The sequence below is a fragment of the Periplaneta americana genome, chromosome 13 (genome assembly GCF_040183065.1).
Source record: "Periplaneta americana isolate PAMFEO1 chromosome 13, P.americana_PAMFEO1_priV1, whole genome shotgun sequence".
Lineage (NCBI taxonomy): Eukaryota > Metazoa > Arthropoda > Insecta > Blattodea > Blattidae > Periplaneta > Periplaneta americana.
Window position 1 is genome coordinate 53735647 of NC_091129.1, and position 144179 is coordinate 53879825.

The 144179-nt window shown below is 35.5% G+C and overlaps 1 protein-coding gene across 2 annotated transcripts; it reads left to right on the forward strand.

Moving 5' to 3' along the window:
* Positions 1 to 25389: 25389 nt before the first annotated feature.
* Positions 25390 to 116170, forward strand: LOC138711914 (cytochrome P450 6j1-like). 2 transcript variants are annotated; one of them, XM_069843217.1, is made up of 8 exons: positions 25390 to 25612; positions 43648 to 43862; positions 57682 to 58338; positions 74195 to 74468; positions 93348 to 93451; positions 99097 to 99318; positions 102961 to 103224; positions 112663 to 116170. In XM_069843217.1, exons 3-8 carry the CDS (start codon positions 57825 to 57827, stop codon positions 112830 to 112832), a joined length of 1548 nt encoding a protein of 515 aa, XP_069699318.1. In that variant the 5' UTR covers positions 25390 to 25612; positions 43648 to 43862; positions 57682 to 57824; the 3' UTR covers positions 112833 to 116170. The 2 variants fall into 2 exon arrangements, with proteins under 2 accessions (XP_069699318.1, XP_069699319.1); XM_069843218.1 differs by lacking the exon at positions 43648 to 43862.
* Positions 116171 to 144179: the final 28009 nt, after the last annotated feature.

The following is a 144179-nucleotide window of genomic DNA, read 5'->3' on the forward strand; positions in this document are numbered from 1 at the left end:
AGTATTGATATTAAACTTGGCTAACACAATATTCCATCTACAACTTCAGAGGGGCGGCAAGAACTAGCGCTGAGGAAGTTATGGATATTTCAACTGTAAACCAACTTACGAATCTCGTGATATGCAAATAAATATCACCAAACATAGGTGCCAACTTCAGAGGGGCTGCAAGACACTTTGTGTCCAAATTTATAAAACCAGCGGCATCACATCCAGTAAAATTAAGAGTGATCTCAACCTTGTTAACAATTCGAAGAGATATTCCTATGTAAATAAAGCGGCGAAACTAGCGCTGAAGTAGTTCTGGTGATTTCGGAAGTGAAAATTGTTGAATTTATAAGGGTTTCTTTTTATGTAGATACAGTTGATCGTATATGCATCATAGACAAATATATGCATGGCGTAACAAAACCTTAAACTAACCAAATCTAACCTGTCACAGATTCGTATATGCAACATGTATATAAGCGGGGAACTACTTCTGCACTAGTTTAGCCAAAAATTGAATTAATTTGTTTGAAAGATGAAATAGGTTATAGGCCAAAGATTATTATTTGGACTCTATAGAGAGTAGTGGTTTGGTTCGACTGGAACATCTCGGAAAAAAGAAGATATATATATTTTTTTATTATTACCGGTATAGACCTATATTCATTATTATTTATTATTCCACAGTTGAGTAACAAAATGGACAAGGAACCATCCAAAAGAACAAATCGGGACACCCTTAGAACAATAGCATTTTAAATATCATGGTAAATTAGGAAACATACCACTAACTTTATGAGTTCCTGTAGGCCCTAAATGTTTTTATCCATCTAAATCACTGATAGAGGAGGTCAGCTGTCGAACATGTTAGTAAAGCAATTCACAATGCCGCTATCTTTCCTGAATTTGAGATCGGTGAATCTTCACACATGCAACAGAGTGACTCCACTTCTCTATCCATGATCCACATTTTTGTAGTTCAGTTCAAATCTATGAACTATTGGGATCGAACAGTAATGGTCCTAAGTCTTACCAAGCGGAAATAACACAGAGCTAACAGTTAATTAACAGTGTATGGTAATTATGTAGTAATAATCGGCCAGGCCTCCATATTCTCGCAATAGAGGTCCAGGGCACCTTCGTTATCATATGTATTTTCTTTTATTAAATTTCGTTTGTATATGATTAACTTGTCATCCAGTATCCACTTTACACCCTGGATCTCTGTTGTAGTAAGATGATGGCCTGGCCGATATGACCTGTCGATGGTTTGTTTCTACACAATTATTAAAATATATGTATATACTTGGTAATGTATCTATCCTGGATCTCTATTACGGGAAGATGGCCTGGCTGATGATTACTACTTAATTACCCAAAATTTAAAACTAACCATTATCAACACTCGTTTTTAGGTTGATTTTTTTTTGTTATGATCGTCGTCATAGGTGTGTGCTCGTTATTTGATTAGCAACGGCTATATAACTACTGATAAAGAAAATTGTCCCCACTGAAAGTGCAGTGGACGGGAATACAATGATAAATTGGGTTATATTAATGACAGTGAAACTAATGGCTCATCGTCGGGTGGCGATCAAAACCTTGTAATTCCAAAACTGGAAATTTTACAAGAGAAAGATATAATATTACTGATACGATATCATGTTCACGTGCTCTATTTTATGTACATGTCTTAAATGTCTGTTTAAATTCGACTGTTTACTAAATATGGTACTGCAATGTTTGCATACCACAGGCATTATTACAGAAGTTTGAAAACTAATCCATCAATCTCGAATGAAAGTAAAAGAAATCCAGTTCACAATTATTGCCGTAAATAAAACATTTTTATGCTTACAACGGGGCTCAGCGTCACACCGGAAGCGGAATTTCTTCACCGATAGCGCATGCGCAATAAAGGGAGCCGAGGGTGACTTTTATCGTCTCGTCACTGACAGGTATACTGCTAGAGAGAAAGAACATGATGAACCCTAGCTCGCTCTTTGTCTTCTTCCCTTCACTCGGTAAGTCGAGTCTCGCTAACAGGTGTCACAAAATATAGTACATTGCAACAGTATTATATGCAAGGAGACTGAGAATTAGGAATGAGATATTAAATACGCGATTCGATAATGTATCTTATAGCATTTAATTTTAAAATTTAGTTGAAGGGCCTCTTCACACCCTTCACTCGGCGAGCCGCGCCAGGAACAATGTTGTACTAGTCAGTCACTTGGTACAGATGCCACTTAATATGTGACATGTAACAATGAACAATGTTGTACTAGTGTGACGTCATATAGTATCTATAACGTCATATAGCCTCTGAGTCTTAACTTTCGTTGCATCACACCCCATCCGTGGATCGTGCTTCTACCGAAGCACCTCCGAGTTGTCTCGTTGTTACATGGGAACGAATAAATAACAAATAATAAACCATCAATAACTAAATTATGATTTATTATACTAAACGAAAAACTAAAAATAACAATGATAAAACTATGATACATATTACTATACTAAAATGAGTGAGGAGATGACTAATGAGTCTTGACAAAAATCTAGCGAACACTACAACTAGGGAAGACGTCCATTCTTCTTCTACATAACTCCACCATGAGAGTCCAACACGTACTTCCGGTAAACGCGTACTTATCATCCAAGCACACATGTCTTTCCGCACCGACGGGAGTAATCGTACTTTCACCTCCGCCATAAAACTGAGTACATATCATTAGCACCGTAACAAAACCTGAGATATACCACTCCAGCCTGAGTAGCAGTTCATAACTTGGTAGCATGATTCCAACATGCTCGGCGTCTTATAGCCAGCACATACCGCGACGCCGCACAGTGGTTGCAAATACAAATCTAGCAGGACAAAATTAATAACTCTCCTCGTTTCTAACAGATTTTCATAAAATTTTGTATACAGGTTACAAATGGCATTTTGCATTTGCGTGTAAACTCTGATTACGATTGGATAAAATAAACCATCCTTTTGTAGGATTGAATTTTAAAGAATTATAATAATTTTACAAAACTGATTTTCGCAGGGATTGGAACGAAATGACAAATGCATTATATATTTTCTATTTGATTTTAATGTGTGAAAGATGTTAAAAATATACAACAGTCGTACATATTGAGTCAAATATCATTTAATTTTTTTAATAAAATAGCCTACATATTAATACAATTTTAACAAAACTCTGGTTAAATAAACCTACATTTGAAATATTTGCAGTTATTTGAGAGTTGTAACTCTCTTAATTTTCAAACATCATCATCATCATCATTATCATCATCATCATCATCATCATTATCATTGTGATCCTGGAGCAGTCTCAGTAGGTCTACATCAGAAGATACATTTTTCTACTCTTTTGGCGTTAGATACGAAGAATACTTACCATCGGGCCAGAGGAAATTGCATCAAATCGATCGTCGTATCAGCTCTACAAAATTTGCGCGCGTGATAAGCTTATTCCCTCAAATTCTTGTAATCTTTATTTCGGACTTCTTGGGGTTCCTCGGACAACATCCCAACAGAAGTACGGCTTCCTTTATCAACTGCGCACCATGGGTAAGTATTTTATACACACTTTGCGGTATATAATACCACTTATATTTCTGGATGTATAATTCTACAGTGCCCAAACAGTATTTTTTCAAACTCTCCAATATTAATACTGTACCCACTGGCGATTGTTTTAAGCAATGGTCGGCAAAGATTATGTCATATAAAATGCAGCCCGCAATACACAGCGAAGGGGAATGTTTTTTATTTTATTAGGTTATTTTACGACGCTTTATCAACATCTCAGGTTATTTAGCGTCTGAATGAGATGAAGGTGATAATGCCGGTGAAATGAATCCGGAGGCCAACACCGAAAGTTACCCAGCATTTGCCCATATTGGGTTGAGGGAAAACCCCGGAGAAAACCTCAACCAGGTAACTTGCCCCAACCGGGAATCGAACCCGGGCCACCTGGTTTCCCGGCTAGACGCTCTAACCGTTACTCCACAGGTGTGGACGCGAAGGGGAATGTAGGAGAGAAGGATATCCAGATTTCTTAACGTTGAATGAACAAGTGTTGGCTAAGGGGATGGAAATCATGCCTTACCCCTCCGCCCTGCTTGTATATTAAGGGATTAATTCGCGAGTTACGAAATGACGACCACTGGTTATAAAGATGGTTCCAAACCACCGAATCAAGCCTTCATCTACGCCAGTGGTTTCTGATGCCAAACCTGGATCTTCAAAGAACCTCCGCGCGCTAATACCGTCATTAGTCGTACCAAATTCTGGTTTGGGAATGTCGACAAGAAGTCCCATTTCTTTACGTAAGCGATCTTGTTTTCATTTCTTTCATTCATTTTCGTGACCCTTTCTGAGCAAAAACTTACACTTGCTTTATCATTTCTGCTGCATCAGGCCTGTATGTTGATCTCAAATCCATTTCTGCGACAAGAGCAATCTCATCAACCAAGTGTGTTTCCACCAAAGGCTTCAGCTTCCTCTTCTGACTTTTCTCAGCACATTCATGAAACGGCTTTTGTGGACGATTTTTGTTTTTTCGTTGCTAGACACAGTCTATTTTAGAAAAAGTCATTCTAACACTTAACCAATCCTTGTATTTCCTTAAGAAATTTTTTTAATACGTAGAGGCAAATTAGTCCATTGCTCTTTAAGTTTCATTCAGAATTCAGCACTTTTTTCTGCACCAATTTACGACCATGTCCCTCAGAATCTCCTGAACCATTTTAATTAATACATACTCAAACACACAGGCTAATCTTCTTAAAATATGATTTTCTTTTCACGAAATGTCAACTAGTTCTCTTCTTGGAATTCCGTCCACCATCACTAAAATATAAATAAAATGAGAAGGTGGTTGAAGTTGGTTATAAACCTTTATAATTACATACGTAAATGACTAAAGTAAATGCTGAACCTGCTCTGACAATGGCCTTTTGTGGCCTTTGCTTTTGCGGGCCTGCTACAGCAAATATAATTTTAAAAATTTTCATGGAACACTTCTCTGTGTATTAATGAATATTATAACTAAATAACACAGTGTTAAAGTTCGAAAATGCACTAAAAATGTAGGGAAATACCTGTAGTTTTATTCATCGAAACTCGAAGAGGATTGACAATATATTATATCTTCACACATCGATGTTCCGACGATAACTTGCCGGGCGATGCTAACGAGAATAGAATATCTGTGCTGAACACTTGACTTCTACCTGCTCCTGCGCAGACCACAATATTTTTATGGAAAACTAAATACGAATCGTAGATACACGACTATTTAGGATTATAGAACTGCAGTATTTATATTGTTTTGAAGCTCAAACTTTTATACCAGATACACTTACGTAAGTAAATCGTTACACGTAGGTATGTTTAGAATCAATTACCGCTGAATTTACATCACATTAAAGTACGTTATTTTATGAGCACTCTAAACATTGAAATTCTTTACGAGTAGGCCCTCAAGATTTATTGTTAGCAGAGTGCTGACTCTTTTTAATGAAAGGCGGTTTCTAATTCCAGTTTTCACAAGATTCATGCAACTAAATTCTCGCTCAATTAGAAGAAATTGTTCACTTAACTTACATGAATTGCACCAAATCTTTGAAATCAATTCCTAAACATCTATTCCCTAATACCTTTTTGAACATTGTCCAAGTCATTAACATTTGATTTAAATTCAGATTAGTTCATACACATCTCAGATTTCATTTTCTACATTACCATCTTCGTTTCTGAAATCCAATGTGGTTGTCGCATTTTTGCATATTTACATTGAAGTCGAGTAGCAAAATGCGACAAACGCGACTATGGCTTAAACCCTACAGTGAATGCCTAGTAATGGTTCATAATCCTCATAACAGAGAATAACGGGCTAATGATTGTACTCAAGAAATTAAAATAATGTGAAATTTAATTTTCAGTTTTCTCCATTTGAAGTAGTGCAATTCTTCCTCTGTCAGAATAAGGACCAGACTGTGAACAACAGATATTCTCTCTCATATCGTTTTCTAGATTTCTCAGGAAGCAACTGGTTTCTCATACTCTCTCTCCGCTGCTTCAGCGACATCGGGTGAAATTCCCATCAATTAATTCGTTCTTCTTCACTTTAGAAATAATAATTTGCGATATTTATTTTTTTGAAATCTTCTACATCATTTCGTCCATTTCGCCATCATTCCATAGTATTCCCCGAACACCAACTGGCGACGCAAGGAGAGGGCTAGCCAAGGGTCCAATGGGGTGGCTTGCTCGACTCCTTGCCTGGGTATGCAATGTACCTTAGTGCAGTCAGCCCGTGTGGATTTGTGAATGCGCCTAGCTTGAGGGTTAGCGCAATAGATCGCAGAAGACTGCAGTGCTGGGTTCTAATGCCCTCCTTTCGAAAATCCCATTCCATTCCATATCTCCACGCAACAGAAGATACTGTATTTACAGAACGCATTGGGATTTGTATTGAACAGGCTATTTTTGCAACCTCCATTTTATTTTCAGATATTTAAGAAAGGTACGAAGTTGAAGTTAATGGAGTGGAATCCCGGTTGTATAGAAGAAACGCGTCTCACATTCACCTCTGTCCTGTACTCAACACTCTTATTATGTAATATTACAGTATGTGTTCCTAGAAGTTGTAGTCGCATTCCTGAACAGCTACCAAAATTTACATGTGCAGTGCAGAATTTCCTTAGGAATTCATTCGTAGTTACAACATATATACCGTGTGCACGAAATTGTTTAAGAAATTAGAAGAAATTGTTATACATAACCCTCCAATGCCTGACCCAAGCCAGGTTCAAAAAGGGGTGAAAACCTGTAAGTTAAACTACGAGGCGCGTCCATAGAGTAACTTTCCCACTCGTCCCACAGCTAGCAAACCATATGTTGCGCGAAGCGACTGCGTGTACGTGATAGAGTAATGTCCCGGCATGGCGCATACGCTAGCGGAACTTTCCGAGTTCTTTCAGTAGCTTCGTTGCATTGGTTGAAGATGGACGTTCCTATTCCAGCTCCCACCGCGTGTGAAGTGCGGTAAGTGATAAAGTTTTTGAATGGACAGGGCATAGCGCCGAGTGAAATTGATCGTCAGCTATGCCAGGTCTATGGGCCTAACGTCATGAGCAAGCAGATGCTGCGTTGCTCCACAAGGTCGTCTGTGATGGTGGTTGGCCTCTCACTGCGCTCCTCGTCATGCACATTTTGGCGTCCTGCTGAAAATTGTCTACTGCAGCAACGCACTATCTGCTTGCCCATAGACCTGGCACAGCTGACGATCAATTTCAATCGGCGCTATGCCCTATGCATTCAAAAAGTTTATCACTGACCGCACTTCATACTTGGCGGGAGCTAGAATAGGAATGTCCATCTTCAACCAATGCAACGAAGCTACTGAGAGCACTCGGGAAGTCCGTTAGCGCATGCGCCATGCCAGGACATTACTCTATCACTTACACGCAGTCGCTTCGCGCAACATATGGTTCGCTAGCTGTGGGACGAGAGGAAAGTTATTTTATGGACGTGCCTCGTATACTATTACAGATAGGCTATACAGGATGAGCCGTGAGTAAAGTCATTAATTTCAAGGTGTTTTTCTTTGAGATATTTCAAACAAAAAAGTTTAATGCGATTTTGCTCGTTTTTTTCTTTTTTTCGAGAAAAAATTGTTTTGTATGAAATATTTAATTGCGTCTTTTGGGAAAGCCATTGATTTAATTCCCAATATGCTCAGTGACTTTAAGACAACATTGTATTATGATAATAATTAAATGGAAGAATTTCAGTTTTATCCTGCAAGTGTGCATAAATTTGATCTGAACAAATGTAACTTTTCGTTCTGCAAAGGAATTTTAAAATGTAACATTTGTTCGGATCAAATTTCTGCACATTTAAAGGACAAAACTAAGATTCGTTTACTAACTTATTATCATGATAAACTGCTCTCGTAAATTGACTGAGCATATTGAGAATTAACTCAATGACTTTCCCAAGACACTATATGAAATGTTTCATATAAAACAATTATTCTCTCGAAAAGAAAGCAAAAACGAGCAAAATTGTATTAATATTGTTTGTTTGAAATATCTCAAAGAATAATCCCTTGAAATTAATGACATTACTTACGGTTAACTATGTATATTTTCATGAAAATTTAGAATTGGTCTGTTGCAATACCACTAATTTATTCTTTGTATACCATTTACAATAGTCCAATTATGATCATGAGCAATTTTATTAAAAAAATACGACTTTTTATAAAACATAGAACAGTTTCGGCGCGACACTTGGATGAGCGAGCATACATCATTAGACCTCACTAACAGGTCAGCAATCAACAACATGCGAATGTAAATTATAGGTATGCACGAAATAAACTACCTTGCACAATTTCACCGATTTCATTTCGTTCTTATTATTTTTTGTGAAAATGGAGTTCAAACCTATCGGGGCTTCATACCATACTTAACATACTCTTTAATTTGACCATCCTCATTTCAAGTACTAAAGATTTAGAGTCAGTGAGTTGAAGATTCTGCCCTTTATTTTCCAATTTTACTAGCATGATGACAAAGTACCTGCGTTTCGATATTATGATCTTCTAAAGATCTATTCCGAAATGTCCACTGAAATAGCTTACATAATTCATCATGTCTACACTGAAAAATTATTTCCGGCATACAGTCTATGTAGAGCGATTCGCCACTAGATTGTTCACAGTTTAGAAAATGCCATTGGAAATATAAGCATCTTCTTTTCAGACATTCCCCTCCTTTGTAATGTAACTGATATAAATTATTTACATATTTTCTCACGCATATAAAATAAATAATAGAAGTAAAATAATATAAATAAATCATTGATTAAATGGCGATCTTACTCGTGTTAATTATGTAGGCCGCACATTCTTACATAATTAACACGAGGAAGATCGCCATTTAATCAATTATTTATATTCAAGTGTTAAAAGTAGTGTACGAAAGATTCAACATGGATAAATAAATCTATTCAATTTACTAAGTTATTAGAGATACAAAAAAGCTTATATTGTATAAATGCAATATAAAGCTTCACATCTGAAGCAATGCTAGCATTAGTTATAGGTTATAACTAATGATGAAACCTATCCTTCCATGAACGAGGTTGCCTACGCTTCATCCCTACAATGTGGGTGTGTATAAACTCTGCACAGCGGTCAGATGTAAACAAGAGCAGGTTTCAGACATACAGCTACAGTATACTTCGGTGGAACATAAACGTTGCGCACTACATGTTCGAAACATTGGAGTGAAATATAACCAATGTAAAGTGGAGTGTACAATTCAACTAAACCCTACATATATTAGAAAGACAGTAATATAAAGTAATGACAATAATACTGCACTACAGGTTAGAAATCGACTCGCTCACTTACTACAGCACTGGACAGTTCAACACTGTTGCTGTAACCAATATACAGAAAACAATTCTACCCCCTTCCCTCTGATGTCATGTACAATATTGGATCAAATATACGCTGGTATCGTGTTTACGAAGGAATTGTTTCATGTCTAGTTATAGCACAATGTAAATAGCTTATTTCACTTATATTACAATGAGAGGGGATGACCGGTAAGAAGATGCCTATATATATCTTATGGTATTTTCCAAACACCGAATGCACTTTAACATTAGATACTATTCAGTATTTAAGAGTCAATTTATATGTTAATTATAAACTCAGATACATTAATGTCAGTAAAAAAATAATAATAAAAATCAAAGAAATTTTGGAGGCAGTTGCATAGATAAATAATCTGAGATCAAAAAATGAAATTAACCTTCTTTAAAGCCCCTTTTTTGTTCTACACACACTAATTGAAAATAATTAGTTTAAACATAATATTAAACCTAACTGGTGATTTTTTTCACTTTAAGGTGGTTGAACTTACAAGCAAACATTCTCACGTGGGCACATAAAAAAGGTATTTTTTTTCTTCCACCATGTTAACAATGTCAAAACAAGTGCTTGTACAAATTTTGGCCACTCGAACACAATTGCGAGGACTGTAAAAGAATAAGTTTTCCTTGAGCCGTTAACAGAAATAAAAGAACATTTCATGGAAAGATTTATTGGAATAGATACATACAACAATTGTTGAGATATTTTTCAACAAATTCCCCACCGGAATTAAGAAATTTGTCATACCGTGAGATCATCTTTCGTATCCCTATGTCGTAGAAGTCTGCAGCCTGGCATCGAAACCAGTGTGTGACAGCCGTCTGCACCTCTGTGTTGATCCCATGGTATGACAAATGTCTCAATTCCATTGAGGAATATGTTGCAAATAGCTTAACAGCTGTTGTATCTGTTTCAATAATTCGTTTTCAATGAAATTATGTTTTCTTTCTTTCGGGAAACTTATTTTTACGGCCCTCGTAATTGCGTTCGAGTGGCCAAAATTTGTTCAAGCACTTGTTTTGACATTATTAACATCGTGGAAAAAAAAAATTTGTCTGTCCCCATCAGAACGTTTGCTTGTTAGCTTAGCATAAGTTAAACAATTCTTTATCAAAATAAAGGGAACTAAATACTGTTACTGCAAAAAAAAAAATGAGTGGAATTTACTTTAATTGTATTTATAGAAAGATGTGTCAATACTTTACGTATACTTAATATTCGAATGCATTGTGGAGTAATGTTGGGTTGTGGATTCGTTTTATTTCTAGACTTTACGTTTCGCACCCCCACTAGAAGAGTGTTACATCTATAAAATTGCCGATTTTGAGATAACACCATTTTAGTATGCAGAAAAACGTATTCTACCACCTTAATTAACGTTGTAACTCTAGTTCGTCAAATAGGTGCTAGAATGCGCATGTAACGCTCTTCGGTTTTGTATTGGGGCATTGACGGAAGAGCGATTAGTGTTACATATCGGAATAACTCAGTGCTTTGCTAGTTTTCATGGTTGTGAGGTGGTTAATAGCGTTACATCTAGAGTTACAACGGTCTTTCGTTTTGGATAAGTTGTTTTTTTTTTTTTTTTGTATTCCTTATCCCAGATGACTGTTACATGAAGAGATACAACTGTCTTCCGCTGTAAAAGTCTATTCATCTCGCATTGATTGTTTAAAAGCAATGTTACATGTTGAGATATAACAGTCTTCGAGTAATTAAATCTCACTTTGCCTTCATTGTAGTCTTCTTAAATTTGGTTATTAAGAAACATATAACTGTCATCACTTATATAGTATGTATATTTTTTTAGTTGTAACAGCTTATGATGTAACATATTTAATTACACATAAACAATATTATAACCGTTTGCCTATTCTTTTTACTTTCTAAAGATAAATATTTTTTAGGCTTAATCCCATATACGATACTGGTGATAGAAAGCTCCCATATTCTGAAAGACATATTGAATAATTTTTCCTCTAAAGAAGAGTTCCTAGATAAAAAGAGCTATTCAGAGTCGCTTTCCAGCAAGGAAAATCACCTCTGTAGAATTTTTCCAAAAGCTACTCAAAATCAATGGTTCCATTTCGATTCTGTTGGAAAAAAGCAAGATTTAAGTCTCTTTTGACTTGTGAAAGCATTCCACAGGTTTATTACAGTTCTTACGCCTCTTTGTAATGCAGTATCACTTAGACTGAAATAATATTTGTTTCAATGTTTGTTTTACTTTCTTAATTTATGTTAGTATAGTCAATTGCTCATAGATAAACATCAGTATTTATATAATTTGTACCGAACTGTATAAAAAAGAGAAAATAATAAATTTACCATGGTATCTCAGGGACTTTGAACATGAAGAATGGCATTAAGTTGATGATAAATAATCTAATGTAATAATTATTGTAATGAATGACTTTTATTATAAATAATTGTAATGAATAAATGTGATAAATACCATTTCGGATATTAGATAATTATAATAGGTCTACCTATATAACCACACACACTTCAGTGCTTCCTTTTTCTGAGAAAATAACTCAAAGTTCATAGAAGAAGTCTTGTTTTCCATTATTATTTCCTTCAGTAACTCCTTAAATCATTATAAACAAATAAATATTTTCAATAACATAAATTTAAAATAATTATTTTAAAATACCATTAATGGTATTAACGTTACATCTCACTGAAATGCGAAGAAAGCTTTTCTCGCATATGGTTACATCGTGTGAAATTATATTTAAAAACATGTTTAAAATCACAATTCCTTCAAAAAAGTCAATTACTGTTATGATTGAACTCCCATGTTGTGAGAAAGTTACAAATCATTGTCCACAGCAGTTGCCGGCACAATTCTAAATCTGACTAAATTTCAAACTCCATTTCCCGAAAGTAAGATATTTTGAGATGTAACACTCTTCTAGTGGGGGTGCGGTTTCTTTGCGTCTTCATAATACAACATCAGACTTATTTATGTTTGAAAACAATAATGGCTGACTCATAAGCAAGAATTGTTTAATACTCTATCACACTTTCCCCGCTTCCTCTACCTCTTCCTCTGTCTCTTTCTCTCACTCTCTGTCCTATTTTATCCCTCTCGCCCCTCTTTTTTATATATTTTTTTTAATTTGCCGCACGTATTCTCTTCTCATATTGCTTCATGATAATCTTTTTGGTATCGAAAATACAAATGACTATCGAACAATCTGTCTTATTGTAAACCAATTCGCTATTCATATGATTATGTTCTGACATGTATTTTTGTGATCTTAGGTAACAACAACAACAATAATAATAATAATAATAATAATAATAATAATAATAATAATAATAATAATAATAATATCTATTTATTTATTCTGGCGAAGTTAAGGCCATCAGGCCTTCTCTTCCACTTAGCCCAGAAACAAAAGAAGCTGATACAATTTTACAGATTGATATTTAAAGAACAGTAATAAAAATTTATATAGTTATACAAGCAAAAGTCGAGTAAAATAATGCGAACATACTAAATAATAATTACAAAATAATATAAGGCTAGAAGTTACACTCAATGAATATGCAAGCGGTAAGTGAACCAATATTACAAATTACAAGAATAACAAAGTCAAATGAAATTATAAGTATACAACACTGAGGAAAATCACACACACACGCACGCACGCACACAGATATATATATATATAGGTCGGTACTACAAGTTCATATTATCTAAGGTCAATGTTATGCAACATAGGGTAAAGTTTGGTAATATTGTGATACAAATAATATTGTGATAGCGTGTCAGTGCTGGAAGAAATGAAGGCAATAGCACTAGCCACGATAAATGAAAGGTACCCACATACAGAATGGTTACAAATATACACGGATGGGTCCTTCATCAACAAAGAAGATGCAGGAGCAGGCATAGTTTGCAAGTATTTCTCACAATATACAGTTTTAGGCAGAAACTCCAATAATTACGATGGAGAAATAGTAGCAGGGGTGTATTTTGCGGACTACCGGGGCTACCGGCGGTAGCCCAAGGAAATTACAAAAGAAAAAGTTTATAATATAACATAATGTAATAATTTTGTATTACCGTATTAGTTTTACTACAGTAATTAAAATTAAAGTAATTGTTAGATTTATATGCACTCTCTGCTCTCGAAAAGAAACAAGTTGTCAAGGCGGCATCACTGGAGAAACCGCTGCTGCCGGAAGGGTAGCCTGTGACCGTTCCCCTCACGTCGCACAACTGCCCGTCCCCCGCTCCCTCCTGTTTCCATCGTGCACTGTAGGTGGGTGAGTTGCCGCTCTCGTAATCGGTTTCTTGGAAGGCGCGAAGCAACAATATGCTTAGTACGCTAGCTCATTAATGGGATTGTGTTCTTGCAGTGCAGTATTTTAAATTTGTGATTTGTTCGAGTGTCTAAGAGTTATATTAATTGTGAATTATTAAGTTTTTAATTTCCCAATTAAGTGATATTGTGAAAAATATGGCAGAACAAGTTTCTGGAGAGGTTTGTGTTGAAAATGACTATGTAATAGAAGGTTTATTAAAAGTGCCTTTTAACCGTCGTACATACAACGAGAAAGTTGAAATTGTGAAAATGGAAAGACCAACTCCTGAGTTAAATTTGTCCATGGACGTAAAAGAAAAACAGCGTGAGTACACACGCCATTTCACTTCAACATCATATGGTAAGTGGAATTGGTTGTGTGGTAGTTCTAAACTGTCTAAACTATTTTGCTGGCCATGTTTGTTATTTAGCCGCGAAACTAATGTGTGGTCAAAAGAGGGGTTTTCTAATATGAACTCCCTTCGAATGGCAGTCCTAAAACACGACAAATCAAAAGCTCATATTTATAGTAGCATGAACTTTGCAAACTTTGGGAAGACATGAATTGATTTACAGCTAGATAAGCAAAAAGTTCTACACATCAACCAACACAATGCTCTTGTGAAAAAAAATCGGGAGATTTTACTGCGTCTTATTAACGCAGTCTGCTTTCTAGGAAAACAAGAATTGGCTTTTCGGGGTCATAATGAGAGTGTGGAATCAGACAATAGAGGAAATTATATTGAATATTTAAGTTCCTTAAGTGAATCTGACCATTTACTGGCCAATCATCTTGAGAGTTCAACAGTATTCCGTGGTACTTCTCCCGCAATTCAGAATGACTTAATATTTGCTATAAGTGGGGTTATGATAAAGAACATAAAATCTGAAATAGAAGAAGCACCTTTGTGGCCATTGTGGCCATTGTTGTTGATGAAACAAGTTACTGCTCTAATCAGAGTCAATTGTCCACAGTTTTAAGATACGTCGACAGTACTGCCAATGTTCAAGAACGGTTTATAGCATTCACAAATGTCAGTTCGGGCAAAACTGCTGCTGCTTTGTTTCAGCATGTGGAAGGTGTTATAGCAGAATACAATGTCGGCAATAAGTTAATTGCACAGACATACGATGGTGCTTCAGTTATGGCGGGAAATATTAATGGCTTAAAAACAAAAGTTCAAGAAAAGTATCCTCAAGCACTATTTGTCCATTGTTACAGCCATGTTCTCAATTTAGTTTTGCAACAAACTACTTTATCCATTCCAGAATGCCGCATTTTTTTTCAAAACACTGTCGGGTTTAGCTGCATTTTTCTCATCATCTCCTAAAAGATCAGAAAAACTCAAGGAATTTATGAAAAAGAAACTCCCAAAAGTAGCACCAACTAGATTGAATTTTACATCTCGGCTTGTAAATACAGTAAAGGAATAAAGAGAACAACTGACTGCTTTCTTTGAAAATATCATTTGTAATGACTCTGAAGAAAACTGGGATGATGATGTAATTGTGCAGGCTCAAGGATATTTGTATTTTTTCACACAGTTTCAGAATATATTTCTTCTTGAAGTCTATGCTAGAGTGTTCGCACATACAGATGTGCTCTACAATATTCTTCAGACAAAAAGTCTAGACATAGCATACTGCTTGCAAGAGGTATCAAAGATAAAACATACTATATCCGAGTTCAGACGTAGTGGGTTTCCGTCCATATGGAGTAATATGGAAAATGAAAATTCTTCAGACAATACAATGGAACCACCATTAAAGCGAAGAAAAGGAGATGATGAATTGAAATACAGGCAGCTGTACTACAGCATACTAGATCGTATGCACATGGAAATTACTGACAGATTTTCTGATTATGGAAAGCTTCAGTTCACATATCTTCTAGATTCTCAAAAATTTTCTGCTTATAGAGAAAACTTCCCGAATGAGGCACTAAACAAATTATTTCAGTCCTATAACAGTCACTTTGATCAAGTACGTTTGAAAAATGAATTAAGTGTAATATATTCAGCAGAAGTCTTTGATTTTTCGAACAAACATATCCATGAAATATTATCTGTCATATCGTCGTTAAGATAGCAAAACCTCGTATCTCAGAAACCTACAATTTTCAGGAAACTGAAAAAACTGTCTCATATCCACAATTTTGATTCAATCTGTGTGACACCAATATTGTTTAATATCTACTATTAAACCAAATGTTGAATGTGTATAATTCATATTAACTACGCATTATAAATAAATTATGGGGCCTTTTTGTGAGATACGAGGTTTTAACACAAACAACTTTGAAAAAAAGATAAAGTTACGAGTTTTTGCATTTTACTGAAAATCGATCTCATAGGGAAAGGAAGGAAATAAACAATTTAACATATCTTAATTTAACCCAAGTTTAATTGGAGGAACTTAATATAATTCAAATACAGTAATGCAGTATACCTACAATAACACAATGGTATTACACATTTTATGTCCTTTATCTACTGAATTATTTATGAAGAAGACCCTCGTAAAATGGATGATAGTCTCTTGGAACAACCGGCTTTAAAGACATCAGATCGACGTATTTTTGTGTAGAAATAGGAATAGGTCCAGCATAAAGTTGTTTCTCACTTCCGATGATTGTATTTGGGTGTCTAGGAATTAATTTCCAATCGTTGTCAAAATTCAACTTGTATAAAATACCAACCTTTGGAGTATACTTCAGTGCAGAAATGTTAGTAACACACAGCTCACCAACTTTATTTCCTGGACGTATTGACTTGTAATACTGAATTTCAGAGTAATCCTTGAAAAACTCATGACATAAATATTTCACTTTGTACTGCCCTTGTTTACTACATCGTACTTCTTTTATCATTTGAACGTAACTGGCTTGGGAGTACAGATCCCTGTTTTTCTATCTTCTCTCAATTGTAGAATCGACGCTGTCGCATTCAATTTGGGTATGCCCTCTCACCAGGTATTTCTGCATAATCGTTGTTCCACTATAATGCTGCAATACATTAGAGACGACTGCATTTCTATTTTGGGCACAGCAGCCATCACTGTAAAATATTTTGTTTTTATTTTTATCGCAGTCTTTTATTTCTGTGTCCAAGAAATTTGCAATGCATGTTGCAAACACGTTGGCGTCCAGTCCCCCTTCCCCTTCATGCCAAACATAACATACTACAGATCCATCTCCTAAATTGTAAATTGTGAAATTATGACATGCTAATTTCTGTTTAAAATACATAGAAGTGGCTTGAGTAGCAGGAACTAGCTGCACCGCTTGAACATCCATGGTAAACACACAGCATTTACCTTCTTCCGCTTCCTTTTTGTCTACAGATTTTTCCTGTCTTGCTCTCTTTCTTCAACTGATGTGCATTATAATCATCATCTGAAATATTGTGTAGTTTATAAGAAAGGCACAGATCACACTCATCTTTCTTTGGTTTGAAAAGGGCAATGTTATGTTCCTTAATGAGTCTCTACCAGCGACAGGTTGAATATTATTGCAGCTGTTGCACTCTTCTTTAAATACTCTATAAAGTTCACTGAATGATGAGAAATGTGGCTCCAAATAAAGCTTGGAAGTAGATGATCTGCAATAATGGGATGGCAATTTCGGAATTTTATCAAGAAATTTAGAAACATTATCTTTCATTACCCTATTTCCATCTTTACGAACTTCCTTTGATTTTGAATCTCCCTCTGCTGTGTCTTTGACCCAACTGCTGACCGATCATTCACCAATCCCTAACGTTGAAAGGAACATTTCCTTGCACACAGGTATTACATTATCCTTTATTTTTTAATTGTACTGGAAACTGCATTTTCTTCTTGATTCTCCTATTGTTGATTTTTGTTTAACATCTTTCCTGTTTACCAGAGTAGCAACATAAATTTTTCTTTGATCCCAGAGACCAGAAAAATTTAAATATTTCAGTTCGGTTCTCTTCAGTTATGGAAGAGCACTTTCTTTTGTTTTTTGATCTTAAACACAATTAGGATGAGCACCGCGGTACAATTTGACGAGGCTCTCTTGTTATTTCTATTTTGCCTTCCTTTCTTTTTTTACTAAGGCTCTTATATTCTTCACCTTTCATTCTAAAATTTTTTGTTTTAGGCCTATTTCTTTTCCACAGTGTGGGGTCTGCTTTTCCTTTTTGAGCACGTTTTTTAATTTTCACAACTCCTTCTGTAACATTTACAAGTTCCTGTTCTTTAAGACTGTCAATATGCATTGGTGAGTGATCTCTTATGCCTACATCAAAGCTCTCATTTTCTAACAGAATAAATTCATCTGTTATACCCTCATTTTCATTTTCTCCTAGATTATGGTCTCTTTTGTGATCAGTTCCCTTACTTGTGGTATTCTTCGATCTTGTATAACTAATTTTCTTCCTCCTTTTTCTTCTGGGCGCTGGATCATCAACATCTGATTCTTCAGACATAGTGTCACTGCTAGGCTCAAAACCTGAGCTCTTGTCTTCAAAATCGCTACCTTCTATCTGGCTCATAACTGAAGTATTATAATCCTTTGTACCTGTTTTTGTTGTCGGTGGTGGTGGTGGTAGTGGTGGTGGTGGTGGTGGTGGTGGTGTTGGTTCTGCTACTGCTGGTGCTGGTGGTGGTGGTGGTCCTGGTGATAGTATCGGCAGCATTGGCAACAGAGGCGACAATACTGGAGATTTCACTGATGTGGATAATTCTTCAGTTAATTGCAGTGTCATTTCAAGAATCTTTCTCCCTCTTGATTGATAACGTGTGTTTGGTTGTAATTCCTTATCCTGAAATAAGTAGAATCCTTGATATCCAGATATACAACTTTCCATTTTGAAAGTACAATACTTTGGGTTTTATTTGTAATTCAGACACTTTAGTCTTACTTTAGAAATAATTTACCTACAAACTGTAATGTGCCGATTATATAGTTAATGAGTGTAAATAATAACGTGGATAGTGTTTCGTAGGATAACTAACCTTACTTTGCTAACAGATTCTGAATTAGTATTTCAAGTGATTTATTTACTTACCATCTCTAATGTGTAACCAGCTGCTGTTGTTCACTTCAGAGATTAATTCGCTTTCGCATAATATATATGATGGACACAAAATTAATAGTTTTAATAGATTTTCGATTACTAAACAGTTCTATCAACTTCCATGAATAAATTCAATAATGTAATAACTAGACATCGGATTTTTAGGCACTAAAAATTGCAGTTTTAGGCGCCTAAAATAAGCTCAAAATTGGTAAAATTAGGCTCTATTTTAATGAAAATAGGCATTTTAGGCACATCAAGGTATCATACTTATTTCTTTCACTGAAATTTTTAGTTATACACTAAAATACGCACAAAAAAATTTGTTTAAACATTAAAAAAGAATACTATATTATATTTATAAACAGAGCTGCACAAATTTAATATATTGAAACTAATGAAATAATGATTATTGATATCAAGATTATTCATTTTAAGTTATTGAAATTCAGTTCCATGCTCAGACTTTATTATAATTATCTGCACAGTACACCACCAGAATTTTTTTCTAAATTCTCCACAGTTAACCTTTGCCTTTTGTCACTGAGAATCATTTTGAAAGCAGAAAAACTTCTTTCAACCGAAACTGATGTGAGAGGCGCAAATTTTTAATTAGGTACAATAGAAACATCAATACTTACTGCAACATTTACACTTTCCCCCGATATCACTCTTGATACGTTTTCCAACAATGAAAATCCTACATTCTTATTTAATACGTTGTCCCACTTATTTTTAACTTTTTTCCCAGTTTCGCCCAAAGCAGAATGTATGTTCACTTGAGCTTCCTTTACTATTGCTATTTGGCTACAAAGATATTGTTTTTCATGTTCTAATTGTTCAATGCTTGCAGGTATGAAAGAAAAGTTTGATGTTATGTAGGCAATATCGTTTTTCACTCGTGAGTCATTCAGACAATCTTTCACTGCTTTCACACACGCTGCACTATCAGTTTCAGGTAATTTATCAATAACTGTGACCACTCTTTAAAATACTTAGAATAATACACCACTGACTGAATCCAGGTTCCCCATCGTGTAACAACCGGCTGAGGTGGGAGTGGGATATCTGGAAAGTTCTCTCTGAATATTGAAATCCTGGATGGGGCTTTACAAAAACATTTTTTTTTTTTGTGTGTTAGAAATAAACGAATTGACAAGAGGAAATTTATTCCGGATTGTTTCAGAAACCCTGTGAAGGCCATGTGCTAGACAGGTTACATGCTTGAGGTTAGGATAAAATGTTTTAAGAAGTGGAGCTGCAGCAACCATGTATGAGGCAGCATCAGTACAAAACAACAGAACTTTAGAATCGTCTATATTACCTGAGTATAAAGACTGTAGGCCTTTATTTACAAAATAACCAATGGCTTGGCTATTCACTTTCGAAAGTTCCTTAACACATACGAGGTGTGGAATCGAAGGTCCATCAGGACTAAGTTTTCCTACTACCATATTTGCTATATACCTATTCATAGGATCTGAGGTTTCATCCACAGAGACCCATATGTAAGAATCACCTATATCCTCCCGAATGGAAGCTAAAGTTTCATTGTATATTCTGCCTAAGTAATTTTTTCTTAGGGTCGACTCAGATGGGATATTTTGTTTGCAGTATTTTTGTAAAAAGTGTCTTAAAACCGGATTTTCAATTGCATTCCAGGGAATGTTAGCAGCAACAAACGCTCTGGTTAAATCAGCATAGAAATTGCTGCTGAGATTGGATGAAGTAGGCTGTGTTAGTAAAGTTTGTTGCAGTTGATTTTTCTGCTGAGCTTTAGCCTTATGAGCCGCTCCTTGCACATGCTGCTTTAGGTGGCACTTCTTTTCTTGCGAAATCTAAAAATGTAAAGTAAACTGAATTAAAGTAAAATCCTAATTGTTGTATTGCCGTTTTTCTATCACAAAGTTAATGGGTTCGAACAATCAAAATTTTAATGACCTGCAAATACTTTAACTATCGGAATTTAAAAGGTTAAAGTGTAGTGGTCTTAAAAAGAATTATACCTCAGGATAGCTGAGTCAATGTATAAATATTATAGGCCTACTCATTAAAATTAATAGAATTTGTATATTTCAACTATTGTTACATACCTGTTTGCTACAAATCTTGCAGAATATTATTTTTCCATCATAAGTGAATTCTGAATATTCTGTTAGCCATTACCGGATCAATGTAGATTTTGCACTTATATTTTTCGGCATTATCGCGTTAAACTTCACAGGAAAACGTCCTACCGCTCAAAACTTCTCAACACAAATAAGGTGAGGGAAAGAGCAACTGTTAACGAGCATTCAAATGAACCGTTGTTATTGAGATTCAAGTGGACAAAGATACAAAGTTCCACTTATTGTTGCATTTCCTGGTAGTGTTAACACTAAAAGGGCCATTCTTTTAAATATTTTGTAACGGTTTACCCTACTAATTCGCAGTTTTATGACTTTTCATAAATATTTCAAAAACACTCTTTCTCCAAAAATTGTGATTTTATGACACTCTGAAGGGCAGTACAGCTAATCGGTTTCAGACCGAAAACAGTCATTTTTATAGTATAGTATATCTCTAAATCGGTAGCAGCACATGTTGTGATTGTTGCCTGCTTCAAAACTAAGGTTGGTTCTTTGTCGGCATCTATGCCTCCAAACATGTTAAATTCGGTGAAATCTATTGCGAGTGTCGTGAGATTCAAAACATTTTGTTTCCTTTATCAATGGTTTCATGGCCGGTGTGAAGCAAACTTTCCACTTTTTAAATGCCTTAAATTTCGCAGTGAATGCATGCATAAATTATAAAAAGTAAGAGTAAAATGCGAAACTTTACAGTGAGTTAGGCATTTTTAGGCGAATATTAACAAATTAGGCTCTAATAACCGTTTTAGGGCATTTTAGGGCACTATAAAACTCTTTGAATACCTTTCAATTTCCATGAAACACAAATATTAATAATTATTTTTACTTTTCTCCTAAAGAAACAAAATAGGCATTTGCCCTAGGGTCCGATGTCTGGTAATAACAGAAAAGGGCGGCAAATCATAACGCGGTAAATTGGAATGATGAGATACAAGTTATGGAATCTTAAAACTGGAGCACAGAATGGCCAATTGTTGTGCGATAAACATGTATGTTGAGATACGAGTTTTAACACCTTAAAGTATAAACATCGCGAGATACAAGGTTTTGATACGTCTACATTGTGCTGCTATTATTCAACATATTGAGATGCGGGTTCTTGCATCTTGTGCGGCACGTGTTGTTTAACATCATGAAACTCAGAGCTCGAAATCGTCAATTTTTTAGATACGAGGTTTTGCTATCTTAACGACGATATATGAAAACCAGCTGAACCAAGTTATTCCTGAAGTCCTTAAATTGGCAACATTAATTGTGACAATACCAACTACGTCAGCATCGGTAGAAAGAACATTTTCTGCGTTGAAGAGAATAAAATCCTACAGTAGATCAACTCATACACAAGAACGTTTATCCGGCTTGGCACTTATGTCAATTGAAAAGTCATTTCTACAGAAACTTCGCAAGCGGCCCAACTGTAATTTGAATGACGAAGTCATCAAAGTATTTTCGTCCCAATCAAGACGTCTGGAATTCACATATAAATAGGTAACGAATTTTATTATTGGGTTTTAAAAATATATTTTGTGTAATAATAGGGTCAGTGGTAGCCCAGACCCTTAAACCAGTATACGCCACTGAATAGTGGCAATAAAAGCAGCACTCCAAAACATCCTATACAGACCACACATAAACAAAAAAACTAACAGACTCCAAACCAGCAATAGAAGGCATAGTTAACTACAGCAACAGAACAACAAATAACATCCAGGAAATAAGAAAACTAATGAAAACAATAGAAATAAATAAACAAATCATTCTCCAATGGATCCCAGCACACGTTGGCATGTTGGGAAACGAGAATACTGTCCAACTAGCTAAGAAGGGAGCAACAGAAAAATTTAAACCATCAGGGCAAATCGAAATACTCAAGCAACTCGGGAATATTAAGACCAATTTCCAAATGCAGCAAAGACAATGGAAGAGGATTTACTAAAAGACAAGGAGTATAAAACCATCAAGGACAGGAAAGACATCAGTGAGTCTACTAGATAATTAAATTTTATTTTCTATTTAATACTGTTCAATATCATTACTAATCAGTAATTCTGCAAGTGATTGTGCTAAGCAAAAGAAGGCTAAAGAATGAAAATAAAGTATTAAGAAACTTTCGGAACTCCCATGTAAAACATATGTGGACAATTTTCAGAAATTTGGTATTTGACAGTTCAGAAATATTGAAGCAAGTATTTTGAAAATCTCGCAACTTTTTGTATTAGAGATCTTATTTCTGCAGAGCTGATATCTGAATGTCGTCACTTTGCTCTATCCCTGAAAGTGAATACGGCATCTTTGCAAGAATATGCTGGACATGATTAGGATTACAAAGATATTATTCATAACCTACAAAGTTATGTGAAAAATGATACTATTTTGTCACCATTCTCCAATATGGACACTGCTATGAGAATTTATCTGACATTTTTGTAACCAATTTATCTGGTGAACGTCTCTCTAAACTGAAATTAATAAAACATGAATTAAGAAATCGCATGACACAATCAGGCTAAAAAATTATTTAAGTTTTACGAGTACTGAACATGAAATTTGGCTGAGATTGATTTTGAAAAGACAGCTCATTATTTTGCCTCCTTAAATTGCAGAAAAGTTCCTTTGTAGACACTTATATTTAAGGGAAGAAAATTATTAATAAATAAGTTTGGCTCTCCAGCAAAAGGTGAGTTATTATTATTATTATTATCACTATTATTATTACTATTACTATTATTATTATTATTATTATTTATTATTATTATTATTATTATTATTATTATTATTATTATTACTACTGTTGTCAATGCTGTTAACCTTTTTTACTCACGGGGCCCAATTATATCTGTCGCCGGGGAGTCTATACCAGTCTTCATTCGTCTCCGCCCAGCATTAATAAATCGAAATAAAATTCTTTTGCAACAGGAGAATCCGAGACCCCATGTCGCTCGAAATGCCATGGAAAAAATCCAGGAATTGGGAGTAATCGAATTGCTACCACACTTGACATAATACAAAGCCCTGATCTTTCAGATTACTATCCATGGCTTATTTCCCACGAGGAAAAATTTCCAAAACTTGAACGGGCCACCATGACTGCGCCACTTGTAATTGCGCCAAATGAGTTGCTGTATATCCGTATTGCATTTGTGCCAGTAACTAAAACGCAATATGCAACTTTTTTTTCATAGGTTGGTACAAAAAATATTTAAGATGTTAGATACGATACAAAATCTTCGTTAGTGGAGGACATTGGTTGCAATTCAGTTACAGCTTCGTGAACTTCAAGTAAGGTTGTTGGTAGTTTCGATATGGTGACGTGGTTCTCTGTAGATTGCTTCTCGTAATAGTTTAACGTCAGTGAAATACAGTACACTAGCACAAGGCTCTGGATTCTCATTGAATGTCGTATATTATTATGATGCCTGGTTGTTCACTTAAATCACTAGTCGCTTTCCTTTTACACGACGCACGTATTTTTAGCCTACGAGATCTCTTTCATTACCTTGGTGATTATGGCCGCCTAAAATTTTCGTTTCACTGTTTAAGACTGTTATTTTGGCAGGGCAATTCTTCACTGTACAACGCCAACGGATACGTCCATCTACTGTACATATGTGTACGCCTTGCGAAACTTAAAAACATCTCTTACAAGTAAGGCCTGTCCTCTATTGCTGCACCTTTGGATTACCTCCGTGACAACCTTCACTAGCCACTAGTCTCCCTCCCAATGTTTATATCCTCCCACTCAATGTGCCTACTAGAACAAAACACGCCACCTGGGTATCGTGCACTAGCAGATTTCGTGCTCTACCAACTTAAGAAAAATGAAAATTCTTACCCAAAACTGTCGTTGGCGCAAACTCATTACCCTTAAATATGACCGTACTTTTCAATTGCAAATAAACAATAAATCTGGCGCAAACGCTTTGCACCCAACTTGAAAGCCGTTGAAATGGATATCACCGAATTCTTTGCATAAAAACTAGCATCATCGTGAGATAACAAAATTTGGCGCAAGACCATTGAATCTAATGGCCTTCTTAAAGATTAATTTCTTGTCGCTTCACATTCCAATTAAATTCCTGTTTCACAACAGACATTAATTATAAGACAGCATCTGTATTGTATATAAGTTTCGCTTTGTAACTAATTTGGAATAATGACACAGAAAATTTGGTCTAATCTGCCTCCACTATAATCTGAGTTTCTTTGCCTTCTTTCCTCTGACCCAGACCTATTCTAACCCCTAATCTCGTTACGACTGTCTTCTCCATCAACAACTGAACCGCACTCAAATAGGTCATGCGTAAGAAAAATACGAGTACCTCATGCGCACATGAAGAATATGCAATGCAAGACCGATGATGACTTGTGTATTATATCTAATCACTTTTTTTCAACAATCGATTACAGACTCCAAAGTCATTCCTTGCTACAAAATATGGCAGTACTATTTCTGCAGCAGCACTATGTGAGAGTGTGAACTTGGAGTGCTTGAATCTTAGTTGATCTGAACTCAAACTGGTGTAATTATTTTTATACAACAGAAAAGGAGTAGACCTACCTATAAAGAAAAATAGCTTGTGTTAGGTGAACTGTTGATTTACTTCAGAGAGATAAATATTCCTAACGTGAATTAACTTGCAACACGAATTCAGAAAGAACACGTAAGTATTAATATCGCATTATTAATACAATCCAGCGAAAATTAGTTCGATTCGCGAAAGGGAAGCATACTTTTATGTACAGTCTTAGAAAAAAGTTTTGTCGCACAGATATTTTATAGCCCTAAATCACACAAACAAGGCAGTGCGCATGATCAGACATATAATGAAACAAAACTTATTTTATTACTTCAAATAGTCGTTCTCTAGTGAACCAGGTCGCTTGTCTTCTGTTCATGCGCACTGCGGCCTTTCTGGACTTGTAAAGTATATGTGCGGCAAAACTCTTTTCTAAGACTGTGCAGGTAAAGGTAATGTATATTTTTATCATTGCGAATGCTTTGCCATTATTTTTAGACCTAGGTAGAGGCTGACTCTTCAAGAAAGTCACGACGCCATTTCTGCCTGCGACTTCGACTGACATGGCTCCACAAAGAGGTGCAGGAACGAAAGAAAGTGTAATACGAACTATGATTCACCTTGGTTTTTCGGCATCCGAGGCAGGTAGGCGTTTCCACGTTTCAGGAAGGATAGCTCGGAGATGGGTGCAAAATTATAAGCGTTCGGCAATTTTTGGCCGGAAAGCTGGGAGTGGTAGAAGGAAAATTTCAATACCACATCAGGACGTCAGATTAGCGGCAGAGGTTGAAAGGAATCCCTTTCATACCGCTGCTATTTTGAAAGGAGTTCTTAATTTCCATGGCCACGACCAGACCGTGAGAAATCGTTTAAAGGCCGCCAATTTGAGATCTCGACGTGTCATTTCTAGGGAGGTTCATGAGAAGGAATATAGAAGAGGGCTTAGTCTTTGCAGTGGGAAATGGTAGGCCTAATCGGGATTGGAAAAGGGTAATCTTTCCTGCTGAAGTCACCTTTTCTACTACAAAGGAAGGACCTACTCCTGTATATTGTCCTCCTGGCACCCGATACGACCACTAAATATACGCTCCCATTCGTGCCCGCAATGGTAGATTGTTTGTGACGTGTTGGGGGTGGATTTCTCGTCGTGGAGTGGGATTCACGTGAAGTTGAACCAGCAGAAATATCAACGGTTGCTGGAACGCTATATGGTTCTTCATCCTAGGTTGTTATATCATGCTGAAATTCTTCAATTTCAGCAGAATAATCATCCAGGCCACACAACTCAAACGATTCGAGACTGGTTTGCGAGGAGACAGGACATCGAACATAGACTGGCCTCTTCGCTCTCGGGACTTGAATACTTTGGAGGATATGTGGGAACAATTAAAGAAGCATATTCAGAAATATTAGCCCAATCCCCCCTCCCAAGACGTCCTGATGATTTGTGGAAGCTAGTCCAGGATGCCTGGGATGCCGTAGCTGAGAACATTCGCTATTTGAAAAGACTAGTCGATTCCATGCCCACTTGACTGCAAGATGTGATCGAAATGGGAGGAAGATGGACTAAATATTGAATCGGGGCTTTATGTCTTGTTTATTGAACTTTTAATTATTTGATTTTTTTTTTCGTCCTTCAAAGAAATTTGACAATTTTACATTTGTTCGGATCAAATATATATATATATATATATATATATATATATATATATATATATAATGATAATAAATGATTGAAAGAATATAGTAGTTTTGTTCTTTAAATGTGCAGAAATTAGATTCGGAAAAATATTCGTTTGTTTAATGCCTTTGTTGAACGAAAGGTTCCATTCGTTCAGATCAAATTTCTGCACATTTAAAGGACAAAACTACAATTCTTTCAATCATTTATTATCATAACACACTGCTCTCTTAAATTAACTAAGCATAAGCCATTGAGAACATTGAGAATTAAATCAATGGCTTCCCCAAAACACGTTATGAAATGTTTAATATGAAACAAATTTATCTCGAAAAGGAAGAAAAAACGAGCAAAATTGCGTTAAACTTTGTTGTTTGAAATATCTGAGAGAAAAATTTCCTGAAATTATTGACATTACTTATGATTCACCCTATATATATACACACGCAGAGTCGACCCTAAATATTGTCATTAATTTCAGGAAGTTACTCTTTGAAATATTTCAACAAAATAATTTAGCATAATTTGGTCGATTTTGCTTTCTTTTCGAGATAAAAATTGTTTTAGTATAGGCATACTAAAATATTTCATAGCGTGTTTTTGTAAAGCCACTGATTTAATTTCCAATATCCTCAGTCAGCAGTGTATAATAATAATAATAATAATAATAATAATAATAATAATAATAATAATAATAATTGATTGAAATAATTTTAGTTTTGTCCTTTAAATTTGCAGAAATTTTTCATTTGAACGAATGGAACCTTTCATTAAACAAAGATATTAAAAAGAGGAATATTTTTTCGAATCTAATTTCTGCACATTTAAAGAACAAAACTACAATATTCTTTCAATTATTTATTATCATAATATACTCCACTCTTCAACTGGTTCAGCATATTGAGAATTAACTCATTACGCTATAAAATACGCTATAAAATGTATCTCGAAAAGGGAGCAAAATGAATCAAAATTATATTAAATATTTTCGTTTGAAATATCGAAAAAAATAACTACCTGCAAATTAATGACATTACGGTTCATGTACATACATATATATATATATATATATATATATATATATATATATATATATATATATATATTTATTTATTTATTTATTAGGAAAATTAAATTTCTGGGTTATATTGTAGAGAAAGAAGAAAACGATATCTTGAAAAGATGTTCAAGATTCATACAAAGGGAGAAAAGTAAGTCTAACGTGAATTAGAAAACAATGTTAACAGTTCAAGACTAAATTGGTAATGCAATAAATTAGTGAAATGAATATAAATTTGATGGGATATCAAGACACCTGACAATGTACAGTAATGGCAAAAAAAAAAAACCGGACCGACCCTTGTAGGTCGCGCCAGGGATTTTGGCAGATCGATTTTCTTGATGTGAACTGGAGAGCGACTTCTCACCGCTGCAAGATCGGCTGTTATCTCTGTCGCAGTGGAATGGGTAGGACATAAGAGTAAACATGCACGCCCGAGTATTTGTGCACTCTGGACAGACACCTCCAAAATCTAAACAAATATTACAGTAGTCTATACGTGTCTTTGGTATTCCCAAGAAACTTGTTCGATTAATTAAAATGTGTCTCAATGAAACTTACAGCAGAGTCCGTATAGGCCAGTTTCAATCTGATGCTTTTCCAATTCACTGCGGGCTAAAGCAAGGAGATGCACTATCACCTTTACTTTTTAACTTCGCTCTAGAATATGCCATGAGGAAAGTTCAGGATAACAGAATTGAACGGGTTACATCAGCTTTTTGTCTATGCGGATGACGTGAATATGTTAGGAAAAAAAATTCCACAAACGATTAGGGAAAACACGGAAATTTTACTTGAAGCAAATAAAGCGATAGGTTTGGTAGTAAATCCCGAAAAGACAAAGTATATGATTATGTCTCGTGACCAGAATATTGTACGAAATGGAAATATAATCTGTTATATATATGGAAATATATATGTATATGGAAATGTGTTAATCCTTAGTCAATAGATAAGACTGAGTTTTACGAAATACGAACATTAAGGGATGGAAAATGGGAGGTAGTAATGATCAAAATAATTATACCGATTTATTTTGTTTAACCAGCAGACGTGCAGCCTTTAAATTTAAAACAAAGATTCACTCATAAAATTGCGTTAGACTATTCCTCTCATCTCTCAGAATTGTTTCTAAAATGTATAAGGAAAGTAAAAAAATTCAATTTCATGTAGGCTACTCCCTTGAAATAACTTCATTTTTTTTTTAACTTCCGAGCAGAGAGGAGAGAGAAAGAAGTCTACGATTTTAAAAATTCACTAAACTATATTTAACTAGAGACGTAAAATTTAAAATGAAGGTTACTCTCTACATTATTGGTTAAACATTCTTAGATTTTTTAAATACCATATCCTAAGGTACTGATGAAAAGGCAGAAGGGAGTGAGAAATCTCATGTTATCCGATCTCGATGAAAGTCGATATCTGGGGACCTTTGTGATCACAGAATACGAATAAGGTATTATTTAGTCCGACTTTGTCCCTAAAGTGGTGGAGTGGGACAAAAATGGGTGAAAAATTAAATTAGATATCTTAGGGGTTTTCGAGACGAAAATTACGAATAATACAATTTGTGCGAATTCAATACGGCAGTTTCAGTACTAAGAATTATATTTTTAAAAATTAAACATCGGATATCGCACAGGTAACACATGTACAGTATTTAAGGGGGTAGTAGGCCTATACATTTAGTAAAATCCAAAGTGTAATTTCTACATATTCTGAATGAATGTTGTGCTGGAATTTAATATAGTCATCAGCCAATAACTCTAGATTAATAAACAACTTTTTAGAATCCATTAAATACAGTATTTATTGTGAATGGTAATTATATTTTTCAATTGGTGGAATTTGTGCAGGGAAAATTGGTTTCTCCGATATTTTGTACGATTTCGAATATTTTAAAATGCTTTCTTCTCTGTTCTATTCACAATGTGCGTGTGAAGAAATTATTGCCCTTGTAATATCCATTACAATCCTATTTATTATACTCTTATATAAATCTAACTTCCGCAGCATGCAATTTTACCCAATTAACCAAATTATATTTTGATTATTAAGAAGAATCGTAATTTTATTAACTTGAATTGTCGCACCACCAGTAGACGATCCCTAGATTATTACTGGACAAATCTTGTATATTGATCTGGTAAGGGTAGGATTTTCCTTTCAATTAAGAATTAATTTAATTTAGAAAATGTAGGAGACGTAATGTAAAATTATTGCGAACGGAAGTCATTTACATTTATTAAATGTATTCTTTGAGTAGGACTGTACCGTGGTGTGTTTCATAATAAGGATAATTGATATGAGCTGCTGTTATGACAATATGAACGACTCAGAATGTTATCGCATCTCATTCTCGCAGCTTATACAAACAATATTGGCTCGCCTACTGGAAATGTCATTGAGGTCATCTGCCAAAATCAGTGCCTCCGACTATACCAGTCTATCGTGCTGTCACTGTGAACAAGGCTCTGAAACCAGCTTTACTCGGAGGGACCGATTTTGGCAGATGACCTCGATGACATTTCCAGTAGGCGAGCCAATTGTTTGTATAAGCTGCGAGAATGAGATGCGATAACATTCTGAGTCGTTCATATTTTCATAACAGCAGCTCATATCAATTATCCTTATTATGAAACACACCACGGTACAGTCCTACTCAAAGAATACCTTTAATAAATGTAAATGACTTCCGTTCGCAATAATTTTACATTACGTCTCCTACATTTTCTAAATTAAATTAATTCTTAATTAAAAGGAAAATCCTACCCTTACCAGATCAATATACAAGATTTGTCCAGTAATAATCTAGGAATCGTCTACTGGTGGTGCGACAATTCAAGTTAATAAAATCACGATTCTTCTTAATAATCAAAATATAATTTGGTTAATTGGGTAAAATTGCATGCTGCGGAAGTTAGATTTATATAAGAGTATAATAAATAGGATTGTAATGGATATTACAAGGGCAATAATTTCTTCACACGCACATTGTGAATAGAACAGAGAAGAAAGCATTTTAAAATATTCGAAATCGTACAAAATATCGGAGAAACCAATTTTCCCTGCACAAATTCCACCAATTGAAAAATGTAATTACCATTCACAATAAATACTGTATTTAATGGATTATAAAAAGTTGTTTATTAATCTAGAGTTATTGGCTGATGACTATATTAAATTCCAGCACAACATTCATTCAGAATATGTAGAAATTACACTTTGGATTTTACTAAATGTATAGGCCTACTATCAAAAGGTGTTACATACCCCCTTAAATACTGTACATGTGTTACCTGTGCGATATCCGATGTTCAATTTTTAAAAATATAATTCAAAGTACTGAAACTGCCATATTGAATTCGCACAAATTGTATTATTCGTAATTTTCGTCTCGAAAACCCCTAAGATATCTAATTTAATTTTTCACCCATTTTTGTCCCACTCCACCACTTTAGGGACAAAGTCGGACTAAATAATACCTTATTCGTATTCTGTGATCACAAAGGTCCCCAGATATCGACTTTCATCGAGATCGGATAACATGAGATTTCTCACTCCCTTCTGCCTTTTCATCAGTACCTTAGGATATGGTATTTAAAAAATCTAAGAATGTTTAACCAATAATGTAGAGAGTAACCTTCATTTTAAATTTTACGTCTCTAGTTAAATATAGTTTAGTGAATTTTTAAAATCGTAGACTTCTTTCTCTCTCCTCTCTGCTCGGAAGTTAAAAAAAAAAATGAAGTTATTTCAAGGGAGTAGCCTACATGAAATTGAATTTTTTTACTTTCCTTATACATTTTAGAAACAATTCTGAGAGATGAGAGGAATAGTCTAACCCAATTTTATAAGTGAATCTTTGTTTTAAATTTAAAGGCTGCACGTCTGCTGGCTAAACAAAATAAATCGGTATAATTATTTTGATCATTACTATCTCCCATTTTCCATCCCTTAATGTTCGTATTTCGTAAAACTCAGTCTTATCTATTGACTAAGGATTAACACATTTCCATATACATATATATTTCCATATATATAACAGATTATATTTCCATTTCGTACAATATTCTGGTCACGAGACATAATCATATACTTTGTCTTTTCGGGATTTACTACCAAACCTATCGCTTTATTTGCTTCAAGTAAAATTTCCGTGTTTTCCCTAATCGTTTGTGGAGTTTTTTTTCCTAACATATTCACGTCATCCGCATAGACAAAAAGCTGATGTAACCCGTTCAATTCTGTTATCCTGAACTTTCCTCATGGCATATTCTAGAGCGAAGTTAAAAAGTAAAGGTGATAGTGCATCTCCTTGCTTTAGCCCGCAGTGAATTGGAAAGCATCAGATAGAAACTGGCCTATACGGACTCTGCTGTAAGTTTCATTGAGACACATTTTAATTAATCAAACAAGTTTCTTGGGAATACCAAAGACACGTATAGACTACTGTAATATTTGTTTAGTTTTTGGAGGTGTCTGTCCAGAGTGCACAAATACTCGGGCGTGCATGTTTACTCTTATGTCCTACCCATTCCACTGCGACAGAGATAACAGCCGATCTTGCAGCGGTGAGAAGTCGCTCTCCAGTTCACATCAAGAAAATCGATCTGCCAAAATCCCTGGCGCGACCTATAACTAAGACTTTCGTGGTTCGAATCCTGCCTGGAAAGGAAACTTTTTTTTTTTTTTGTTCCTTATTCAAATTTATTCCCAATACTTTTCGACTGCAGCGATATTTTACTACTTAATTAACTTATTATTCCCAGAACACGAATTTTACCAGCTTATTTTCTAATGAGCTCCGCCAATGCCGGTCCCAAGCCCGGATGAAAAAGGAGGAGGGGAAGGAGTAATACCTTGTAAAAAAAAACTTGGTTCAGCTGGCTCCGGCTGATAGTACCTTGTGAGGGCTCCTTGCCAGGGTTACGGCGAAGACCTCAACGGCAGAATCGGCAGAGAAGTAGACCTTCAGCATGGCGAAACTGGCGGAAGAGGCAACCCTCCTGATGGGGCTAGTACACAGGGAGTAATGATCAAGTACTCTGAGATGGCAACCCCATCATGATCTTACCCTACAAGGGGTTGGTAACCTCTTTAGGGGACATTATCTTACTCAAAGTCTCCAATCAAATATTAGCCGGACTGATTTACCTGTAACGACTAAGGCAAGGAACAGGAATCGAAAACTTGGAATTGATAGATTTTTTAAACTGGCAACTTGGAATGTACGCGGTCTGACAAATAAAGAGATTGAATTAGAACATGAATTATACAACATGAATATTGATTTGGCCATTATTACAGAAACTAAGAAGAAATTCAAAGGCTCTAAAGAATTAAACAAATATGACATGATTTATAGTGGAATTCCCCAAGGAAAGAGAGCGTCTGCTGGAGTCGCCATTCTAATAAATAAATTTTGGAAAAACAAAATCCATTCATATACATTTATAAACGAGAGAATTCTCACTATTAGAATAAAGATAAAAAGGGGATATCTAACGGTAATAGGTGTATATGCCCCAGAAGAAGGTAGACATGAAGATTCTGAAGAATTTTACGAAGAGTTGCAAAAAATACTTGACAAAATTAATAAAAATGATTATTATATTATAGCTGGGGATCTAAATGCAAGAATTGGCAAAATCCCAATAACAAATATAGGTGGTACAGAAGGAGAAGAAGTCATAAATAATAACGGTTATAAACTAAGAGAGTTTGCATCACATAATGAACTCCGAGTAACAAACTCTTTCTTTAGACATAAAAAAATTCACAAATACACATGGTCAGCAAGAGGTTACTCAACAATAATAGACTACGTTATAGTAAATAAGAAAATGTGGCCCACGATACAAGATGTGAGAGTATTTAGAGGCCCAGACATATCATCTGACCATTTCATGGTCGTTGCCAAAATTGCAATATATGAGAAATGGAAGAAAATGTCCTCCAGAAAAGAAAACCAAACTGAATCGACATTATTTAAGGTAAACCTTCTCAAAGATCATAGTATTCGCAAACTTTATGAAACGCGACTTGAAAATTACATAAATATAACCCCGAAAAGTAAGAATATAAATCTTGAATGGAACAATATCAAAGAAATAATAACAAAAGCAGCAGGAGAGGCTCTCGGAAGAAGGAAGAAAAGAAATAACAACAGAGGATTAAAATTTTGGAATGAAGAATTAAAAGAAATAATCGAAAATAAAAAGCAAGCCTACTTAAAAATGATAAGTTCAGCAAATGAAGTAGAATTGAAAATTGACTATAAAAGAAAATCAGCTATAGCGAAAAGAAAAGTAAGACAAATTAAAAGAAACAGTTGGGATAGATATATAAGTGAAATTGAACATGATGCCCATGGAAGACAAGATAAGGCATATAAGATTATGAAACACCTTAATAAAATAGATAAAGATACGTTAAAACTGAACTCAATAACTGAAGACGAATGGCTACAATACTACACACATCTCTGGACTAGTGTAGATGATAGATGCATAATAGTACAAGAAACGGACGATAATGTAGATCCTATCACTTTAGAAGAACTACAAGAAGCAATCGCTTCAAGCAAAAATAAGAAATCTCCAGGAAGCGACGGAATTAATATAGAATTAATTAAGTATGCACCTGATACAATGAAAAGAAGAATTTTGGATTTCATTAATGTATGCTGGCAGAGTTATTATATACCAGATGAATGGCACGTAGGCCAAATATGTCCTTTGTATAAAAAAGGAGATAGAAATAAATGCGAAAACTATCGTGGCATCAGTCTTTTAAATACTTGTTACAAATTATATGCACGAATAATAGAAAAACGACTCTATCCAATAACTGATAGCATGATACTGGATGTACAACATGGTTTTAGAAAAGGCAAGTCATGTGTAGACTGTTTATTTATTATCACCCAACTCATAGAAAAACGTCGCGAATTTAATTTGCCAACATATTTCGCTTTTATAGACTACGAGAAGGCTTTCGACAGAGTAGACCGAGAATTATTATGGGACATACTATTTAATAGAGGAGTACCTCCACACCTTATCAAAACGATACAAAGTTTATACAGAAATAATGTCATACAGATTAAAATACAAGATAGCACAAAAAAAATGGCCGAAATAAACCAAGGAGTTCGACAAGGGTGCCCTTTCTCACCCACTCTTTTTAATATATATATATAGATGAAATAACAAGACTTTGGTTTGAGAAGATTAAACATTTTAATATTGACAATGTAAATTTTACAGCACTTTTATTTGCAGACGATCAAGTAATTGTCAGCCGTAACGAAAATGATCTGCAAATAGCAATTATTAAATTGAATGAAGTTGCCAGTAAATATAATATGATTATCTCCACAGATAAAACAAAATTAATGGCATTCTTAGGATCTTATCCAATCAGAACAAAAATTGTACTAAACAATAAAACCATAGAACAAGTGAACACGTTCAAATATCTAGGCTGCAACGTCACTTATAACAAGATCCGAGAAATAGATGATAAGCTAAATGCTTTTAATTATTTTTGTGGAACAATACGTCGAACTTTAGGTAGGAAAGTTCGGAAAGAAACATTACTAAAGTTTTACAAAGTGATGGCTTTACCAGCTTTACTGTATGGATGTGAGAACTGGGTTTTAAGGAAGAAAGACGAGAGAAGAATTGAGGCTGTTGAAATGAAATTTTTGAGGTTTGTGGCTGGCTATACACTATTTGATAAAAAGAGAAGTGAAGACATTAGATCCGAATTAAAAATGCACAATATTATAGATATAATAAGAAGACATCAAAACAATTGGAGGGAGCATATACAGCGCATGCCAGAAACGTCAATTACCAGAACAATATACAGTCTCGACCCCCGTGGGAGAAGAAACCCAGGAAGACCCACAAAAAGATGGCGGGACCAGTTTTGATTTGATTGGAGTGGAACGGATCTTATGGTCCATACCGTAATGCAGATGATGATGATATTTTCTAATGACTTTCGAAATGGGCTACGTCAGCAGTCGAAACTACAACAATTTCAATGGATTATTCGCTATCTTGTGAATGCGGGCGTGGCATGCGCAGTGGCTCATTTCGGGGACTTTGATTATTCCGTCGGTCCGATTTTTTTGCCATTACTGTACAGCCGGAGGCAGCGATTTTGGTGACCTCGATGACATTTCCAGTAGGCGACTCAATATTGTTTATGTGAGCTGCATGAATGACTGGCGATAACGTTCTGAGTCGTTGTTTATATTTTCATACACGCAGCTTATATCATTATTATGAAACACACCACTGTACAGTCCGATTCAAAGAATACCTTAAATACATGTAAATTACTTTCGTTCGCAATAATTTTACAATACGCCTTCTACATTTTCTAAATGAAAAGGAAAAAAGCATTGCATATAGGCCTATATATAATGCTACCCTTACCAGATCAATATACATGATTTGTCCAGTAATAATGTAAGGATCTTCTGCTAGTTGTGCGACAATTCATGTTAGTAAAATTATGATTCTTCTTATTGATCAAAATATTAATTTGATTAATTGGGTAAAATTGCATGCCGCGGAAGTTATATTTATATAAAGGTATAGTAAATAGGACTGCAATGGATATTGCAAGGGAAATAATTTCTTAACACACACATTGTGAATAAAACAGAGAAGAAAGCATTTTAAAATATTCAAAATCGTACAAAATATTGGAGAAACCAATTTTACCTGCACAAATTGCACCAATTGAAAAATATAATTACCATTCACAATAAATACTGTATTTTATGGACTCTAAAAAGTTCTTTGTTAATCTAGAGGTATTGGCTGATGACTATACTAAATTCAAACATAAAATTCATTCAGAATATATAAAAATTACACTTTTGGAGTTTTACTAAATGTATACTATCGAAATGTGTTATATTACCCAGTTAAATACTGTACATGTGTTAACTGTGTTTATGTTGATCTGAGTTATCCGATGTCTTATTTTTTAAAAATATAATTCATAGTACTGAAACTGCCATATTGAATTCGCACCAATTGTATTATTCGTAATTTTCGTCTCAAAAACCATTAAGATATCTAATTTAATTTTTCACCCATTTTTTTCCCACTCTACAACTTCAGGGACAAAGTAGGACAAAATAATACCTTATTCGTATTCTGTGATCGCAAATGCCCAGATACCGATTTTCGTCGAGATCGGATGACATGAGATTTCTCACACCCTTCTGCCTTTTCACCAGTACTTTAGATGGTATTTTAAGAATCTAAGAATGTTTAACCAAAATTGTAAAGAGTATTAAATTTTACGCCTCTAGTTAAATATACTTTAGTGAATTTTTAAAACCGTCAACTCCTTTCTCTCTCCTCTATGCTCCGTTAGGAAGTGAAAAAAAAAAAGCTATTTGAAGGGAGTACATGAAACTGAATTTTTTTTTTACATTCCTTATACATTTTAGAAACAATTCTGAGAGATGAGATGAATAGTCTAACCCAATTTTATGAGTGAGTCCTAGTTTTAAATTTAAAGGCTGGTTAAAAAATTAATCGGTATAATTATTTTGATCATTACTGCCTCCTATTTTCCAACTCTTAATGTTCGTATTTCGTAAAACTCAGTCTTATCTATTAACTAAGGATTAACAGAAATCTACGTATAGAGTTTAAGGATATTTAAGTTGACGAATCAGTCAGTCTGTTGATTATAGAATAGCCTTTTTTATTATATAGATTGGTATTTATACTTTATAGTATCGAGGAAAAGACTATGCAGCGGCAACTGGAATTATCTCGAAAAATGTGTGCCGGAAACTGGTCCCTTTTCATATACGTACATGTACACATTATAGACTACTGCAGTTCTATAGTTCAGCTGAATGTGCATATATTTTAGAAGTGACTGTCCATCTAAATCCACTCAGATCTCGAGCCTGTATGTTTACTCTTATGTCCTACACATTCCAGCTTCAGTTTGCTTGCTGCAGAGACATCAGCCGACCTTGCATCGGTGAGTAACTCGCTCTGGAGTTCAGATTAAAAAAATCCGTCTGCCAAAATCGCTGGCTCCTACTATAACATGATTAAAGTATGTAGTGCTATTTGAAAAATTGATGACGTCACGTGTATCTTGTACCATAATGTAGTTACATGCACCAAATCTCCACACTCATGTTAGCCCCTCGTTCTGCACAAGATAAATGGGACACCCTGTATATTTATATCAATTAAAGCGAAAGGGTTGTTGTTAAGAAATAACTAGAATAATTGAGCTATCCAGGAACTCCACCCGACACCGTCTCAACTTTTCCCTTTATATCCACACAACTCGCGTGGGCTGACGAAACGCCAGAGACCCACATCGAGTGCACACAATCTCTGTGTGGCTTGGAATTGTGGTTTTCTGTTAACGTACACAGTGACGTATATATTATGCAAATCTAGTCTTTCAAGTAGAGCTCCCTGTAAAGCAGATTTGAATAATTTCAAGGGAAAAATTGTTCCGGGGCCGGGTATCGAACCCGGGACCTCTGGTTGAACGTACCAGCGCTCTTACCAACTGAGCTACCCGGGAACTCCACCCGACACCGTCTCAAGTTTTCCCTTTATATCCACACAACTCGCGTGGGCTGGCGTTTGGTAAGAGCGCTGGTACGTTCAACCAGAGGTCCCGGGATCGATACCCGGCCCCGGAACAATTTTTCCCTTGAAATTATTCAACTCTGCTTTACAGGGAGCTCTACCTAAAAGACTAGATTTGCAAAACTAGAATAATTGTACGTAGTATGGAATATTAAATATAGCAATAGTTATTAATAGTAAAATGTAGTTAAGGGTGGTTTCCTGGAAAACAGAAATGCAACAGGACCACCATTAACAAATGATATATAAATTGTACATAATTTTGATGACAATAAACACACTCACGCACGAACGCACACACACAACTCTGGAAAATCCGGCTTCGGAATCTAACTTTTAACAGTGTGCACGTATAAGACTCGGATTCGGATAGTAGGCAAGATTTGTAAACCAAGAAAGTTCCGTTAGACAATCTTATTCAGTGACTCCGAAATCTGAGATAGGATCTAAACAAAAAATATTCCAACAAACTAAGAAAAATTAGACAAAATGACAAAGTTAAGTTTAATTAAAATATCGCTTCAAAACACACTTCGATTCCGCAAACTCCTTTCAAATCATTCGCGGACCCGGGTGCGCGGTCCGCAGGTTGGAAACCGCTGATCTATGAGACCCAAAAGGAAACAGAAAATACAGAATATTTACGAATTTCAGTATCACAGAAGCACAATTTTAAGCGTAATGACATCAGTTGACGTTAAATTATTCTTACGTGCATTTTGCAAATCTTATTATACTGTACCTTCTTAAACGGTAATTCATGCACGTAATTAAAATTTTAATCAAGGATACAATAAGGTACACGCATTTTTTTAAATAGTATTACTTATTGTTTTTATTCACAAACATAATAACTTTCAACAACATTCTGAGAAACACTATCTGACCTATTATAGAAAATTCGAAGTCATTTTTGGAGTTCGCGCAAAATTAGCTTCTAGGACATCTTTTAATTGTCTAATACAGAAAAAGTAAAAATAAAACTTCAATGTGGTAAAATTATTTATCCACTTTCTTTATGTAATGTGGACTTAACATAACTAATAAAAATATTGTAAACACATTCATTACGCAATTAGTTAAGTAATGATACTGCTATTACCAAACAGGTTGCGTAATGTCACATATAAAATAAAATAAAATGGAATTGATTTGATTTATTATAAACATTAACAACAATATGTTCAACACACTTCCTACATTTTTCTTGGAATACTAATATTCAATATATATATATATATATATATATATATATATATATATATATATATATATATATATATATATATATCACTTTATATCTTACACGGGATTTCGATGGTACTAAACATTAAATTGCAGAATTTGCAGCATTTTCAATATCTGAATCATTGTTTAAAATCATTTTAACAACTTTTTTTTCGAAATATGTAGTTTATCGCTTTCGCGTGTTAAATATTAGGTACGGTACCTTGTTGACTAGTTTCAGCCTGTCGTGGTCTTACTTCAGAATAGATTGGTCCTGGTCTTCGCGCTTTCTGTTTGCGTTTCCTGTGGGGGGTGTATTTGTGTAGTGTAATGTGGACTCAAAAAGTGTATGTGTTCTGAAATTGAGTTGTGTGTTGAGAATTTCATGTGGGTGTGCTTTTGCGTGCCTGTATATTTCGTATTGTTCTAGTGTGTTTAGTTTCTGGTTTTTCGGTTAGATGTGTAGAATTTCTATGTCTATGTTTATGTTGCCGTAAGTGTGGTTGGTATTTGTGATGTTTTCTGTGTATGTGGAAGTGTTTTGTAATTTTGTTCTAGCTGTGATGTGTTCTTCATAATGTGTCTGTCCTATGTTGAAGTTGTTGCAGATGTTGCATTTCAGTTTGTATACGCCTGTGTGGTTGTATTTGTTTGTTTGTGTTGTTTGTGTGTTGAGATGCTTTGGTACAGTGTTTTTGTTGTGAATGCAATGTTGTAATTTAATTTCTTGAATGAGGTTGCAATCTTGTTTGTGTTTTTGTTTTCGTATGTTAGTGTGATGTATTTTTTGTGTTCTTGTGTTTGTGTTGTATTTCTATGTTTTTTATAATTATGTTTTGTCTTTCTCATTATGTTGTCTTTTATGTTAGGGTTGTATCCGTTTTCTTGTGTTATGTATTTGATTGTGTTCAGCTCTTCTTTGTAGCCTTGTTGGCTCATTGGCATATCGAGTAGTCTGCGTACCGAGGAATGCTTCTTGTTTGTGTTATGTTGGGTTGTATATATGTGTTGTTGTTGTTGTGGGTTCTGTAGATTATTGAATGTGAGTTCGTTGTCAACTACAGAAAACAACAACAACAACAACAAACAACAACACAACACATTCAATCACCTAACACAACACAAACAAGTTGCATTCCGAGCAATGGTACACAGACTATCGTACTCAACATGCCAACAAGACTACAAAGAAGAGCTGAACACAATCAATTACACAACACAAGAAAACGGAGACAACCCTAACATAAAAGACACCATAATAAGACGAAACATACTTACAACATAGACATACAACAAAAACACAAGAACACAAAAAATACATCACACTAACATACGAAAACAAAAACACACATAAAATTGCAACCTCATTCCAGAAATTAAATTACAATATTGCATACAAAATAAGAAACACTCTACAAAAGCATTTCAATACACAAACAATACATACAAACAAACAAACAAATAAATACAACTACACAGGGGTATACAAACTCAAATGCAACACCTGCGAAAACTTCTACATAGGACTGACAGGCAGATCATTTCATACACGTTACAAAGAACACATCACAGCTAGAACAAAATTACAAAAACTTCCACATATACAGAAAACATCACAAATATCAACACACATACAGCAACATTAACGTAACATGGAAATTCTACATATCCAACCGAGAAACCATAAACTAAACGCACTAGAACAATACGAAATATACAGGTACACAAAACCACACCGCATGAAATTCTCAACACACAACTCAATTTCAGAACACATACACTTTTTGAGTCCACATTACATTACACAAACATACCCCCATAGGAAACGCAAACAGAAGGCGCGAAGACCAGGACCAACCAGTTCTGAAGAAAGACTACAAAAGACTGAAACTAGTCAACAAGGTACCGTACCTGATATTTAACACGCGAAAGCGATAAACTACGTATTCCGAAGTGATATAGTGTTAACAGTTGTGTAATCAAGATGCATAATGTTTTTTTTTCTCCTGGTACTGTTGTTCTTCTGTTATAAACAAAACCCTATCGTGTTCAAAACTAATAAAACAAACATAAACGAATCGTCTCTCGCAGGAAGAAACTAATAACAATACAATCGCCTCTCCAGAAAATACATGTTCAAAAGTATTGAAAATAACGCAAATATTATTATTAAAAAAATATTTTTTTCATCAAAGCTAATAAAACGTACGATGTACTTATCGTAATTTCATATTACAATACTCGACTGGTTATCAAACTCGTATTGTAATATGAAACATTACGATATTCATATCGTAAATACTATTAAGAAAGTGAGTCTTAAAACCTCGTTTTCCGTTGTAGTCCTAATAACACTTCTTTTTTATATTTAGACGGTATCTAAATTATTACATTATTTTGTAAGTTATATTAATGGTACCATGTTGTAATACTGTCAATGAGGTAAGTGCATCCTTCAATAACTTCATTTAGGATAATAACAAAAATCCCACCAAATTCACTACCAGTACTTTTTATCACCACCAACTAGAGCCCAATAATTTATTTTGCCCGTCTGTGAAGTATACAAAGTATAAAAGAAATCACACTTATGAATACATTGTCAGCATGGCACAAACCAATTCAGGAAAAAACAAAATACGTGAACACAAAGCACTAATGTATTAACCAATTTTTAATTCAATATTGTAATCCTCGCTAATCCAGCATTTGCTGACCTGGCATTTAAATGCAAACCTGGTTGAGGGCCATGGTATTTAAATGACAATAAAATTCTTGGAGTACTTCCTTCGAGAGTACAGCTCATGCATTTTGTGAAGACACTCGAGATAGTGCAGTACGGGAACAACTTTTCTGTGAAGGGGGTAAAAGTAGAAGGGAAGGTCGGGCGTGTGTCTACAGAGTTCAAGGCAAAAACTAACCAATTCCCCTATGATTTGTAAGTAGACTCATCCGATCTCGTGCGCAGCTTTGTAGGAAGAGTGGGTAAGTGTCTTGACAAAATGCATGGGCTGTATAGCTGTTAATTCCGTGTCATATAGCCTCCTGAAGGCACGTAATGGAACTCTGTCCCTGATAAGAGGGCAGCAGAAAAAATTCATCGGCCATTTTTCTCATGTTGAATTTCGATGCTGAATAACCTCTGCAGTTTAAATGAAATACTACAACAATCACTACAACACCGGAGACTGAACGCGGATCAGATTGACTTGTAACGAAAATTATACAGGCAGAAAACGAGAAAATACGTTTATCATTATTTTTTTTACAAAATAATTTATAGTGATGTGAAAAAATCCAAAAACAGTACAATGTAACTTCGAAATACACGCACAAAGAACCTACTAGAATTCTAAAAGGAGAACAAAGCATAAAAATATTCTTTCTCCGTCCTGCTAAATAGGTTCCTAAGAACTTCCAAGGACGAATGCCCCCGGATGTGTATAATTAACTATAATGCGTTTGTTTGCGTGCTGTTCTTATGGAATGCCATGTACAAAAAATGCACTAATGATACATCTGCATAGGAATTGCTCTCTGATTTTAGTCTCCATTGGTTAAGAAAGCAGTGCAGAGGACTTCAAGAGATATCAGCATCGACTCTTACGGAACGCTCTCTACTGTAAAGGTCTCAACATAGGATATCAGACAGAACTATCACGACAAAAGTGATTATATTCATCATCATTAAATTTACTGTTCGAGCCTCTGGTGCAGTTCTTCTCCAAAATGTGGTTTCTGTAGATATAGCTTCCTAGTCAGGTACGTAATCCCCTTCCTTTCGTTTATGTAAAGGTTAATTTTTTTGGTCATACAGAATTATCTGTTACGGTTATTATTTGTTGTTAATGGAAAAAAATTCGCTCTGGTGCCGAGGATCAAAACACATTTTTTTAACCGACCAGAGACCATTTTCCTAAAGTTTTTTTCTTTGATTTCTCTTTTTATGTTTTTCCGTTTTCTTGTACTATTACGAAACACAACACCCATGTCCGAGGCGGGACTCGAACCCATAACCCTTCGGATCAAGCGATAGAGACATTACATGCCTCTACCGCTTCCACCATCTAGTGCGTAGAACTGGGGATCCCGGGTTCGATCTTCGGCGTCGGAGCGAATTTTTCTCCATTAACAACTCTTGCTTTCGGTTTTTGATGTAAAGCGCGCTTGGGAAGCGGTCATATTTCATTCTCTTAAGAAATGTGTAATGATTAATTTCCGCTACCACTTTTTTTTAAATTATGTTGTATATTGTGCTCCCACGCCGTTACTGCGTCGTATATGGCGTCATGATTTGGATTAAAGCTACTAAATGAGCGTTGGTTCGAGTCCTCATGGGGAACGAAAAACATTTTCATGAAATTTCGACCAGTTTATGGAATCGGTGACCACCCAGCATTGCGATAAATTTGGGAGCTTCAGTGAGGAGCGAAATCGGGTTTCTTAAGCCAGCTATAACGGTGTGGGAGGATCATCGTGCTGTCCATGTGTTACCCCCGTACTGGTCGGGTGATGAACTTGAGGACGTGAGGCCAGCAGTCGTCTGATCGGCATTGGCCCTTTTTGGACTGTTACACCATCGATGTCATTTAATTTTAAGTTTTTATTTTTGGGTTTATTACTGATATTCTTCTTCCGAACACTTGTGTTACACGACATACCGACCTAAACATTGATGTGTCTCAGTAAAGTGATTTCTTCTCTCGTTCTATATAGTAGAACCTCTATTATCCGTGGTAACGAAGGAGATGGACTGAATGGTTAATAAAAAAAATTGGATAACCCGTACTATAAAAGATATTTATAAATTAAGTGCATAATACATAATTTCGTGAACTCCTTCGTGGTCTTATGTTTAACGTGTTATGTAGTGGATCAGGAGTTCATTAAAACTTCGGTTGTCAACGATGGGTTCTTAAGAGCCGAAGGTTGATGGCTGATGATTGTCTGCGAGGAATACTTGAAGTCTCATGTTGTAGATTTACAGTCCGATTTAGTCCTGACAGCTCAGCGACTTGAAAGAGGGGAAGTAATAGGAGGAGTGGGGAGAGTTCCGGAGTAGAGATAAGAGCGAGCGATCGGTAAAGGAATGCAGTACAGCTTAAATGTACTGGAAACATACCGCTCTACCGCATACATGACATCCGATCGCTCCGAAGGCAAGCGAGTGACTAACCCAAACACCCCTTGGCGTAACTAAATGGACTCGCCTGACCCAGGCGCACATCTCCGGTGACTGTCAGGATTAAATGATCGTACTGTACATACAGTACTTTATACACTTTATCCTTTTTGTTTTTCTTTTTTTGTTAAATCGCGTACAGTTGTAACGCCAATCTCCTACTCTAAAGTAGCATTAACCACAGTTTCTTCTTTCCTAAACCTCTCACTTAAGTTATTTGTAATTTTTTCGATACTTAACACAATACGTTTTCTTTAACAACTGTGGAAGACTTTTGCATAGAAGTTATACAGTACGGCCACTCGAATAGTAAGGTTAGGGGCTGGATTGTACACGGGTTTGTGGAAATTCTTGGTGTAGTTTCTTTGGAAGCAAATAATGATTATTTTACAAGTAACTATTTCTGTTGCTGACAGCGAAGCATTTCTACTACATACTTTGCAATAAGAGTAAAGGTTTGTAATAACCTTCTGTAGGAAAACTATGTAGAAACATAATGTACAGTACTTCATAATTTTTTCTGCAGCAAAAAGAAAATAGGACCTAGAAAAAAAGTAGGATAATCTGACAATCGGTCAATAAGGTGACGGATAACCGGGTTCCACTATAGTAGTAATAACTAGGCTTCGTATTCCAGCTACCTAAAGACTGAAGTTAAAGACACATTGGGTATATAATACGCTAACACAGGTAATGCAACGGACAAGGACATAAACAAACACGTCTCGCTGCGTGTTCGTGGAGTACAGTCAACTCCCGACATTCTGAAGCTATGCTAGTAAGCACATGCTTAAGCCGTGATGTTCATTTTCGTCGTGATCTTTGCAGTGAATAGGCCTAATAACGTGCATTCGTAAATTACAGAACTTTAACATATGCGGATGTCACTTGAAATGATTTATATTGCAAGAAATTCTGTCAATGGCACATGACGTTATTGGTGCATGATGTAGTAGGCCTACAAGATATTCTTATCGTATGATATTTTTTCGTGTTTCATTAGGATATTGCATATGTCCCTCATCACTGAAAACCACTAATTTTCTATGTACTTTTCTAGAAATTCCCTAAAATGTAGATTACTTAATTTATTAATTGGGATGTTTGCACTGAACATCATGGTAGGCTACACAAATCCATGCTAAACGCCTTCATGATTTTAAGATTGTGATGGTACTTTTTCTCTTGGGTTACGTTCAAAACACTTTCTGTGCACTGTTTTTGTCACTTTTACGTTTGTTTTACACAATTTATATGTAATGTTGTCTTTAATGACAGTGAAAATATTAGTTCAAATATCCTCAACTACGCCCCGCAATATTACACGCTTCGACATTTTACCTCTGCAATGAACCTTCAATCAGCAACAAAGCTGTAGTTATTTAAATAATGCGACTAGTAAAAGCAGTGATCGATAAGACTTCTCACTATATATAGTTGCGTCCCGGTTTTCACTTTCTAGAGGAAGAGGCCAGAGGATGTGTAACTATTTCGTATACGAACGTACCTGTACCTGCGCTGTGACGTCACATATCTTCGAAACAGAGAACTTCATTCCAGTTTATAGGTAGCTGAAATACGAAGTCTAGCAATAACGGTAGCACAGAGAATCAAACCTAAGTTACTACTATTCTTATCGAGCCGCGAGAGTGTTATGTGGCAGGCAGTGTGTTGTGTTTTCCCGGAATCTCGTTTAAACCAGGTGAAGGGACTGCACAATAGTTGGCTTCCAAATGAAAGTTTTGTCATGTAAACATACTAGTCGGCCCCCGGTCTTGGGGGGGGGGGAGGAAGAAAAAACCGTCCGTCCTAGTGTAACCTAGGAGGCCTGGCTTTTCGAGGGCTGGATTCTTAGGCATAATTTAGCCCATTGTGCAACATATCGTGTTGTTCTTGCAATAACTCCTATGTGATATATTTATCGATTTTCAGATTCTTGCTCTATTAAATAACTTAAATAGTGATACAATAAATAATAAAATCTCCTATATGTAATTATATTTCTTTCAATAATATACTATTAATCTCATCATAGATATGTGCTCTTTTTATGTTTTTTATGACCATAACCTACCAAACAGTTCATCCACTCTACTCTGTCCTATTTATACATTCAAACTAACCTATTTTTACCAACTTATCCCCCCACAACAGCACCTTTTCCATTCCCTTTCCAATCACCCACAGCACTACCAATAAAAGTCCGTATATCATTCATGCCCTACTAAACTTTACTTTCGTTCTTGCACTGTTTACCTTCTGTACACTTTCACTACTACCTGGTAGGTTTTTTTTACCGAGGTTTTCCCCAACCATAAGGCAAATTCCGGGTAATCTTTTGGCGAATCCTCGGACCTCACATCATCTCACTACAGCTCCCCAAAATATTGTAAAAATTGTAGAAAAATTACAAAATTGTAAAACTGTAAAAATTGTAAATTATTGTAAGAATTCACAGTCACCTATGTAGGCTGCTATAGGATGAATAAAGGTTTTTTTCTTCCTACTGAAAAGTTTTATATTTTGCACATAGGAGTTATTGCAGGAACAACGACGATATGTATGCGTTGATTGATCAAGTGCAAGAAGTGACCTCGGTCGCATTCGTGAATCCGATACTGACAAGTCGGTCATCCTGCCGATGCAGCTAGGTCCTATCCGAAGACGAGTAGCCTGATAAGCAAAGAGGACACGGAGTCCTAAGCTCTTTGTGAATCAGCATCGTGAAAGCGACGTTGACAGGTGGGTCATCCTGCCTCAGCCGCTGATAGAACGAGGTTTCATCTTCAGAGAAGTAACTTGATAAGCCTCAGGGGCCCGTAGCTCCAAACCCCTATAATATATGAACATCGGAAACCCGTATTACTCTCGAGACTTCAGCCCAGTTATTTCTACCAAATACCGGTAAATGAAATGAGGGGAAAGTGGAGTATGATGGTGAAATAATAGAGGAAAACGGAGTACCCCGAGGAAACCCCTCTGCAACTTATGCTTTGTCCACGGTCTGAATGGGAATTGAATCTGGTCCGCAGGGACGGAAGATGAGCACGCTATCACTTGAGCCATAGACGCGGCGAGTGTAGTCCGTGCATTCATACATTACCATACTGCCATGAATTTATGAGTGTATAGTTACAGTCAGGGCACGAATTAAGATTTCTGATGAGTAGGGGATAGAATCCTAGATAGAGAATAACACACATAAAATTATTATTATCCTCATTCGATACGGCTTAACGCTTGGTTGCATAGAGTTGCATCTTAACCATAATAATAATTATATCCATGAACAGGCTTAAGATAAGATTGTCAGCTTAATGGTGATACATCAATATTACTTTTTTGCTTATTTTATACTTTATAAAGTATACTCGTATTAAAACAATTATATTTTGTGAGGGGAATAGAAGTTATCCCTGACAGGGATATTAATATGAATTTATGAGAGGGAGATAACTTTCCAACAGGGGGGGGGGGATCCACCCATCGTCCCGTTAATTCGCACCCTGGTTACAGTAGTTACGCTCTCAAGAAATTTATGACGGAACATAACAGTCATATTTCTTGCATATAGTGCGGCCTATGTTGATGTCTATTATTATGTTTTATATTCATATATTCATATCCATATACATTTCCACATAATGCTTACTAGCTATTGTTCGCCACCACGTTTCTGTATATGAGCTACCCATAGCCTTCTAACTACAATAATATACTATTAATCTCATCATAGATATGTTCTCTTTTTATGTTTTTTATGACCATAACCTACCAAAGAGTACATTCACTCTACTCTGTCCTATTTATACATTCAAACTAACCTGTTTTTACCAACTTATCGCCCCGTAACAGCACCTTTTCCATTCCCTTTCCAATCACCCACAGCACTACCAATAAAAAGTCCGTATGTCATTCATGCCCTACTAAACTTTACTTCTGTTCATGCACTGTTTATCTTCTGTACACTTTCACTATATTTTCTCTACACTACTTTTGTTCCTGATCCTAGAATATAACACTTTTCCATTTTCCTTGTGCTGTCACTTTCCACATATCCGCTACCATATCTTCACTTTACACTTACTATCATGACTTTTTATTTAACTATTTCACTATACTTTTCCTCACCATAATCACCATTCCTCACTCACTATTCATTCTTCCTCACCTTTGCCGTTTGTGCCCTTGTCTCCTGCGCCATTGCTTTTTGTCTTTCTCTTTATGCTTTCCTTCTTTAAACCCCAGTTTCTTAAACTATAATTCTTTTGTCCTTGATTTCCGGTAGTTCACTTCCTCTCCTTGTCGAGTCCAGACGTCTCCTTTGTTTACCGATCTCACTTATCTTAATTTTTTGCCCTTTCTTTCCTGTCGCTTCTGTTTTCTTGCCCAGTTGATGCGTCATAACTCTGTTATTATGCAGCACGATAGTTCATTATGTTTTATGTAATGAGATCACGTTTATCGGTCATTTTTTTGTATGCAGTGGTTTGCCATGTCGATGTTTATTTGTTTTATGTAGTTACGTCATATTCATCAGGCGATTTCTAGCAGGATTTATTGTCAGTATAATACAGAGATGGCTTTCGACGTAATGACTAGTTGGGAAAAAATCTACTGTACGTGTAATTTATGGATATAAGATTAATTATGAGAAGAATCTTGTTGATCATGCTCAGAGATGGAAGAGCACAAAAAGAATACGGAAGTTATTTTTAAAATTATATTCTGAAAAGAAAATATTAGAATGGTGTAACACTAACCATACTAGTCTGAAATAGTCCATTGGTGTGATTGAAAAATAATTATTTTTTAAATATAAAATTGAATAGTTGGAAAACAGACAAATTTCCAGAATATAATTTCTTAAACGTGTGACTAAAGTTTCTGGGACTGAAAATATAATCTGCAAGTATGTAATTTAACTATAATAAGTTTTAGACTTCCTATGGTTTCATTTTAAAACCTTAAAATTGTTTTGGGGTTTTACTAATATCTAGAAAAATATCAGTTGATATATTGTTTATAGGTTTAAGAGGATTCCAGTTTATAGGTAGCCTATATTTTATGGTTTATAAGTAATTGAAAACTGTCAATTTGATATGATATGATATGATATGATATGATATGATATGATATGATATGATATGATATGATATGATATGATATGATATGATATGATACGATACGATATGATACGATACGATATGATAAATGTTAAATGTTATGTTTTATTTAACGACGCTCGCAACTGCAGAGGTTATATCAGCGTCGCCGGATGTGCCGGAATTTTGTCCCGCAGGACAAAAAGCACAATTTGCAATTATATTTGTAGGAGTAAATATAACATTCTTCCCACAGCATTAATGGTAATTAAGTTTGTTGGTTGATTATATAACTTTGCTAATGAATTCATGATTTCATCTTTTACATCCCAGTAAATCTACTGACATGAGCCTGTCGCATTTAAGCACACTTAAATGCCATCGACCTGGCCCGGGATGGAACCCGCAACCTTGGGCATAGAAGGCCAGCGCTATACCAACTGCCAACCAGGTCGACGATATATGATATGATATGATATGATATGATATGATATGATATGATATGATATGATATGATATGATATGATATGATATATGATATGACATATTTATTTGTCAGCCAATTTTACAATTCATAGTTATGGTGGACCATCACATTTCTGCTTTTCGATCCATCAACCCTTTAATACACACCACCTTTTTCTATTAATATATTCATTTGCCAAGTATTTCCTGATTACTTCCCATTCTTCTGTTTTAAATGAATTGCTATCTATTCTTCCCTATCTATCCTATTCTTTTCTCTCTCTCATACGTAGACTGTTTCCCTTCCATTTCTCGCTTTCCTATTAAATATTACATATTCCCCTCCTTAATAATTTATATTATTTATTTATTTATTTTATTCTCTATTCTCAAATCTACCTGCTCTTAATAATTATTTTCCAGCTCTTTTCTCTGAAATTATTTGTTTTCTCTATTGTACAACACATCACTTACTATTTCCTTACTATTCTGTCCTCTATTTATTTACGTATTTAACTTTCTCTCTTCACTTCACTCCTACATTTCCTCTTTTATTATCTCTTTCCATAAATTTATTTCTATAATACTCCTACAGTTATAGTACCCCTGATACTACTTCCAACTCACAACATATCAATTGGATATAGTACATAGCTACATATAGTTACATTGTTTAATTATAAAATACATTGTATTTGTATTGTAGTACTCACATTCGGAGTTATTTTTATTTGTGGCTTCAACAGTTATCCTCCTCTACATTGTCCGCGTGGATAATTTCATACTGTTAAAAGCATCAGGTTATTCGGGACAGATAATATTAGGAATTTTAATCAGACATGTTTAAATAAACTGCCCTCCATTGTAGCACTGCAATAATTTTGCGATTTCCAAAGCAGTAACATAACTTACTTGGAGTTCCCTTTGACTCATAGCTTGTTTCATCATATTTATTACCGGAACTGATATCAATTGAATTTAGTTTTTTTAATGTTTTAATTGCCTCGCCCCGTCCAGCCTTATGAAAAGAATATGATTCTTTATACTTATTTTCTACTATATATATTTCAGTTTACAATTACATTGAATATGTTCATGCTTACCTAGATTTCGTGATAATTTTATGACGTGTCGTATTGTCTCCATATGTTTGATTTATAAGTGCCCATTAGAATCTTAGAACACAAGAGGCGTATCACTGTCGCCATGTGCATAACAAATACTGTTTCTCCCGGTCTTCCTTAAACACACGTTTCCGAACAGACGTTGAAGGATTTGACAAATAATAACCCTAAATGTAATCAGGTAAACCATCACTGACAGATGCCTGTGTATTGGAGTTGTAGGGGAGGTGGACGGAAGGGAGGGGGTGAAGCAAAGACAGTTTACTACGCTGCCCCTGCGACGTCACTATTGCTTGTGATCACGATGACATTTTTGCCAATCCCTGCCTAACGCACTACGTCCCACATGGCAACCGTGCAGAAATAATGGGCCGTATTCATAGACATTTTTAGCGCGGGCTTCCGATGGATGATCAGCGTTTTTCGTATTCATAAACCAGTGTTAGCGATAGGATACGATTTGAATTCTGTACTAGTAACCAGTGGATAACCGGGGCTAGCTTAGTATGCTCGTAGCGCGTGCTGCGAAATGTCTATGAATAGCACCCAATAAGTCTAAATATAATCAGGTAATCCGCCACTGACAGATGCCTGTGTACTGGAGTTGTAGGGGAGTTGGACGAAAGGGAGGGGGTGAAGCAAAGACAGTTTACTACGCTGCCCCTGCAACGTAACTATTTCTAGTGATCACGATGATATTTTTGCCGATCCCTGCCCTAACGCACAACGTGTCACATGGCGACCGTGCAATTGGGTGGGAATACCAGTAACTTAGGCTTGATTAACTCTGCAATATTTAATTAAAAGTTCCTCTCAATTGCTGGGATAATTCAGCGTCAAAATTCAATATAGATGAGACATAATCGCCAATTTTTCCTGGATCCCTATATCAGAGACTGGATTCTCTTACGTGGAGTAATGTATGATGCGGGACACATACAGTAGATTCACTCTCATCCCGGAGGAAACCATGTACAATGATTTATAAGCCTTCAAAATCCATATGCTCCATATCGACTGTGCCGTACTTCTTGCGGCCTGTTCAGCGCTGTCCTCGGTTCACTATGGGAGGCGAACTACATAGCACCGCATGATGATTAATGACAATGGCAGCAGATGAAACGGGAGTACCCCTGCAAAGCCTACAACGCAGCAGTCCTTGTTCACCATAAAATTTAACTTGGATATGCTGAGATTTCAAGCTGGGTTACCAGCAAGGAAAATCGACATTCCTTCTAACTAACAGTGAGCCAGGATTTACCTTACGTTAGAAAGGAGTTCGATTTCTAACACATATTTTGCCATATTGCTCAAATGAAATATGGGAAAAGTTTAAAGGGCTTGGTTCTCCTGTGATTATTTTTATTTTACAATTGTTTTATTTTTTCCATATCAATGTTCCGTAAATTTCAGAGTCACAACAATTTAAAAAGGTTCACTTAAATTTAATTTCATAACAATAAAGAGAAAAAAACATATCAACGTCGTCATCATCGTCATCCAAAAGTGTTGATTCTATCAGATTAGGTTTCAACACCCAATTGTAGTCCTGGTTGATGGGCCTAGCTGTATCGTGTGTTTTGGGTTGTTCAATTAAAATATCAGAAGATCTGTTGTACTGTGTTTTTAGATATGCTGTGTCCACTGTAGTCTTTGATCTTGGATTTTGGTATTTAAACTAAGTTCCTTACATATGTCTCCATTTATCTTGTTAACTACTAATTAATGACTTATGAGACTTCAGACTTTAACGATAATAATTATGGTGTGAATGAATTTGGTTCTTCAAACTCTATCGGAACTCGGTCAACCGCTTTGAAGTAACGGCTAGCATGTCTGACTGTGAAAATAGCGGCTTCTTGTTGGGACAATTTAGCTTGTTAGGCTTTTTTTTCAGAGACCGAGTAACTTTTTTTAGGTTTTGCTAGAAGTATTGATTTGTGTTTTTTTTTTCTTTTTCTTTTTTAATCTAGATTAAAATTCCAAGTTTCTTGTTTATGTTAGTTAATTAGTTAGGATACAATTAATTATGATACTTAATCACGCATTCAAAATTTGTGTGACTGCAACCTGTGCATATTTTTGCGTGACTTTACTTTGTTTATAGTGTTTCTTTCTCTCTCTCTTTATTTCTTGTGTAGGTTTATTTTGTATATAGTGTATTTATTTTTTTCTGTTTATTTCTATTATTGTATTTGTATTCCTGGTGTTGTGGAAGAGAAGGCCTGATGGCTTAACTACACCAGAATAAATAAATAAATAAATAAATAAATAAATACATAAATAAATAAATATATAAATAAAGAAATAACTTTTGGGAGTGGACCGACTGGCGATACACAAACGAACCTGGTCTAGGGGCGAGTGGGGTTGTCTGTTAGAAGCATGAGTACGCAGTGAACCTTAGTGTAGTCAACCACTGTGGATTAGAAAACGCCCAGTTCGAGGATTAGAGCTTCGAAAACTCAATATAAGCATCGCAGATCTTTTGGTACCTAGAATTTTAAATGTTAAGCTAAGAAGCGAGTCACTATTCAACTTATATGTTGCCTCCCAACCGAGACCCGCCTGCCAATCCCCGTGACAGTATAAAGTACACTCAGAACGCGTGTAAATAGATCTATAATGCCCGTAATTCACGAACACAGAATATAATAAAACGTTACAGACTGTGCGTTTATTGTTATTGTTAGAAATCTTTTTCCACTACACTATTACAACTGCTTTCATTGTAATTTGTTATTATTATGACCTCCATTCTATACTCTTATCATTGTGACTTGTATGTACAGTATATAGTTGTCTTCACGAAAGAAGATAGATCGGCCTTCCTCTATGAACTTTATGACTGATGAAGATGATATTCTTTACTTCTCGATCAATACACTTCTATTTTTCCTCATCTTCTTCCACTTGAATCCTAACTCTCTCAAAATACTCCTTAAACTAGTGCTCCCCACTAAATAATGGGTAATAGCTCCGAAATTGTAGGAGAAATTTTGTGCAAAATATAGAATTCGTGAATCGTTCGCCGTATCACGCGTTTGTCAAAGTCATCAATATTAGTAGCGGTCTTTTCCCATCGACCGTTTCTTTCCTCATGCACTCATTGATGTTTCTTCAGCTCCATGTTATTTTTGTTCACGAAAAATCCTCTTCACCTTTGTTAGAGACACCTTGTTTGTTTCTGTTAGTCTGTATCTTATTTTTTAATACTTTCCTTATTTCCTCACAAAATTGTACATATTGAGAACGATCTCTCTTGTTCATGCTCTTTTAGTAGGCCCACTATATTTTTTGTTTAAAAATTATCGGCGGCATCTCGCTTACAGGTCGATTTCTTCTAAGCAACTGAGCACACTTTTCATCAGTGTCATTGTTCCTCCATTATCTACCCTAGTTCCTTTCCTTGACCCAACCTAGCACAGAACGACCATCATAAAGGCTCTCTTGCTAACTTTCTCTTTCCTCACAAGAGCCAAAAAGATCTGAGAGACTTATACTACCCCAAGACTTCATCCCAACCTATTTTTTTATTATTGCAGGTGTTACAGGGAATGAGGGGGAAAATGGAAAAAGAAACGAGGTTACTCCGAGAAAACTCTCTGAAACGTCGTTGTGCACCACAAATTTCATCACTATCTGGCCGTTCTGAACTCTGGTCTCCTGAATGGGAGACCAGCGCGTTAGCACTGAGCCACAGATACGGCTTGGTCAGTAGTATGATCAAGTTAAACCCAACTCTAACCGAACTTTCTAGGTCTTGAGTGATAAAAGGTGAGGCAGGAGGAAAGGTACATGGCTTGAGGGATGATAATATTGATGATTCTGAACAAAAAAACTTCATATGAACATAATATGTTCAGTTCTTAACGGATTCGGAGAAAACTAATGGAAACAGTGAGGAACGGGAAAAGTGCAGGGGAGAGTAAATTAAAACATTGTTACCTTATGTTCTGTTTAATTGTGTACTTTTCTTCACAGAACATGTTCAAAAAGCCCACCGTCAACTTCAATGAACGTTGCAGTTCTTGTAGACAGCTGCTGTGTTGCTGATCTGAGCTGATTCGGACATTCCTTCACTAGAGTAAAAGCATGTAAAACGCGAGCAAGAAGATTCCACTTGGCGCTTGTAGACTTCGCTCTGAAGCCAATTCCATGCACAGTAATCCAATGTAGTAATGTCGGGTGACCTCGGTGGCTAAGAAATGACTCCATCGCGACCGATCCAATACCCATGATATGTTTCATTGATCCTAATACAACCTAATGTCATTTTCGTTGTGTCCGCATATGAGTAGGTACTGATGAAAGACATGGCACTGACCCCGTGATTTTCAAACAGCTGTATGTCAGATTCTGTCAAGAACAGGGCATATGTTCATATAAACGTTTTCTTTCAGAATCACCAATATTATCACCCCTCACACCATGTACCTTTCCTCCTGACTCATCCTGTATGTAGAGAGGGCAGATTGTTTCAACTACGAAAAATGAGAAATGTGCAATAAGTACTTTTATGTTTAATGACATGTTAAGCATATACTGTAGTTTTTGAATCCGCGATAAAATGCAAAAGCCAAAAAAAATGCGAAATGAATATGTTTCTGAAAAATAAGAGCGAAATTACATTTTATGAGACATTTTTGTGTTTTTGTAAAAAAAAACTCAGAATTTATCTAAAGGCCTCCTCTCAGAAGTATATTCTTACTTTTTTTTTTTCAAATAGTTTGGTTATCCCTCCCTGTTAGCTTTTATAGGCTAGTACGAATAGCATAAGAATGCGACCTGAAATCCTCTTTGTTGTTAATCGAGTTTTCAACTAATCTGTCTAGTGCTGGTAGTAGAACATAGCGTGCTTATGCAATCTCTGCAGTGTTCACTCACAAACAAATCGTATGTGGAAGCGGGTGATTGTGATTGACTAACAAGGTTGGTTTAGGATAAAATCACACATCTTCTGCCATGATCTTCAACGTTCACAATTTCACTGTAATGTTATAAGTTCTTTATTTATTTATTACTTTTGAGAATTCAAACTGGAAAATCTAGAAAAAGCACCTGTTAACATATTGATTACATTGAATTCTTACCATGAAACTTCCCACAAAGAATTGTCCGCTACAAAACGATAAATCCTAACATTTAAAGTGGTATAAAATGCTAAATTTGATTTTTAAAGTGCTAATTTGTTAATTTTAATTAGCTAAATTCTACCATCTCTAGTGATATGACTTTGATGTTGGATTTCACCACTTGTTCCGAAACAAAAAAGATATTAAATCTAAAAATTAATATTTTAAATTGTTGACTGCTCCCACTGGAGGTAGCCCAGAAGGACTCAGTATACTCTCCTACATGAATTTTACAATATTAAGTGTTGACACATGTTTGTTGACAGAAAATTAAAATAAACATATACCTATGAATTATAAAGTGAAGAAAAAGAAATTAAACAGAGTGAATATGATGACTCAGAATTTGGCAAGAGCGTTTCAAAACTGAAGTTATGATGTCAGTAGTAGGTGTCTATGGTAGTTCAAAAGTCTTCCTGAAGCTTTCAAAGAACTTGGGAATCACACCACGAGCTCCAATAAGAAGACCAATCACCTCAATGTTTTCAAGCTGCTATTTTGCTTTGCTTTGAAGTATTAAATGCCCAACTTCTCATAAATTTGTAACATTCTGCTATTTTCATTTTTTAGGTAGCGTGTAAGAAATATACAACAAGGAAAACATCGGACCTCTGCAGCCAGATAGTGACTCTGTGGGACATTTAAATAAGTACATCAGTCTTCAGGAAGTCAAGAATTACGAAAAAAACTATTAGAGGTGAAAATTACCGACGATGTTGCTTCCCCTGCTGACATGTCTACTCGGCGGAGCTGCCATGCTCGCCGTGATTTTCTACCTTTACTTCTCGCGTAATTTCGATTTCTGGAAACGCCTGGGAGTGCCGTACATAAAACCATCTCTGTTCTTCGGAAGCCTGGGACCAGCGTTCGTGCAACGCGTGGACGTAGCGCATCACTTGAAGACTTTTTACGAGGCGCATCGCGACACTCCCTACGTGGGCTTCTTCGCCTTCGACAGGCCCGCACTTCTGATAAACGACTTGGATCTTGTTAAGAACGTCCTCGTGAAGGACGCACAGAACTTCATCGACCACGTCATCGACATCGACAAAAGCGTGGACCCTCTGTTCGGGAGGATGCTCTTCTCTCTCAAGGGCGAACGCTGGCGTCATGTTCGTGTAAATCTGACGCCCGTCTTCACATCGGGGAAGATGAAGAAGATGTTCCACCTGGTCAAGATCTGCTCCGACCAGCTGCTGCAGCACCTCGAGAAGATAACAGCCGATGGTGAGTACACTTCTGCAGTGAATCGTTGTTACCAGGTGAAAAATATTAAAGTAAGTTCGAAATGTAGCCACTTACTACAGTAGTGAAAACATAGACCATGTCAGTATAGAACTAGAATTACTTACAACTAATTGAACTGCACAGGCGGATGTAAATTTTCAAGACAGAAGTGTTCTTGAGTAGGCCTATTTAACTTCTGACCTGTTCAAATTTTATATTCCTATATTAGTAACTATAATAATAAATGACACTCGGGAGGAAATTAAACGCAGAATAGGCTAAATATGGGAAATGCCTGTTATTATTTGGTTGAGAAGGTTTTGTCATCTAGTCTGCTGTCAAAAAACCTGAAAGTTAGAATTTATAAAACAGTTATATTGCCGATTGTTCTATATGATTGTGAAACTTGGACGCTCACTTTGAGAGAGGAACAGAGATTAAGGGTGTCTGAGAATAAGGTTCTCAGGAAAATATTTGGGGCTAAGAGAGATGAAGTTACAGGAGAATGGAGAAAGTTACACAACGTAGAACTGCAAGCATTGTATTCTTCACCTGACATAATTAGGAACATTAAATCCAGACGTTTGAGATGGGCAGGGCATGTAGCACATAGGCGTATGGGCGAATACAGAAATGCATATAGAGTGTTAGTTGGGAGACCGGAGGGAAAAAGACCTTTGGGGAGGCCGAGACGTAGATGGGAGGAAAATATTAAAATGGATTTGAGGGAGGTGGGATATGATGATAGAGAGTGGATTAATCTTGCACAGGATAGGTACCGATGGCGGGCTTATGTGAGGGCGGCAATGAACCTTCGGGTTCTTTGAAAGCCATTTGTAAGTAAGTAAGTATATTAATAACTTTGTATCACCCTTTATCCTGGTCGGCAAACTAACTAAATTCTCAAATAGCCATCTAAATAATACAATTTATAGAAGAGTGCGCGGCGTATACAATTTACCGACATTATAACTGGTCGTAGTGCGCATTTAGTGGGGAAATCCGACCGCGGGAGGAAAACGAATCGGTGGTGAATGGCGATGATATGAGACCTATAGTCCTGTAGAAATAATGCTCCAGTAAGAGTTTATCAGAAAATTTTACGCTGATCTTATATTTTATCAAAGCATATCTATGTTGTGTGACGTATCTATCCGCGGATCAAACGTGTGTTGAGGAAAACAGGGACCGAAAGATGGAAATCCGGTGGGTTATCAACACCGTAGGGCATGATGTCAAAGCAAGCGCATTTTTCTGACTTTGACGTCGTGCGCGGGCATCAAGCGCTAAGTGTGGAAAGAGGAAGGGTTGTGTATATGAATAAGCAGCCTGTTGGATTAAGAAAACAGTGGTGCACAAACTTAAAACGGAACGTGAAATTTTATGTCGTTATTTTTATATGGCTTCTTTCTTTTTTATATTATCTATATTGTCTGTAAAACAAAAGTAGGCCTACTACTACCAATTTCTTAATATTGCTGTTGTGTTTTAAATGTTAATAACATAATAAAGAGTTAAGAAGGAATATTCACATAAATTCCGTAGTAGTACAACTATACTGTACTAAATGGATGAAACACATCATTAATAAAGAAAGTGATATTCCAAAAAAAAAAAAAAAAAAGAGATTGAGTATGACATAAGTTGGAATTGATATTGATGGTACCTTTAGCCTTATAAGAGTAATCAATAAACTAATCAAACAATATTATAGTACAAAACAAAGTTACCTAGGTGCTATATATGTTTTAAGTGTAACTAATATTCCATAAAAAACTCTTATCGCATTATGCTTTTAAGGTGATATTGGTGAGCAACTTCCTATCATCAGAATATTAAATTATTTTTTTAAAATCTGCTGAAGCTATAGAGCTGACGTTTTTACAACACATGGACACGTATCTTTCGCTTATGATGTAACAGTAGTTGCTTTGTTAATTCATTTCCTTACAAGCAATATCCATGCGAATATTTTCAAAATTTTCAATACACCATCTTCAGTAATACGTATTTACGGTATATTAGATTTACGAAAACATTCTGTAAGGTTACCCAAAAAATAGGCCTATATCTGAGAATTTCACTTTTCTATAAAAAAAACGTTGAGAAAATATTTATTTTGAATAAAAAATCAAACTTGTGAAAAATGAGCATTAAATTAAAGCTTACATTCTTATAATGCGCTTATACTTCTCAGACAAATCCAAAAATTAATATGGATATAGTTTTAATAAGTTCTCTTCCCTTTATCATTGAATCAGTGCTGGCCATCCCTGAATGTAGCTCGACCAAGCAGCATATACTATCTCTTTCGTCTGTCTCTTTCCTTTCCGCTGTAAAGCGCTCAGGCTCTCCTGAGCTCTAAAGTGCGCGGTTGCTCCTATGGGCTTCAATTAGCATGACTGCGGAGGGCGTAGACAATATTCACTAAAAGCCATTTTAGTTATTAAGAAATAGGCCCAAGAAAAGTGGCATAACAAACATCAAGAAAATTCTTACTTCTCCCCCACTCGAGAAAGAGATAACCAACCAAATATTATTTAATCCATAACAATAAAATCACTTCAATCTCTAGAGAGGGGAAGAACACAACTTAAATCTAAAATAAAATCTTAACATTAACTAAGTCTCAAGAGGAAAGAAATTATGACTGCCCCAAAATGAATAACAAATTTAATATTGCTGTAAGGTAACCATAACGCCATAAGCAAAATTCCTTAACATAGAACCAGGTCGTGCAGTCATGAGCATACATCTTTTCTCCTCCAGGATAAATATCTTGATTCAGGAATAACCTGGAGAGTTTCATACAATCCACAAAAATAATACAATAAATGTAACTAATGAATTTCCTCACGAGTGCACGAAAATGCACTCTTCTCAGTAATACACTGCATATGGCAGTGGAAAATAATACAGAAAGTCCAACAAAGTCGCGTAGGAAGCACATTCGTGCGGTCAACACGGACTGCCGAAATTATCACCACGCGAGCTCAGACCAGCCCTTCTTAATACGATGCATAGCAGCCGAGTCCTTCTTAACACAGTGTATGTCAAGCACACGCTCCCAGCAGATTGTCCGATCTCCAGAGAAGTGCTCACCAAGAAAACATAGAGAAGGATCCAGAACATAAACATCGTTACCAATTCAGAAATACCTATAGACAAGTTTTCTTCCAGTTAGCCTCGACCAATGGGAAATGTCAGGAGAAGAGCCACTGCCCTCTAGTGAGAGAAAAAGAAAACGTAAATTATTTAAACACAATCAAAATAAAACGAAAGAAAATGAATAAAGCTAAGATAAAGAAAAGTAAAAAAGGTAAAACAAAGAATAATGAATGTGGCGTGGAAACCAAACGCCACAGTTGAAAATGATGTCAACCTTTCTGAAAGCAGAAGTTACATCGGTGTAGAAAATTTTTAACAATCTTCTGTAACTCTCTACCTTTAAGCCACGTTTCCACTATTGCAACTGCACAGGAATAATGAGAGGCAAACAACAGTTGCCAGTTAAAACTGCAGATTCTCTTGAGCACATGTCGTTTCTATTTGCGCACATATTCATTTTGGATTTATTATTTTATTTTATTAGGTTATTTTACGACGCTTTATCAACATCTCTGGTTATTTAGCGTCTAAATGAGATGAAGGTGATAATGTCGGTGAAATTAATCCGGGGTCCAACACCGAAAGTTACCCAGCATATTGGGTTGATGGAAAACCCCGGGAAAAACCTCTACCAGGTAATTTGCCCCGACCGGGAATCGAACCTGGGCCACCTGGTTTCGCGGCCAATCGCGCTAACCGTTACTCCGTAGGTGTGACCTCATTTTGGATAAGCAAATATCACAAAGGAAGGGATGAAACTAGAATCATGATTGAGGAAGCGAGCTAGCCGAAATATCACTTTTTTTTTTTAAATTACGCGGATGTCAAGATCAGATTTTGAAATTAAATTACAATTGATTGGACCAGGAAGAATTTTTTTTCGTGAAGCAGTTTCAGCAATTACCACACTGGCCATGTGTGTAAGGTTTTCAGTCACTGGTGTCAGCGTTTTAAATTTAAGATTCACTTTCAAATTGTCAGGTCCTACTATTTCACGCTATAAAAGAAATTTTCCCGACGATTGTGAAGACTCTCTAAACTCAAGTAAAGGTAAGATTTTTTAATTATTATTATGTTACTAAAGTAATTAATTGTGAAACATACCAATAAACAAAAATAAATAAGAAAATACAATAAAACTCTTTTTTTCTACAATCAGGCTCTTTTTTTTTTTCAGAAGGAGCCCAATAATTATCTTGTTAAAATTATTTATGATTAATTGGATTATCGGGACAGAGTATAATACGTAACGGTAAGGACAAGAGGGCAAATAAACCATTACTTACTTACAAATGGCTTTTAAGGAACCTGGAGGTTCATTGCCGCCCTCACATAAGCTCGCCATCGATCTCTAACCTGTACAAGATTAATCCAGCCTCTATCATCATATCTCACCTCCCTCAAATCCATTTTAATATTATCCTTCCATCTACGTCTCGACCTCCCCAAAAGTCTTTTTCTCTCTATATGCATTTCTAGATTCGCCCATACGTGCTACATGCCCTGCCCATCTCGAACGTCTGGATTTAATGTTCCTAATTATGTCAGGTGAAGAAAAAAACGCGTGCACTTCAGCGTTGTGTAACTTTCTCCATTCTCCTGTAACTTCATCCCTCTTAGCCCCAAATATTTTCCTAAGAACCTTATTCTCAAACACCCTTAATCTCTGTTCCTCTCTCGAAGTGAGAGTCGAAGTTTCACAACCATACAGAACAACCGGTAACATAACTATTTTTTAAATTCTAACTTTCAGCTTTTTTAAAGCAGACTGGATGACAAAAGCTTCTCAACCGAAAAAATTCTGACATTTCCCATATTTATTCTGCGTTTAATTTCCTCTCGAGTGTCATTATATTTGTTACTCTTGTTCCAAGATATTTGAATTTTTTTATCTTTTCGAAGGGTACATTTTCAATTTTTATACATCTATTTCGTAGAATGTTCTGTCACGAGACGTAATTTTATACCTTATCTTTTCGAGATTTACTTGCAAACCTATCTCTGTACTTGCTTCAAGTGAAATTAAAAATGAATGAATGAATGAATGAATGAATGAATGAATGAATGAATGAATGAATGAATGAATGAATGAATGAATGAATGAATGAATGAATGAATGAATGAATGAAAAAGTGGATAGATAAATAAATAAATAAATGACTAAGTAGACATGCGAATGAATCAGTGAATAAATGCATGAATAAGTAAATAAGTGAATAATTAAGTGATTAAATAAATGAATAAATAAATAAGTAATCAAATAAATACATAAGGGTATAAAATAAATACGTGAATAAATAAATAATTAAGTGAATAACTAAATAAATAAATACGTAAATAAGTAAATAAATTAACAATCAGACAGGTGTATACAGACAGACAGGCAGATCATTTCAAACATGTTACAAAGAACACATCACAGCCATAATCAAATAACAAAACACTTCCACATACGCAGAATACATCACAAACGCCAATCACACCTACAGCAACACAGATATGGAAATTCTACATCTCCAACCGAAAAACCAGACAGAAACTAAACGCACTAGAACAATACGAAATATAGACACACACAAAAACACACCCGCGTCAAATCCTCAACACATAACTCAATTTCAGAACACACACACTTTTTGACTCCACATTACACTACACAAACACACCCTCACAGGAAACGCAATCAGAAAGCGCAAAGACCGCCCAGTTCTGAGGATAACTCACAGGCTAATATTAATCAACAAGGTTAGCTTAGTTATTTAACACGTAGAGGCATATATGAGCCGTTCAGAGCAGAAGTGGTGTAAGTCAAAAATGGGTAATAAGGGTTAAAGTAAACATTCTGTAAAATACAGCGCAAAGTAGCAATTAATAATAAATTTATTTAAACTACTAGTAGTCAGTGGATAGCACAAAGGACATTAATTGCTACTTTGCGCTGTATTTTACAGAATTTTTACTTAAAACCTCATTACCCAATTCTGACTTACAGCACTTCTGCTCTGAACGGCTCATATATACTTTATATTCCAAGTGATATAGTGTTAAAAGTTTTGTGATCAAGATGTATAAATTAATTAATTCGGTTTTCTTCGCTCCTGCGTGAAGCCTATGAAAGTGGCATTTGAAACTGTTAATTTTATAGTTGACTGCTTTTGTAAATCCCAGCTCATACCTTTCTGCTAAAAATTGATGGGCATCCCCCCCTTTTCTGATGGTCATTATCATTCGGATCTGAGGCTCGCCAAAGACCAGGATAATTCCTGTATTATTCAGTAAACTCTACGCTTTTCCCATTAGACCAGTTCATCGCACTCTCACATACAGATAACCTATGAAAAAATACTCGACAAACTAGTCGAATGCACCGAACCTATACAAATGTTTGGAATGAAAACAGCATCTCCTACGAAAGACCTGAAATCAGCTGGTGAAGAAGCAGATAGTTGCCAATGTCTCCCAGTCCCAGAGCGGGAGACTCGCGCATACTTGTCCAAGGATTGGGCGCACGCAGTTTATTCCTGCATCTCGCCTTGCGCATATCTGCCTAACTGGCAACTGTTGTTTGCCTCTCGTTATTCCTGCGCAGTTGCAAAAGTGGAAACGACGTTTTAAGTGGAAACTGTTGTTTGCCTCTCATTATTCCTGCGCAGTTGCAATAGTGGAAACGTGGCTTTAATTTCACTCAGCACTCGCCTGATTTCATTCACTAGTTCTTCAAGAAAGTGTGGATTGTTCACACGCACTTTGTGTTTTAAAGTTCCCCACAAATAAACATCACAAATATTGAAACAGCGAAATTAAAGATTAGAATGTTGCTGAGGTGTTTCAGAATTTTCTACACCGATGTGATCCTTGCGTCCAGAAAGGTTGATATAATAATTTTCTACATATGCTTTGATAAAAGTTCATATTAACGTAACGATTTTTTATTACCTTATACCAATGTATTATTTGTACGGGACTGTGGGCTGAAATCGCCGCGATTCGCCGTCGATGCGTTTTTCTCCCGTGCGAGAGAGCGGTCGGATCTCCCCATTAAACGTATGCATTAAACCTGGTCATAAAGCAGGTAAGCTGTAAATGCCATGCATTACATACTGTTCATACTGCACAGTAATTTCATTAATCGAATAACTGGTAACGAAACATGTGTCTACAAGTACGATGATGACACTGAAGTCCAATTATCGCAATGAGTACGCAAATTTTCACCAATCTAGAATACAATTTCGTTAGATCTGATAATATGTCAAAGTCATTGTCACGGTCCTTTTTTCAACATCCAGTGGGCTATTCAGCACGAATTTTTTCCAGAGTGACAAACCAATACGCAAATGTTACTAGCCTATCTACAAGTTATGAAAAGTCTCCAAGAAAGTGAGTGAAGGAAAGGGTGTGAGTTGTGGAGAGACTACTAATGGAACCTATACCATGACAATACACCGACGCATTCATAACAAATAATTCACGATTTTTTGCGTGAAAAGCAAAATAACTGTGCTTTCTCATTCTCCCTAGTCTGTAGACCTGATCCCTGCGGACTTCCTTTACTATGAAAGTGGAGATTCTGGATGAAAATAGGAAAATTTGCGACGATAGAGGAGATAAAAGAAAGTTCACGAACAAAACTAATCGCTATCTGTAAAACTGTATGTCAAGAGTGCTTAAGAAGTTGAAACGTCGCTAGAAATTGCGTACCAAGCAAAGAGGGAAGTAAAAATCCAAATACAGTAGAACCTCGATAATCCGAACCTCAGTAATCCGAACGCCCGATAATCCGAACGCATAACGAAATGTTTTGCATGCAATACTGGAAAGTACATAAAACGAGACAAGATTGCAGACAATTACTTTCTTGAACCTTTCTTGTTTTGAAGGTAGATACTCAGAGTTCTTTATAGTTTCTTATTCTTCAGTTAAATACAGAAGAAGATGGCAGAACTAATCATCGAAAGCTTGGAAGCAACTATCGAACTCATCTGGCTCAGAATTCGAGAAGAATTATTCCATATTCAACGCTGGGAAATCCTCAAGTCCTACACAGAACTACCATTTGTCTTCATGCTCTGCTGTTAATCCTAACTGATATTGAACTTCTTACATTGTTTTCTAAACGGCGTTGTAGCTATGTGCTTGCGCTTCTGGTCCGAGATTCGGTATGAGCAATAGAAAAAAAATTACCTTCCGTTCACGGGATTGGAGGTTTTTCCGTTGTTTTGTGATTGCCCTGTAATGTCTCAGTGGTGGTCCTAAGGCATGTCGATCCCAAGGCCGCCTTTGTGAGATGTCTAGTGTGCTATCCAATAAATTTTCCTCCTATTCGCAGTCGTGTGTAAGTGGGATAAAAGTGGAGGTTAAGCAGAATAAGAACGAAAGAATGAAAGAAAGAAAACATTGACTTCTACCACCTTTTTATATATATTTTATACTACTCCACAGTTCATTTTTTTAAGTCTGGTAGATTAATTTTATACTATTGTACAATGCATTTTTTAAGTCTGGTAGATTAATTCCATATGTTTAATAATCCGAATGAATTGATGATGCGAATTACTTCCGGTCGTAATCTATACGGATTATTGAGGTTCTACTGCATTTAACTAATTTGTATTATTTTAACAGGCCTCGTAGGCTACTTCTAATATACAGGGTGATTCACGAGGATTTACCGTCCCTTACGGAGCTTATTTCCGAAAACATTCTGAGCAAGAAATGTCATATAAACATTTGTCCCATTCTCAATACTTTCCGAGTTACACTAATTTGAAGTCGTTTATAAAATACCATTACTCTTGAGTTCTAAGGGTTAAAGAATATTACAGATAAAGAATAAACTATTCAGGAGTATCATTTCTTTTTTATTTAGCTAATATTCTGAAGCTAAAAATGTGTAGTAAATCCCAGTTGCTTCGTACAGATTTTTTTTTTCGATTTTTAAGTACAAAATTACATTTCCTTACGTATTTACCACAGCAGTTGTTACAAATCACGCCACGCTTGTATATTCTTTAAGACTGTACATTATAATGCATAATTAAACTGTAAAGAATGAAGTTCCTAAAGTCGTATGATTTATAACAATTTTTGTGATAAGTGCGTAAGAATGATGCCATTTTTAGGTAAAAATTGAAAAACAAAATCTGTACAAAGCAGTTAGCAACACATTTTTAGCTTCAGAACACTAGTCAATTAAAGATATGGCACTTCTGAATAGTTCATTCTCTATTTTTGTAATTTTTTTTACTCTTAAAACTAAAGAAAAAAGGTATTTTGGTAACACTTTCAAATTAATATAACTCTCAAAATATTGCGATTAGGACAAATGTTTATATGACATTTTTTTGCTCAGAATGTCTTCGGAAATAAGCTCCGGAAGTGGCGGTAAATCCTCGTGAATCATTCTGTATCTATTTAATAAAAGCTAACTTGATATAATTTATTTAGAACATATCTCCTGTTACTGTTGCATACGAAACACGGATCGTCTGTGAAGAATATCAGTATAGCCTACTTATGCAGTTCTTTATTTAATGCCCCTTTCAGTTAAAATTCTGTAGACGCAATTGTAGAATGTAAACAGCAACAGCGATCTCGTGAGTACTTAGAGATCTCTTCACCGCATCAACTTTCACATCATAAATATCAGATGACGGAATAACGTTTCAATTCTATTTTAGAGCTTTAGTGAACAACTTTAGTGAATTACCTACTTTCCTCATTTCCATACTTATGGATGAGCACCTCGTTATAGAATGCATTCAGTTCCCGCCTATTGTTCACTTCATTCAGTTCACAAGGAAATTGAGACATTCTATAAGATGACATAATATTCATTCCGTGTAACGTTCATGTATGACAATATTTATTATTCGCTGTATTTTCAATATACAGAAGATCTAACTATGTTATCTCTACAATCTCGCTTATTGTCAGGTCTGAACATTACAAAGTCTCTCACGTTGTAATTTATTTGGAAAGGAAGGCCGAAGTGACACGAAGAACAACCAATATATCTAGCTCGTCACGGAATATTAATGACAACAATGTTACAACGAATTAGAGTTATTATGGGACATGAAATATTATGCAGAATAATTTTGTGAAGCAACATTATTATAACAATGCGATACATGTTTCAAGATATCTCAACAAAAGCTAATTAGCTAAAGTTGGTAAGCCAATAGGCATAGAAACTGCACTTGCGTGATTATAACGAACGAATCTTCTGGTAATTTAGTTTTAAGTACACACAGAATATTTCAAATACGCAGTGTACAAAATAATTTACATTGTGATCCGTTTGGTATGGATAACATTAATTTATTATTTTAAAGCTATTATGATAGTACGAAAAATTTCTTGCTGGTTATATTATGATTAAAAGATGGGAGTTTCCATATATGACAATCAACAACGCATAATCTGAAGGGACAAATGAAAATCATAGATATTATAATGGCTACTACAAATCAACAGCGGTCACAATGTGTTCTTTGGTATGCTAAATTTGAGAGTGTTGAAAGAGTTCAAAGGGAATTTCGACGTGCGTATGGTGTGCGTAATGTACCTAAATGCGATTCTATAATGTTGTGGTATCGAATATTTGTAGAAACAGGTTCTGTGTTAAAAAAACATGCAGAAGGTCGCAGGGAAACTCAGTACGAGAAACAGCTATCTCTTGGTTTGGTTCCCAAACTCTCTATATTTAACCCCTCCTGACTTCTTCGTGTAGGGTTTTGTTAAAAACATTGTCTATTCAAAGAAACCCAGAAACATTGATGATCTGAGAGAAAAAATTACTCAAGCTTTTCAACAAATCACCCCTCTTATGTTACAACGGACATGGGCTGAATTGCATCACCGTTATGAGTTGTGCAGGATGCGCAATGGGGTTCATGTTGAGCTGTGAGGAATTTTCCATCTTTCAGTGTTGTATGCACAAAGTTTCAACAAATAAAATTCAGTATTAAATGTTTTACGGTGTTTTTATTTCATCCATACCCAAACAGATTACCGTGTATTATAATTACATAATTGTACATGAAGGCCTACACAATAATCAGTTATACAGGATGAAAGGTGTATAACTGCATTAATTTTAAAAACAGAATCTTTAGGTTATAAGTAACCAAAAAGTCAAATATCATTTTGGTATTTGAATAATTGATTAGCAGAAAAAAAATTGTATCTGAAGTCTGACTCCCATTTGTGGTAAAACTATTGGGTATTGAGACGTATGAGAGTAAGATATCGAAACGAAAAATAAGCCGAAAAAAAATTCCTTTGTCAATTCTTTGTAAAATACTTCATTTGTGTAATAACGTACAAAATTAACTGATTAAAATGCATTTAAAGTGTGACGGAACCTTTAGGAAAATCTGGCATCGTTGCACTTGGGTTTCTCGGCAAGTTTACACTGTTTATATGCTTTCTTACGTTGTACTTCAGCAGTAGCAAATGTTATGCCAGTCTGTTCGTAAAATTGTAAAGGTGAAGTAAATGAAGAACAATGCCAAAATTTATTAATCGTGAGTATCTATACTTCGTTCCATAATGTCTGACAGGATATGTAAACATTGGCGACAGAAGAGGAGAGAAGCATAGTTGCTATTAAACCAATGGCAGTGGTCTCATTCACACTTGACTTGAAATTTGGTGGTCTGAAGCTTTCTACCCCCGCCTAACTTCAAGAAAGCGTGGACTGAGAACTCTGCCATTGGTTGAATATCAATTATTATTATACTTCTCTCCTCCTCTGCCGACAATGTTTACATATCCTGTCAGACATTATGGAACGAAGTATAGATATGCTTTCAATTTATGGAGAATCAAGCAATGCGCTGTTGCAACGTATCCACTTTCAATCTCTCAATAGAAACTCGATTTCTTTCATAACCATTATACTCGTAGATAGACAAACGGTTATAAGAACTTACCTACTAGTTTTATTAGTATCTATTAGGCCTACTAGTTCAAATTAATGCAGTTATACCCCTCACATTCCATATATTTTGATGTATAACGGAATTTCACATGAAGTTTTAGTTATGAGAACAATAATTACACTGAACAATAAGAATTTTGGCTCCGACTTAGAACAATGTGTTCCTTATAATTGGTTCTCAGGAAATATCTGGCGCGAGTTGGAGGTTGTAAACCAAAACAAAAGCTAATGCATTTTATGCGTTTATGACTCATTTCCGGTTTCTTATGATTGTTGGCATGTTCTTTTGTACTTCTAATAAATAAACAGACATTGGTCCCTTCTATTAAGTAAATTTCATAACAGTTCGAAGTGAGATCTATGCAATGAACAAACAAGAGTGTGGTTTTCAATATTTGAAAGAAAAGTTCACCATTTTAAGTGAAGACAAATTAAAAGAGATATTTTGATCGGTCTACAAATTCAAAAAGTTATGGCTTACTCTTTGTTTGACGAAAAACTTTCCGTTACAGAAAAAATGGCACGGTGCGCTTTCAAAGATGTTTCCTCAAATTTCCTTGGAAATTCTAGGGCAGATAACTACATAGAACTTGTTGTGGAACAATGTTAAGTGCATATGAGAAAATGGGGTGTAATATGTCTCTCAAAATACAGTTTTCACATTCTCATTTGGATTTCTTTCCTCCTAACCTTGGAGCGGTAAGCGACGAGCATGGGGAAAGATTTCATCAAGAAATTACTGAAATTGAAAGGCGATATAAAGAAAGATTATTATCCAGCATGCTTGCAGACTATTGTTGGTTCTTTGTAAAATACAGTCCCGGGTCTAGTTATAAATAGAAGTCATTCAGAAAATTCTTTTAAATGGTAAGTTCAAATTCCGACATTTTTCTCATTATACGCATGAAATATTTTTATTGTTGTTGTGTTTTAAACTATGTAACATCAGTTTTATATCCAGTGCACATTTTTCAAGTATTATGAGGCATTTTGAATCCATAGTGTGTTGTAATTTTATCAGCAGCAGTGAAAAATTGAAAAAAGAAGCTTTTTCATAAACATTCAATTCATTTCTCCCGGAAAATGGTAGGTGATAGGGCAATTTGGATTTTAAATTCAGATTTAGGGCAGACATATTAGTAATATTCATGTATTTTTATTTCGGAGCAAGACAAAAAGTTAAAATTTGTTGCTCAGTGATTATTATTATTATCTTAATTATAGTTAGCACGAATATAAAAATAATAACTTTGTCTCATGTTAGGCTTGATGTTTTGCAAGAAAGAAGTTCTCAAGAAGCTGCCGAGGGCGATTATTTGAGGTTCACTAGTTGAATACGTTGTTCTGAATTATATTTTTTATATTCATATCCTCAAGGGCCGATTAATCACAAGGCCAACCTAGGCCATGGCCTTGAACAGCGAGCTCTGCCGTGACTTGACCGTGAAGCGATGTCAAAATTGATTGATGAGCCAAGCTAACATTTGTGCAACCAACAAAACAAAGTGGAGTGGGTTAATGGAGGGGATCATCCACCAGCTTCTTGTATAGTTAGGATCACGTAAATATAATTCCCAAAAGTCTAATTTTACCGTGTCTTCAGTGGTGCCAACTAATACCAGATATCACCAAAGAGGGTAAAATCACAATGCTACGTACTTAAATAATAATAATAATAATAATAATAATAATAATAATAATAATAATAATACTAATAATAATAATATACTAGTCATCAATAAAAATGTCTATATATTGATCGATTTATATTAGATGTCAAATAATTAAATTAACATGACATGTGCTGAGTGAGTAGTTTATCTAGGAAACGTGAGTGCTGCATGGAATTCACGAACCACGGAGTGTATGCTCCCCGCCAGCCGGCAAAAAACATTTCGCAGTTAAATTTGCGGCACTAGAGAGAGACTAACAAAATACTACTTATTTATATTTTCAAAAAATCGAGACAGAAAAGACAACATAAGACATATGGATCATACGTGGAGACTTAGAAGGAAGGCGGAAAGGAGAAAAGATTGGAGAAATCTGGGTGTGTAGCGAAAGATCTGCCTTTGGGCAGAAAACTATGAATGAATAATTTCGCAAAGAGATGCTGAAACAGTCTAACTTCCTTTTCCACACATTTCTGGCATATGTTTAGAAAATTACTCATCACCTTTCTTAGAAGGAAAACTTACCAAGTGATAATGAATTTCCACAACAATTTTTCCCCATACGTTCCATTTGAAAAAAGAAACCTCCCTATAAATGTCTACATCCGGAAAGGGCTAGCTTTCGATATATATATATATATATATGTGTGTGTGTGTGTGTGTGTGTGTGTGTGTGTGTGTGTGTGTGTTTTCAAAATCTTCATTCCAGAGCTATAACAGCTAATTCAAACAGTGCTATGTGCTAGATATATCAGGCATTAAATCTCATCTAGCTGCATACGGAACTGTCAAAATCTCCTTAAATAGTAGAAGTTATGAAAAGGACATTAGATACATAATAATCATGAAAGTGATTATAGAACAGTCTATGAAGAAATTATAAAAAAAATGTAAGTATACCAATATTACTCACTGCATTGATCACAGTAGCGGAAATTGTTGTAAAAATGCTCAAAACACAGTGGAACTTTGCACCACGAACATTTCAGGAAAATAAGGTTTATCCTGGCTTAGGTACCTCATAAGTGGTGCCTTATTGGTATCACTTGTGAGGTTCAGACCTGTCTTCGGGCAGTACTCAGCATCAGAGCAGCTCTATACATCAACGTGAAAACAGAATTCTACAGGACTGATGAATTTATTAGGTTTGTTGTCAAGCTACTCGGCTTTATACTAGTCATATTTAAACATATTTACATAGCTAGGAGATCAAAACTGATTATGTGATAAGAACTGCAATTTTATCACATTATCTCTCTGATGCAATATAATATTCGTACGAAGTAACAAAGCACTACCAGAGAACTTCCTAATGAAATTTTTCCAAAGAATGTCAACACTTTCACTTTTTTACATGCTGGAGTTATTCTTTATCCTGTCTACCTCGGTAACTGGTCCAAGAGTCTATCTAAAGAATGCTATGATCACAGATAGATGGAAATTATACTTCTTGAAACCACTTGAATAGGTGAGTTTCCATAAGCTTTTTTGATTTTGAGGGCAATGTATAAACATTTTCTTCTTCACTATGACAATGGAGATATGGGTATATGAGTGTCAAGCGATTATTTTGAAAAAATCATATGTCGAAGGCTAGTCTTTCTCCGAATGTAACAATTTATAGGGAGGTTTCTTATTTCAAATGGAACGTCGTTGTGAAAATCCATTATCACTTTGTGAAACTTCCTTGTTAGTTCTGTTTGAGAAGTTAAACAAATCCTTAGATGGATGTTATTCTTTAGTTTGTCTAAGGTGTGCGGATTTATTTTGTGTCTTTCAATGTTCTACAGATATTTTGACCGCAAAGCTTTAAAATGGGGGGATCAAAGTGGCCAATGATGTAGTAATGATTCCATCGTCGAGTACTTTATGAATTGCCTGCAAGAAAACATTGGCTGTATGTGCCGTCGCAGAGTCCTGTTGGAAAAAAGCGGAAATGTGTCCCTCACAGTTAATTCAGAAAAAAAGTTGCAAATATTTTGCACATATCTATCACTGTAAATTGTTTCTTATTGTACCACAAACACAGGACATTATACTTCAAACAGATATGAAATTACTAATATCAAGATTAAATCATTCACACGACTATTGTAATAAACTCGGATTGTGCTGCTGGCCTGTGCAGGGAAGCCGGTGCCCATCAAGGAAACGATGTCGCGCTACACCACGGACGTCATCTCTTCGTGCGCCTTCGGCATCGACAGCAACACGCTGAGCAACCCGAACGCAGAGGTGCGCCTCAAGCTGAGAAAGTTTTTCGACTACTCAGTGATGAAGGGCGTGGCCAGCATGTTCATGATGTTCGCCCCTGCTCTGCAGAACTTCTTCGGACTTCGCTTTCTCGACAGCGATGCCAGCAACTTCTTGCGCTCCACCGTGTGGAACACAGTCGACTACCGGTGGGTCCCCCTGACTGTCATTATTTTTGTTCCAGTTCTTCCATTTACTCGTTATTTTTCTTAATAATTCTGGCACGAGACTGTGAATCCATATTCAACTCTATATAACCTGTCTTCTTATTAGTGTCTTTGATTAGCCCAGCGGTGACCAAAACTCGAACGGCAGTGATTACACGCGAGAGAGAGTCTATGAGGTAAAGGGACGGGAGAGAGGTACATGGCATGAAAACTACAACCAGTGGTAGTTCGTGCACTCACATTGAGTTCTTCATCAACCCCGCTAATAAAAGTCGCAAATTTTGCTGTGTCAGTAATGTCACTCATTACTGTCATCAAAAACCAATTAAAAATATATTCAAATTTTCTTGCTTTTTAAAAATATTCCTAATGAACACAATCAGAAATTTCCTAAATTCTCTTCTGAATATTTAGTCCAGAAATGTGCAGTTTCCCAAAATTAACAACTTACATTAGACAAATTATTTCAGCTACCTTGATCATTACGCTTTTATAAAACTCTCCTTCGTTGGAAGGCTTAAGAGAACGAGCTATTTCGACGAGCTATTTCGTTCGCCACTAGATAGGTGGCATCCTTACATTTATTTATGTACACCTTTCTCTTCATGACGATGATTTAAGGCTAATTTCAGTTCTTGGAGTTTAATAGCTCGTTTCATACTACACTAGCAGATAATATAAAATCAGTTTCTTTATACTATTATTATTATTATTATTATTATTTTTATTATTATTATTATTAATATTATTATTGTTGTTATTACTATTACGATTATTATTATTATTATTATTATTATTATTATTATTATTATTATTATTATTATTATTATTATTATTACTGCTACTGATAAAGCTATTATTATTATTATTGTTATGATTATTATTATTATTATTATTATTATTATTATTATTATTACTTAGGCCTACTTATTTACAAATGGCTTTTAAGGAACCCGAATGTTCATTGCCGCCCTCACATAAGCCCGCCATAGGTCCCTATCCTATGCAAGATTAATCCACTCTCTATCATCATATCCTACCTCCCTCAAATCCATTTTAATATTATCCTTCAATCTACGTCTCGGCCTCCCCAAAGGTCTTTTTCCCTCCGGCCTCCCAACTAACACTCTATATGCATTTATTATTATTATTATTATTATTATTATTATTATTATTATTATTATTAATCAATAACTAGTAAATAACTGATAATAGTAATCAAAAGATTAAGAAAGAAATTAAAATGGAGATATGGAGTAGTAATTATTTTATCATTAAAGGGAATGTAGGCCTATATATTGAGGCACGTATATAAGAATTATGGTAACACTTGCTGATAAGTAATAATAATAATAATAATAATTTATTTATTTATTATTTATTTATTTATTATTAATATTTGTGTGCTGAACAACAGCCGGAGGCCAATTATAGTTCAGCACAATACACAAACAGAAGATACAAAGGTGCAAAACAAAAATAAATAATATCTTAAATAACAAAAACATACATAAATAAAATTGAGTACAAACAGTAAAAACTAATAATCAAAACGAAACTAAACCTTAAAAGGATCTAAATTGTGCCCATGCAAATTGGCATATTTTATGCATCTACAGACTGGAGAAAGTGATTTTGAATTTCGGTTATAAAAAAATTTTTGAAATCTTAAACCTTTTGTAGGAATACGAAGGCTGATATTGTTTATGATAGACTCACAATCAATATCATCCTTGATAACTTTGCAAAAAAAATTGATAATCAAGATTTAGACGTCTAGCATAAAGGCTACAACAGTTAAAATATTTACAGGTAATCTCATAGTTAAAGTCAGTGGAATTGGGTATATATCGAAAAGCACATAAGGAAATAAATTTTCTTTGAATATTTTCCAATTTAACCGAATCGGTTGAAGTAATGGCATTCCAGGCTACAGATGCATATTCAAGTTTAGAGCGAACCAAAGTAAAGTATAGAATTAATAGTGACTCAGGAGTAGAAAAAGAATAGGTTATAGACCTTATTAAACCAAGCATTCTTATTGAATGATTATAAATATATTGAACATGATCGTGAAAGTATAATTTAGAATCGAGTAGTACACCAAGACCTTTTATAGAATTTTTCCTAATAATACAGGCGTTATTAAGAGAATAATTAAATTTTATGGAAGTAGTTTTTCGAGAGTACGAAATGACAAAAGTTTTTGTTTCATTAATTTTCATTCCATTAATGTCAGACCAAAGTTCAATGGAGTTAATATCATTTTGAAAAGTTTGGCAATCGGCAGAACTATTTATTGAGCGAAAGATTTTGAGATCATCAGCAAATAACAGGTAGTTTGAACTTATTCTTTTACATATGTTATCAATAAATAATAAAAATAATAGAGGGCCCAATGTAGATCCTTGGGGAACTCCACATAAACAATTAAATGGGTCCGAGAGAGAATCAGCTAGACGAACACAACATTGTCTATTAGTTAAATAGTTTTCAAACCAGCTCACGTAGTTAGAAGAGAGACCAAAGTTTTTTAATTTATTTATCAGAATATTGTGAGGTACAACATCAAACGCTTTGCTAAAGTCGATATAAATTGAGTCAATTTGACCTTGGGTTTCAACAACAGGCATAACAAGATTAAGGTAGGATACTAAGTTTGTAGTTGTTGATTTACCTTTAGTAAAACCATGTTGTGCTGAATTAATTTTATTCTTAACATAAAATGAAACATGTTTGTGGATTAATTTTTTCAAAAATTTTTGAGAGATTGTTTAATATTGAAATAGGTCTATAATTGGAAACAACATTTTTTTTACCATTCTTAAAGATAGGAATAACGGATGCTTCTTTCCAAAGCATAGGGTATGTACCGGTTAATAAACTTAAATTAAATATAAAGGTTAAAACAGGTATTAGAATATTAGAACATCCCTTAATAATAAAATTAGGAATGCCATCAGTGCCCTTGGATTTATTAGGTTTAAGCTTTTTTATGGCTAATGAAACGTCATCAACTGTAATTTTAGGTAAGGATAAGAAGTCAGTAGAATTATACTCCAACAAACAGAGATTAGAATTAGGCTGTTTTTGAATCGATTTGAATTGATTAGCAAATGCATTAGCAATTTCTTGCTGATCAGTAATGTGAATCCCATTTATTAATAATTCGGTGGGATAATTATTGGATTTACGAAAAGATTCTACGTATTTCCAAAATTTATTAGGTTCATTCTTCAAATATTCATCAATGGATTGTAACCATTTAAATTTGTCAGATTTAATCATAGCTTTAACTTGTTTTCTGTAATTGGAAAAAATTTGATAACGGTGATCAGTTTTGAATTTCTTAAAATTTCTATGTGCTTTGTTCTTTTTCTTAATAAGTATACGCAAGGTATTTGAAAACCATTTAGGATAGTGCGATTTTTTTTACGAAAGTGACAGGAACAGCAAGAGAAATAGCTTTGTTCATAATCTGGGATAACGCGTTAGCAGCAACGTTAACATCAGTAGTTTGATATATGGAACTCCAATCATGATTGTATAGAGTGGAATAGAGTTTCAAGTAATCACCTTGAGAATAATTTATGAAGGTACTAGATTGGCAGTGATCAGGTAGCGACAAATACACTTTAAGATTAATGGAGATAGATGGATGATAAGAATCCTCCAAAACTAGAGAATGATTGGCTAGTTTTACTGTACTATTAATAATATTAGTAAAGACAAGATCAAGTAGATTTTTACTTGAAACAGTAAAATTAATTTGGTTTAATCCCAGAAGGCAAGACGAGGAATATAAATCACTGGACTTAATTTTGGAGTAGTAATGAATATCATTAAGATTAAAACCAGTTGACCAATCCATACTAGGACAATTGAAATCACCAATAATTACTATTCTAAAATTATGAGTATCAAGGTTTTTTTCAAGAAAATTGAGGTAAGATTTTAAGTGATTATGACCGAAATCAGGTGGGAAGTAATGATTTCCAATTAATAAATTAATACCATCAGCCATTTTAATTTCAATCCAAACACATTCATTAATAATTTCTAAATCATATCGCCGACAGGTAAAAGATAACTGGTTGTTAATCGCTGTTAGGACACCCCCACCTCTTTTTTTATTGGTGTCCTCATACGTTCTGTCTGCTCGAAACACAGTATAATTGTTAGGGAATAAGTTTGTATTTAATACTGATTCAGATAACCATGTTTCAGTAAGACAGATAATGATATCATTATTACTACATTTTGAAAAATTTAATCAATTCTTTAATTAAGACCACGAACATTTTGGTAAAATATCTCAAGATGATTATTAGAACTGTGCATTGAGAGTTAGAGAATAATATTAAGAGGCATTAACCCTGGAATCAACTGAAGTACCTGGTGGAGCAAAACGCTGCTCAGTTTTAAGTTTACCAAAAAAGGGTGCAATGAGGCATCCCGCAGGCCAAACATCAGAATTATTAATTAACTCGAAATCCCTCTCATCAACTGAGATATGAAAAGAGGAATACGACTGGTATTTTGTTTTCAATTTAGTTATTTCGGGAGACCTTAATTTACGTTGATGAAAGAGTGGATCCTTAATATTATTCTCGTTTACATTAGGACTAAATCTAGAAACAAAAATAGATTTGGTTCTGATTCTCTCTGGAGCCATTTCTAAGTTGCTATTAGTTAGAGTGCCAACTTTAGGATCTCATTTCTTAAATTTTTTGCGAGTGACAGTTTGAAAACCATCAGAGTCAACGTTATTTGATAACGCAACAGTGCTATCGTCTGTGCGTACGACAGCAGAGATTACCTCATTACTGTAATAATAATAATAATAATAATAATAATAATAATATAATAATAATAATAATAATAATAATAACTGTTATGCCTGTATAATGCCCTGTAATGTCGCTTCTATATACTACTAATTGAACCGTTGAGCAATGCAACATATTAAATTTTCTCCGACAGAACAATGAATAAATTCCTCTTCTCATTCTGTACGAAACCTTCTGCTCCTGGTCGTAGAGACAGAGGGTTTGTAGAGCGACATAGTACCGACACTGCTTACCTTCAGCACGTGAGCGAGACAGAAAGCAATGTACAGGAAACTCCCCTTACCAGTATGAATGTCTTTGATTACACGATGTAATCACGATACCCAGTTTGGTCACCGCTGGATTAGCCTATAGTTTCTGCTTTGTTCGTCAAAAGTTTGTTGTTTCTAGAGACAACGTGCAGACACGTGTACGGTCACAATCGAGAAATTGGCCCACAGACATGTCCACAAACATTCGCCTAGCATAGAATAGAGAGTAAACATGCGTGTAAAATAGGGACGTGGTATCTCTCAGCTGCTGTTCAACTTATACATATAGGCTACCCGTACGATCTAGAGCAGCGTTTCCCAAGAGGGTCGCGTAAAGGGCTGAGGAGAATCGCGAGATGATTTACAAAATAAAACAACAAGTGCCTTATTAACACATTTATGTTGTATTAAGAAACAAACAAAATTAAACGTAAAAATAACATGAAAAAGTTATAGCTAAAATAGAAATAATTAATACTATAAATGTGCCTGTTCTTGAAAAAGTAGCTTCTTAAATCTTTCCTCTGAATTCAATATGCACACAATTGTATCACCTTCAATTTCAAAGAGATTTCTCGCTTTTGTTTTTATGGAAATCATAGACTGAAAACTTATCTTGCATAAATACGGATTTGCAAATGCTATCACAACTGTAACAGTTCCTTTCGCAAGCTCGAGTTATTCTTACATTTTTTTTTATCTAAAACTAATCTACACTGCGAAAAAATTATACTTTTAACCTTCTATCAGTAAGCACATATTTTGATAATCCTTAACTTTTTTTTTTTAAATTCAGCCAGTTGAATGCAACTGTTAAAAACGGATTCAGTATTTATCTGTCACTGTCATGATTGTTTTGAGTTTCTTTCGGAAGATATTCAAAAAGCTCATGTTTAAAATTGTCCAAAGTTAATTGTATATCCGCACAAAAAAATTAAGAATTTGTCGTGTCATACGATATGTAGCTAAATTTTCCATGAGTGCAGTGGTGGTGGAACTCCAGAAAAATCTTGACTTCAACAAAGACTTAATTAGTGACTTCAAAAGTGCTCTGGAGCAAAAAGATCGTCGGATCGAGGAGCTAGAGTACAAACTGGACGATTTAGAACAATATCAGCGACGCCAGTGTCTGCGTATTTTTGGTGTAGGTGAGAACAATGGTGAGGACACCGATGTGTTAGCGATTAGTGTGGCGGAGAAGGTAGGGGTGGACTTGAGTCTGGCCGACATTGATAGAAGTCATAGAGTTGGTAGGAGAGATGAGAATCGACCCAGACCAATAATTGTGAAATTCGCTAGTTATAGGAAGAGAAGTGAGGTCTTCCGAAACAAAAGAAAATTAAAAAATTCTGGTTGGACAATTCGGGAAGACTTGACGAAAACTCGCCACAACATCTTACGCGAAGCGATTACCAAATTTGGACAAACCAACGTGTGGACTCAAGACGGCGTCATCATTGTAAAAAGCGGCGACACGAAAAGAAGGATCACCCGTATGGCTGAGATACATAATTAGTAAGTCAAGGCAACTCCTCATAAGTTGTTTGTTATATTAAGAAAGTAATAGTTTAATAATTTAATACTAATTATTTAATTATTGTAGTAATACTATATTTAGTTGCATTACATTACCTCAGTAAATTTAGTCTATTTTTAGTTAGGTTGGCACTATTGCCTATATCGTCCCGCTTTCTGTGGCATGCCCTCAGGCTGATGGCTCGTCTAGCCTCCCCGACCCTCCTCACTGTCGACAACCTGTTCCCACAACTCTATCCACTTGTCTGTCATCCTCCCTAACCCCTCTATTGTCTACCTCTCAGCTGTTAAAGCAGTCTTTCTCACCTGACCCCAAATCTTTGAAAATAGCACATTTAAACTGTCAAAGCATTACTCCTCACTTCCAGGAATTCTCTTCTATTTTCACTAATATAGATGTCCAATGTATTCTTGTTAGCGAGACGTGGCTAAAACCCTCGTTGTCTTCCTCACTCGTTCACTTAAACGGCTATACGTTATGTAGAAATGACAGATTATACAAACGAGGGGGTGGAGTTTGCGCATATATTAGGAATGATCTGCACCCTAAAATTATTCTAAAATCACAAGGTGATGCATTACGACCCGAATATTTGTTCGTAGAAATACAAGCAAGTCTTCATAAATGTCTCTTAGCAGTTATTTATAAGCCTCCCAAAGCTGGACATTTATCCGATTTAGAAAGCCCGTTAGCCGATCTTTTACCGCAATATGAACATATCTTACTTATGGGGGATTTCAATATTAATCTTCTGGCTGTCAGATCAAATGGGACTAATCAACTGCGTAATTTGTTCGAAACTTTCAATCTAACAATTCTTCCACTCAATCCTACCCACCACACACCTACTTCTGATACTTTAATTGACCTAATCATTACGAATAATTCTGATAGAATTCTAACCTCAGGACAGTTACCAGTTCCGGGAATATCTGGTCATGATCTTATTTTTGCCGAGTACTCTCTTCAGTGCCCAAAAAATGCAGCTAAGGTAATTACTTACAGAGATCTAAAAGGCATTGACAACGACCAACTAATTTCTGACGCCCTACAAATGCCATGGCATACTATTTTTAATTTAATTACAGTTGACGAAAAAGTTGCCACCTTTAATGACATGGTAATACAATTATTCGACAAACATGCACCTTTAAAGAAGAGACGTGTCACTCACCGACCTGCCCCATGGCTGAATGACAGTATTCGTAATCTTATGACGTCACGTGACGCTGCTTTCCGGAAGTACAGACACAACAAATCTGCCGAAAACTTTAACAACTACAAAAAACTTAGAAACAAAACCACACAAAGCATTAGGAATGCTAAACGCCGTCACGCCCTGAGTCTCGTCGACCCGTCCATTCCCCCTCGGTGTCTTTGGAATAACTTACGTGATATGGGAGTAGGGAAGAAAGCATCAGAAGCTGAAGTTATAAACATACCGCTTGATAAACTCAATGAATACTTTACCTCACCTCCCACTATACGACCTGAAAAACAGTCAAAACGAAATACAATTAATACTCTCCTAGCTAATCCTCCACCTTCTCGCGAAAAATTTTTCTTCTCGCACATTACTGATTCTGAAGTAAGAAGGGCTCTTAAAAGCATTAAATCTAAAGCACAAGGCACTGATAACATAAGCATAGTCTTTATCAATAAGTTAGTCGATGTCGTGCTTCCCGTAATAACTCATATTTTCAATTCTTCAATTATCACGTCTGTTTATCCGCAACTCTGGAAAACAGCCTTGGTACGCCCACTTCCTAAAGTAAATTCACCTACTTCTGCAAAAGACTATAGGCCAATCTCCATTCTTCCCGTTTTATTTAAAGCTCTGGAACGCATCATTCATAAGCAGTTGTCAGCCTACCTAATAGAATTTAATCTTTTAGACCCTTTACAATCAGGATTCAGAAATGGCCATAGCACTTCTACTGCTTTGTTGAATGTTACTGAGGACATACGCGCAGCCATGGATAAACGACAGGCTATTGTACTAGTTTTATTGGACTATAGCAAAGCCTTTGATTCTGTTGACTTCGATCTACTATTAACTAAACTACAAACGCTACACCTTTCTGATAGTGCTATCACCTGGATGTACTCCTACCTTACTGGCCGCCAGCAGCGTGTCATATCTAATAATCTTTTCTCTTCCTGGCGTACTGTAGATACAGGAGTTCCTCAGGGATCAGTATTAGGCCCCTTGCTCTTCTCTATTTATATAAATGGAATTTCCAACTCATTTAAGCACTGCAGATATCAAATATACGCAGACGACGTTCAATTGTATATTTCAGCCCGTCCCGACGCACTAAACGATAGCATTAATAGTCTGAATGAAGATCTTGATTCCATCTCTTCCTGGTCTCAACAATTTGGGCTTAACCTAAACGCATGTAAATCACAGGCTATTCTGTTCGCGAACCGTAGATTAATTCCTGAAGTCAACGACCTGAATATTCCGCCTGTGAAACTGAATAAAACAATCATCCCGTTTAGCTCTACCGTCAAAAATCTCGGAGTACATTTCGAATCTAATCTCAATTGGGATACGCATATTAAATATACATGTAAGAAGGCATTCTCTATTCTCCATTCACTAAAAAGATTGTATCATTATCCATCTAAATTAAAACAGACGCTGGTACAGACACTCATTCTACCTCACTTCGATTATTGCGACGTTTTGTTCAGTGATCTCAGGATTGATTCCGCTCAGAAACTACAGCGTGTTCATAACGCGTGCGTCCGCTTCATTTGTAATGTTCGATACTATGATCATATCTCACCTTCTTTCAAGAAGTTATCATGGCTTAGGTTACATGAGAGGAGAAATCTGCACTCACTTTCTCTCTTATATCGAATTATGCACTCTTCATCCCCCTATTATTTATTCGCTCGATTTCATACTCTCTCTCGCTATCATAATATTAATACTCGATCACAACGCGATAACACGCTAGAAATTCCACTTCACGCATCGTCTCTGTATTCCTCATCCTTCACTGTTGCTACATCTCGTCACTGGAACTCTCTGCCGCCTGAAGTCAAGGGCTGCCGAACATTGAATTCTTTCAAATCAAAGTTAGAAAATTATCTTATGACGAGTTGCCAAACTAACTTACTATTGTGACAAGTGTTGTATTGCATGTTTCCACGTTTTCACATTTTTTTTTTATGTTCTAATGATATTCAACTTATTTTATATTTTTGTTTTCATATTTTCCGATAATGTTATATCTCTAATGTGATAAGTTGAGCTATATATAATCTTAATTTTCCTTATTGTGTGTACTTAGAAATATTGTATTCACTGTATACTTTGTACTGGACTATTTTATTACTACTACTACTACTACTACTACTATTATTATTATTATTATTATTATTATTATTATTATTATTATTATCATCATGATTATTACTATTCTTATTTTATTATTATTATTATTATTATTATTATTATTATTATTATTATTATTATGAATAATTGTCTTTTTTTTTTGTATGCCTCATTTATTTTGACCTGCTGTTCACATATTATTATGCTTTTTTCTTTCTTTCTGTATGTTATATATTATGTCCGATTTCTTCTTATTTGTTGTTTATTTTTTATTATTATTATTATCTTATTCAATTTTGTGTGTAAAATTGTAGTGTAATTTGTAAATTTGTAGTGTTTTTGTAACGCAGTCTTTACTCCTGGTTGAGTGTTAGAGAAGGCCGTATGGCCTTAACTCTGCCAGGTTAAATAAATCATTATTATTATTATTATTATTATTATTATTATTATTATTATTAATGCAATGAAATGAATAAATTTTCTTTTTGTCCAGTAACGTCTATCAGAAAACAAGTTTCCTTATAAGTCCGTCGATTTTATCTCTGGCTGTTATGTTAACATCTTGCATACTAATATTTCAAATGTTCTAAGTGTTTAAATATATATATATATATATATATATATATATATATCAGAAAGGAGGCCAGTCAGAAGTCAAAAATAATTGAAATAGTATATTATGCTACAAGGTTGGGAAGTGCTTTTTACAAAATCTAGGAAAAATTTAAAAAACGAGCAGAGCGAATTTTCAATTTCCGAGATTTTGTAATGCACTTCACAAATATGTATTATTGTACAACATTTTTTCACTGCCGAGCAAAAAAAAAAAATAACATTACTGTGTGCTTCTATGGACCTGTATGTGTTAGCCAAGTGTCAATGCAAGTTTTGGGAAGGAAAGTATACCCATTGGATGGTTTGGGACACCCTCTTTGTCACTTTATGACCCTTACTCTATATTTATTGCTGTGCCATTAAAATTTACAACCCTAAACACAAGCAGCCAAAACAAGGTTAAAACACTATTGTTTTCTTTTTTCATTATAATGGAATTCTGTGATATCGAACTCAGTTTTAAACAACATTTAAGAGAATTAAGGTGCCGTTATACGTCATGAATGCCGCTAGAACAGTCGCATTGGTAGAGGATAGCCGAAGCTTACGTTATGTTGCTCAGGTGTTGCATGCATGGTCCCGTAGCTCTTGAAGAGTATCTGGAGTATGTTGATGGACATTCCTTCCTAAAATGTCCCACAGATGATCAATTGGGACTGCTCTAGAGGAGTTATCGGGGCTTAACGGCACCTTAACTCTCTTGAATATTGTTTAAAACTGAGTTCAATATCACATAATTCCATTATAGGCAAAAAAAAAAAAAAAAAGAGAAAACAATAGTGTTGTAACTTTGTTTTAGCTGCTTGTGTTTAGAGTTGTAAATTTTAATGGCACGGCAATAAATATAGGGTAATGGACAGGAAGCGACAAAGAGCGTGTAATAAATCACCCAATGGGTATACTTTCCTTCTCAAAACATGAATAAACAGTTGCTTACCATAAACAGGTCCATAGAAGCACACAATAATGTTATAATTCGCATTATGGTTTGAGATTTCAAATTTATTCAAGTGTTGCGTTTTTTCTGCTCGACAGTGTATTTTGCATTAAAAATTTTGAGTAATATTATTCCAAAGCCTTCGCAAAATTGCACTATTATGGTAACTAAGTAACAACAAGATGTGCACTGTAATGGATCTATTTCAGTATAGTTTTATGTTATGAAGAATAATTTCTCTAGCAACAAGTTTCTGTGTGAGGATTATAACTTTAAAGGCCTAACAACAATAGCTGTAAATATAGTAAAAAACACAATCGTGCAAAAAATAGGTTTGCATATTGCAATTTCTCGTTTTGCAGGTATCGACACATTAGAAGTTGGGTGGTACCTTCTGGATTTGAGTTAAATTATCGTTATACACGATCTTACAGGCATTTGTATTTTTCGAGTGCGGTTAATTACTGGTATGGTAATGGTGGGAAGGGCCAGCAAACAAATGTCTCACCCAAAAGTGGGTCGCACCTTCAAAAAGTTTGGGAACCAGTGATCTAGAGAATGTTCTTCGACAATGGAAGCAGCAGTTACGTATTTTAAACATCGAGGATAACTAGAATGTGAAGAATTTTAGTCTGCTATGTTCTATTCTGTTCATGAAATATCTTAATGAAACAGTACAGAGGTGGTTGTTAGTAATTGGATCTGAAACGAGGGGGGGAGAGTGAAACACGACATCTCGGGCAAAAGTCAATATGCAATTTTGAAGAAAAATCCATTTTACATTGCATCGGCAGTCATTACATCTTCCATATTTAACCGAAAAATCGTAATTGCATGTTTTACAAAACACGTGGTTTTGCAAAATTTCCGAAGTTTCTAGTTATGGAAACTCTTCTGTATTGCTTTCTTGCATCCGGTAAAGTTAATTTTCCGCAAACTATGTTTTTTTTTCATCATCGTCTTTGCATTGACACAATATATCACTTATTATTAAAGGAAGACAACTCACTACCAAATCAGAATTTATAGAATAGGAAATTACCACAAGTGTACAGAGAGTTCACGTTTTCAGCATACACTAAAGAAAGAACAAACAATAAATTTGTTTACACCTTTCTCAGATAATAGAATAGCATAGGAAAACAGCACGCGCACAGGAATATTTTAAAAAATATTAAGCAAAACTCTAAAGTCACAGTTAAAAATCGTAGATAAACAAAAGAAGACATCATGGCTCTCCCACGTCGCCGTCTTTTAACTTTGTCATGTTTTCTAATAGCGAGTTTTCAACGTCTGAGAATTTTCGAATCTGATTATTTATGTTCGTGGGAGAAAGGACAAATTTACATACAATATTAGATTCCGTAAAATCCATACCACTTCCTTATTGCCGTAGAATAACTGAGTAAACCGTAGAAACTAAGTAAAATTCATAGTAGTTGGTGGTCGTCAGCACTCGTTGAAATGGGTAGAGTGCATAGAGGGTAAGGAAATATGCTCCGTAGTGCACAAGGGATAGAGAGGCAGCATACCCACCAGCAGCCACGAATGCACTCTAGGGCAGTGTCTTGTCCGCGGGTAAGAACGCTAGCCCTAGAGTGCAGTGTTCTGATGGCCGCTGCTCTAGAATGTAATACCAGAACAATAAAGGATCCACCAATACAAGAAATAATGGCTAAATGGAGAACAAGAGGCTAACAACCCTTATAAAGATTAATACGAAGATGATTGTATTCTAATTCAAAATCCTGATGAGGTTATACACAAAATGGAAAATCGTAAAGCTAGAGGATCGGATAAAATAAATATGAAATTGTTCAAATGAGGAGGTTCTGTTGAAATTCAGATTATTACACGTCATAATATATATTATAGACTGTGTTGGAGAATCTAATTTAATTCCTCAATCCTAGAAATGGGCGTATGTTACATCAATATTCAAAAAGGAAAAAAGGCAATGAATGTAACAAATGTATAAGTAGATTCTGCCTACAAGATATAATGTAAGAGTTAAATAACGAACGTCTCCAACCTATAGTAGAAAGTTTGATATCCGAATAGCAGAAAGGATTTATAAAAGGTAGATCATACAATAGACAACAACTCCACGATGAACAAATTATAGAAAAACACCGACCCCAAAATTCACTTCAGAGTTCATTTTTTATGTTGCAAAATCTATGGCACAAGTACCATGATTTTAGTACCTTTCAGGGGTTGAACTCGATAACTACGGATCTAACAAAAGAAATGGTAATAATTAGACTCCCTAAAAATTCGAGTACTTGTGGTAACTTTTGTAATTTCTAAGACTTTCAATATTGTTTCGGATTGTACATGTGTTATTTTGTCACTATTAGAGTTGGTACAAAACCGAATAGTAGCTCAACACAAGACAAAGGAACAATTCCGTCTCCTTTTATGATACGGGACACCAAACAATATATAGGGTGAATCACGAGGATCAACCGTCACTTACGGAGTTTACTTCCGAAGATATTCTGAGCAAAAAATATCATATAAACTTGTGTTCTAATCTCAATATTTCCGGACTTACACTAATTTGAAGTTGTTAGTAAAATACCATTTTTCATTAGTTTTAAGAGTAAAAAATAATTACAAATAGAGAATGAACTATTCGAAAGTATCATACATTTAATTTACTGGTGTTCTGAAGCTAAAAATGTGTTGTTAATTGCTTTGTACAGATTTTGTTTTTCCAATTTGTAACTAAAAATTATATTATACTTACGAACTTAACACAAAAATTGTTACAAATCCTGCGACTTTAGGAATTTGATTCTTTAATTATGCATCCTAATGTATAGTCTTAAAGAATTTACAAGAGTGGCGTCATTTGTAACAATTGTTGTGATAAACGCGTAAGAAAAATCTAATTTTGTAGTCAAAATCGGAAAAAAAAAATTCTGTACGAAGCAACTATGGAATTCACAACACATTTTTAACTTCATAATACCAGCTAATTAAAGAAATGATACTACTTAATAGTTAATTCTTTATCTGTAATATTATTTTACATTTAAAACTAAAGAATAATGGTATTTTACAAACAATTTGAAATTAATGTAAATCTGAAAATATTGAGATTAGGACGCAAGTTTATATGACATTTTTTTCTGAATATCTTCGGAAATAAGCTCCGTAAGTGGCAGTAAATCCTCGTGAATCACCCTGTATATACAGAGTACACTTGAACATTTGATAATACTTTCACATGGATAGACGTGCTTAAAATATTATATATTATTAACAATGATGTAATATTTGTTTAGAGTTTTCGCTTTTGAATATAAATGACATGCTAAGAATCTTTCAATAATTAAATAGAGTAATACTAACAATGATGTGGTGACTTAACAGTGCACATTGATTGTATCTGAATATAAATGATTTCGTAATATGTTAAGAAAACCTTTGAGTACCAAGAGGCCCATATCTTTAATTAGATCAGTTTTGAGACCAAATTATTTTCCGAAATTAACAAAAAACAAAATAGAATAGTACCTCTTGCACCAATCATGAGGCCAATAAAATTACTTGTATTTTTGAAACATTATACAGAGCGATCTACGACATCTCTACGGCACTCGGGGGCAAACGGGCCCGGCGTCAGCGCTTGTCATTCCCGGTGAACGGGGTCCGCTACAGTCGCTAGAGTCAGCTATTAAAATTACAGTATTCATATTGTTTACTAACCTTGACTACAGGAGGTGTTGAAAATGATGTCCCTCTACAGCAACACATTCCTGACATCTCCGAAGGAAATTGGCATTTAAACGTGCAAGTTCGTCTTCTGTAATTCTAGCAATTTCTAGTACAATACTGTCATATAACTCATGAATTTGTGCGTATTTTCTTTGTATACTTTACTTTTTAGATTTCCCCATAAATAAAAATTGCAGGCTGACAAATCGGGGGACCTAGAGTGCCATAATCCTCTACTAATATCCCTGTCCTCGAATATTTCGCTTATCAAATACAATGTTTCGGTTGCTATATGGGCAACTGCTGAATCCTGCTGGAAATAAGCACTCTGGTACTCGATATCGGTTAACTATTAAAAAAATTGGTTGAGTATTTGTGTTCTGTATCTGTCACCATTGATCCCATCGTCAAAAAATATAGGGCCTATAATCCTATGTGCAGTTATAGCGCAGTATACGCCAAACTTCTCACCATGTAAAGGAGTTTCATGAATGAGATGAGGATTTTCTGTATTCCAGTATCTATTGTTTTACGTTATAACATGACCGTATAAGTAAAATCATGCTTCATCTGTGAAAATAATTACTGTGGGATCCACAACGCCATCGGGAACACTTTGTAAAGCCCACTTAGAAAAGTTCACACAACTCATATTATGTCTAGGCTGAAATTCATGCAGTACAGTCACTCTGTAGGGTTTAAATTTAAGAATTTTAGTGGCTATAAATGCTTTGGTTTCCGAAACACCCATTTCTTGTGAGAGACGGCGGAGAGCTTTTCGATGAGAATGTTCTAACCTTCCTCCTATCTCATAGTTTTTTCTCAGTAAGTATACTTGGGTTACTGCTTCCACGTTTATTCAGAACTGAACCCGTTTCTCTAAACGTTTTTAATAAGTTTAATATAGTCGTCCTATGTGGAACGAGAACACAAGGACGTAACATTCGACAAGATAAATCCTTTGTTGTAATGTAAACTTGGGTGGTGTCATATTAAGCCACAATCTTCAATCTTCAACTAAGACATACGTACTGTACATCAATACAAACGTCAACAGAGCTCACAGGCAACTGAACAGCAGCTCTCTGTTGCAATGTGACCATGTGCTGTGCCCTTGAAGGCAGGGAAAGAGATAGAAGGCAGGGACAGAGAGAGACAAAGACTGTAGCGTGCGACTGTGGCGGACCTTATTCACCGGTAGTGACAAGCGCTTGACGCCGGCCCGCTTGCCGCCGAGTGCCGTAGAGAATGTCATAGACCGTTCTGTATTTAGTTTTGAAATAATCTTTCGTTGGCTGGTAGATATTCTCTTCCTTACATCAACCTCCTCCGGTTGATTATCAGCGGCCTCGAATCTAATAGTAGGTTCCAGAATGAGGGCAGTTTCTAACACGATCGATTGCTATGATGTCAACCCTCCTAATGCTTTCTCCCGTGGCTAAGCAAGCATCTCCACGCAAGGCACTGCTTTAGAACCTTTCCGTTAGTTCAGATGTTCTGATGTTACTATTAGAGCCAGATACAAATACGAACAATATCTCCACGCAAGACACTGCTTTAAACCCTTTCCGTTATTTCAGGTGTTCTGATATTAATACATTTTAGAGCCAGATACAAATGCGAACACCATCTCCACGCAAGACACTGCTTTAGAACCTTTCCGTTAGTTCAGGTGTTCTGATGTTAATACGTATTACAGCCAGATACAAATGCGAACAGCATCTCCACGCAAGACACTACTTTAAACCCTTTCCGTTAGTTCAGGTGTTCTGATGTTAATACGTATTAGAGTCAGATACATATGCGAACAGCATCTCCACGCAAGACACTACTTTAAACCCTTTCCGTTAGTTCAGGTGTTCTGATGTTAATACGTAATTTTCGTCTTCATTTCCATTTTCCCTGCCACAATTTGAGAAATTTCCTATGCCTCTTTATCACAGTGATGTCAAAGTAAGCGCATTTTCCTGACCTTGACATCGTGCGCTGGCAGCAAGCGCTAAGTATGGAAAGAAGAAGGGTTGTGTGTATGAATAAGCAGCCTGTTGGATTAAGAAAACAGTGGTGCACAAACTTCAAACGGAACGTGAAATTTTATGTCATTATTTTTATATGGCTTCTTTCTGTTTGATATTATCTATATTGTCTGTAAAACAAAAGTACTAAGACCAATTTCTTAATATTGCACTTGTGTTTTAAATGTTAATAACATAATAAGGAAGAAGGAATATTCACATAAATTCCACAGTAGTATAACTATACTGTACTAAATGGATGAAACACATCATTCATAAAGAAAGTGATATCCCAAAAAAAGAGATTGAGTATGACATGATACGTTGGAATTGATACTGATATTGACGGTACCGTCAGCCTTATAGAAGTAATCAATAAACTACTCAGTACAAAGCAAAGTTACCTAGGTGCTGTATATGTTTTAAGTGTAACTAATATTCCATAACAAAACTCTTATTGCATTATGCTTTTAAGGTGATATTGGTGAGCAACTTCATATCATCATAATATTAAATTATTTTCTTGAAATGTGCTGAAGCTATGGAGCTGACATTTTTACAACATATGGGCACGTATCTTTTGCTTATGATGTAACAGTAGTTGCTTTGTTAATTCATTTCCTTACAAAAAATTTCCATGCGAATATTTTCAAAATTTTCAATAGACTATCTTCAGTAATACTTATTTACGATATATTAGAGTTACGAAAACATTCTTCAAAGCTAGTAAATAAATAGGACTATATCTTAAAATTTCACTTTTCTATAAAAAAAAGTTGAGAAAATATTTCTTTTGGATAAAATAAAACTTGTGAAAAATGAGCATTAAAATTAAAACTTACATTCTTATAATGCACTTATACTTCTCAGACAAATCTAAAAATTAACATGGATGCAGTTTTAATAAGTTTTCTTCCCTCTATCTATTGAATCAGTTCTGGCGTCCCTGAATATAGCTCGACCAATCGCATATATTACCTTTTTCGTCTGTCTCTTTCCTTTCCGCTGTAAAGCGCTCAGGCTCTCTGAGCTCTAAAGCGCGCGCTTGCTCCTATGAGCATCAATTGACATGACTGCTTTATCACCTCTCACCGGAGTTCTCAGTCTTGTCAGAAACCTTAGTGACATAGCCTACTTAAATACGCAGTGGCGAATTCCTGTTTAACAAGTCACTATATATTTGAAGACGAATTGAGTGGAAAACAAATATATTAAATATTTAACTGATTTGAAAAGCTTGATTTTTTTCGAAATGGTTACCATTCTGTGCCATCTTTGCCGTGGATTTAAGGCAGGTAAGAGAACCCTCTTCCTAAAAGAAACGTTATAGATAAATTTGCTGTTCATTTTTAATCCACTTAAAATATCGCTTCTTTTAAGTACCTTCTTCAGCTACGTTCTTCTAATCCACATTAGAAATTAAATGCGATTCTACGAGACTAGAGAGTAATTATTAGAAAATTCTTAGTTAACCGACAATCACCGGATGATGCTGCTTCATTTTATTATCACAATTAAAATATATTATGGAAGTGTATTGATGGGAGTGAGAAGAATGACTTTCTTTTACTTTTATTTCAGAGAAAAGAATGGAGTAGTAAGAAGAGACTTCTTGGAAAACATGATCGAGCTAAGAAAAGGATCGACTCAGGACAAGACAAATGGAGTCGTTGGTGATAAGTTCAGTGAGTATTGCTGTTAATGCACTTTTCAGCACCATGATTATAACACATTGATTATTTAATTAATTACTACTTGTACTGGATAATTAAGAACGCTTTCTATCCCTATCTATTCATAGGTTAGATTAATTTTGCAATCATTTTAGCTCCGATAACAATTATGAAGAGGACGTATGTAGCACTGAAAACAACTTTTTCAGCTTCTTTGAAATCGGAAAAGTTTTCGGTACGCCGTATGTGTAAAGCGATTGTTCCTGAACTATTCGACATATTTTTTTTTTACAAACAAGTCCCAAGATTCAGCTCAACGGCGATTAATGCTTATGCAATGTAGTAAATATTCCAATAAAAACTGAAGTAGTTATTTAAAAGAAAATGGCGATTTGTCAAAATGGGGCATAGCGATTCTTTTCTTCACAATTTTGTTTGCCACATGAAACAAAGTGATAACTGATTAGTTGCGTATATAGTATGCGTAATTACATCCCTAATCGAGGTATCCTCAGACAAAACATTTAAAAATTGGATTATTCATGTAACTTATGTAACTAATTAATACAGAGCGATACAAAAGTCGCGCACATCTTAATAATACGTTCACATATATTTATAAAGATTAATTTATTACGTTTACTTACATCAGTTTTCACATGCGTTACATCATTTTTCACAACATATGCTGAAAATGGCAGCCCCGTTCAGTAATGCATGTACGAACTCTTTTTACCATGTTTGCGGCCATTTTTTTGATCACGCGTACACTGATGTTGTTAATCTCCGTTATGTTCCTCTTTAGTTCCTCCAGAGTGTGCGGCCTGTTTGTGTAAACCCTTCCTTTAAAGGTGCGAACGAACAACGAACGAATGATAAAGCGAAACTTCGTTGTTCGTTCGCTATTTGGAGCAACGTATAAATCATCAGCAAATGGTCAGAAAACATTCACGTTCGCTGATTATCAGCAATAATGGCAGACGAAAATATAATTATAGCAAGTGCAACCGTTGTTATTATAGGCAGTTTAATAAAAAGAAAGTTAAAAAACAAAAGGTGATGGTGGCAGACGCCACTCTACGAAAGTCGCAATCAATATAGAGGCACTGACTTGCTTCATGATTTACGTCGAATGGAATCGAGACAGTTTCACAACTTCTGTCGCATTTCAGAAACAGACTTCGAAATATAACTGTGCAAAATAGAGCTAAAAATTTCCAAGAAAGACACAGGCTGACGAGAAGCAATACCTATTCAGGAAAGGCTAGCATTAACATTTCGATATCTTGCTACAGGACATTCGTATACAAGTTTAATGTATTTATTCAAAGTGTCTAAACAACTGATTACCAGGATTATTCCAGAAGTATGTACAGCTATAATTGAGGAAGTGGAAGATTTTATTAAGGTACGACTGCAAGACAGGGGAAAGTTTCAATATACGGATACCTCACTGACAATAATTAGTTTAAAATACTAAAAAGAGAGATTTGTCTGTGTTTGTCGAATGCGCATTATGCTTACGAAAAGGCACTTTTCAGTGCCAATAATTTATTTTGTGTGCACAAGGTTGGAGCTTTGTTTCTTTCTGGGCGTCAATTTGTCCAAAAGGAACGACATATGTTTATACGCGAACCAAGTTGACTCGTACACTTCATCACTCCTCTTTCCAGATCTTTTTGTGGACTTCTGTCTTTCCCTCCGGAATGATGTCAGTAGGGACTCAGTTTTCTTTTTGACTTCTGCTCCCTACAATAAACAAAAAATATGTATCCACTGAAAATAAATAAACAAAAATTATTTTCAAATTTTGCACGTGTTTGACTCGCCTACGTTACAGCTGAACATATTTCCAATAGCTTCCCAAACATCATGTTTTCTTACTTTATTGTGGTAAGTAGGATGCTTGGGATTCCATAAAGTTTCCTGCTCCCTATATGCATTAATAAGATTTATAACAGCGTCTTCCGTCCACTCCAGTTTCGACATCCTGTTGGTGAAATTGAACTAAGCGCTGCGTTCTGCTACGAACTACAAGCTAGTGGCAAATCCCGCCCACAACGAATATCAACTTCCTTTGACGTACCGACAAGCGACGGATCACTTCCGAAGGCAAACCAAACGATCGGTTTACGTGACACACGTTCCGATTTCAATCAGCGAATGCATTCGTTTGCCGTTCGTTCGTTCGTTGTTCGCTAAGTGTGTACGCACCTTAAGATGACCGCACAGGAAGAAATCTGGGGTCATTAAATCGGGGAAACGTGAGGGCCATACTCCTTGAGAAATGACACACTCATCAAAAAAATCGCTCAGAAACTGCATGGTTTTATTAGATGAGTAACATGTGGCACTGTCATACTGGAACCAACAGTCACGTTCGTCATTGTCTTGAAGCACTGATCCACATTCCCTAAAACGGGCGATTAATTTCGTTATGGTCGAAATGTTAGACACTGCCACATGCGGATAATTCCTATGAAATTCGTCTACAACACGCGTATAAGAAAGACTGGAAAAATTATGTTCAACAATGAAAACTCGTTTCTCTTGGGAAAATGACATGTGTGTCGAGCAATAAACAAAGAACTACCGCAAGCGTCAGTGTATACATACACATCACAATGACGTCTAGGTTTGTTAATATTCATGATGCTATCTAGCGGTGGCCGATAGCACTTTCCAACTGTACTACTCAATATAGGCACTATAATTTTAATGTGCGCGACTTTTGGATCGCTCTGTATTATCAGTAATAACTTATTATTAATCAATAACTAAAGGCAATAACTAACAATACAAAAGTAATATCGTACAAAACTACGAGTAGTTATACGGTATTAATAGAAAATGAAACAAATTCATTAAGTTAATGGTTCAGCCAAGAATAGTTTTGAAAAATGAACCTAACTCCAGCCGTTATGGAAATAAAGCAAAAAGGACATTTATGTTCCTGTGACAAATTGTCTACTTCTCTCTGCTGGTAACATGAATAATACAGCATTCGTGTGGACTTTTTGCTGTTCAGTTGTGCTAGTTCTCTCACTCATGTGGTAGCTATTAGGTTGCGTCCACTTTCGGCTTTCCCTTTCAAAATTCACTTATGTTCCTTCAATGGAACGGCAAAGATCGTAGTGAGAGCGCACATAGGCCAATTTGGACCCCGTGCTTATTTATTGAATATGAGAGTAAACTACACAGTTTTACATTATATGGCTTATTTATACTAAACATGATCAATTTTGGGCCCGGAATGAGCAATAGAACATTTTTCAGTGCTACTAACTGACATTCCATATCAGTTGTAATTTTCATTGCAGTTAGCGCACTGAATTACAATTCCCTTTATGAAATGAGTTTTGCATGCCCACAGTGACATTTTTCACACTTAAATTCTGTGTTCTTGTCTGCTATTCTGGGACATATGTGACAAACGCCTCTGTTTTCTTCCTCCTTGATGGAGTGGCGTGATTATTGTAGATAATTATGTTCTGATTCACTCCAATAGCTTCCATTGCTACACGAATTGCTTCTTGAAGCTGCAATTCGAAGCCCTTTCTGCAACATAATAATTGGTCTCCCAGTTCCAACAAGAATGTCGTCGATGATGTCGCACCTTAGTCTTCCAATCTGGATGCTTCAAGAGCCAAAGGATGAGTGCATTTATGCAACTTCTGTCTGCCATGTTGTAGAAGAATCTGAAGACCCACCGAAGTATTCCTCCACACGTCGGTCGTGTACTCTTTTGCCAGTTTGTCGACATTTAGGCCTACGCCACAAGGGAAAACTGCCGTAAATATAACTGTAAAGGGCAATAAACAGCTTGAGATCTATCCTAGACCATATATGTAATTAATAGCTCAACCCTATGTTAAAATCGCCAGCACTTTGAAGAGAACAACTTCCAGGATCGCCACCTGTCCGTCGTAAACGAACACGAGATGGCAGTACAGTCGCTAATGCAATTCAAATGGGAATTATGACGTGACTCTTTATGTAACAACGAGATGGCAGCATAGTAAACCAGACGAAAGTTGTTACCGTAAAAGCCTATAAGGCCGAGCTAACTGAGTATATATAATCTAGGATCTATCAACAATGTGTTCCGCAGCTGTGTAAAGTCAAATTTTGTGAACACTAGCTTCAGTTACTAGGGTTATTACGCTATGGGGTCCATTTTGGTAATGATTTTTTTAAATAGTATTTCCGTAAGTGGGAAGAGAGAATTATTTTGAATATATACTGTATTTATCTTAGTGCAATTAGGGCATAGAAAAAATAACACAAGATGAGGGTTCAAGATTTCAATAACGTTTAAAAAATACGTAGTAGTGGGGTCCATTGGGCCCCTTTCGTAATGTAAGGGTTAACAGCATTACCAATACGCAGCTCCGCCGATTTAATAGAATATGTTTGAGTTTAAAGAAAGCAGCAAAAGTACAAAGTGGTCTGTTGTGATGAGAATCCAAGCCCCCGCATACCGTTAAGGCATCATGTAACAAAAGTTCACGTCTCAGTAATTTTTACAAAGTAAATATTATTCAACGTCTAGAAAACGACGCAAATATTAAGGATATAGCTGGAGAATTTAAGGTATATTTATTTAATTATGTTTATTTATTTATTAATTTATTTACTTACGTACTTATTTATTGGGAATAAGACCTTTGAAGAAGCCGAAATGTAGATGGGAGGATAATATTAAAATGGATTTGAGGGAGATGGGATATTATGGTAGGGACTGGATTAATCTTGCTCAGGATAGAGACCTATGGCGGGCTTATATGAGGGCGGCAATGAACCTCCGGGTTCCTTAAAAGCCATAAGTAAGTATTTATTTATTAGTTTTATTTGGTTTGCTTGCTTATTGATTGATTGGTTGATTTATGAACAAATAAATAAATGGATGAATGAACGAATAAATTCATTCATTCATTCATCCATTCATTCATTCGTCCATTCATTTATTTGTTTATTATTGTATTTATAGATAGATATATTCTAGGAAATAAAATTAATTTGTATTATCGTTGTATCAGATTCACGTTTTATAATGAATTTACAACTTTCAATACCCATTTCCGTATGATCGATGTTTTGATGTCCATAATATTCCTGGACTTTCATGCTATACCAAGACGAAAGTACGTAATTTGCTCTTGGCTCTACTTAAACATGATGCTTGAATTACAGGGGACTTTCTCTGCGTGTTATATCTAAGTAGATGAACACTGACTTTCTCCTGTAGCTATAGACTATCGACGGAGCAGTGTACTACTACTACTACTACTACTACTACTACTACTACTACTACTACTACTACTACTACTACTACTACTACTACTGCTACTGCTATTACTACTACTACTGCTGCTACTGCTATTACTACTACTACTACTACTAATACCGCTGCTGCTGCTGACATAGCACGGTTATGTCGTAGTTAGTGTGCTTGCTTTGTATTCGAGAAACCCGGAGTTCGATTCCAAATTGTTCAAATTTTCAACAACCAACAACCTATATCTTCCAAGAAATTGGTCTCAGCATGACGCAAGATCACCGACTAAAGCAGTTTTTAGTCGAACGCCACCACTGAACCACAGTGGCAGAAAAGACTGGATTAAATAGTAACTACTATCCCTTGTGCACTGTTACAGAGATCGACGGCGACACTTTCATCGCGCAGTGCTTCGCTTTCTACTTCGGCGGTTTCGAGTCCTCGGGATCTACCCTGACCTTCGCGCTGTACGAGCTGGCTCTCAGACCGGACATCCAGGCTCGGCTTCGAGAAGAGATAGTCCAAGTTCTGGCCCGTCATGACAACCAGGTTACGTACGACGCCATTCAGGAAATTACGTACCTCGACATGGTAATATCGGGTAAGAGTTCTGGTGATGCATAACACAGTTTTACTAACCGCAGGTCGCCTTATAAATGCTACACACACATGCCTCAGGCGTTAACGTCAGCTCTTAGATCAGCGGTGACCAAAGCGGGTGTCGTGATTACATCGTATAATCACAGACATTCAAACGGCCACGAGGAGTTTCCTGTACATTGCTGTGTGTTTCATTCACGTACTGAAGGCACGCAGTGGCGATTTCATGTCGCTTTACAAACTCTGTCTCTACAAGCAGTAAGAGGTGGTTCCGTAAAGAATGAGAAGAACTTTTTTGTTGTTCTGTAGGACAAAATGTAATATTTTACTTTGCTCAACCTTCAATTAGGAGTATATAGAAACATTAACTGCCACACTGAATAATTTATTATTATTATTATTATTATTATTATTATTATTATTATTATTATTATTATTATCATTATTATTATTATTATTATTATTATTATTATTATTATTATTATTATTACTGACCACTAAGTATGTGTTTCAATAATTCTTCTGTACGTCCATGAATATTGATATTTTTAGATCTTCTCTCTATAAGGATAAATTATTAGGTTTTATCTCAATTTTAATCTTCTTAATCTTTAGATGAGGGTAACTATTTATTAGTTATTCATTTAATAATAATATTGTAGAAAAACTGATTCAATTTTATATGCCAACGAAGTGTTAAACGCCAGGAATTCACACTTCTTAAATCATAGCCAGGAAGAGAAAGATGACATAAATATATGTAAGGAAGTCAGCTACCTAATGGGGTTTGAAATATCTCGTGCTCTAAAGCCTTTTAATAGAACAGACTTTCTCAAAAAGAGTAATGATTGAAATAGCTTAAATAACTTGTCCATAAGAAGTTTTTAATTTTGAAAAACTACGAATTTCTCGACCAAGTATCGAGGGAAGAATTTAGAAAATTCCTGATTATATTCAAGAGGAAGGTTAAAAAAAGAAGCAAGAAAAATCGTATACTATTTACTGGCTCTTGATGACAGCAGTGACATTACTGATACAGCAAAGCTTAGAGATTTTTTATCCGCGGGATGATCAAGATGTTAGTACAGGAACCACCACTGGTTGTAGTTTTCATGCCAAGTACCTTTCCTCCATCTCCTTACTCCATAGGCTGTCTGTAGCATGTAATTACTGTAGCTCGAGTTTTGGTCACCGCTGTCTTAGATATTCACAGAGTTATTACGACTGTCTTCAGAGTTACGTGTTTTGATGACGATGACGATGACGATGATGATGATGATGATGATGATGATGATGATGATAGATGGGAAACTGTTGCTCTTCGGGCAATACGTATATCTTTCCTTTCAATTGTACTTGTGTCGTAGGAGTATTACCACAGTCCAGTATATACAGTCACGAAGCTTTAGTTGTGAGGGTGCTAGGAACAATAGACTGTGCGGGTACTATTTCGCATTGTCTGCAATGAGGCGATATTAACGATCCTAGTGGTTAGCAACTATCTATGGATGCATATTTATTACGTTTTGAGCTTCGTGACTGTATAATATACTAGACTGTGGTATTACATTCTGGTTGAAATGAGTCCTTTTCCCTAACATTTCCGCAAAAAAATATATACATCAATATTTCCTGTATATGATAAAATGAAATGGCTTGTTGTGTTCAACCACAATAAATTACATTATATATATCATAATTTAAATTTAAGGAGACATTTCAAAATAACTCACGTGAAGGATTAGGAAAGCAGAAGTTCTAGAAATAATAATAATAATAATAATAATAATAATAATAATAATAATAATAATAATAATAATAATAACGCCGAGTTAGCTCGGTAGCGTGTCTGCCTTCAGACTAGCCGGCCCGGGTTCGATTACCGGCGGGGTCAGAAATTTTCATGTAAAATTTCTACCTCGGGACTAGAAGAGATGGCGGTGCACAACTTCTAATCACTAGATTGTTCACCAATATGCCTGGGTTAAACCCCAAATCTCTCCGCAGAGAAGAGAAGGCATATGTCACTGTTGATAGTGATTCGTCCGTCGGACGGGGACGTTAAGCCTGGTCGCCCCCTTCGTGCTATTCGACAGGAGTAGGCTACGTGCCGGCACCGGGTTTCCCCTTCTCCCTTCCTTATCATCATCATCATCACTCATTCCAGACATTACACTTACACGAAAACTTACACATACACTCATCCTAGTACACGATATAACTCTCCACAGATACACATCATGTACAGTGTGGCCCGCCGAAATGGTGTACAGCTAGAAAATGGGTCACAGTTCTGCCATCTATCTGCAAAATGCGGAACCCGAATCACATAAATTGAAGTCGGTAGACATTGGATACAAACATACATACATTCATGCATACATACATACATACTTAATATCATCATAATCATCATCATCATAATCCAAAACTTGTTTTAGACCAGATGGTCTGTTATGTTCTCACATCAGTCCATCTCTTAGATGGGCGACCAACGGCTCTTCTTCTTTTTTTATTTTAGTAGGTTATTTTACGACGCTTTATCAACATCTTTGGTTATTTAGTGTCTGAATGAGATGAAGGTGATAATGCCGGTGAAATGAGTCCGGGGTCCAGCACCGAAAGTTACCCAGCATTTGCTCATATTGGGAACGGCTCTTCTTCCACGAGGAGCATATTGCAGGATTTGTTTCGGGAAGCGTGTTCTATCCATCCTTCTGACATGATTTTCCCAGTTTTTTCTTTGACTGTTTACAAATTGTAATATTGGTTCGGTTATGAGTTGTTTCAAGATATAATTTCTTTTGTGTTTCCATTTTATGACGCTTGCAGAGCGTCTCATGAACTTCATCTCTTGAGCAGTCACGTGTTTTATGGTCCAAGCCACGGATCCATAAGATAGGTCGGGCAAGGGTTTTATAAATTTCGTTTCGTGAAATTAAAGATTTGGAAAAACTTATGTGTTTGGAGAACACCTAGAATTCTATAAAAAGATTTTGAAGTGACCTGTAAACAATGAAAACCAAGAAGATGAGTGAATGGAGTGTAAATAATGAATATTTTTGTAGATTGTTTCAAAATTTGGCAGTGCGATTATAATAAGTGCAGTGAATATTATGTTAGTTCGGAAACATGGATGGAAAATATAAGCAAATATATCTAGTTCTAGTAACTGTTTTTCAATTCCTTTTAATGGAGCATCAGTCTTCAATATTTAAGTACTAATTAGAATAACCAGCAATTAAAACGGCATTACAATCTCTCGTCTGGGAATCAAAATTGAAATCATAGAACTTTACATAATTGACATTATTTTTATTACACTATTTTGCATTTTAAAAAGTCTTTTTCAATTTGCCAATAAAATATGTCTGTTGACTGATGCCCTTTTAAAAATATACTATTCATTAATGTTTACATAGATTTTAACAAATGACAATATGTTGGAATTGATGAGTTTCAGAAAAAAAAAAAAAAGAAAAAGCGTTTTTCAATATATTTACTCCTGGTTAAAAGAGCTCAAATCGACATGTTGGGTGAAGAAATCTGAAGAAAGAGCGGATATTTCGTTGCTAAAAATTACCTACAAAAACTTGTTTTAATATGACACAAAATAATAAGAATATGTCTTCCTCATTTTTAGAGACACTACGCCTACGCCCTGTTCTGGGATTTCTTGACCGAGTTTGTGTCAAGGACTATCAAATACCGCATCCTTCTGGAAAAGGACAAATCACACTACCAGCGGGAACTCCAGTGTACATATCCATGCTGGGAATACACCACAACCCCGATATCTATCCAGAACCGTACAAATTCGACCCGGAGCGCTTCACAGAGGAGAACAAACAAAAACGCCCCGGAGTATCTCACCTTCCATTCGGAGAAGGTCCTCGAATATGCATTGGTAAGTGCTATTAACTGGTATCCAGACTTAATACGCCAACAACAGAAAGCAAAATTGTTTATTATAGACGAATAGCAGACAGAAATTAATCAGTGTTATATTATCCTACACTCTGTATGACTCTCTGCCAATGCTGGGATAGTTTTTCGAAGGAGTTTCCTTGAAGATTGTTGGATAGAGAACGGAAAAGGTGGAAATCTAAGAAAGCAAGATTGGGAGAATATGAGGGATGTGGCACCACTTCCCAACACTTATATTGCTTTCCGCTCAATTTTAATAGATTATACATTTACCTTGACTATTACACTTTTACTACGTCACACTACTTTTCACCAATAAAACGGTACGAAAGGATGTCTTTCAACCAATCATGGCTGCTTATCTCACAATTTTATCGCGTCCCTAGCATTTGTTTAATTTTTATCGCGTCCCTAGCATTTGTTTATTTTATCACTACCCTTGCATTTGTTCCTTTGTTTTGCCAACATTTCAAACTGCACTGGTCTGGACGTCAAAAAACAGAAAATTACAAACCACTCCAGTCGATGCACAGCACTTTCAAATATGACTCGTATTTGGCATTCAAGAACAAGAATGAATAAAGATCACTGGTCATAGCTATGCATATTCCCTGAAACCCGATTTACAAATAAATGGAGAGCGCCATTCGGAAATCCTGAATAAGTTGAGGGATACACTATATACATGAACGAGTTCACTTCTTTTACGTACACGTCCAATATAACATCAACTGAACCACCAACCACTAAGCCCAAGGTTGCGGGTTCGATCCCGGGCCAGGTCGATGGCATTTAAGTGTGCTTAAATGCGACAGGCTCGTGTAAGTAGATTTACTGGCATGTAAAAGAACTCCTGCGGGACAAAATTCCGGCACATCCGGCGACGGCGATGTAACCTCTACAGTTGCGAGCGTCGTTAAATAAAACATAACATTTTTTAACCAACCACTAAAACATTCAAATTTTAAAATTGTACTTTCTATAATTATTTCTTTTAAAATTATTCATGTTTATTTTTTATTTCATCATCGTTAATTAAAACGTTTCTTGTTTATTTCATCATCCCTAATTAAAACTTTTCTAACACTCGTTTATATTATTTAGGTTATGTTTGTTATAGCTTCTGCTATATGATATTATGGATAGTTACGTATTAGAGATTGTTTAATACTAAGATTTATTGAAAATCATCTGTCAAATGACGTTGATTACTGGGATCCGGATGATTGCAGTGAAATGCAAATGTTTTAATAAAAATGAAACTGAATCAACAAAGCCTTCTTGACTAGTAACCGTCCACAGAGTTCAATGAAGATTCCATAGTCGGCACAACTGATAACAAAAAACCAGCTAATCATAACACACTACTGCCATCTAGCGTAATGTTGAGATGGTACAATAATACATTTGAAGACAGTTGTATTTTCGTAAGTCAATTAATATTTTATTGTAATTATTGGAGTACTTTGTTACTTCTAACCTTTATATACTTTCTTCTAATCGTGTAATAGTCAATTAAATCCCACTCGAGTTTTGATTTTCTCTAGATAAATCAAAACCTCTAGGGAGATTACTGTTGATAAAATCAATTAGGTCTAAGTAAATTGTTTTTCGAGAAAACGCGCCATGACAGGTTAGGTTTGGTTTGTTCAGGCATTTAGTACGACTTGCATATATGTTTTTTGATACATAACATCGCTTTTATTCGTAGTAAAAAATGCCGGTGGTACCACTGGGTTATGTCGCCATTGCCTGGTAGGGTTATAAAAGTGGACGCTTTATCATGTATTTTCTTTTACTTTATTAAAAATGCGTCATTGTAGACCTACTCCGTAAATCTTGCACTTCACTAATGCAGTGCATTCTTAAAGAATGTACTCACGAATTTTACTAACAATTTGATTCTCTTTAGTTTGACATGGCTCGGTACGGGTTTTTACTTTTTTTTTCATTGTATATGATCTTTAGTTTTTTATTTAAGTCCAATTTTTGCTTTAAGATTTGGTGATTAGTGGCGAGCGTAGTCGACTCTCTGAATTATCCACTTATTTCTAAGTCCGAAAATTATACGAAATTAAATATCACATTCGAATTGCCTGTCTTTATAGATAATACTAGTTACAGTTCTTGAAAGTTTCGAAACTAAGTCTGACGAAGAAGAAATCAGCAGCCAATGGGACTGAGTTCTGAATATTGTTTGTTGTTTAGTCAACTGTCCGAAGACAGGTCTGAACCTCACAAGTGATACCAAGAAGGCACCAATTATGAGGCACCTAGGCCATGAGATAATGGGGTAGGGTGGCCAGTTCCTTTCCCCCTCCACTGCATTACATCGCCGACTAGCTAGATATGAAACTAGTCAGACTTCAGTCGCATACAAACAATTGGTCTGCCTGTGACACATATCGTCGAGTGAGCTGTACTGCCTGATAATAGAAATACAGCCGCACTCGTGAACAGCGAATATTTTCTAAAACCACTTCGGATAATGATGATGTATGCGCTTATAGAAGCAGTTTCAGAACTAAGATGTTTAAGCAGGAGTCATTTACATCTGCGTCTCGTAGAGGAGCGATAATGTGTTCGCTAATTGATTCGAAGGTTGTGAGTTCGAGCTTTGTTCAAGTTATTTTATTCTGTTGTTCTTTAGCGATATAAATAACATTCAAGTTATCATTTATACTCTGTTATCGTCCTTTAGCGTTATAAATAATATTCAAGTTATCATTTTATTTTGATATCGATCTTTAGCAATGTAAATAATATTCAAGTTACTATTTGTATTCTGTTATTGTTCCTTAGCGATATAAATAATATTCAAGTTATCACTTATATTCTGTTATCGTTCTTTAGTGATATAAATAATATTCAAGTTATCATTTACACTCTGATATCGTTCTTTAGCGTTATAAACAATATTTAAGTTATCATTTTATTTTGATATCGATCTTTATCGATATAAATAATATTCACGTTATCATTTATATTCTGTTATCGTTCTTTAGCATTATAAATAATATTTTAGTTATCACTTTATTTTGTTATCGTTTGTTAATGATATAAATAATATTCAAGTTATTTATATTCTGTTATCGTACTTTAGCGATATAAATAATATTCAAGCTATCATTAATATTCTATTACCATTCTTTAGCGATATAAGTCATATAAATTTAATGTTAGAGTTGAAAAAATATAGTTGCATAACAGTAGTGTTAGTTTTTCTTCTTATATACCGTGTTCCGCTTAGAGGAATCGAGAAATAAGTGATAACTTCAATTTTAAATAATGGTTTATTAGCATACCTTTTTACATAACTTGATGTAAAAACTCTCCGAGCTTCGCAGAATGCTCAATGCATCTCGATGTTTGCTACTTGAATTGCTCTGCAGACATCTAAGTGGTATTCAATCTCCCGTCAAGTGTTGTGTAGCATTTGTGGTCACTAGCGCAGCTGCATTTGTGATGCGTTGCCTCAATTCTTCCAAAGTCTTCCTCTTTGGTACACAGCATCCTTCACGAAGCCCCAGAAAAAAAAGTCCAAGGGGGTCAGATCGGGTGACCTGGTTGGCCAGGAAATGAGCCCTTGTCTTCAGATCCATCGATCCATGTACGAAGAATATGGCGTTGTACTCGCGTAGCAGATTTTTCTTCTGCTCGCCATAGCACACACTGAACTTTCTGTTGTGGTGTGCATATGTTGACCATGGCGTGTTTTCCTACAAAATGGCGCCAAGCTTGTTTTAGCAACAAACAAACGAAAGTAACGCATACAGCTGTTTTCAAACTTTGTTGCGTAAACTTCAACAGTTTCTCTATCTTGTCAGATGTAAATCTCAACGATATCTTAATAGGTTTTACTGTAAGTCGTGAGCATTTATTTCTCGATCTCTCTAAGCGGGACACAGTATATTATTACAGTATACTATCCTTTAACACAATAAAATGAAAAAGAGTGACCAAGATTTCAACCTGAGACGTTGACATCAAAATTCGAACGTTCTTCCGACTAACAAGCAAACATTCTGGTGGGGGCAGATAAAAAAGTTATTTTTTTTTCTTTCACCATGTTAATAATGTGAAAAGAAGTGTTTATACAAATTTTGGCCACTCCACTGTAATTACGAGTTGTAAAAAACGAGTTCGCCAAGGGCCGCTAACAGAAAGAATACATTGGAAAAATTTATTGGAACAGACACAGCAATTGTTGAGCTATTTTTCAACATAATCCCCACCGGAATTGAGATATTTGTCATATCATAGAATCGACAGAGATGTGAATACAGCTGTCAAACGCTGGTTCCGATCTCAGGCGGCTGACTTCTAGGACACGAGGATACAAAAAATGATCCCATGGTATGACAAATGTCTCAATTCCAGTGGGGATTATGTTGAAAAAATAGAGTAACAATTGCTATATCTGTTCCAATAAATTAATATCCCAAGAAATTGTGTTTTCTTTCTGTAAACGGGCCCAAGGAAACTTACTTTCTGGGGGCCCTTATAATTGTGTTCGAGTGGCCAAAATTTGCATAAGCACTTCTTTTGACATTATTAACATGGTGGAAGAAAAAAAAATAGCTTTTTTTTCTGCCCTCATCAGAATGTTTGCTTGTGAGTTACGGGGCACAAGTAAAAACCCATATGCGGAAAAATTGACCCAATCCCCCTCAAAGACGTCCTGGATGCCTGGAAGCTCGTCCAGGATGCCTGGAATGCCGTGGTTGAGAACTTTACTATTTGAAATGACTAGTTGATTCCGTGTCCACTCCACTGCAAGATGTGATCGAGATGGGAGGGAGATGGACTAAATATTGAATCGCGACTTTTTGTTTTGTTTTCTTAACCTCCAATTGTTTGAATTTTCTAAGGAAGACACCAAATAGTTTGTTTCGTTTATGCCACGAAAGTTATTTTTGTTGGGAATATAATCTTTCTTTCTTTCTTTCTTTCTTTCTTTCTTTCTTTCTTTCTTTCTTTCTTTCTTTCTTTCTTTCTTTCCGTTTGCAGCCTTAATGTCATAGGCCTAATAAATAATGTTAAAGTCATGGCATAGTTCATTCATGAATCTGATACTAATTACTAAAATAGTCATAAAAGAGACTGGAGCAATAATATTTTCTCTCTCTCTCTTAAAAACAAGAAAACTTAAAAAGCACTAGGTTGTGTTTGAAAGCACGACCTCATGAATACCAGCCCGAAACGCTACCATCACAGTAGCACTATAGTCTAGTATATACAGTCACGAAGCTCAATACGTAGTAAATATGCATCCATTGATAGTTGCTAACCACTAGGATCGCTACTATCGCCTCATTACAGAACAATGCGATATAGTACCGGCACAGTCTACTGTTCCTAGCACCCTCACAACTCAAGCTTCGTGACTGTATATAGCCTACTAGACTGTGGTAGCACGGGGAACACTGTAATTATAACTATAGATATCAGGCAACGTGGTCCAACAACATGTATCATCGCCTATCTCCGAATTGTAGCGGAGATACCTGAAGGGAACTTGGTTTCTAGAGAGCGATCACTTTCTCTTTTGACAGCTGTACATATCAGCCAGAACCTCAATCAGAGGATATTCTGAATGTTAGTAAAGAGGAGAAACGAGCGCTGATTGACAGGAAGGGAAGTCAGTCAATCCTCGTTCAACCAAGATTAATCCACCACGAAGAGCTAAACCCAAACAATATTAGTGCCATTTGCGATGTAATACCTTTGAGACTCTGAAATTTTGGCCGTCTCTGTGATAAAAAGCAGGTATCTTGATTAAATCAATATAGAACAAGAATTTCGGATGGTGGCAAGCAGTTTCAAATATTGTATGATATCTAACAGACTCCCTTCCCATTAATTTTGAACTCCAAAAATTAAACAACAACAAAAATGTTATATGGTCTTACACTCGTCCTTCGTTTTAAATTATGTGTTTCACTCATATTTTCCCTAATATCCTAACACGACCGCATTATATTATATTTTTTTTCTGATTTGTCGCGCAGTGAAAAACTCCCGTTACATAATATATAATATACGTAAATGACCTATGCCAGGATATTACATCAAATGTGAGGCTATTTGCAGACGACTGCATTATCTATAGAAAGATTAGAAATAATTCAGATGTAGATGCTATTCAAACAGACTTGAATAACATTTACAACTGGGCGTTAAAGCATAGGATGAAAATAAATGGTTCTAAAAGTAAATCTATAACATTTTGTAAAACCCGAGAGGAAACTAGTCTTAATTACGAATTCAGTGGTGTTGTAATTCCGCAAGAACAATGTTGTAAATACCTAGGAGTGTATTTAAACTCCAGACTTTCTTGGGGAGAGCATGTTGATAATGTTACAGGCAAAGCATGGAGGGCACTTCACTTTATTATGAGAATCTTGAGAAAGGCTAGCCCCAAATCGAGGGAAATAGCATATCTAACATTAGTGCGACCGTTAATGGAATACGGAACTACGTGTTGGGATCCCTATAGAATATATCAGATAAATTCCTTAGAAAGAATCCAGTATAGGGCAGCTAAATTTGTTAAAGGTAAAAGAGAAGATGGGAACGATACGATAAAAGAACTTAAATGGGAAACTTTGGAAAACAGACGTAGGAAAACTAGAATAACATCACTGTATAGAGCACATCTAGGTCAGAAAGCATGGGTAGACATAACGGCTCGGTTAGAAAAGCCAACGTACTATGGTAGGAACGATCATGATTTTAAAATCAAATGTAGGAAACAGAAAGCGGATGGAGGTAAATTCTCATTTTTAAACAGAACTATAAATGATTGGAATGACCTACCTGCAGCGGTCTTTGAGGGCTGTCCTTCCTTAAGGAGATTCAAGAATAATTTAAAGAGTTGTGTATAAAGTGAAAATTAAAATTAAGGTGACATTCAACATTTAATTTTTTAAGGTGACATGTATTTATCTAGCCTTACGAGTTTACTTCCTTGGTTTGAATTGTAAATTATTTAAAAATAGCGTGTAAGAGGGCCTTAGACTAGAAATGTTTAGTTTAAATGTAGTTTTGTTTATAAGTATGCATAAGAATGCAATTATTTGACTTATTTGAACTGTTGTATCAGTGAAGCGAGGTGAGTCAGTGAAGTTATGGTTTTACAGTGCAGGGAACAGTTCCGATCAGTGATAATTTATAGCGTCAATGAAATGTGTTCTATAGTGTCAGTGAAATGTGTTACAGAGTGTCAGTGAAATGTGTGCTAAAGTGTCAGTGAAATGCGTCATAGTGCCACTACAGGGAATGAGATGAGAGTAAAGTGAAAGACTATTGAAACTTATGTAGGACCTATACATAATTATATAGGTTGTGTTGTAAAAGTAAGTGTTTTATTTTATGTTTTATTATTATTGTGTATTCTTATTGTATTGTGCATAAAATTGTATATGTGTTGTAAATTGTATTATGTATTGTAAATTTTATTGTGTATTGCTTATCATTTTAACTGTGTATTGTTAATATTGTATATACCACTGCCACCGGGTGCTTGCCCACTTGCAGTGTAAATAAATACATACATAAGGGGCTTCATAACATGAGAAAGTTCGTCATCACTAATATAAGATTTAGATTACCCAATATCCCCGACAAGCGTAAAGAACAATCACAACTTGAATAATATAGAAGTGACAACATGAATTAAAAATTTAACTCATTATCATCATGAAAAGTTTATATTTAGGTTCATTTGAGCCTGTTCCTATGTCTCAAGATGCTCTTGATTTGAGCATCGTTGTTTAAGTTTTCCTCTATCACGGTGTCCTTTAGATTGGTATTGTAATGAAATATCTGTAGTACATACAGGATGTAAGGGTTGTAAGTGCCGTCCTTTCCACAATCGTCGGGGACGGTCTACAGGTTCAAAAAAATGTCCATACAGTGTAGGGTCAAAACTTGATAGTTTTCCCAGAAAAAACATTTATTTCCTTATTTTCTTTGCGTTATACTGCTTATATCTTTAGTAAAATTACGAAAACAATTACATCTAGCAGAGAGTTAATATTAGTTCAAATGAATATTTGTGTGTTGTATTACGTTTTCGTGAAATTAAATAATAATGCATGCTTAAATTTGTTAATATTCTGGCGTGAGAGGCGTGGCAACGTGTTCAGCAGGCAGTACTCTGCACAGACGGAAGTACGAGTCAGCTGAGTTCAAACTCCCTGTCCATAGGTTTACTGCCGAGCGGATGACAGTTCGGTACCAGGTATTCGATAAACAACTTACAATGTCATTTACAATTTCGGAATATCATATGTATGTTATTAAATTATGGAGAAAGTCGTCGTAATTCAAGTGAGGCAAGAAGGATGTACCGTCAATATTTTCCTCAAAGAAGATTACCCAATCGGCGAACTTTTGTAGCAGTTTCTGAACTTTTTTTTAGAAATTAGGAGTCTCTTACGCCGTTTCGAAAATCACACAATCAGAAATTTGTTCAAAAATGATACTGCTTTACGGGAGAGGTTAAAATTTTGCATTAGAAAAACAGTTCATGTGATTTTGTGCAGAAAACCATTATTGCTTTTTTTAGACGTACAATAAAAATGGAGGAATATTGTTACATAAACTGTAAATTTACTATAATGTTCTACTAATGAGATTGAAAGTTTGTATTTTCTGCTCTTTTTATGTAAACAACAGTATTATGATGGTCCGCTCCTGCATTAGAACAGAGCATCTGTTTAGTACCCGTATTTCTGTACCCGCTTGAGTTATACTGTGTACTTATAAACCCCCTCCTTCCCATCCAGCAACGTTGCCAAACGTCTTGTATTGTAAACGTTAATTATTAGTTAAATATTGCAATTAGAAAAAATTTGTAAGGACATTTTTCTTCCTTATGACATGAACAATCATCAGTCAAAATAATGGCACTTATACTCCTTAAAGCCTGTATATTACGTTATATGGTGTATGTAAATTTAGTACTATAGAGAACTAGGCAATGTACATTATTGACGGGCTCACCACCAACACATAGAAACATATAATCGTACATTTTTATTCATTTCGCACATACTATTGTCTTATGTTTTATTTGCAGCAGTGCCAAAGATGCTACGTGGCGCTATCCTGCACGTATAGGTCATTCGTTAGCTCGTGAAACCAGATTGCATGCGTGCGGAATAGGTAAGAATCTTATAGTGGGGGTAAATGAACAAGCTAGCTGCAAGTGGAAGCACAGCGAGGAAGGGAAGCTTTCCAGTTCAATTTCTTCTTCCCCTGGCGTGTAGGTAAGTTTCACGAGACAGCGAATGACCTATATCATCGCTAAAATATAAGCGAAATGTTTTTATTGTACTCTTATGAAATATGTCTATGTTATCAAAATATAAAATTACTTCAAGAGCCACTGAAGGTACGTTTGTGATTTCAGGGATGCGATTCGGGCTGCTACAAGTGAAAGTGGCGTTATCCAACGTCCTGATGAACTACGAGGTAACCCCATCCAAGGATACTCCCATTCCACTAATCTACGACAAGCGCACCTTTCTGCTGCAAACAAGAACAGAGATACCGCTCACATTCAAGAAAATTTTGGCGTAGAAATCTGTTGCCCGCCACATGTATGAGTAGCCCTTAATCTTTATCGCTGTCCGCAACCTTTGGTTTTCCAATACGTAGGCTTTATCGCGCTACCTCTGAAAACCTTTCTATTCTCATTAAAGTTTCTGATGTTATCCTATCTGATATGCATTTGAACGTTTAAGAGAGAATTCATCAGTAAAACACTTAGGACCGGTTGTATAAAGATAGATGACTGGATATTAATTTAAAACCAGATTCAGAAAATGTAATCTAGTTTAAATCTAATCTGAGTTCAGGAAAGTGGACGTTGCAACACAGCAAAATAAATTAATTACGAAATTCGTTTGTCCGTCGGATAATACCGATCAAGTTTCCAGCAGCCCTTGATAGTGTAGTGACTGCACGGACGAGTAAATTATGGATGGGAATGTAACAAAGAAACAATGATCTACAAATTTTTCGCAAACGAAAAAGGGGCGAACTGTTAGATACAGTTCTGTTGAAATATATAAACATTATAGAAAATAAATAGTGGAAAGAAATTGTAACTGAATTCAATGCTAGAAGTATAATTTTCTGTATTATATTGTATATCCTCCCACACCACACACTGGACTGATGTCTGATTTATTTGCATTATTTCACGACCAAATGAAAACGAGAGATGGAATATCTTTACAATTATACAAGCGGCACACATTAAATATTAATTATTCCGTAAGGTATACATTTTTTTAATTGCACATTTATTTTATAAACCCGAAATTTATTAAATTAGCTTATTAACATTTTCATGCGTGTTATTTTTAAATGAAAAACAATAATAGACATTTTGTATTTCGGATGTAGGTTAATATTTCTCATTACTGATATCCATAACCTCACTTCTGCTAAATAAACTCCACAGCCTTTAAACAATGTTTATTTTTTAATAGATATAGACTAACATTTTTCAGTAATAGGCTAATATTTATAACCTCACTTCTGCTGAATAATAAACTTCACAATCTTTTACAGGATTTTATGAAACAAGTTTACAATGTCATACTTTATGGCATGAGTGAATTTTTAGGGAACGAGTGAAGCGAATTTCCTAATTTTGACGAATGCAATAACTGTATAACATGAAAACGTGTGAAAAGGATAATGAACATTTGCGTTTAGAGCATGATTCCATTTTGTTTGTGGTTGTAACTGAGGAACCTTTATTCAAGTTCTACCACTACAAATTTCGGTAACCGAAAACTCTTTTTAAATTGATTATTATAGACTTCAATGAACGGATTTCCTCGCTCGTGAAAAACACGAGGAGTACGGCGAAATATAATACAGTCATCAGATGAGATATCATATATCATAAATCGGAAAATATATTAATCTGTAATTTAACCTAATCTATAAATAATATTAAAATTGTGTATAACATCATTTCACTACAGCTGGAACTTAAAAATTTACATTGGCCATTGTTTGATCATGGTTTGTCTAAATAAAATAAAAATATACTTCACTCACCATTTTACTAGTCAGGAGGAACATTTTGCTTATTTTCTTCCGGAAATATTTTCTCTAAACTTCAGTTAATATGATGAACTTGAGAAAATTCGTTAGTTATATTTATTGTAACTTAAAGTTAAGACGAAATAACCTGAAGTTAGTATTTATACAACCAAAAATTCGCAGTTAAGTGTAACTGAAGATTAATTTGACGTTTAATCTGAGGTTAATTCTTTATACATGTACAACTGATCCTAAAAACCGATTCACTCTTAATTGGAGGTAAGCGGTTCCTTTATTTTCCTTGTCATATGTTCCAGAGTAGCTTTCAAGTTGTGTAACATGTTTTCTTCCGGTGAATTATAACTTTCCTTCGGTATTGTTTGCAGAAATTACTTTGAAACCTTTTGGTGTAATTTGCGTAAAATTAGCCTATGTATAATACACTATATAGCCTACAGTAAGTACTACTATTGTGTATCCTTACATATTTACCTCATTGAGCAAGCTTAATTTTGCGAATTGTTAGCTCATAAGCTTTGTTAGCTAAATTTCTAGAGTTTTAGGTTACTTTGTACTATTCGTAATAGTAGCATGTATTGTTATTATTTAACTGTTCTCAATTTGATATGCACATCATATCATTAGAATATATTTTTTTATTCTACCATACTAAAATACGCTCATTATATGTGACCTAACTATACATTAGTGACATAGGCCTACACTAAAGTGCTGCTATTCATTATGTCATTGCAGCTATCTATTTCCAACTAAGCATATGCGATATTTATTAATATCGTACGCATAACAACCCACAAGCCTTGAAAGAGCAATCCAAAATGGCAGGCACTTTTAATATTCCAATGAATTGAGTTAATTCCTGTATTTTAATGTGTGTTGATTTGAGGTTAAAATTTCCAAACCAAAGTCCTGCAAAAAAAAAAAAATAATAATAATAATCAATAGCCTACTGCGTCGACACAAAAGTGCTCCGTGTTTGCCATATATTGCACTACTCGGGAACACGCTGCATACACTCATGGTCATTCTTTCATAAGCATACTCACGCCTTAATTACTATAGGTCTCGCAAGCAGGGAATACCGACGGCAGGAATGCGAATGAAACAATGCGATAAGGAAGAGAGGGCGAGAGGAAAGGTAAGGAGATAGTTTGAATAATATTTAAGGGTACAGTCGGAAGAGAAATGTCATCGATAGAATCAGCCTTGCGTTGTGATAGTTACATTACGACTTCAGTTTGTTCCATTGCATGTGAATTCGTGTCTTATATCGCACGGTATTATTATTTAATTCGTAAACGTATGTTGCGCGCTTAATTAGCTTCGAATTTTTCTCTTGCTACGTTCTTTATTTCCACAGCGATGTCCACATCTGTTCATCTTCTTGGAAGAGACAGTACTTCCATCGGCCGCACCTCTCCCCCTCTCCGCGTGCCTAAACGCCATTTCATACAAGTTGAGAGGATTTGAAAGCATTTCTTTCCCCTTCTACTTTCTCTGAGTTCGTCAGCGACAGCGTAAAGTGAAATAAATGCTTTCGCATCCTCTCAACTTGTATGAAATGTCGTTTACGCTGTTTTTTACATACACACGTCAAAACAGACAGCGACGCCATCATTGCTTTTCGGTAATCGTTCCTTGCGCGAGCTATACCATTATAGGCTCATTGTATAATACTATTATACCTGTTCTATACCCACATTTCCGTTCATTGTATGTATTGTGAAATATCCTATGTTTCTCTAACACTTTATTGTTATAATTACTTATAGTAAGTCAGTCCATTATGTATATAATATTAAAAACGAAGGTAATAAAGTAATGTATATCTTCTTTTCATTAGTCTTTATTCAGAAACATTGCCCGTTACCTAACTCTGTACGAAATGGAATTCAATCAATAAAAATATCAATAAATGAATCAAGATCAGAAGAAGATCAGAGTAAACATTTTCAATGGCCGACAGACTACTGCCCCATAACTCCATATTAATTACTTTTTGATTACAATGAACTCCATTAGACCAGGGTCTCAGTTCCCAGGCTGTTTTCTCTAAAGGATTACTTTTCCCACTTCACATTTTGTTGTCAGTTTAATATATGTTTTTGTTTTAAAACTACTAGAATTGCAACTAATCACACGTGCATCAGCATTCAGCTTCTTTCTATCGCACTAGGTCCTTGGTTCTGAAGACGGCAGTCCAAGGAAGAAAGTGATCGCTCATTCGTTTAATTTAGAAAAAAAAATATACATGTTAATTACACAACTTTTAACACTGTATCACTTCGGAATATGTATGATAAGAACTTTCTTGCGTTAAATATTAATTAACGTACCTTGTTAACATGTTTCGACCTATTTTCGGCCATCTTCGGAACTGGTCGTTGTTGGTCTTGGCGCCTCTTGTTTCCTGTGTGGGTGCGTTCGTAGTGTAGAGTCAAAGAGTGTATATGTTTGAAATTGAGTTGTGTGTTGAGAATATGGTTGGGGTGTGTTTTCGTGTGTCTGTATATTTCATATTGTTCTAGTGTGTTGAGTTTCTGGCTTTTTGGTTGGATGTGCAGTATTTCCATGTCTGTGTTGATGTCTCTGTAGGTGTGGTTGGCATTTTTGACGTGTTCTGCATATGTGGAGGTGTTTTGTAATTTTTTTATGGCTGTGATGTGTTCTTTGTAACATGTTTGAAATGATCTGCCTGTCTGTCCTATGTAGAAGTTGTTGCAGGTGTTACATTTGAGTTTGTATACGCCTATGTGGTTGTATTCACATCACAATGACATCGCAATAACAAAAGTAGGCAACAAACACACATTCAAAGAATACAGAAAACCCACAACAACAACACACATACACAACACATCCAACCACCCCACACAACACAAACAAGCTGCATTCCGAACAACGGTACACAAACTACTCAACATACCAATGAACTAACAGGATTAAAACGAAGAACTAAACACAATCAAATACATAGCACAAGAAAACGGATACAACCCTGACATAATAGACAACATAGGCTAATACGTAAGACAAAACAAAACCACAAAAAACAGAAGAATACAACACAAATACAAGAACACAAAAAATACATCACACTAACATACGAAAGCAAAAATACACATAAAATTGCAACCTCATTCAAGAAATTAAACTACAACATCGCATACAGAACAAATAACACTCTACAAAAACATCAACACACAAACAACACAAAAAAACAAATACAACCACACAGGCGTATACAAACTCAATTGTAACACCTGCAACAACTTCTACATAGGACAGACAGGCAGATCATTTCAAACACGTTACAAAGAACACATCACAGCCATAAAAAAATTACAAAATACCTCCACATATGCAGAACACATCACAAATGCCAATCACACCTACACAGACATCAACACAGACATGGAAATACTGCACATCCAATCAAAAAGCCAGAAACTCAACACACTAGAACAATATGAAATATACAGACACACGAAAACACACCCCAACGATATTCTCAAGACACAACTCAATTTCAAAACATATACACTCTTTGACTCTACACTACGGACGCACCCACACAGGAAATAAGAGGCGCGAAGACCAACAACGACCAGTTCCGAAGATGACCGAAAATAGGTCGAAACATGTTAACAAGGTACGTTAATATTTAACACAAGAAAGTTCTTATCATACACATTCCGAAAAAAAAAATAGTTAGGATTAATAGAAACTATTCTGAAGATAATAGATCTTAGGCGAATTTCTTTTAGTTCTCAACTCGACATTTGTTTTTGCGTTTGAGGGGAGCCACAGAAAATTAAACGCATGGACAGTTCTCGTAACAGTGGCTTTGCGACACTATGAATTTCCCAACAGTGACATCAATCGGCCTTTCGAAGGAATGCTGCGGTATTCTTTATTTTGTTTACAGAAATTTTAAAAGTTATTCTGATAAATGTAAGACTATTTCTAATGCCTGATTTACAATTTCCTAATTTCGATATTATAACTTTTGTAATACGTCTGGAAGTCAGGGTTGGATAATTTTATTTTAGTTAGTTATTTAACGACGCTGCATCACCCACTAGGTCATTTAGCGTCGATGAGATTGATGATAGCGAGATGATATTTGGCGAGATGAGGCCGAGTATTCGCCATAGATTACCTTGCATACACATATGGTTGGAGAAAACCTGGGAACAAACCCAATCAGGTAATCAACCCAAGCCGGGATCGAACCCGCGCAACTTCAGACCGGCAGGTAAGCGTCAAATGAAGTAAACCTATATCTTCAACAACTTCCTGTTGAACAAACACCATATACCTCGCCAAAAGAAGTCAAGGACATGATAAAACATTACCGCTCCACAAAACTTCTAGTCTCGATGGTATTTTCCCTTTAGCCCTTAAACGATTTCCCAAGCGAGAATTAATACATCTAACCAAAATTTATAATGTCTGTCTGAAATTTTTATACTTCCCAACACAATGGAAAGAAGCAACTGCCATCACAATTGCTAAACCAGGAAAGACTCCACATTTCCTAACTATAGACCGATAAGTCTACTTGATTTCCTTGGCAAAGTTCTGGAACGCCTAGTACTAGCCTGCCTAGACTCACTTCTAAAAGAGCCAGATAGAATTCAACACGGACAATTCGGCTTTAAATCCAAGTACAGCAAAAGAGAGCCACTCCATGTGCTCACTCACTACAGAAATAATGGATATCAACATTTACAACGTACAATAGCAACATTCCTAGACATACAACAAGCATTCGGCACAGTGTGGCATGACAGTCTTCTTTACAAACTACAAATTTCAGTTCCTGACGCATACGTACAATTTATTGCAGACTACATAAAAAGCAGATCATTCAGAGTGCGACAGGTAGGCTAATTGCCTTTCCAGTTCAAGACAAATTGAAGCAGGAGTTGCTCAAGGCTCTGTTCTAAGGCCAATTCTCTACGCCACACATGACATTCCCAAACATATCAACTGCCGACATGCCTTATATCCGGATGATAGAGTCCTATATTCAAAACATTACAACATCAAATGTGCGTTACAACAGATGCAAGAAGCCTTCGACTTACTCAACTACTTGTCTACAAAATGACGATTGAAAATTAACGGTGAAGAAAGTTCAGCAGTAACTTTATAAGGAGATTTCCACGACTATTACAACCACTCTCTGTACAGAATCAAAGCATTTCCTCCAAACAACGGTCAGATATCTTGACCTAGTATTGGACAGTCGTTTGCCATGCAGACAGTTAGTACGAAGCAGAGCTTTGCAAAGATTGTAAGCATTATATCCAATACTTAAAAGCTTCATTTCCCTCAAAACCAAATTATTGCTGTACACATCACTTATACGATCATACATGTGCTACGCGTGAGAAATTTGGACTCAAACCCATCCCCGTCACACCAAGAAACTCGATGCCATTCAAAGAGCTGTGTGCAGGACCATCACAGGAACTTATTTTTACATTACTAACGCACAACTGTACAGTGATCTGGAAATCATTTTATTCAGTAACTACGTGCAGTACTTAGGTAAAAAAAAAAACTATCTTCAGAAACTACAAACACACCCTAATCCACTTATTAAACCGTAATTACATACAACATTCAGTGAACTATCAAGTAATGTTAACTTTTCTACTAAAATCATTGACACTGAAAGTTTACCTACATATTCACCTTACCATTCTCTGTTTCTGATAAAGAAAATGGCCACACTTCATTTACGTACTCATGTTATAGCCTACTAAGCAATATTCTTGTTATGGCATGGGTCCATGTGGCCAGCAACTTGTAATGGCATGTGTCATATTGACACCACCAAATAAAAAAAAAGAATACCTCAGCTCTATCAATGGACCGACGCTATCTACCGAAGGACTGGTAAACTACAATGCCGCCGCTCGCTGTTCGGGGACCTTTCCATCAATCGATTGACGTAACGCAACTCAACATTCACAGAGGGAATAAATATATCAAATATGCCTTCAAATCAATCTAAAACACAAAAGAGATGCTACTACTAATCTCATGCATATAATAGACACATACAACGTTGACATCGTTTTAATTTGGGAACCGTACATTCTATATAACAAATTAGCAGGAATCACCAGAAAGAACAGAATTTTCTCATAAGGAAAGAACAGAATAAGAGCGGTCATACTCCTCGACACAGTCCATTATATACAGTCACGAAGCTTGAGTTGTGAGGGTGCTAGGAACAATAGACTGTGCCGGTACTATTTCGCATTGTCTGTAATAAGGCGATATTAGCGATCCTAGTGGTCAGCAACTATCTATAGATGCATATTTATTACGTATTGAGCTTCTTGACTATATACACTAGACTGTGTCCTAGGGCCGTTCTGATTGAGGTTCTGGCTGATATGTACACTGACGTTTAAAGATATCTGACCTTCAATTTTCTGATCATGGAAGCTTACCCCACAATGAAGCGCTGTAGACTCTGTAATGGCACTGAAAGAAAGTGTAGAAAAACTCATAAATCAAAACCAGTACATAGTGCTCGTCAGTCTTGATATCCAGGGTATCTTCGATTCAGCCTATTGGCCGAGCATCATGCAAGGTCTGAGAAAATTTCGACAACTACCTACTTTAGCCAGAGAACAGCAGTATCCTCTTCCTCATTTAAGTTTAGATCACAGGTCGAGTGGAAGACCTGAGCCATATACCCGGGTGGTATTACATTAAATAACATATTCAACTTTTCATATCATATAAACGACGAAAGCTTATTTGGCCCATGGTCGAACTTTATACTATAATTAATGAAAGCGTAAACTTAATTTTGAAAACTTGGCCTTACATTATACAGAAGCCTCATTAGACTAAGAATGATGTAAGCCTGTTATATTAGGCCTAATATATGCCTGCGATGCTAGAGGGTAACCGCCTGATGAGTACATTAAAATAACTGCACTACAACAGAAGAAGAAGGGAACTTTGAGGCAACGAGTTAGAGTTTCATAGTGGCTATGAGGTTGTTACAGCGCTCCTCGTGGCAACGAATGGTAAACGCGGTCGCCATTTTTTTAATAGTCAAAACATTAGTCGGCTATTGATGGAGGAATACATGCTAAGTGAAAGATTTAAGTAATACCCGGTGGTTTTGTAATCTAACTAAATAATATTTCTTTTGGAATCTGACTTAGATATGCATGGTGTGTGTTCGATAGTGTTCTGCACGAACATAAGTGAAAAAACAACGAAATATACCGGTAAGTAGACTATCACACTTTAAAATCTACGTGTTTTCACTTTGTATTAAATAGCCTGGTCTTTTGAAAATTAAATTGAACTTAAAGAAACTAAACGAGATTAATTTGGTATTTTAACGATTAACAGTTTCCTATACGAGACAAGAAGTTAACGAAAAGATAGGTGTTAAGCATGAAAGTTCCAACTGCTGCATATTATTTCTATTCAACCTATTTTGAGGAGAAAGACTAATGATCAGAGACGACTTTTGTCTCAGACAGTCAACTATATTTTCTTTTATACCACATTTACAAAGGAATGATGGCGTCCCACGACAAGCACTCAGAAAACGTGTTTCGGAAGAAGGCTCTGTTACTTCTGATAACACATATGCAGTACATGGTAAATCCATAATATAAGTTCAGAGTTGCACTGCTTTGTTATATAATAACACCAACTTTCTAATTTAAAAACATAATAGTCTTAGTTAGTAGAGTATTGAGTGTTTCCAGGATTGATCTGAGGTTAGCCTACTGACCTTAAGATTTAAAAGTAACTTGTGATTAAATTATATGCGGACACTAAGAATGCTGGGTTTACGCGAAAGATCTGACCTTAGGTAGAACACTGTGAATGAATGAATGAATGAATGAAATCAAATTCATTATCTGTAACATAAGATGACTATTTTCTAACTGTGATAATATATAGGTGTATAATTTATATTTGTTAAATTTATATCATAAAAAATAATCGCATTTTATTTTTTCGGCTGCTTGTGATGACCACAATTATATTTTGAGAAGTCAAAGAAGCTTAAAGTTATGCATGATCGAATACTGACAGAGAACATAGAATAATTGAAGAATCAGCGCAGCGTGTGAAACAGAAGTAAAATGTTAAACTTAGAAAATTTAGTGACATTCTTGAATAGAAGATTGTGTCACTGTGTCATTCATTCTCTGATAATATGTTGAAGAGTGATGTGCTAGAAAGAGCTTTTGAAAATGCAGATTTATGGTACGGTTCCCATATTCACAGAAAATAAAGAAGTTTGCCCTAACTGCATTTTTTATTCTGCTCAAGCGTAGGCCTATAGATACTTATGCAAATGTGTGAAGCTACTCCATTAAAGAAATCTTCGTCAGTGGGCAACGTTAGTGGGTGGCCAACCGGCCTTCGTCGAGGAAAGTTTCATCAAAATTGCCAGTGAGGTAAAGGCTAGCGAAAGTCAATACTAATAATATAAGATCTATGGAATACAATAAAAGAATAAAATAAAAGGAAGTGCAGAAGCGAAAAAATACACTCTGAAGGAAATGAAAGGTACTGGGGGAAAATGGAGAGTGTAACATTTCTTTCAAGAGGAAGATAATGATCTAATTCAGCAGGCCTATATTACTGTAAAATATATTGGTGTTCCTGTTGAAAATGAAGACAGAGTGACTGTATCCGTGGTGATAATTCTCCTTTTTATCAGTTTTGATAACAAGAAGACTGAAGTTTATAGGTAATCTATTGAATTAGATAATGACATCTCCCTTAACAAAATGTGTAGGCCTACATTTATCGTTGTTCTCATGAACCCTTCATATGTTAATGATTTAAATTACATAATTATTAAAAATAAACTTTACGTAACTTTAAAGAAACAAATATCAAAATCCTTCAATAACTGTCTATTCAAAAATACAAAATATTACATAGGTTACATGAACATATTCAGAATATGTTCATGTAACCTATGTAATATTTTATATTTTTGAATAGACAGTTATTGAAGGACTTTTGATATTTGTTTCTTTAAATTTGTTAACTTGTCGGACCAACATGCCTTTCAAATTTACGTAACTTGTTTATTTTTCTTTAACAATTCCTTTCCTTGATATGTGATGTACATATTAATAGTTCTGCCACGCCCCTTCCATTCCCTCGGCTATAAAAAAAAACATGGCGGACGGATGTTCAAATGTCTCCAAACATGGTGGCTGCAAAACCACTCTATGAAAATCTAGCTCCTTGGTTAAGGCTCGTCTCCACTATTAAACATTTAACAACATGTTAAATGTTACATTGTTTACTGTTAATATCCCAACATGTTGATTGAATATATTGATGCTAATTTAATTTCACACTTTGTCCACACTGTTAAACATGTTAAACTTGACTTTCTTTGCCTAGTCCAATATAACATTCTATAAGATTTTAATGTAGGTAGTATCTTATTTTCAAACTTTGGATAATGGACTCAGATGAAGAGGATTTAGCTTTTGTAATTGCCTCTATTGCTTGTTACAAGGTCCTGAAAAGAAACTCGGAAAAAATATTAAATTTACGAAAAATATCATTATCAATTAAGTTAAACACGTTATCCCCATGTTCTGAATTCAGTCCTCTTATTATCTGTTCTTTGTTGGATTTTTGTTTCGGCATTCTGATCTAACCTCACGACATTTAAAGAGGTCTACTATTGAGGAGAGTCGGATGTTCACTCTCTCTGCTCCTTACAGACAGTAGAGACACGGATGAAATTCTTTACTATCCTGATATCAATACTTTTTTCAGCCCTAATGATAACTGATATCTGCATTCTGGGCGTATCACGAATCTCGGTTCATCATTTTATCATATTTAGTTTCTGTTTAAACTATCACAAACGATCAACATCTCGATAATGTATTGCGAACTAATTCATAGCACGTACATCAACACTAGCCGATATGAGATCACACATGATTTGGTACGGTGGTATTGGAGGTGGTAAAGCTCCACCCTTTTGTTTACCTCACTACTTTTCTAATCTGGAATTCATTATAATGCCGAGAAATTTAGACCACTTAGTTCCTCAGAGACTATCCAGAGTGCACCACAGGTAGAGAGTCCAGATTACACTTGTAATGGACAATTATTATTACATACGATTTGAATGTTTTAAGAAGATACAAATCGTAGAGTCGTATAACTCAATAGGCCTATAGAATTTTACTGTAATTAATAGACATTAACCAGAAGAACCTGTCAGGCAAATTCTTATAGGAAAAACAGCTGTTGCAGTCTGTGATATATTTTCTCAAAAATTCTTCATAGAATTGAAAACACATTATACAGCACATAACAGAAGTAGGGCCTAAATAAGGATTAATCGTGTAAAATATAATTTACTGTGCGACCAACCTTCAGCCGTATCGACATCATTCTTAAGAATCTCAAAGCGCATACATCAGTCCCGTCACCCTGTGTGAGATCAAATGCGGGAGATGGAGATTTAGTAATAATAATAACAATAACAATAATCACTTATTACTTTTAGAGAACCCGGAGGTTCATTTCCGCCCTCACATAACCTCATCATCGTCCCTATCCTGAGCAAGATTAATCCAGTCTCTAGCATGATAACACATCTCCCTCAAATTAATTTTAATATTATCCTCCCAACTTCCGACCTTCCAACTAACACTCTATATGCATTTTTGGATTAGTCCATACGTGCTACATGCCCTGCCCATCGCAAACGTCTGAATTTGATGTTCCTAATTATGTCAGGTGAAGAATAGGCCTACAATACGTGTGTTGTGTAACTTTCTCCATTCTCCTGTAACTTCATCCCTCTTAGCCGCAAATATTTTCCTAAGGACTTTATTAACAAACACGCTTAACCTCTGTTACTTTCTTAAATAGAGAGTCCAAGTTTCACAATCATACAGAACAACCGGTAATACAACTGTTTTACAAATTCTGTCACCTTTTTTTGAGAGCAGACTGGATGACAAAAGCTACTCAGCCAAATAATAACAGGCATTTCCCATATTTATTCTGGTTTAATTACCTCTCTAGTGTCACTTATATTTATTACTGTTGCTCCAATATATCTGAATGTATATACCTCTTAAAAAGTAAATTTCCTATTTTTATATTTCAATAACAATAATAATAATAATAATAATAATAATAATAATAATAATAATAATAATAATAATAATATGTTACGGCGCACGCATGCATTTGCTTTCACGAGATAACGAATAACCTATTCTCATTTTGGTCGCAATGAGAAAGAGTACATCACCTGGAAATATGTCCACTTACTATTCTTAACTTTCATTTTACAAATACTGTACAATTAATTATATTATGATAAAGTAAATGTATGTTATATATGATACATATGGTCGTCTATCATATCAGAAGGGGATTTGCATGAAACTATTCCTTGTAGACAGAAGTTAAATTTAATGGAAAATAATATATTGTGTCTGAGTAATAATATATCTTCCAGACGGATAATCTTGATGCTATTTATGTAAACGACAAAGTGTGTTACAATAAATTATTTACACAAATTACAGAAGACAAATTGTTATTGGTCAAATGGAAATGTGAAGATAAATCAACAAAACCTTATCAGCAACTGTCTAAAATATAAAGCACAGATACCTGTCGAGCAGGGTTTGCCAAACTTTAACATTCTGCGGCACACTTAGTCGAAGTTCATATTTTCACGACACATTTGTTTTAAAGCTGGTAGCCTATGTCCAACCAATAATTCTTAATGACAAACTTTGCCAAATATTTGTATTAAATTTAAGATTGAATTAAAATTATTCATATCTAGATACTAAAATTTGAACACCTACCATTCTAAATGTGCAAAGTACCAATTTTTTTAAATTTAATTTTATTCAATCTAAGGGAGGAACATTTATATGAGAATATCATACTAAATTATATTTGTCGTAGCTCAACTATGACTAATCCGTGCGCCAAGAACGGTGTTGTAGATATCTGAACATGCGTTTCACAGTGTTCTTCATCAATATCTCAGAAAGTTGCTTTTGGCACTTAGCACATTAACATTGTTAGGTCCTCAGTTATTAATATCCAGATATAGTTAACAAAAACGTCATATTACCTTATTAAAATTATTATAAATAACAATAAAAAATTTAAGAACTACTTTGTAATAAAAATACAGTCAACTCTGGATATAGTGAACTTAGTTATAGTGAACCTAAATAATTGGTACTGACCCGCATACATTAAAAAGTACATTAATATTTCCATTTATAGTGAATCCTCGTTTCGTTTAAAGTGAACGTTAAAAACTGAAGTTACAAAAGTTGTATCCTGACAAATTCTTATTTTATACAAAAATTGAAAGAATGTGTTGAGAACAACATTCTAAGTTTCTTACTCTTTTAGTCAAAGGACAAAGATAGGATTAGTGATTCCTAGACAATGAGCTCTACTGTAATTCCAGGAAAAGCGTGACGGCCTTGCCTGATTCCACTATCGAAGGGTTGTCATTCTGTTCTCAGGCACACTACTCTACTGTCATTTCTAATCCTCCACCTTCAAAGGGTTGCCTTTTATTCTCAGAAACATTTCCATTATGACGGATATAATCGAAACAACGGAAAATGATATTGTCTTCATTTAGGATGAGGACATTATATCCAGAGCATAGCCTAAATGAAGGTAAGATTCCGATGACTTTAATACTCCATCAACCCTCTCCCATTTTCCATTAAGTGACCCAGGAAATTCGAAGGCTGAGTATGCAGTTACACCACAACGGAGTTTGTCATTTCTATCTGATTTTATAGTGTTCGAACACTGACTGTACTGTATAAAAATGTCGAAGCGTAAAGTGCTTTCTTCGAACGATAAGGCGAATATTATAAGTGATAATGAACGTGGTGTTTCCCAAGCGGACGTGGGTTGATAGTACATTTTAAGTAAATCAACTGTGAGTAACAGTATACAGTGTAATCCATTACCAAAGAATGAAATATTTTAATTACCATATAGCATTTCATTTTCTTTCTCACAATTTCATTTATTCCTGTCATTTAAGGTAAGGGGACAGATACTTCGGATTTAGTGAACCTCGGATATACTGAACGAAATATGCAAGTCCGCAGAGGTTCACTATATCCGGAGTTGACTGTACTGTGGTTCCATCAATGCGACACTTAAGCAAACCTTGCAACATTACTGAGTCGAATGTTTTAACAAGCAACTCTCAGATCGGCGTCAAATATAGATAGGCGAATCTTGCAATTTGTTGTTATATCGTTCAATGCTAATATGCCCGCCCGTACAAAATACGATGATTTATTTTTTTTATTATATTGGGTTATTTTACGACGCTGTATCAACATTTAGATTATTTAGCGTCTGAATAAAATGAAGGTCATAATTCCGGTGAAATGAGTCCGGGGTCCAGCATCGAAAGTTACCCAGCATTTGCTCGTATTGTGTTGAGGGAAAACCCCTGAAAAAACCTCAACCAGGTAACTTGCCCCAACCGGGATTCGAACCCGGGCCACTTGGTTTCGCGGCCAGACGCGCTGAACGTTACTCCACAGGTGTGGACAATACGATGATGAGAAAGACAGAAACAAAATAATAGCTTTTTATATACGCTACATTGGTAATATTTCATAATACTGAGCCAGAAAGAATCCATCGATCAACTAACCTCACTCTCATTATAGAAAAAATTATCAATTAGTTTGTCTTTTCCTACAGCCGTCAGTTCCAAATTTTGAACTTAATCCACAAAGTTAAAAGATGGCATAATAAGCTGTAGGTTTATTTTTGACAATGGTGGAAAGTAGTCATTCATGTTAATGTATTGTCTAACTCGATTCGAGAGCAATGAACCCGATTTTCTGAGGTGGTTTTTGACCATTGATGAAACCGGGATCCACTACTACATACCAGAGAAAAACAGCAGTCGAAACAAACAATGAAAGCACAGTGATTCTGCGCCTCAAAAAAAGCAAAAGCTGTTCAATCTGCTGGGAAAGTTATGGCGTCAAAGTTGTGGGATTCAAAAGCGATAATCACGATTGACTGTCTGGCAAATGGGAGAATATTATTCAAATTAGTGTCCTGCAATTTTCGAACACGAAAGTGACAACCAAAACATTACAAACTTCTTCTTATTTCATAAGAAAAACTAATGGCAAGATCTGTGCTGAAGTCCTTAAACGTTTAATACATGAAAGGATGGGAGTGAATATTATTATATCAAATGGAAACGAACACGACAGGCCTTCTTCTGCAGAGCGAACATCGGCGAATCTCGAACGTCACCATACTCGACAAACTTGAATCGAACATAACATTTGTAACGCACGACACTAACTCAAATCTCCAGCAGCAAGTGAAAAGAAAAATTCGCAAGAAGAGGTCGGGTATGGCCAAGAAGTAAGTGTTGCTTTATCACGACAATGTATATGGTCATACGTGTACAGTCACGGTTGCTAAGCTACACGAACTACGGTTCGAACTGTTGCAGCCCCCTCCCCCCCACTCACCAGATCTCGCACGCTCAAACTTATTTATTTTTCAAAAGCTTCGCTGGAAAGAAAAGTTTCGTAAAATGAAGAGGTTATCGCAGCAGCAGAAGGTTTTTCTATAGACTTCGAGGAATCTGTGTTGCATCACCAGTTGACCAAATGTGTGAATTTCAAGAGGGATTATGTTGAGAAATGAAGATAGTTTCAAAATAATCCTAGTTTAATTTCTGTGTCAGGCTATGAACTCTTCAAACAATCCTCGTATTCTCAGTAGACGTATAAAACAAATTTAAAAATTAGAACAAGTGTCATCCAAATTGAATTTGAAATTTGATATAATTCTTACCTCTAGATATGGCTCTTGATATTGGATTCGTTAGTCCAAGATCTTATAACATTACTGAGTTCACTCACTCTTATTCTTTACTATATTCCACACGTAACTGGAAATTGTGAAAGAGCCACCGGTGTAGCTCAGGTGATAGAGCGTTTGTCTGTTGATGCGGAGTTGCTCTCGGGTGTGGATTCGATTCCTACTTGGGCTGATCACCTAGTTGGATTTTTTCCGACGTTTTCCCCAATCGTTAGGCGAATATCAGGTAATCTATGGTGAATCCTACGCCTCATTTCGCCAAATACCATCTCGCTATCACTCATTTCTAAAGACTACAGAATTGAGTAGTTGATACAGCGTCGTTAAATAACCAAGTTAAAAATGTGGAAGAATCATGGAGATGCATGCATTCATCTCCTGAACTTCTTGTATAATCTCAAGGATGTACTCCTTCAGAGTATGGAACTCTTCCCACATTTTTAAACATAGTGTTCGTATTCGTAAAAAATAAAATCGGCAGTAACCCAAATAAGGTTTACTAGCTTTAGATAGAGGTGGTACAGTATAAGTATGAGCACCATATACTTATTATGTGCCGAAAAATAATAGCCAGGCCTAACATCATACTTCGAACAGTTTTCCTCATCTTACAATGATCATGGAACTTTGTTCTGAAACAGTCATACAAAGGATTAATCCAAATTTTGATATCATGTAGGGGAGAGTTGGGTAGTATCGGACATCGGGTAATATCGGACAGTGATGTTTCTTTCATCTACCACAAGATGGTAGTACCTTAGTGATATAGTTACGTTTCTGTATGCGACTTCTGAACACTGCTACTGCCATCTGGTGGTAGATGAAAGAAACATCACTGTACTAGCATCTGGTGGTAGATGAAAGAAACATCACTGTCCGATATTAACCGATGTCCGATACTACCCAACACTCCCCTATTTTTTTCCAATTGCATGCTGGTGGTTTGTATATTTGCATACTGTGACACGGAACGTTTTCAAACACCGTTACAGATACTGGAGAAAATTCTGGTATTAACTGTGTTTAGCCAATGTACATAATTCGAATTCTTCATAGCATTATGATGATTCCGCTTTTTGTTTATTAGAAGAGTAAAAAATGACAGTACCTGACCAGATCTTCGTCTCTGTACGGTTGCGATTGATGCACGATCCATCCTTGAAAATAATTTGACATTCTTTCAGAATTAATTCTCTCTGCGCTCTTAGATATGAAACACGTAGATTATTTAACGAATGGTGTATCATCCAATTATCACTTGTGTAATTTGTTATTGTATTCAGAGGCATAGAGATTAAGGGTGTTGGAGACTAAGATGCTTAGGAAAATATTTGGGGCTAAGAGGAATGAAGTTACAGGAGAATGGAGAAAGTTGCACAACACAGAACTGGACGCATTGTATTCTTCACCTGACATAATTAGGAACATTAAATCCAGACGTTTGAAATGGGCAGGACATGTAGCACGTATGGGCGAATCCAGAAATGCATATAGAGTGTTAGTTGGGAGACCGGAAGGAAAAAGACCTTTGAGGAGACCGAGACGTAGATCGGAGGATAATATTAAAATGGATTTGAGGGAGGTGGGATATGATGATAGAGACTGGATGGCGGGCTTATGTGAGGGCGGCAATGAACCTGCGGGTTCCTTAAAAGCCATTTGTAAGTAAGTAAGTAAGTAAGTATTTCACCATCTGAAACACAAACTATGAACTCTCCTAAGTCTTGGGCCCTTCTAATCGATTGAATTTTACATGTAACTTTTCAATTTCGGCACAGAACTGTGCACAGAAATCCTTAATAAAAATATCACTTCTGGAAATTTTCCAACTATGTAGCACGCTTCTGTGGGATTTTTCGTATCTTTTTATCGTGTACTTCTTGCTCCTTTGCATACTATTCTGAGTGCCCAAAGGCAAATTGTTGGATGCCATCAAAAGCAACTTCATCAATTTCAGAATACAGGTTATATCTGTGTCCGGCAGAAGTTTCAACACAATTCGTTGTCGCCATCCTGGTTGCAACGAGACGGAAACTGTTGGTCACGTCTTGGGATTCTGTCGAAAAACGGAGCTGCTGCGCAACAATCAACACCATAAGGACAGGACAAGTTTTGCTGATGTACTGAAGCATCGTGGATGGGAAGTTCATGGGGAGATCCACTGCGTTTCATCCTTGGATTCGAACAGAAGAGCAGATATTGTAGCCATCCACAGGACTCAATCTAATGGAATAGTTCTTGATCCTACAATCCTGTTTGAGAGGGATGCCTTGCAGGCAAAACACGTTGATGAGGAGAAGAAACCTACTTATGAGTCCTGCTTCCCAGACCTAAGTGAGAAATATAACATTCCCACGAGTCAGTGTAGTATTTCTGGTCTTTTGTTTGGTGCACATGGTGCACGTGACACACTTCCTAAATTCACATGTAATATTTTAAAAGCACTCGGTCTCCGAGTTTTTGAAATTCAAAAAAATTAATTGAATATTCTTAAGGAATTAATCCAAATATTAAATTACCATTTATATTTTGGCCATTGATGATTCTATTGGGTTTGCATTTCTCTGGACTTTTTACTAAACAATTCCTGTACTTAATCTTTTTGTATTTCTAAATTATTTTGTAGTGCTTTTATTCTGGATCTTTATGGTCACCCTCATGAAGGCAGATTATTTTGTTAAAAATTAATATATATTTTAACCGATTTCCCAGACACTATTACAGCCTCATAAGTGATACATAATCCTTAAAAAAACCAACAGAAAACTGTTTTCTTCATTATCATGATGTGTAGAGCATTTTAAAACTGAAATAACGTCGAATGCATAAAGTGCTTAATTTGATGAAAGGATAAAGTTGCGAGAAATATAGTAGGTTCACATATTTAAAAAATTAGTTTCGTGTTTTCGATCTTACGTTATCGTTTTGAGTCGGTATTTTTGTATATCTTGAAGTGCTAAATTTGACCAAATGATAAAATGGTTCGTGTGCTTAAATAGGCACCTTTGTGGAGGTCGAGACGTAGAAGAAAGGATAATATTCAAATGTATTTGAAGCAGGTGGGATATGAAGGTAAGGACTGGATTAATCTTGCTCTGGAGAGGGACTAATGGCGGGCTTAAGTTAGAGCGACAATGAACTTTCGGGTTCTCCAAGTCATTTGTAAATAGAGTAACTACTTAAATAATTCATTTTCATGTTCTCAATCCTACATTACTCTTTTGCGACATGATTGTACTGCCTGAAATAAGATTTATGCATACTTGCATTCGTATTTCATTTTGTTTTGTTCAGACACATGTATAATATATTATCCAGTGTTACTCAATGTACGTTTTCTTGATCCGAAATAAGTTATCTCGTAATTGTCATAATGTTATACCTAAACATAGACGTAAGTAGGACTTTACTGATAACGTATTGTTATTTATATTATTAAATATATTATTCCTTCTTAACGAAGCAGTGCTGATAATTATCACAATTTTTGTTAGATATAGCCTACACCAGACTTTACTAATCTATAGTAATAATAATATTTTTCTCGTAATTTTCGCTTTTGCAAAAGTAATTGGTGTTAAGGTGTATAATATTCTGAGACCAAAAATCCCATTTCTGAAATTATTGTTTATATATGTGCTTGCATGTTTGTTGCCTTTACATGAGATAATGGCTGAAGGCATTGGTTGTTCCCGAGTATTATAGAAGGATTAAGACGAAACAATTGTTTCATCTTAATAACTATTCAAAAAATTGCCCCCTTAATGTTAATTTCATATTAACTAACCATAAATATGTTCTTGTGAACCATTATTTTAATATCAGTTATTTTTGGATATCTATGAAAATTGGTATATACATTAAGTTGGGTCTCACTTAGAATTTAGACTATATGACATCAAATAGTTATTTATGAGACAAGTTCGCAAAAGTTCTCTTTTTGACACGAGTATAAAAGACACTGGGCTTTGCCTCGTTTCACAAACACACGAGGGCCAAAAAGATGAATTTACGAATGTGTGTCATGCAATGTTTTTTTTTCTACGATAGCACAAATTTAGATTAAATAAGTATTTCAAGTTGGAGAAATTATAAGACCATAATATCATGGCCATCTAAACTCAGAACCATTAAGAAGTAAGTATCGAGAAATGGTAACCTGTTTTATTCATCTTCACGATTTCATGGCTGTCTAAACTGGCCATATAATCAACAATGCGGTTAGAAACAAGTGAATGATAAACCTTGTTACAATGAGTACTACAGTATGTACTGTCCGTTACTCAGGAGAAGACGGGCAGAAAAGAATGTGACCTTCTTGACTATCGCTGTTGATTATTATAAACATCGCTCAGGTAAGCATCTCAGTAGCCAGGTTATTACTCGTGCAGGAAACATGAGTAACAATGCGTATGGAAATTAAAGCTAAATTGAACAGAAGGAGACCTAATGTTTCCGCTTACTGCAGTACAAATATTGCACGTGTTGTCTTAAGTTATCTGTTCACATCACTTCCTCCTCAGTCCGCTCTCGTCTTCTCCTGAGTCACCGACAGTAGCTTCAGAATTAAAAGAGTTATAATGTAGATATGAATGTTAAATTTGTTACTTATTTGTGTTACGTGTAATAGTAAGTACCAGTAACGAAAGATCGACCTAATGCATTCATTTCTTATTGAATCAAGTTTGTACTTTGAATATTACATTATCTTTGGCAGTACGTAAAATGAATACCAGTGCCTAAAGTGATTACTTGCTTTTTTTAAGTGCTAGTGTATTTTTAGTTAGATATTTAACGACGCTGTATCAACTACGAGATTATTTAGCGTCGATTTTTTTTATTTTAGTAGGTTATTTTACGGCGCTTCATCAACGTCTTAGGTTATTTAGCTTCTGAATGAGATGAAGGTGATAATGCCGGTGAAATGAGTCCGGGGTCCAGCACCGAAAGTTACCGAGCATTTGCTCATACTGGGTTGAGAAAAAACTCCGGAAAAACCTCAACCAGGTAACTTGCCCCGACCGGGAATCGAACCCGGGCCACCTGGTTTCGCGGCCAGACGTGCTAACGCTACTCCACAGGTGTGGACATTAGCGTCGATGAGGTTGGTTATAGCGAGATGGTATTTGGCGAGATGAGGCCGAGGATTCGTCATAGATTACCTGGCATTCACCTTACGGTTGCGGAAAACCTCGGAAAAAACCCAACCAAGTAAACAGCCCAAGGGGGGATCGAACCCGCGCCCGAACGCGACTTCAGGCCGGCAGGCAAGCGCCTTAACCGACTGAGCCACCCCGGTGGCTACTAGTGTTTTAAAGGCTCACTTTAGGCACTGATAACAGTGGGTAAAATGCAAGTTTAAGCACATTGTTGAGTAAATACTTTCTTTAAAAGAGAGGCTATAAATGGATCTGAATTAAATAAATCGAAATGTCTCGCTGTTATTCATATTTTAGGAGAACGTTACATAACAAAGTAGTTCTAAAATATTTCTGACAATTTTTATTCCAAGCAAAATTTTGATAGGACTTATGTTTAACGAGATACATGAGTTTTAAAATAAAAATGCATTTTATGTCAGTGCCGCGTCACAATAAAATAATGAAATGAAAAGAAATGACTCTGCGTTTATTTTAAGCGGCTTTGCACAACAAACGGAAAATATTCTTTTCACATTATTTTATACGGATATAATAACAATGTATTCTATGATGGGAGTATGCAGTATTATGTTATCAATATTAATATATAGAGAGTGTTTGTGTGTTTGCATGAAGTAATTTCAACAGCTACTTAACCGATTTGGAAAATTCTTTCATAATTGGAAAGTGTAATTTGTATAGATGGATATAGGCTATTTTATGTCATTACGGTAGCTTTTGAGTGAATCGAGAACTGAGCAAAAATGTGCGTTATGGTAGAATTAAAACAAGTCCTACGCAGAGAAAACTTGATATAGGTAACTGTCGAAATACAGTAAGCTTATTACTTAATTAGTATAAATTGCGTATTTAAGTCAGGCACGATAAATAATAGGCCTATTTACATTTTATTTGGTCCACATGAAATACTGTAGTAATTTTATACATCTCAATTTCTTTTTTTCCACAGAACATATTCGCATTTTTTATGAGTTTTGTCGTAAAAGACAAGTATTTTCCCTGGACCAAAAATACAATACATTATTGTTGTTGGTCAACTGTCCGAAGACAAGTTTGAACACCAAGTGACACCAATAAGGCATTACTCATGAGGTAACAAAGCCAGGAGATAATGTAGTAGGGTGGACAGTTTCTTTCCTTCCATTTCATACATCGCTGAGTAGTAACATATTACACTACCTCTCTCTAAAAAGCGACGGTTTTTTTGTGTGTCTGATTTGCTCAAAAGTGTTACTTGGAATATTGCAATTAAGTAAAGTATGAGAATTACAAGATGTATTGTTACAATTCCGATTATTATTATTATTATTATTATCATCATCATCATCATCATCACCATCATCAATAGTTTCACGAAAAATTATTATTTATTTTTATTTCGATATATCAGTTTTCTATGTGATATTTATGAACATTTAAACCAGTTAAGGGGTTAGATACAGCTTACAGCAGTAACATTTTGGTAATATTCAACATTTTTTTCCTCCATTACTGTATCTTGTACAATAATGAAAATTAGTATGTGTATTTTTTTTTATTATTTTAGTAGGTTATTTTACGACGCTTTATCAACAGCTTAGGTTATTTAGCGTCTGAACGAGACGAAGGTGATAATGCCTGTGAAATGAGTCCGGAGTCCAACACCGAAAGTTACCCAGCATTTTCTCATATTGGGTTAAAGGAAAACCCCGGAAAAAACCTCAACCGGGTAACTTGCCTCGACCGGGAATCGAACCCGGGCCTCCTGGTTTCGCGGCTAGACGCGGTAGCCGTTACTTCTCAGGTGTGGACTAGTATGTGTAAAACACTGTCCTGCTATATGAAAAAAAAATATGTCTACAATTTAAAAAAAATATTTACATTTTTTTTTTTTTTTTTTCAAAATTCATTTCACTGTGAAATGATGAAGTGTTTCCCACAAAACTAAAAAATTATCCAACATTCTCTGATGAAATTTCTTGTTTGTATTAATGCACGTCATATCTACAATATGATGCAAGATCACTTCTCTATCTTTGATAGATTGTTTGATAAAAAATAAATTCATTTTACAAAGTGGTCAAATATCAGTATTTTCTTCTAACACAAAATAAAAAAACATATTATTTATTAAGGAATGTAGTTGAAAGGCATGATATTGTAAACATAAGTTTCAGCAACAAAGTGAAAGAGAGAGAACATGAAAAGTTAACAAGTTTAAGAGTTATGAGGTAAATGCTTCATAACTGCACAGTGAACTGCACATTTTGAATTTTGAAGAAAAAAAAATATATATTTTTTTTTTAAATCGTAAAAATATATATATTTTTTCATATAGGAGAAGGGCAGTGTTTTACATATACCAATTTTTAAGATACAATAATGGAGGAAAAAATGTTGAATATTTCCAAAAAATTTTACTGCTGTAAGCTGTACCTAACCCTTAAATGTTAGGCTGCAGGCCCACCAGCAAATTGTTGAAGTGTATGGTACAATTCAGAAATTCATACACAAACATATTCTGTCAGTGGAACAATTAAAATGTGCAGCTACATTATTTTTCATGATTAAATTTTCTTCTCAACATATATTCTGACTAATTATGTTAATGTCCTTGTAATTCTAAAAGATCAATTTTGTGACGAGACAGGCCTATTTCCTAACGTAACACTTTTGGAGCACATTTCTTTGTATGTTAATAATTTCTCGGTAGATGTAAGAAAAAGCTACAATAGATGTTCAAAGAGGAATTACTGATTTACAAAATGATGTTATCACTAAATCTAGATGTAAGGAATTAACAGGTGCTTGAGTTTTCAATAATTTCTGTATAAAAAAATCAAATGCTTGATTCCTTTGTCTATTCCAATGAAGTTATGTTCATTAAAACGTATGTTTGTGAAAAACTACTTTGTAATGAAATCTATATGTGTCTATCTATCTGTCTGTCTGTCTGTCTGTCTGTCTGTCTGTCTATCTATCTATCTGTCTGTCTGTCTGTCTGTCTGTCTGTCTGTCTGTCTGTCTGTCTGTCTGTCTGTCTGTCTGTCTGTCTGTCTGTCTATCTATCTATCTATCTATCTATCTATCTATCTATCTATCTATCTATCTATCTATCTATCTATCTATCTATCTATCTATCTATCTATATATATATATATATATATATATATATATATATATATATCGACTGACAATGTTTTTTTATCAACTGGGGCTAACAATAACTGATATAACTCACGATTTTCAGACATTGCTTCTGAAAACCTAAAATTTATTAATATACATGAATGCTTTGCTGTGTATGATGTGATGCATGGTATATAAGATGAAAGCATATTAATATTATCATAATCTGAGAAATACTAATAAAATATTTAAAACAAATTTATTAATATCATTAGTTGAGTTGATTTAGAGAATAGGTATGAACAGTTCCTAGACTTTGTATAATTTGTAACATATGGCACGTAGAAGAATGTGTGTGTTATATTTACGGAAAATTTAAAAATTCGTCACTGACAGAGAACATTCCCCCTTGTAGTTCTGTATCTCTTTCCCTCTTTGATCAACCCACTCTGCTGTTTTGCGTTCGAGTGAAACGGAGATCTGTTTCATTTTGGCTACCGTTGTAATTAAGCACTGTAAGCAAATGAAAAAGAATGTCACAAAATGGTGAAGCTAACATTAAAATTAAAATGAAATAAGTTTGATATATATTGAGAACTAATTTGGGGAAGACTGCCTAAGAGTACTTACTTCCTAAGAGTACGCATTGAGGTTCACATTTTATCCAGTAGATTTCAGGAGCTACCAAGCACAGGGGATGCGAGTCGCAGGCTAATCAATGCACCAGCAAGCGTCAGTTGAGATTTTGTTGCTGTGAGAGAAGATACGCTATGTTTTTTGTGTGACAAATATGATATTATTATATTTCACTTAAAGACAGATACATTTTTGCATGTAATTGTTAATTTTTGAATATATAATGTCATATACTCTGTGTATGAGTATAAACTATTTGTTCAGAGGTGCATATATTTAATTACTATAGTCGTTTTGATGCAACAGTGTTTTAAGTGGAAGATAGTGCGATGTTCCAAGAGTACGCAGTTGTTTTCGTAAGTGCGTACTCTTGGGACGCTTTAAATAATCTTTTGTTTATAAAGGAGTTTCTTCGTTTTTAGGCATTATGTCATCTAATTATCAACGAAAAACGGATAGGCAGTTGTTCACTCTTGAACAACTGATGACAGCTCAAGAAAGAATTGCTTCAGGCAGTAGTGTGAGAGCTGCAGCCATGAAGCAACGCTGCGGAAGAGACTAAAAGCAGTGAGTTGACTTGTGTATGTCTGTTAATTAACAACAATATTAATAAAATTATTACTGTTAATATTAGTATAGTAATGACAGGCTTAGGTAACAAATTATTCATAATTTGAGGGGACAGTACTATCTTCACTGGACAGATTTAAGTCAACATTTTCCAAGGAAGAAGAGGAAGCCCTGGTAGCGCGCATAAAGACTTTAGATAGCAAATTCTATGGAATAACACGAAAACAATTGATGACTTTTGTTTTCCAGTACGCTACACAAAATAACATTGCCCTCCATTTAATCAAAATAAGAAAATGGCCGGTGAGAAATGGATCAGAAACTTCTGTAAGAGGCACTCATTAACATTACGACAACCAGAGAAATGTTCATTGGGAAGAGTCATTGGGTTCAATCGAGTTCAGTTCGACAGATTTGACGAAAATCTGAAAAAGGTGTTCGACGAAAACCCTGCCCATTCAGCCAATGACATTTTCAACAGGGATCAGACAAGTGTGCCAACTGTTCAAAATAAACTTCCAAAGATTATTTCTCCTAGAGGAAAACGAGTAGTGTCTAAAGTTGTCTCTCAAGAACTTGGGGAGTCTGTAACTGCAGTATGCTGTGTGAGTGCAGTAGGGTATTATGTTCCACCTGCTCTTATCTTCCAAGAAAGAGATACAAGCCCGAATTTTGTGATAGAACACCACCAGATACTTTGGGAATGGTATCTGATTCAGGCTTCATAAATTCTGAGCTCTTCATGATCTGGCTAGAGCATTTCAGCAAACATGTGGTTCCATCCCAGCACAAAGAGAAGTTGTTGATATTGGACAACCATATATCTCACTATAGCTTGGCTGCAATTGAATATTGTCGGAAGAAAGACATAATTTTGTTGTCTTTGCCACCACATGCTAGCCATAAATTGCAGCCACTCGACGTGTCTTTCTTTGGGCCATTGAAGAAGTCACTGTCCGAGGAATGTGACCGGTGGGTAACGAATCACCCAGGTCGGCCTATAACAATCTACCAAGTAGGTGAGATTTTTGAAAAAGCCTACTCTAATACTGCAGTTCAGATAGCAGTCAAGTCATTTCAAGTTACGGGGATTTTCCCTCAAGATCCCTCAGCTTTTAAAGATGATGACTTCATGCCTTCCTCAGTGACTGACAGAGAGGTACAGGAGCCTTCTGAAGAAGTCAACTTGGAAAATGAGGCGGGGGCCACCAAGTGTTGGGCAGAATAATGAGGAATCCCCGCTTCAAACTGCAAATAATCTGGGGGAAGAGAAAAATCATCCAAGTGGATCTAATGTGTCACCATAAGACCTCCTTCCCAGCCCAAAGGGATGCAGAGAGAAGAAGAGGAGAAATAGGTCGAAATTTTCAGCAATTATGACTTCCTCCCCATTCAAGAAGTCTCTTGAGAATTGTGCTACTGTAAGCAAAAGACCAAAGAGGAAGGCAGCGAAGAAGCTGAGTTTCCCTACAGAAGAATAAAATGATGAAATGGAGGACATTGACGATGACGATGATGACGACCCAGCCTGCATTTACTGCAATAGTCTATATTCTGTATCAAAATATAGAGAAAATTGGATTCAATGTCAGATCTGTCGACTCTGGGCCCATATCGAATGCGCCGGAATCAACCGTCGAGCAAAAACTTATGTGAACTGTGTAAGTAAAAGCATTTGTGTGGAAAAATAAATAAATATTCATTTCACATTTAAAATCAATGTTTTCAGTGTTAATAGAAAATGCATACTCTTGGGGAAGTCAAGTGCGTACTCTTAGGACGACATTTGCCCAAGAGTACGCATTTTCAACATTTTAGTAAAACAAACCTAGAATGGAGAGGTGTGTTGCAATTGAAAAATTGATTCATTACTCCTGGCCTAATAAGACAAGGAACAGGTTACACACATTTTGCTGCTAAAATGTGTATTTTGGTTCACAAAATCTAATGATCAATCGAAAGTGCGTACTCTTAGGCAGTCTTACCCTAAGAAATGCTTAATTCGCAATTGAAGAGCAACGACAGCTATAACTTTGCCTAGAGAAACATAACATCAACTGCAGCGTGTAGGAAGAAGCATAATAAGCATGTTAAAACAAATTTTAATGGAACCACAAGCACTCATTTCTTCTGAGTTATTACTAAATTTACACATAGTTACCTGAAGGCTATTACATTAACCTTAACACCACGTGATAATTTACTTTACCGTAAATGCAATAAATATTATTTAAAAATGAACAAACAACACGGCATGTAGGTATATATTAAAAGTGGACTGACTTAAGACAGCTTAAGAGATAATATAAAAGTGCATTGTAATATCAAACAACACTCTTTCTTGAAGAATATGTGATTATTTCGCAGAATGACTTTTGAAGTGTGAAGAGGCGGGGGCAACGACAGATATTTCTACCTTATAAATACTGACGTTACAAACCTTTACCCCTCGACGAATACAGTACCTTGTGAGACATGGTGCTCCTATTCCTATCCATGGTGCCCGAACTCGTGGCCCTAGTTACTCTCTTGTGTACTGGTTTGTACTTGTACTTCACGCGGAACTTCAATTTCTGGAAGAATTACGACATACCACACCTTGAGCCCACACCCTTCATCGGCAACATGAAGGACGTGTTTTTTCAGAAGCTCTGCATCCCTGAATTTCTGAAGAACATTTACGAGAAGCAACGAGACAAGCCATACGTGGGCATCATTGCGTTCGATCGTCCGGCCCTCATCCTGAACGATTTGGATCTGGTGAAGAATGTTCTGGTGAAAGACGCGCACCACTTCGTCAACCATATGATGGGAATCAGAGAAAACGTCGACCTCGTGCTGTCGCGCCTTATTATCATGCTTAAGAACGAGAAGTGGTGTCAGACGCGCTCCAACGTCACGCAGGTGTTCACCACCAGCAAACTTAAGAAGATGATACACCTGGTAGTCAAATGCATGAACGAACTGGGAACATACATAGAAAGCGTGGCTGCCAGTGGTAAGTACCCATGCCATCTATTCTCCTTAATTTGATCACTTGTACCAAGTGAATAGATCATTCGAGACCGACGAGATAATAACATGAAAGAACTGTGCAAAAATATAATGAGATTATTTGGAGAAAAACACTTGATTGTAATTAAATTCTGAGTATCGACAATGAGTTGTGTATCCGAACCGAATAAAATTTCAATTCCAAGATATAGGACCTGCAATTTCCAAGCTTCCACAGTGGAAACACAATGGTGAATTGCACACTGTACCCGGGCTGACGTTTCAATATCGCAAGATTCTCGGTACGCGTACGATCATTTCTATTATCAGAGTAGACTTAAGTGTAAAACAAGAAGTAAAGTGTGGAGCAGAGTGTATTATTAAGTCGTTATGGAATACTTTGGAAAATACTGTTCGAATTGTCAGTGTCGATTCCAATTTGTGAGAAAACTGTCTCGTTGGACAAGAAACAAACTGGAAAGAGAAAATTTTTTGAAAGAAGATAAATTGGACATGTTTGCAACTTCACTAGAAAGAAGTAAAAAAAAAAACTCTTATTCGTCTAACAGCATAGCAGCAGTAGTAGCAGCAGCAGCAGCAGCAGCAGCAGCAGTAGCAGTAGCAGTAACAGAAGCTGTAGTAGTAGCAGTAGCATATTTAGTTAAAAATAAATTACTTATCAATATTGCAGGAATTAAAATTAAAAAATAATCAATTAAATGAAAAGAATCCTTTAATAGTCATTTGTATATTTAGTTTTAAAATATTTACTATTTAATCTTTTGAATTTTCAGGCAACTTTTTATAAAATTTAAACCCAAGACACAAGTAACTGTTATGTGTCTTCTTTAATCTTAAATAAGGTATATTTACTTTTGATTTTGACCTAATATTTTAATGGTGTATAATCACATCTGAAATAAAAATTTGTTGAAAAACTAAAGATCTAATATATAAAGGTTATAAACAGTCAAATTACCTAATTGACAAACAAAAGTCTATATGGGTTTGTATGATGATACTCTGTGATTATTCTAAGTACTTTCTTTTTCAATAAAAGGATTTCATTAACTTTGCTAATACTCCACTAAGAAATTAATCAGTGTCTTATAACCAGGGTCCGGATAATTATGTAATTACATACTTTTTTTTATTAACAATGAGATATGAGATTTGTGATATGTTGGTGTTTCATGCTAATTAGAGCCCAAAAACGTAAACTTGAAAATACATATATTTACATATTTTGCTCTTATGTACATATTCTCACAGATTTTACTCTTAAGTACTTACTTTTACATATTTATTAATATTTCCATGCTTAGTTGCAATATTATTGATTTTATAACATGCCTATATATCCCAGAACTGTATGACCTTCCGCGAGACGTCAAAAAATTTTCTGTCTTGAATGTACTGCCCGTCCGTCCGTCACGTGATGAGCACCTTGCTACTGCGTATACGTCGGTCATGTGATGCGCATCTTGCCACTGCGTGTCCAAGCCATGCCATGTCATCGAGTGAAGCGTCAGTCAGTCGCAGTTAGCCGGCGTATGTAGCTTGAATTATAACTTTGTGTTGTGTGATCTCAGCATTTATTTTTTTTTTAATTTCAAGTTAAATATTGTACTGAAAGATGTCGAAGGAGAAAATCTCACTCTGTATAAAGTTAAAGCACTACACAGAGGAATTTGACGATTATTTCACAAATAGAAAAGTACTTTTTTTGCCTGATTTGTGAGAAGTATGTGTCCTGTTCTCAAGGTTTTCAAGTCCTGCAAGATTTATTCACGTCACGTCATCGGGCCCGTGCTTCGAAGACCACATCTCAAAAGCAGTTGTTACACACAACCTCAAACTCAGAAACACCCAGGACCTGAGAAATCTCAGTTTGTAAGTGATCTGTGCCGTGCTATGGTTTGTACTGATATCCCTATTTGGAAATTAAAAAATCCAGTGCACTCTGAATTTATTGAGAAATATAAACGTGAAACTGTGACATATGAATTTACAATCAGAAAGACCTATGTACCTGACTTTAATATGGAAACAAACAACTCTATTAGTTTGAAAATTGGTGCTGATTATCCCATTTGGTTCTCAATTGACGAGACAACTTATGTGCAGGGAAGAAATATTGGAAATGTTACAGAGGGCGTGTTGAAAGATAATGAAACGAGCAAGCCTGTGTTGTTAACTTGTGAGGTGTTACCAAAATGCAGTCATCAAAATATTGCTAAATTATTTAATGATGCAATGGGACTTTTGTGGCCCGATGAGGTGAAACACAGCAATGTCTTTCTTCTTGTGATGGATGTAGCACCATATACTCTATCTGCAAAGCTGCCACAGCTCTGCAAATTTTATATCCTAAAATTTTACATTTCACATGTCTTGTCCATGCATTTCATTGCATAGCAGAACTGGTTCGATCTAAATTTTCTAA

Coding starts and splice junctions, on each gene's coding strand:
- LOC138711914 (XM_069843217.1), top strand. CDS start 57,825: ATGTTGCTTCCCCTGCTGACATGTCTACTCGGCGGAGCTGCCATGCTC. Junction 74,469..93,347: donor TGGAACACAGTCGACTACCG/GTGGGTCCCCCT, acceptor CTTTTATTTCAG/AGAAAAGAATGGAGTAGTAA. Junction 93,452..99,096: donor AGTCGTTGGTGATAAGTTCA/GTGAGTATTGCT, acceptor GCACTGTTACAG/AGATCGACGGCGACACTTTC.